At 40.2% G+C, this 121,896-nt stretch overlaps 1 protein-coding gene and 1 long non-coding RNA gene across 5 annotated transcripts; one reads left to right on the top strand and one right to left on the bottom strand.

The window, feature by feature from the left end:
* Positions 1-4,384: 4,384 nt before the first annotated feature.
* STAT3 (signal transducer and activator of transcription 3) lies at positions 4,385-74,048 on the bottom strand. 4 transcript variants are annotated; one of them, XM_075176912.1, is made up of 24 exons: positions 74,028-74,048; positions 41,604-41,747; positions 40,630-40,774; positions 36,604-36,702; positions 35,914-36,009; positions 35,748-35,829; positions 33,519-33,613; positions 30,420-30,571; positions 29,244-29,402; positions 27,157-27,249; positions 23,292-23,351; positions 22,295-22,324; positions 20,683-20,776; positions 18,087-18,134; positions 17,105-17,188; positions 16,570-16,668; positions 14,988-15,123; positions 14,841-14,893; positions 14,631-14,725; positions 6,292-6,431; positions 5,990-6,205; positions 5,727-5,769; positions 5,479-5,585; positions 4,385-5,302 (listed from the first exon to the last, which is right to left on the bottom strand). In XM_075176912.1, exons 2-24 carry the CDS (start codon positions 41,729-41,731, stop codon positions 5,247-5,249), a joined length of 2,310 nt encoding a protein of 769 aa, XP_075033013.1. In that variant the 5' UTR covers positions 41,732-41,747; positions 74,028-74,048; the 3' UTR covers positions 4,385-5,246. The 4 variants fall into 4 exon arrangements, with proteins under 4 accessions (XP_075033013.1, XP_075033010.1, XP_075033012.1 ...); XM_075176909.1 differs by lacking the exon at positions 74,028-74,048 and adding an exon at positions 73,902-74,018; XM_075176911.1 differs by lacking the exon at positions 74,028-74,048 and adding an exon at positions 46,265-46,285.
* Positions 74,049-74,320: 272 nt separating this feature from the next.
* Positions 74,321-76,150, top strand: LOC142160440 (uncharacterized). The gene is made up of 3 exons (XR_012693226.1): positions 74,321-74,518; positions 75,015-75,117; positions 75,609-76,150. It is a non-coding gene; the product is annotated as an uncharacterized LOC142160440 (long non-coding RNA).
* Positions 76,151-121,896: the final 45,746 nt, after the last annotated feature.

Here is a 121,896-nt window from a genome sequence, read left to right as displayed (position 1 = left end):
TTTCAGAGCAAAAAGTGGGGTACCAAAAATGAGGCCATTAAAACATGAAATTTATTCCCATGACTATTTGGGTTGAGTTCCATTTTCCGGCCATGGAAAACCCGACAGTGCTTACCCCGGCTGGAGGAAACAAAAGAGCTGCACGCCGACTGACTGAAATGACTGACCGCTTATAAGGATGACTTTTCTGAATTGCGGCCCCTGAAGAAGCCGGCATAACTGACTACCACAGGACTACTTGTATGGTGATGAACATTTTTTTTTTTTTTTACCAAGGTTTGATTTGAGAGCAGTTAAAACTTCAAAATCCTGATTTGACTTTTTATATTGATGGTAGCTGTCACAAGCAGACGGAAACAAATGCAATAGTCAAGACTACGCAGTAGTTGATTACATATAAACTGAATATTCCTTGCGCTGTCACTGCCTCATTCAGCACAATTGGCTGAACTAAATGTACTGAAGATGGCATGTCAATTAGCAGAGAACATACATACATGATTCTGCAGCAATATATAAAGGGATTTTGCTTTCTATTTGCAACAGGCACACCTACCGATTATCCACAGGCAGTACAAGAGCTTCTGTCAGCCATATTAGTACCATCGTAAATAGCCGTTATCAAGTGTCAAGCACACAACAGGACATCATGACGTTACCATGGGCAGACACAACAGACGCACCTATAGAAATTGTACAGACACAAATGTGTAATACACAGATTGTTTGCGTACCTGATGTAGAAATGCAGATTTGTAAATCACAAACCTTCTGCATTTCTATCTAAAGGAAAAATGCCAAGTGGAAAGATGTAGGATGCAACACGATGAAAAAGGTCTGTGGCACAGCTTTGAAGACAAGCCTGTCACCCTCTGATCACTATACATGCTAGGGTCAGTCTGTCGTAGAGAACAATGCAGGTAAGATGGCCATAAGTCTGATTTAGGCTTACTGATACACACCAGGTTTCACAGGAGTAGCTAGCAGACAGACACTGTGCCTCATGTATTAGCCGTCTTTAGAATACATGAAGGAGGGCCAGTTAAGTTAAAATCTTCACATCTTACCTAGACAATGGTTCTTTTTCACATATTACAGATAGGTTAAATTCTGCTTCCAAAGATAAGGATGTTACAATATGAATTGATTTCGATTTATTTCCTGGTTATGTTAATGCTTATTCAGTTGCTACAATTCCAATGTCTTTATCTTCTTTGTTTTTTGTCCTGACTTGGATCAGTAGAATGATGATGGAATAATCAGAAATGATTGACATAGTTAATTTAATGGGAGCAGAATTGTTAGAAAGCATATTTAACTCATGTATTTGCTTAAGTATTCATTTTACATCCTGTGTTATAGAAACAGGATGAGGCCAAGCCAATGTATTTAAAACAAAGGAAATAAAGGGGCATGACTTGCCCATGAGCAGTGGAGTTGGTTGTTCAATACTAAGCCAATGAATTTCCTATCATTGTTCAAATACTTAGCCAAGAATTTTCATACTTTATTTATACCTTATAAGCAGAATGATTTTTGTTTAATATGTAAAACATGAACCAAGTTTTAAACCATCACTCGATACTATGCTAATAAGTTTGCCTTGTGACCACAGGATAGCCAATTGCCTGATGCCATGATATGACCCGGTTTTAACTTCTAAACACCTGTTTAGAACTGTATTTAGTGAACTACCATATTGACTTGTGAGCTCTGTACATGCACAAGATTAACAAAACTTCATCTTTGTTGTTTTTTTTGGAGTTACTTTTCGAGTAACAAATTACGTGCTTCTTAACCACATAACATTGAGATCTTTTGTGAAACACAGCTTTCTCCTCATTTCCACTTAAAACATCCTAGTCAAAATAAGCAACATATATAGCTGTATAAAATGAGCAAGTTTTACAAAATATAATCTGAAAATGGGAGAAAAGAAAAAAAAAATTCTGATCTTCGAGCAATAACGTGCAGTGGTTGATGAACCAGTGAAATTAAAAAAAAGGCAAGTATGGAAGAGCTGACTAACATCCAAATTTAGTTTCAGAACTGAATGTACTCAATTCTTCCTCTGCTTTCCACACCATACTACTGGTCTTTAAATGCCCCCCAGTTTGAATACTGGTTATTCAGCACAACCACTGAAAAAAGGAATTCATGACAAATTTGGACATTACATGCTGTGACTGGATCACTTATAAGTAACGTATGGTATAAATTTATTTAAAGAAAATAGCACAGGGTGCTTATTTATATAATTGCAAATGCACTTATTTTTGATATTGTGTATATTTTGGTAAGAGGAATCTTTATTTCTGAGACCAGGGGAGAAACCTGTTTGTTTTAACTTTGCTAGAGGAAATGCACTCATGTCTGAGGTATATGTGATTTCTGATAAGCACTTATTTGAGGAAGTCTGTTTGTAGTTTCTAGAGGATGTCCTCATTAAGGCTAATTAATTCCATTCAATGTGATGACCACCACTTGAACACACCACAGGAGGCCGTTACTGTGAGTTCTAAGTGGCTTTTGTTAAGAGTATTATAACCTGTCTGAATATTGTAAACATCAAGTGATGTAGGATATCACAGAAGTGTAAGTTTTGTTAAGCATAAATTGCATTTAAAATTTAAGAACATCCTGAGATCTGATGGAAATCTAAGGAATTCAGTTTGAAGTGGAAGTTAACATTTGTTAGATGCAGGATTAGAGTACATCCTGATGTTATTTGAATGAAACATTGCAGGCTGTGTGAGGAAAAAAAAAAAAAGCCCTTGTACACTGAAATGTATCATTCTGATGTTCCATCTGGCCTGACCACTGATACCTTTAATCAGTGGAACTGTCCTTATCAGGACACGAGCTGAACAAACAACCACTCTGCTTCAAGACCCTGCTTGACAACTTATTCAATATTGCTGCATTCCTGTGACCTACAGATTAGACCCTAAATCTAATCCGTTCTCCAGCTGTTCTGAAGTTTGGATCCAGCTTCTAGTATCACTGCTTGCCCGCTACTCAGCAGCTCTGTCCAGTGTGATAGGCCATCCACAGCACCCTGATCCATAAAAAAGCGGCCAGTGGTACCTGCCCAGGTGTACCAACACGGGAGTACACTAGCAGCGACAGTTACCCAGAAGGAATGTGGTTCTGGATGCCATAAATGAGTCCAGTGGTGGCAGCAGGCTCCTCCTACTGCAACAGGAAGGGCGTATCTGGAATAACGAAAAGGGGACGATGGCAAGGTAAGCCCAGCCAGTTCCCAGCAACAACAAACAGGGTGGCATAGGCAATCCATTCTGTCACACATGCACTCCATTTTTGGGTTGAACGATGCAACGAAGATCATTGTTAGACCTGTTTATTTTTCTCACTAAAACACGATCAGTTTTATTGCAGTCTGGATTTTGATATTTGACAAGCCCAAACACTTATGGTGTTTGATCAGATTTAATACTGTTGTAAGCTAAGCAAAGCCATAATAGTAGAATCACACATTAAGAATGACCAGTAACCAACACATTTCTACTGTACTAATATTCAGACTATGAACTGACTAAACTGTTGACATAACCGAGGTGCTATGTGCCTCATATGCTCAAGTCTATATTTAGAGCAGGAATGGCGCAACTTTAGATTGGGTGTGGAAGGAAGTCCATTCTCTCAAAACCTCACTGTACACTGCATCCATCAGCTCAATCTAGCCCTCTCTCAATTTTGAAAAGGATTCGTTCTTTTTTTTGTTGTAAAGCTTCTGGGAGTGGTGTGCAATGATTCCACTGCACCACGCTTTCAGAAGATAAGCCATTATGAAGAGTTTTTACTACAACACCAGGTTACTGCTGCAGTGGCAACACAACAGCATATTGCTTATTTTTCCAAATATACTGCTCATCTTTATTCCATGTGTCAATTGTGTGTATGGAACTTCTATTTTTTTTTTTTCTTATTTTGAAGCAAAACTGAATATGTAAAATGCCTTCCATTAAAAGTATAGGATGGGGACGGATTAATTGGTTGCTATCAAAATTGACCATAGACTCTCTCTCTCGGTCTGTGTGTATGTTAGAGAATTTAGACTGCAAGCTCCAATGGGGCAGGGACTGATGTGAATGAGTTCTCTGTACAGCGCTGCGGAATCAGTGGCGCTATATAAATAAATGATTCATTTTAGGTTTGTTAGAGAACACTACAGTCATACTTCTTTAGTTAACAAATAATCCAACATTTCCCGACATGGCCTCCTGGCCTAGACTGATTGTTTTTTGTTTTTTTTAAGGGGGTGGGGGTTGGTAAAGAATTTTTTTCTGAACACAAACATCTTTAAAGAAAAACACAAAACAAAACCCCCCCCCCCAAAAACACTCAAATCACAAGAAATTGTTTTTACACATTTTTAAAAATCCAAAAATTGACAGGCATTGATTCAAGACATGCGTACAAAGTTTAACATGACCTTAAAAAGTTTTTAAAAACAAAAAAAACAAAACAAAAAAATAAACATAAGAAAAGATTGCACCTTTACTATTTCATAAATATTTCTGGTTTCAAAAGAATATACAGATACTGTGTGGAGATAGTGTGTATGTGTGATTACTGTAATATGTTCTATAAGGATATAGTTACAGGTAAAGGAAAGTCTTTTTCTAAAAAAGAAATACGATAGTTTCATTCTGAAAAGCATTACTGACACACTAATTCTCTCTCCTGGATAATGGTCACTGAAATCAAGCAATATACTCATAATTACTATTTGAATGGGGATACAATTTAACAGAAGAAATACAGATAGAGCAGAGCCTATTGCAATCAATTGTGCACTATGGCCAAGAAATAAATGGAGAATATATTCTCTTGTGATCGAATTGCTTTAGCTGTGCATAGCTTGGAACACTCAAGTTAAAGAGAAAAAAAAATTCCTGTGTCATGATAATACACAATAAATTCTATTCCATCTGTATCCATCACCATTAACAGCTCCTTTGGCAAAATAAAACTCAGAGTACACTTAGACACCAGAAAATGAAATAAAACTGAACCGACAAGTTGTTGCTTAATACTGGTTGACACTCATCAGGAGCGTTTGGTAATATGTCGCAGACTCCATAAATGATAAGACCAAGTGTGGGCACTTGCAACGTGTCCGAGAGAAGACCAGACCAGCCAAAGTGTACATGACAAGACGTGGCTCCGTGTCATACAATCAACTTGGTTAAAACTTGCAGATAATGGAGATAAATGGTGGGTCACATGGGGGAGGATACACATTCAGATGCCAGCTCCATGTCAAACGTTACACTCTCTGTGAATCAAAAGTAAAAGTAATTTTAGCAAGCATAGTAAAAAACAGTTTGATCATCCTGTAGCTCCCTTTATTGCTCAAAAACCTCTCAGCTGCCCAAATCTTTTATCCCTTATTACAAACAAACATGCCTTTACATATACCCAAGGTCAAAGAACTTCAGATAAATGACTTACCAAATGGGTTCCCACTGCTGGATTCAGGTCCTTCACCTGGAAACTGCATCAAAGAGTCCAAGGTCCGAGGAGACATGGGCAGATCAATTGTGTTGCTACATGTTGTCCTGTTAATGTATTATAGGACACAAAGATGTCACTAAACAATGCTGTTGCCAGCAGCACCCATTTACAGACTATGTTTAACTCTGTATAGTCCCTGGGAGGTTGTGGGACATCCAAGTACACATTGATTAAGAAATACTTACGGTGTAACACAAATGAACTTGGTCTTCAGATACGGGGCAGTGCCTTGAAATAAAATAAATAAATTATATATCTATATCCACACATACTGTAAATATAAAATTTAAATATAAAAAAATCTGTCTCATTTTGGAGATCTTTAGCACATTCACAGTTTGATACAAACACAAAGAGAGTCAATGATCAAAGGTGGAAGGAGATGCATCATGTAACATTGTATAGGATACAGGACTAAGGATGAATTCCAAAGCAGAAAGTCTACCACTACCTGGGTCAGTAGGTTCGGGATGTTCCTGGCTCTCTGGGCGGCAGTACTTGCTAAAGGCCTCTTCTTTGGGGATATCAGGATACAGATAAACCAGAGGAGACACCAGAATGTTCGTGGCATCCATGATTTTGTATCCCATGATGATTTCAGCAAATGACATGCTGTTGAGTTGCTGCTTAGTATATGGCTCTACAGACTGAATCTGTGTCTTACCTGGGTTGTAAACATAATATGCAAAACATAAAGAGACAATTCAAGTACAGCAAAATCAAAGAGTACTTAAATAAAAATTTCATTACCACTGATGTCTTTCTCCACCCAGGTGAACGTTATACCACCTTCCTTGCTACTCTCGCTGAATCTAAGAAGGAATGTTCCAGGAGGCTTAGTGCTCAGAATTGCTCGTTCACGCTCTTTACTGATAAAGCCCAAGATATACCTATGGAAAATACACAGTTGTGTGTTAAAGGACAGCCTCATACACTGTATCTGTGTACTTGGTAAATAAAACTCCAGAAACTGCTGAATTAATTTTCCAAAGAGAATTGACAAGTGCATAAAGTCTGTACAATACAGAGTAAAATTACAAGTACAGAACTATAGTACTGTAGATTTTCACTGCATGGGTAAAGGGCAACACAATTTTTCTATACAGAAGGCAAAAGTACAGGTTGCAGTTATAAATGAGTATCCGATATAGAACATCGCAAGGATTTTTTTTTTTTACTCTTTTCCAGTATAGCAAAGGGGGGTACAGCATATTATCAGGAACAAAAGCCATTTTTAAAATAGCTTTGTTCTAGTGAAAGACTTACATTGGCCATACATAAGTTGATACGGTCAGTCTATCAACAAAAAACACCACATGACAAGATCCAATTTCAGTCAGCCCACAAACATGGGTGACAAAACTGGACAAATCTTGAATCTTTGCAAATATGCAGAGTGATTGGAACATGAAAGTCTGTTATGCGTTGGGCAGATTTAGTCAGCTGACAACTAGATTCAGTTTATTATGCACTATAATAAACTGAATCTGGGTACTATACCATTTTGAGATCACAGAAGTGTTTATATCAAACAAAATTTGCAGATATTACTGCCTGTGTGGCTAGAAATAGCAATTGACCAGTGTATAAAAAAATCATAATTTGCTACTACTAGTCTCATTTGTAACTTTTGCCTTCAGCGATAAGAAATAGCTCTATAAAAAGGCAATAATTTTAAAGATAAAACATACAAAAGGACTCATTGAGAGCGCAGTCACACAAGCTGGGAAAACTGGTAAACATGCATGCTTTATTGATGTGTTTTACCAGGTTTTCTATGCACATTTTATACATTGTACTTTTGTCAACAATACAATTTATTGTACTGAAAAGTGTTAAATACAATACAAATAAATTGTAGTGTTCTATAATTTTAAACAGTTTTAGAATACTATGGTGGAAAAGGCACCACTGACTCTTATGTGCGATATATTTAATATGCTTTTTATGCATTTTTTAAGGTGTGAAAAATGAGGGGGGAAAACCCCCCCCAACAAATTAATAAGTGTTAACGAGCCTGAACAAGGAACAAGTATTGCCACAGATATGTGATCACAACAAATTCTAAGCATGCTTTGATATTTGAAAATGATTCAAATTAAGAGTTTCTGCAGAGCCAAAAATCTCTAACTGTCAAACAAAATATTCATACTTTTTTTGCATTACATGGTACAGTCTTGCCTTTCGCAAGATTTTTTTTTTTAGATTTGACAACAAAAACAGAACCATCTGCAAACTCAAGTTATGGCTATGAAGGTCAAATTACAGTGCCTGTGGCTGCAGGGTTTAAAATGAGCTGCAAGGGTTATCTTTTGTGGTGAATATTTTCAGGACATGGCCATTTAAAAGTGCTTGGGTTATTATAAACAGTGTGAATTGCAGGAAAACTTTAAATGCAGGAATATAAATACAGGGTTAGTGTGTACAATATTTTGTGCCTCATCACAAAGGGGGGCAATCCAATACAGCGTAAGCTGACTCGCATTTAATTTATAGGCTGGGAGAACTATTCAATTACAGAAATCACAATTGTCATCCTAACTTAAAAAAAAAAAAAAAGAAAAAAAAAAAGGAAGGATTTTCATACATACGGAAATAGTATGTATAGGCATCAGTTTATGTTTAACGAAACCCCACAGAAAAGGAGACAAAGAGAAAAGAAAAAAGACTACAGGGAAGAACCCCAAACAAAAAAACAACATTCTCTTGAACAAAAAAAAAAAAGACAACAACATGTCACACAAAAGGAGAAACCAGAGCATCAATGGTGAACGATTGGTGTCTCCCAATGGACCAAGAGAAATGGATATTACTTAAAGTATAAAAATCCTATTTTCTGTATCCTCCTATTGGGGGACAGTGGGGATATCCCAAAGCCGCAATTGCGGCACAAAGCATCTTTCTCCCAAAATTTGCATCCCCTCGTGCAAGCAGATTAAACCTGTAAAAACAAGTAACCGTGTGACTGAAGGACCAGGTGGCTACACAACGCAGCTGCTCAGTCAAGGCACCATTCCAGGGCGCACTCACCGAACTTGTGGCGTGAGCCTGAAGATTATCCGGAACAGGCTGTCAAGCTCCATTTTAAGCTTGACAGATTACAGCCATAATCCACTGAGCAAGAGACACCATAAAGGCTGACCAGCCTCTCGTGTGCATCAAAGAGGACCAACAGATCCTCCGTCTTGAGCACATATCGAGTCCTATGCACATAAGCACAGACTACATCTATCGAACAAAGAGAAACTGCATCCAATCAAGGACCGACGAACTAAGGCGCAAACCAGCATCCAGCCCATCCTGCAAGAACATAAGCAACCTGGACCACCATATGAAAGAGATAGGGTGCCTCAGATTTTATGATGGCAATTTGCATATACTCCAGAATGTCATGGAGTGATTAGATGAATTGCAATAAATTTCAAGGTCACTCTTTGCCATGACAATGAACTTTATCCCAAAAACAACATTTCCAATGCATTTCAGCTCAGCCACAAAAGGACCAGCTGACAGTTCAGTGATTCTCTCGCAAACACAGGCGAGAGTGATGACGTGGACAAAGCTGGAGATCACTCTGTCATGCTGATTAAGTTAGAACAGACTGGAAGCTTTAAAAGGAGGGTGGTGCTTGAAATCATTGTTCTTCCTCTGTTAACCATGGTTACCTGCAAGTTATCATTGATTTGCACGAAATAAAGCTTCAGAGGCTATTGCACCTAAATCAACCATTTAATGGATCATCAAGAACTTCAAGGAGAGAGGTTCAAAAGCTGTGAAGACGGCTTCAGGGCACCCAAGAACATTCAGAAAGCACCAAGGCCATCTCCTAAAGTTGATTCAGTTGAGGGATCAGAGCACCACAGAGCAAAGCTTGCTCAGGAATGGCCGCAGGCAGGTGTGAGTGCATCTGCACGCAGTGAGGTGAAGACTTTTGGAGGATGGCCTGGTGTCAAGGCTGCCAGCAAAGAAGCCACTTCTCTCCAGAAAAAACATCAGGGACAGACTGATATTCTGCAAAAGTTACAGGGATTGGACTGCTGAGGACTGGGATGAGGACATTTTCTTTGATAAATCCCATTTCAGATTGTTTGGGGCATCTGGTAAACTGCTTGTCTGGAGAAGGAAAGGTGAGCACTACCAGCAGTCCCGTGTCATGCCAACAGTAAAGCATCCAGAAACCATTCATGTGTGGGGTTGCTTCTCAGCCCCAAGGGAGCGGGCTCACTCAAAATATTGCTTAAGAACAGAGTCATGAATAAAGAATGGTACCAAAACATCCTTCTAGAGCAACTTCTCCCAACCATCTAAGAACAGGTGACTAACAATGCCTTTTCCAGCATGATGGAGCACCTTGCAATAAGGCAAAAGTCATAGCCAAGTGGCTCAGGGATCAAACCATCTAAATTTTGGGTCCATGGCCAGGAACCTTAATCCCATTGAGAACTTGTGGTCAATTCTTAAGAGGCAGGTGGACAAACAAAAACGCACAAATTCTAACAAACTCCAAGCATTGATTAGGCAAGATTGGTCTGCCATCAGTCAGTATGTGGCCCAGAAGTTAGATGACAGCACACCAGGGCGAATTGCAGAGGTCTTCAAAAAGAAGGGTCAACACTGCAAATATTGACTCTTTGCATAAACTTACTGTAATTGTCAATAAAAGCCTTTGCCACTTATGAAATGCTTGTAATTTTATTCAGTATACCATAGCAACATCTGACAAAAAGGTCTAAAAACACTGAAGCATAAAACTTTGTGAAACCAATACTTGTGTCATTCTCAAAACTTTTGGCCATGACTATGTCCTCCAGGCACGATGATATATTTTAGCTGAACCCAGATGGTGAGCCCAAAGCATGGTTTGTACCACACGCTCAGACAGATCCCAAGAAATCTGTAGGTCTCTGAATCACCAAAGAGAGCAGTTCAGAAAACGGTTTTCCCATCAAAAAACCCTCAGACAGCTGTTTTGAGCACAGTTCTACAGCTTTATTAACCCACACTGATGCCAAGAATGTCACAAAGAGGCATCCGACTCCTCGAAAATTTACTTAAGGATGGTCTCAACCTTACGGTCTGTGCCATCCTCAACAGTGGCTGCTTTAGGAAGAATGACCTTGGCCAATCTTGTAACTGTAGGATCCACCCGAGGAGACGCCTCCTTCTCCCCTCCCCCCGAGAGAACCTCGGGTGGGAAAAGGATAAGAGTGCAGCCAAGGGGACATCTGGAACTTCCAATCAGATGAACACCACTGCTCCCCCAACAAATCCTCCAACCGGGAGCAAGAAGGAAAAGACAAAAAAAAAAAGAAAAGAAGACTGACCTCCGTGTAAAGAGAAGGCTACACAGTCTCAGGAACTACTGCTTTAGGAAAGCCAGTACCTGGTGCACAGCCCATATCAAACCCTCAACACAGACAGTCAGGAGGAACTTCCTCTACAAAAGACAAATCCTCCACATTAGGTTCAACATCCACTTTGTTCTCCTCCTGGGAAGAGCAGTCAGAATTGGAGTCTTTTTCCTGGTCGCTTACGAGAGGAGGAAAGCGCAGTGGATTGCAACATCCTCTCTAATGAGGAGCAAACAGAAACCAAACATTGTACTATAGTCGCAAGTCCATGTGCGCAGGCCAGTTCCGCAGAATCTGCAACCCCAGGTCCAGCTAGAACCTGGCTTAGCGTACCAGGAGCAGATTCTGCTCCACTCACTACAGTGGGAGGGAAATTTGGAGAAGGACCGCCTACTGTCTGATACCACACCAATTGGGCAAGTTCAGTCACAGTACTGATCAGTGACCGAGTCCAGGCCAGCTCCGCTGAGTTTCCAGAACTCCATGGCACATATGGCATGTGATCCCTAGACTGGCAGGCTGTGCAAAAAGTGCACGCGCCTGCCTGCCCCAAAACAACGTTACATACGGCACAGGTGAATTTCCCCACAGACGTGATTACAGTCTTAACCCTCAAGGATTTCCCCCTTATCTGACATGTTACACACAGATGGGAGGGAAGGGGGGGGGGATGCACACTCAGAAAGACGAGCAGCACACAATCAAAGTACAGAACATGAGCCTGCTGTACAGCTAAAGAGTCCCAACAGTCTGAAAGTCCCCGGTGTTGCTCAACAGGAGGATAGTGAGTAAAGTGCTTCATTTAGCTTAATTTTTTACTTGTACCTCCTAGGATGCAGATAAATAACATGCAAGGAGTCACACCCTGGATCAAATCGTTCCTAAAGCGGTATCAAAAAAATCAATACGACAAGTGTACAACTGTTCTGAGTATAGTTACAGGTGTTGGAAGTAATTCTCTACATCCATGATTTGTTCAGCATTTCTTAAACCTGCTTTGAGTAAAGAAACAGTGATTGACCATTAGGTTTTCCACTTAGGGCCAAGAATTACATGCAGATGTAGGATGGAATGACAGGTGAGTGGGTATTATAGAAAAAAAAAATAGCAGGGCTAGCCAGCCTTTTAACAGACTCCACTGCTCTACCACATTTACTTCTCAATAATAAAAGAGGTGGTAAGGACAGCTTTGTCTTGGTGTAAGCCATCATCAAGATACTTTGCCCATTTTGGTACAGGGTAAATGCCACATCATGTGATGGGAGTTGTAGGCTGGAGCTAGCTTTTGAACATGATTAACCTACCAATAGCCCAGTACAAAACATCTCTACAGAAATACCTTAATAGAGCCTCAAACAGTGATCCAGACACATTGGGTTTGCCCTTCTCCTCCTACACTAAAGAGGGTTTTTGCACTTACCAATAAACTCATTGCTCTGAATACATCAGGAGGACACTGCAAGCTTGGGGGAATGTCGTGATAAAGCAGGAGCTAACCACTAAATAGTTACTATTGAAGAATTGAAGCTCCTCCCCTCTCCCATTCCCACGCATCTTCAGTTTACAACTTGCAAAGCCCCAAATAGAACACAAGAACGGTAATCACACAGCCCAACCACCACAGAGAATTAAACACTGAGCTTAAAAACGTGGGAGCACAGTGTACTCCAGAAGGATTCAGAGAATGGATTTAACACCAAGTACAAAATCCTTATCTCTCCTAAATCTTATCTGAGGGACACTGGAAAGTATATTTGATGTTCAAGCTAGCATCTCTGGGCAAAAACATGGAAACCGTAAAATCTGGTAAATATGTGGAGAGAGGACCAGGTGGATGCCCAACATAGCTGCTTGGCCAAAGTTCAATGGCACGTCAACCAAGAAGCACTCATTGATCTAATAGTCGGTTCCATAAAACGTTTTGGCTAATTCTGACTGTAAACTAGAGTAAATTCCTTCTGATGAAACAGTCAGTTTAGACGTAGGCATCAAAGATACACACAATCGCTTTATTAATTCTCCAAAGATTTACCGGACCTCTCCACTTCTATCTCGTGAAGCTCTTTTTTGTCCGACAGGCAAAAAACAACACTCACCTGTCCACTGTTTATTGTGGAGTTATTTGAACTGCCATATACAAGCCTTTTCTGAATGTGTGAACCTAATAATCCAAGCTAACGGCCTTCAGGGACATGTGTCATTGTGTTTACAACCGAGCCAAACGTGTTGATTGTGCAAAAGTTTTTTATTTTATGGTATTAAAAAATATACTGTGCTTTTACATATTGGTTTCTGCTTAATATAATAACTTTGGTACATTGATAATAAGAATACAATTAGCACAGCAATTTTCTTTCCTTTTGGAATTAAAGCAAGTCTGCGGAATAGGGGACCTGATCAATCTGACAATAGTCTACTTAGAAGCCGGCCAACTCTGCTGCTGTGCGTTGTAGAGAAACAGAAGCGAGTCTCAGTCCTTTAAAGCAGTCTAGGTAAATAGCTAGCACTCTGACCACATCCAGAGGACTTAAAGTGGTGTCATGTTTCTACCTTAATGCGAAGATAGTCATTCACTACTTAAGTTGAAACGGAGTTGTGTGCAAGACTGCCCTGTCGTGAAAAATCAAGGAGGAGGATCTGCAAGACAGAGGCCCCAACAGCTCCTGTGCCCTAACCACAAACCCCTAGGTTGCAGTATCCTCCAGTTAGGAAGTAGGAGAAAGACTTGCCAAACTGGAGTTTTAAAGGAATATGGATAATTTAATATTCTTACAGGGCTGAAAAATTTGTATATTATTGTGCCATATGACTTAGATGGCTTGAACTTAAAGACTCTGATACACATGCAAGCCTGTGCAACAGAAGATAAGGGTAAATACATGAGCAATGGGCATGATCTTTACCTAAACTCTCAACACCACCCTACCCACTCTGGCTGATATGAGGTTCTCCCCCCCCCCCCCCACCCTTTCTTCTTTTACTCCTCATTTTACAAACCTCCTGGTTAATGTTCGATATAGTTCTTGCTATATGCCAACAGGGTATATAAACTCAAACTGTTTAACTGAGGTAGTTACTTAAATTGGTGCTCCATAGACTTACTCCCATTAGAATTTAGTTTTGCTTTACTATGTATCTCATCTGTGTATCTGTTCAATTCACAAGTTGTCCTATTTGCCATGAGATGCCTTGCACACAACTTGTTGGCATTTCATCTTATTCTATTGCTCTGTATGCTTCTATAACCTTAATTCCTGTTGTAAATGTGTTCCATCCTTTTTCTAAAATAAAGAATAGATCGATGTGTATATATATATATAAATATTCCTGCAGGTTGCATTAGTGACCTCCCTGCGGCAGGTCATCCCTGACATTAGGACAATGAAGTCATCAGTGCAAATCCTATTTTACCTGACCGTTTGAGCTGCCATCTTCTGGATCCCCATTCATTTGACATTGGGCTAGCAGTTTTGAATCCCTCAATAAGATAGATGCTGGTAATTTGTGATTGGCCATCAGATATGGCCAATCACAATAGAGGGTAGCACAGGAATGCCAGTGCGGTACAGAAGCGTCATTAATAGCCAATGAAACTAGCCAGAGGCCTGAAAATAGTTAGAGAATTAGAGCTGCCTATAGTAGTTAGACAGGGAGACCTAAGAAGAGTTTTTAGATAGGGGGAATAAAGTATGAGCAAAACTAGAACTCTCCACCCTACTCATCAATAAATATACTCACCCTTCATTCCAAAGTGCAAGAATATATTTTTTTACAAGGTCAATTATATTGTCCAGCCAGACCCAGAATGAAAACCCTTTCCCAGCCATATTTTCCTGTTGAAAAAATAAATATATATTTGTAACAAAGTTTGTAAAACACAATCCTTGTATACTAGGTCATAGAAAGAAGAAGAAAAAAGAAAAAAAAGAAAAGAAGAAGAAGTATTACTTTGCAGAACTTGGCCCATGTGATCTGACAGCCTGAATAGTTCACTCCAGGACCTAAAGTTGAATAGAGAGAGGTAGAAAACAATATTAGAAAATCTCAGGTAATACATGTTGTGCAATTATTCCTATCAATAGACTGAAAACTTACCAAGCAGTTTTTCAGCCAATGTGGTTAGCTGCTCAATGCTAAGCCCACGTTTTGTGGTAGAGGAAAACTGCCAACTTAGAACCTCAGCCACCTGATCCCACGTGCCAATGGGTGGCTTGGTGAAAAAGTTGACATTCTGAAGGCAAAATAAAATGAACAGAGTCCATCAGCACTGTAATGCAACAGTTAAGGTGTGTTCATTAAAAGGATGTCTACACTATTCATTTATATGCACAGATTAATATTTGCATATTTTCATCAACTTTTCCCCTTCTTTCGGAGGAGAAACTAATAGTGGCTGGATATTTCAGTATGTATCCAACATGTTTGAAAAGATAGTAGCCTGTGCTTATTCTCTCCTCCCTTCCCAATTCACTACAAAAAAATTGAAAGGCACCCTAGCTGCTGCAATTATTGTTAGAAGTGTTGATTTATTTAGCACAGGGCAGCAACATATTTTGCTCCCAAGCTGGACACACACAGTTCCATCCAAATCCCACAGTAGAAGCCTGCTCAAGAACTCAAACAATTTGCCAATAAATAAGGCTAATATGCTCTATGGGGAAGTCTTATTACTTTTCTTGCCTTAAAGAACTATTTCTAAAATAGCAGTTTCAAACACTAACAAATACAGAGCATATTTACTAACATAGAGCAAACACCACAAAAGTATTGAACTTAACTCAGAAAAGCCAAATATTTGCTTTAATTGACTAAACTGCTCAAAGTGACATGTGATTGGGTGTATGCTAGACAACATTCTGTTACTTGCACAATGTTATTAAACAAATCTATATACAGAAAAAAGTTAACACATCAAAAGAGTAATATATTTTTAGATGAATGCAGTCTTGACAATGTGCGTGTGTGAGTGTGGAATTGCCTTTGCACTACACACTCCATGAGCCTGTATTGTTATTGATACCAGCAGATGAGTATTATGAGCCAAATATTGAAAATACAGTTAAATGAATAAACCGTTCTGTCCAGCTTTTACATGGACTGGACCACAAACATCTTATAACTTTATATAAAAAAAAACAACAGTAAAAACTAGTAAAAACCACCTAATCCTTGCTCAGACAACATGACTATGGCATAACAGTTTCAGTTGTCAGCTGCATTGCACACATGCAATTGCCATTTGCACAGTCTTTATTTCCAAAACCCCAATACACTTTACACAGACTCCTGATGACAAATAGAAGAATGCAGAGAGTAGACCAATGCTATTGGCTACACTACTTGCAGTTTATGAGAGAGAAAGACGTGGATGCACATATGGTGAATGTAGGGTAGTCTCACAGCCAGGGTCACAGTGAAAATTTAAGCCAAGGCTTCGATCTGCTCATGGGTGAAACCAAGCATTGGAAAATGAGAGGACGGGGGAAAGTGGAGAGGAGAAAGGAAGATATCAGGAGAATTACTAAATTCCCAAGGTTGAACTTTGTGTGTGTGTGTAGATACTTAAGAGGATTGTGATTTGTGTGTTCCAATACAGGTTGAGCACATGTGTTTTCTTTACCAACTCTAGGAACAATGAGATATTAGACATTAGATTTATGACTGACTGTAATATTACCTTTGGGTTGTTCGTCAGCATGTTGTACCACAGGATAGACGCCCAAGCATTGGGCATCTGACAGATGTTGGATATCACTACAACAGGTAGTGAATGAGTCTGCAAGTGGAAGAAAAAAAAAAGTCACAAATTCCACCACTGCAATATACCGTTATACTCACCACCTATATAAGATAACTGCTCAGATATCACACCACCTCTATGACCCAGTTAAACCTACAGCAGTGTCATCTTGGGGCAAAGACTCTTAGGTGACTTTCACACAAGGTCATATACATATGGACATCTTGCCAACGTAACATTCAGTAAGTGAAACAGCCTTTGTGTGGGCCGACAAAATATTTTTGAAAATGCAGCCTATCAATTTACTGAATCAGGGACTCAGTGCATTCTAATGAATATTGGAGCTTACCCAGTAACTTTGCATCACCAAATAAAAGTAATAAAAACCATCCTGTTACATGCTTCATGGAAGCCCTCCTAAAATAAAACAAAGAACATCCCAGATGTATAGTTTTACTGTTGAGTTTCATACCTCCAGATCAATTTTCAGGCCTTGGTGATAAACTTCAGTCTCAAATGTAATTAGGTGAAGTTCTTCAGTAACAATAAGGGATGCCTAGAGGAAAAAAAATATTTTTCTTAACAGGTAAAATTAAGCAAAGACATTTTGAGGTTAGTGTGTCCTCAACTAAATTGGTGATGTCATTAGCTGAAGTCTGGGTGTATAATAAACATAAATGAAGGCACAGCGGCCCAAACAGGAAAAAAAGGAATATGTATGGCATCCCAAGTGTCAGGCACCTGAGTGCATGGCATCCCAAGTGTCAAAGACCAGCTGCATGCATCAGGCTATTCTGTCACTTAACCTCGACTGCAGTATATGCTCCAAACACTCATTTCAAACTATTTTGCGCAACTTTCCAAGGTGGTAAAACGGAGTATAACTGTGGCAGGGTAAATAAAGCAGTTGACCTGAAACTTTACGCGTCTCCTCAAATCAACAAGACATCTAAAAGTGCACTAAAAATAGACGTTACTCAAATTGTATGGTACATATGACCTGCGGAGGAGCAAATAAGGGACACAGCTAAGGATTTAATTTACTACTTAAGTCTCCATGAGATCTATACTTGGCAGACCTTCACCAATAAACCAACGCTTCCCTAACTCAGAAGAAGATTCTGTACACAAGAAATCACCACTCCCCATGCAGATTCCACTCCAACCTCAAAGGACTTGGACCGAAGGGCTACCCTGCCGAAAAAACGTGTGACACAGTGGGCTGGAAGTTCATGGAAAAAAACATTAACTATAATGGTCTCTCTACCAGCTGTTACTTCTGTCAATGGTTTCTTGACACTTTCTTGGCACTTAATGTACCAGTAGTGTCTTACTACTGAAGAAAAAATACGCACTCTGGACGACCAAAAAGGTATACACACGCATTGCGACCCAAATGTCAGAATATATGCATGTTAGAAAGCTCATACAAGTGGCCAATCTGTTTTACTCACATCACAGTTAGCTCTTCCACCATTACCACAACGCTGCTCTCTCAGCGTCTGGAAAAAAATAAAAATAAACATTTACATCAAAGATGAAGTGAAGGTTATACACTCTACTTTAAAACCTGTGCTGTAACTGCGATTCAGAGTCATATAGTCGCTACCCCATAAGGTAGGTGACCACAAATGAATCACAATAATTAGACATCACAAGGAAGTTAAACATTTCAACATTTGCATAGGGGCGTTTTACATGTACTGGAGACATGTTTGCTCACACTAATCGTCCATTTAATATAGAGGACAATACACAACGATTGCAATATGGTATTAAATCTTTGCTTTCAACGCTAAACAGGCTGTGAAATCGCAAAAAGCAATGGATTACACGTATGAACCTTGGAAAATGTCTCATTCGCGTCAAGAATATCGAACAATCAATTGAGAAGAAAGAAAAAAAATCAGAGCAAACAATATAGAAGTTAATAAATTAACGGCAATAAAATAGTAAATGCAGAGGTTGGTATTTATTAAAGCTTTAAGATAATTTTACATATAAAAGCTTCAAAAATACAGTTCTTTTTATTTTTCATAGATTAATTTGGCATTTTATTTGCAATATTTTCACAGTATGTTCCTTTCTTTAAACACTTCATTCGATATTACACAAACATGGACAGTGTGAATAAGGGTTACATGTCAGCTGTCACTCTAAAGCTGACAACATACAGGTTGTGGACCTCATACATGCTCTGAGTGACCTCTAGATCCAATAATTTGACTAGTTGCACATAAAGATAAACAAAATTTCCTAATATGATGTGTGTGTGCAGCATAAGCAAAATATCTAAGGAAGCTACAGTAGTTGAAGAATGCAACTGCTGACTTCAAAGTACAGTATTACAACATTCAGTCTTCATATTGTTTATTTAAATCCTCTAAATCCTACTTTTGACTAGAAAGTACCAGCGGAAAAAAATAAAATAAAAAAGTACAAGGCACTCAATACTATTGAAGCCAGGAAAACAGCAAATGATTGTCTATGAGCTGCTCACATTTAATGTAGTAAAGCTTGGCATTTACAGAGAGCGGGGAAGGTGTACAAGTTAATTTTTATGTGTTTCACTGGAATGCACTTTATCAATATACCCAAGCAAAAATGTGATTTTTGTACTTCCGTTAAATCCTTTCCTCCAAATCCAATGGGAGACACTGGGGCACTAAGGTATAGAGTACAGTGACTGGGGCATTGTAAAATTTCCATTCTTTAGGCAAAACAGAAAAACTGAAGCTTCTCCCCCACTTCACTTCATTGGCTGCTTCCTGAACCACAGTATTTTTCTAACAAAAAGCAAAAAGGATAGAACCAGGAGCACAGAACAAGAGGACGAGGAGAGAAGAGTCTGTCCTAAGAACCAGAACCCTAAACAGGATAATCATCAAAAAAAAGAACCAGAACAGGAACAAAGAATGTAAAAGCAAAAAGGCATGAAAATGTCCTCCATTGGATTCAGAGAAAAGTATTTATCTCAAGTAGAAAACACCCATTTTCACTTCTATGAGGGACACTGGAACACTGTCCTAAGGAATGGCACGCTCAGATATAGTGCACATCACCTTATGTCCAAACCTGGCATCTCAGGACACAAAAGTATTAAATCTGTAGCACTATTGAAGGCATGCACTGAAGACCAGATGGCTGCCCTGCAGAGCTGCTTAGCCGAGGTCCAGCGCTGCTTAAGAGACTCCTACTGATCTAGTGAAATGCACCCTCGCCATCTCACAGGAATTCTATCTTCCTGTGGCTTGGGGAATTATTTTATCCAGTTAGGAACATAACAGAAGAGAGATCTGGAGACCATAGAAGCCTGTTAAGAGTGTGAGCTCGTAAAGGAGATGCTGGTTGTAAAGGGATAAGCACTTTTCCCCAGGGTACAGCACAGGACATGACGACCATCCAAGAACCCAGGATGTGTCTAGTGCAGAGTTACTGAACAGACCAAATGCCGAAGTGTAGGCCCTGGTAAAGGAGCAGACCATGGCTTAAGTAAACCTTTGCCACTCTTCTCTGTGCCCCCAGTCAAAAGCAGCATGGGATCCCCTGGTCACTACCTGTGGTGCTAGAGACTGGCTCTCCTGGAGGTCAATCCTCACAAGAATCATGGAGAAGGTCTTAGGATGAGGTGGTATTGTGGCAGTACCTCTCACTTCAGGCATTACAGAGTCACTGTCCTGAAGCCGTTGAACCACCGTCACAGTAAACAGTTCAAAATTTAAGAATAAAAATCTAAAAAGTATAGAAAAGTGTAGAAAACAAACCCACACTTAAAAAAAACCCCCAAAAAACAAAACTTAATCCTGGCAGAGGGGTATAGAGTGGCATTAGCTACTGACAGCTGCAGAAATTCAAAGTGCCTGCACTGCTGGCTGATATTGGATGATAGATAAAACTCACTGCTGGGGACAGAGTTGTGATGACAGCTCAACTACTGCTACTCCTATACTCCACATGTTCATTAAAAGACAAGGAGGATGCATGCATCTCTTCACTGATTATTAATACACACAAACAATATAGGTCTTAAAAGTAGATACAAAATCTTACCAAGTGTTTGAATTCAGCAGACAAGCTGCCATTATTAGATTCCTCCATGTTCATCACCTTTGTGTTTGTACCAAGGATATTGAACTTGCGTGACCTGAGAAGAAGCATAGTTAATATCAATTGTACACTGCAAGCCATCTCAGAAGGCTGGAAGTGTAGAAATTCAGCACTTCTATAATTATGCTTATCTTTTTACACTCCCTTAACTTGCATACAATGCTTGTTTCAAAGTAAGGTGGGAGGAACACCGTCCACAAACAATCAGACGTGACCTTCTATGGTGTTGAAAACAGATGTATAACCACTTCAAAAGTGGGCAACATAGTGTGGCGCAGACATTTGTGGGCTGAACATATATTCGTTAACATGCAGCCTATCAATTCACTAAGAATCAATGTGATTACTGATCATGGATATTGGTTCAGTCCATAAAATGACTAACACCACTCTATGTTAGGATCTTGTACTTTAAATAAGAATAATAAGCATTTCTGGAATAAATGGGTAGAATAAAATTAACAAAGTAATACAAAGTTGAGAATGTGCTACACTACGAAAAGCACCCACTTTATTAATTATTATTATTAATTTTTATTATTATTAATTTTTATTTATAGGGCGCCACAAGGTGTCCGTGGCACCGTACAGGGACAAAAACGAATTACAATACAAAGTGAGACAGCATAGTACAGTAAACATAAAGCACAGTAACTCAGTAAGCTCAATGCACAGCTAGTGAGGGCGGGGGGAGTATCCGCAAATGACGGGGCCCAAAAGGAGGGCGCGGAAGACAGGGAGACCCCCAGAGGGGGAGGAGGGCCCTCGAGGAGGGCAAAGTAGCTGGAGAGCAGAGTTAGAAGTGGTGGAAACAGGAGGAGAGATGGCCCTGCTCAGAGGAGCGTACAATCTACACTTTAACCTGCTTACATTTCACATGTTTACAGGGGACTAGAAAAACTGTCTACTAGATGTATTTCCAGCTACCTCTAGATAGGGGGGAGATTTTTATACCCAACACTGGTGCAAATAGTATTCCAGGAACATGAAGTAAATCATCATCATCAGTTGAAACTTGTAAACTACTGAGCAGGGCCCTCCTATCATTCGTCTCAAGTTATGTTCCTGTATTGTAGTTAAGGTAGCGCTGCAGAATATGTCAGCACTTTATATATAAAATAAAATAAGGTCACTACATGCATAGTTGTAAAAATGTGCAAACTTGGGAAAACTTTATGCTGCCTCTATAATACACATAAAAACAACTAATATAACCCCAAAAGTTACTCTTTAATCATCTATGTTTACCAATTTGTTGATCTGTGATCATAAGTCCAAATCTGATAACAGCTGGCAGTCTTGGTCCAGCAATAGCAACTTGTATTGCCACCACAGGCAAATAAATGTAGTTTTATAAATTCACAAGCCACACAACTTAAGCCCTTCTAGTACAATCCAAGCAGCATACAACATATCCTGGCTTTTGGGTGTAACAATGTGTACCTTCATCAAGTTTGGTGTCTCAGTAACTTAGAATCCCAACAGATATAAGAATATATTTATATACACGTTATCTAACGTAGTAAACATAAAGAGACCCGGATATTTTTCTCACCCTCTGAGTGCAGCAACATCCCCGGAATCTCTACAAAACATAAAAAGATAACAGCAGATTAAATCAGTAACTATATCCAGCATTGAAACATGATATCACAATAATTCAGAAGACACTTCTTTGATTTTCTATCAAGTGCCCCATATGGTTATCAGTGGTGCAGAAATAGAAAGTGGGATACATACTTGCAACATTTTTTTCCCTCAAATCCAAACTTCTTTGCAGTTAGGGCAAAGGGCATTTTTCTCAATATTAAAGTTTATATTACTGTTTGTAGCAGTTTAGAAGTTACATATGAAGCCAAATGCCCAGAAAAGCTACAATAGTAAGCTTAGCCTAACAATTTTCTTCTAGAAAGAAAAACCAACAAAAACACTAGCCAGCAGAGAGATCCAGTGTCAGACAAAGCTTCCGGTTGTAATAAATCACAACTAGAATTGGGTGGGCAGGGATTCAGCAAGCTTTAGCTGCGCCACTAGCAGAGAGAAGCTAATAGAGCAGCGCTATCAAACCCTATACCTCTGTTCTTAGGAATATAAACAGTTATGTTACTAAAGCTTTGCTAACTTACATGCTAGGGTCAATGAAATATTTAATTTTACACTCTAAAACAAAAATATGTAACCTGATACACTTCAGGCAGGACGCGTATTACTCTTAACCTCAGTAATATACCTTTATTTAAAGAAAGACACCTATCGGTAATAACATATAAACAGTCATTTTAAACATGTGTTACAAGATATTGCAAACAAATCCGATTCCCATCTTTTAGCTGCCTTCTCGGACACCAGGAACTGCTGATGCGGCTCCGGATATCATAGTTAAAAATAAACAGCAAATAGCAAACAAAAGGGCTGCTAGTCAAAAAACAGACCCTGGTTTGACGAGTATTTAGGAAAGAGGTGTGGGGGAAGATGCTGGAGAAAGAATAAATGCAGCAAAACACACAAGACATATCATTCTAGTTCTCAGCATTCATCAATTGTCTACTTACTTATCAATGCAGACTTTGATTTTCAGCTGATAGTTAAGTTCAGGAAACTTGACAAGAAGTCTGTGAATGTAAGCAAAACAAAATGTGAATATTTATACATATACACAGTGCTGAAGATGAGCATGCCAGAGGAAGGGTGTGATTTAGTATATTTGTGGCATGGTGCTCTACATTAAGAAAATGCCCCATGTCCCAAACACTTTACATAGCAGAACTTATGCGTGTGTGTGTGTATATTTTACACATTTGGAGTTAATATTCCATAAAAAGATTACACACAAAAATTTTAAAAAAAAAAATCTTACGAAAGCTTAAAAAAAAGTCATCCCAACCACATGAAATTTTCTGACTATATCATTCAGATCACATTTCACATCATAAATAATTGTTGACATCACACAGAACATTTAAGCCATTTCATTATACAGCATTCTCTGTACATCTAATTACATCAGCCATCATTTATGACACTACAACATGCAAGATCATAAATAACCATAATAAATAAGCAATACACCTTCAGCTTCAATATAATGTGATGTACTGCTGAATATCCCTGTGGGAGAGTAAAAGGAGTCTGAAAGACCCTTGCTACTGTTCCATTTAGTGGAGGGGGAACAAAAAAACACCAAAAAAACATTACTACTTTGCCCATTACCAGAGGAGAGGGGTAGGTATAGCTTGCAGCATGAGGCTGGGAGGGATTTATCAATCCCATCCACTAGTAAGGGGGACAGGTAGGAACTCCAGTACTGTGCTTTGAGATGATATTCATGCAGATCTGTATTACCGTTCAAAAATTATTAGTATCTGAAACTAGGAGGTTATGATAGGCTATAAAACATTGTCCATACTGACATCTATCCCTATTAGTGCAACACACATAATGTGAACGTCTTTGTAATAGTTTAAAACACAGTCCAAAATGATATTATAGTGATGAAGGTGTTAAAGAAGGTGCTAAATAATGGAATTAATACAATTTAATGCAATCTTGTACAAAAAAATATACCTAGTAAAAAGTGAAGGTAGCATTAAAAAAAACAAAAAAAAAACAAAAAAAAAAAAACAAAAACACAGGCTTTTTAGATTTCTGTTAAATCAGTTTCTCTAAATACATTGTAGGCAATGAGACCTTGAGGCATAAAGGCACCAATTAGGACATTGGCAATTTAATAATATATAGTCTCAGCTTTTGCTCCTCCCTCCTCTAAATTCCATCCTCTAGGCAACTCTTATTTTATTAACAAAGCCCCACAGTCACTGAAAGAGAAACAACCACCTTCCTGAAAACATTTAAACAGGAAAACAACAGCATAAAAGGCTGGACGCTCAGTGTCCCCCAAATATAAAAGCTTTTAACACAAGTCTAAAAATCATGTTTTCTCATTCATCCAATTGGGAGGAGGGGGGCCACTGGAACACTGGGAATGCCCCAAAGCTGCCCATCTGTGTGTCATAAAGTCGTGGTGCACAGCACCTTCCGAGCACAACTGGCATCCCTAGACGTAAACACATTTAATAGAAAACTCTGTCAAAGCATGTGCTCCACACTGCCCTTGATGTGCTCCCTTCATTTTTCTACTGTCTATAGGGAAGCAGCAGCCGCTACTTAAATAGATTTAAGAATGGTCTCTATTTTCTCAGGTATCAGAATACTGGTGATCCTATACAAAAGCGCTAAAGGAGTCTCCACAGCTTAGGTGGATTATTCCATGTATCCTTTCCCTAAATGGCGTATTGTCAATGTCAGCAGACTCTTCATGCTCCTGGATGTGCGCTACACCCTTTATCTCGTAGAGTCCTCATCAAAGCTTGAGGAGTCATTAACTTCGGAGTCCTTCTGATGTCATCCTGGAACAAACAAGTTGTTGGGATCTTCTCATTCACACACAAAAGAACATAGGTCTTGTAGACCATATGATAATTACAAGCTGAAACAGGTATTCTGGCCTTGAGCATGGTTACGAACACCCAGTCATAAAAATCAAACCCTACTTCTTAAGTATCAAGGCCTTAGTTGCCACACCAACACAATTAGTCGATCTCAGCCATGAAGGTAAACAGTTAACAGATTTCAGTTAATTTATCGGTCTCCACAGGAAACTGTGCTACTGCAGGCTGTTAATAGACGAGAGAAATGCCCAGATGCCGTTGGTAGCACTGGACTGGACAAGGAAGTCATGGTATAGGGACATTGTCAAGTTGTCGGTGGTCCCTCAATGGCATCTTAGTCTAAGAAATGGGATGAGGATTAGTTCGCCTGCGAGGACTGATTACTTGACACCTGAGGTCTTCCCTTGCCAGCAACCCAAGGAAAATGTACCATCAGGACGAAAACTTTTCATGTCAGTCTCCAAGGTAATGATCCTATCCAGCACAATAAGACATCAACAATAAACAAAACTCCAGAATCTATTTAGACCCTAAATCCGCTCCCAAAGCTTGCGTTCGATAGTTCAACTAGTCTAATACCACAAAGCGAAAGATCTACCACCAATAAGACAAACCATCAAGCTGTGTTCCCCAACCATTTGAGCATCTCTAAATAGATTTAAGGATGGTCTCAGTTCCTGCTCTGCCTTACTTGGATTCCAGCTACAGGGAAGTATCCAGAGAAAACAAAGTGCATTTTGGTGGACTTCAGACTAAATCGCCAAGGTGAATGTACCATTCTGTCCTGGGTTGCACCTTGGCCCTTTACGGTTGACCAGTGGGCTAGTGCACAGCTGCTAATTAAAAGCTGCCCCCACTTGATCACTGCCATCGGACACTGCAATGTCTGCAGGCCTTAAGCATTGGAGGCTGAAAATGGCTGAGCAATCTTGCCCCTTCCTGGTGCAGAGAGGGGGAGTCACTAACCACAATGCCGCTCTTACGGTGTGTGGCCTGGCACTGCTGTTCACACTGATGTGGTGTCAGCACAGGGTCTGAGGACACTGGCTGTAGCAGTATTGTGGGGGATCCGGTTAGGAGAAAGGTTTTGTTCACAATGCCTCCTCGGCCCATTGCAATCTGCTGACAGCGTGGCAAAGTGATAAATTCAGACAACTGCTGTGCTGAATGTAAAAATACAAGCTCCAGAGGCAAATAGGTCGACACACCCTGTCATGTTGGCAACTGAAAGTCAAAAATAAATCTAAAAAATAAAGAGATCATGTAAAAAAATAGGTTACTTACAGGATGGGGATTAAGAGAAGGGAGAAAAAAAAAAGCTATGATTAACTTTTTAAAATGCCAGTCTCATAATAGGAATTTGTATACCCAATGTTAATGAAAAAGGTAACTCTACACACAATGTATGTTATCTATAAATACACAGGACATAAGGTATCACATAACATATATAACAGTTTCCCTTAAGAATATGGCAGCAAAATACAGGTGTTGCAAGTGCCTGGTAATTGAGAAGATAATTTGGGTAGGGCAATCTTTACCTTCTGTTCATGTCATTGTATGTAATTTGTTTGTATTATGATCCCATCAATACAGAGTGCTGTATATTACAACCAGATATAAAGGATACAAAAAAAAAATTACAAAGTTTACCATTGGCCATAAATTACAGACTGTTGTTATTTGAGATATTATTGCATAATGAAATATGTATAGCCAAGCACTCATTCAAGTAGATTGATGCATTAAGCAGTTTGGCACTTACATGGAGAAATTAATGTACCATACTGAACATCTAAGATCTTCAAGTCTCTTCTTTCATAAGTAGTCTGTAGTAATTTTGCTTATGCGTTTCCATAGACCCATCACTGTGATATTTTTAATAAAATATCACAGCTGCCCGTTACAGTACAGAATACTGCGACATTGCAAAATTCCCTGTTTAAGTTACTTTATTGAATTAACCAACCTGACTTTGGTAGTGAATTGTACTCCTGTCTTGATCACTAGGGGGCGGTCTGGATGCATTGGCATGCATGGCTGTCTCTCCACTTCAAAGGCACTGGGTAAAAATAAATAAAAATCATAACAAATATTCCCTTCTTTGAAGCCCAATATGCCAACATTTTGAGCTAGGCTAGCACTGCTAAATGACTAACTTGCATTATGAAACAGGATAGGTTATAGCAGATGCTTATAGGTTTCATGGGGTCTTATGTGGGAAGATTCTGTCACATGCTCTCAGGGTCTACAGCTGCTGACTGCAAATGAGCATTGGGAAATGAGATACAGGGCTGAAGGACAGCACTCTAGAAGAAAATAGAACTTTACAGCACTTGGGTCTCACCATGTCATCATAAATTATTTCTATTCCTAAACAATTCCTCTGCAGACACAACACTCACTTTTAAAGATTGCTTTGTAAACAGGAATAACTCTTGTTCATATTACCGTGACATCAAATTCAAGTTGTCATAACTAGAATTTGTATTAATGTTGTGTACTTGTTCATTATTAAGGGTGTGGCTGTATCACATATATAAAACTTAGTGTATAAATGCATTTCAATTAGTGATTAGGAGTACCAAAGTATAGATTTAAAAATGTACTCATTTTTGTATTCAAAAAGTTTTGAATTCTGATGCATAGGCCTATGTTGGAGGAAATAACTTTTTGCAAGAAAGGAAGAAAAAGGAACATTTCATGCTAATTAGGCATTTTCATTTGTGAGCGATTAAGACATCTTTTAGCCTGAATGCACAGGACATAGTTTTTAGACTTTCATCCTGTGTCAGAGAGATAGGAAACCTAACAGCAAGTAATTTAGTTAATCACAGATTGATGTAAATTTTGTCAAGTTTAAATTTCATTTGAATCCAAGTTTAGAGAACATATTACATCCCGCTGCTAATCATTGAATGTAATATCTTAGACTTTGTGGTGCCAAGTAGGAAAGGGGGCTGGTTTACCCACTGCCAACACATGTGTCAGAAACATTATACAAAGAGCTCAGTTTAACCATGTAATGTATTATACCCTCTGTACTTCTTGATGATCACTAAATTATGCAAGAACATCTTCATCCGCCAACAGACCGAGTGGCAAACTAAGCCTATCTTGTCACAAAGGGCATTTTCAGCCACACCATAACATTTATCATTTATAATGTCATAGCTTGTATGGCCTTTCAATAATATTCACTATAATAATTTAATTTGTTGTTCAATTACTTTGTCAACATTTAACTGGTTAACATAGCACTGAACGTTTTCTTTACAGCATGTGATTGTAAACTGTACGGCAGTGTGTAAAGGACAACACATAGAAGATAAGAGTGTTGCTGGCTATATATATTACCTTAAAATATTATTACCTTCCTTTTTGTCACAGAAACATACAAAACAAACATCCTCACATTTAAATTTATATTTGTGCCCATTACAAAAAAGAAGTCTTGATAATTACTTTATTCTTGTATATACGGTAATGACCGCTAGCTTCAGCAGTTGTCCCAGTTTAAAACAAACATTGGAAATGTTCTGCACCCTCTACACAAAACCTTGGCAAGTGTGAGCTGCTGCCCAAGCTGACTATAAATGGTAAATCAACATGAGCAAAATTGTATCTCACCAATTTATTAAGTAATTAACGTAATATGAAAATTAGGAGAGTTATTTTGGCAAATGATCTTGCATCAATGCAAGCCACACCAAAACAAAATCATAAAACTTAACCCTAATATTCAACATAGGCTAACTAGCTCAGTTTAATTCAATAAGCAACCCCTTGTGACTAGTCCTGTAAATTAGGAAAAGTTGGCAACTAGCCTCAAATATTATAATAGATCAAATTTTGTATTATATTAAGTATGTATAAGGGAGCGCTGACAGTTGTTTAATATGATGCCTGGAAATGGGTGGGGTGAGGTACTTGATGTTTAGACATTTAAATGTGGCTTTCTTATGATTCCTATCAAACTTCCTCTGCCAGAGTGCACACTTAAAAAAAACAAAACTGTTCATAACAGCAGACCTCATTTATCCAAATATAACACACCTCTTCATGAGATTCCTAAATAATTCCACAATCCTCTCCTCTAGAATGGGTCGGTGCTGAATGATGGGGTCTCCCTTGTAGGACACCTTTTGCTGCAATTCCTCAAGCTTCTTTATCTGCTGACGGGTCTGCAGTTGAGACTCAGCCAGAGAAGTTATCCTGCAGAAAAAAAAAGCACACTCTCAGTTCACCAAGAGCAGCAGATATGAGCATACAAGATAGAATTACACCATACAATATTAAAACCTTAAAGGCTGAATGATTTATTCAAAACTGTGTTGACAAGTTACAGAGTAGCTAAAATGTCTGTTTTTCTATACATTATCCTAAAATAATAAATGCTAAAATAAAAAATGAGCAAGAGTGGTACACAACGATAAAGCATTTATTTTCGTATAAAATTGCATAATCTGATTTTGCAGTATGCGGTTAGCTCTACTTTTGAATTAAAAACAAAGATAACCCCTATATTTGAAACACACACTTTTTCCCCAAATATTAATCACTAGGGAAAGTCAATTAATATTGTAGGTTTGATATTAAATATGACTCTACAAGCTCCATTAGTGCACTATATTTAATTTACAATGGTTGAGTAACAGTAGGTTAATAAATGGAAAAATGCTGAGAGAAATACATCTTTAGACAAATAATGCTTTACCAGTTATAGAAAAAAGGACTCAAAATATAGAATGTAAAAGAAAAATACCCAATTTAAAGCAGAAAGCCTTAGTTGATACATTTGCAAATGCATTCACCACTTTGAAGGTGCTCCTGCTATAAAGGATGCTGATGGTGAAGTTTGCCAGATGGTATCTCAGTCCTCTAAGTTACAAACTGATTGAGCAACTTGTCTCTCTTTTGCAGCACTGTTTGGGGAAGCACCCATGGGATGTCAGCAGCTGCCTTCTGGTGTATCGGGACCTCCCGTGACCCAATATTGACATGGATAAGATTTAGAAATCATACAATTAGCAGAAGCACCTTGAAAGTGGTAGTTGGCTTACCTACATAATTGCAAAATGTATGTAACCAAGACATTTGCTTTCATTAAAAGTATTTTTTAGATTGAGACTTTTACACTGTTACACTGTCTGGCAACACAAGACACGGTTGTCCCATTTCTTTTCTTTTTTTTTAATTTGGACTTTTCTTTGTGGGCACTGTGCCGCTCACCAGTTCTCCAGTCTGTCGAGGCAGATGTTTGGAGGTCCCCCAATGCAAGCAATCTGTTGTCTCCTCTTCCAGTCTGCCAGCTCCTCATCCGTCAAAGTTTTCTGAACGTATTCCATGGCAGACAGTAGACCAGCCAGATCACTAATTATTGTCTGCCGAAAAATTAGCAGAAGAAATCTCAGTGGAGAATATCATGGAACCAGTGCTGTCAAATGGTCATTAACACTGCTGTTACAAATGTTATGCACTATGAAAATGTAAATTGAAGGACAGACATACAGAACAATGCTTTTTGAAGGGTTTGCCCACACCAGAATATTTAGAATGCATTTCTGTGAAAAAGTTTTTAGTTTTGTTTTCAGTCTGTTCTACAGTGTAAGGGTTAGGAGAAGGTACTGGTGCTGAAGTTGGCCACACTTATTTAGGTTTGGTTGGCTAGTTTTATAATTTTCTACTAACTTGCCCAATCAATGCACATTTCATCATATCAGCGATTATTCAAATTCCATCAGAGTTAATCTGGCAGCGTAATCACCAGATAGATGTAAAAGGGGAGCTTCCTATTTCCTGGCTATCGCTATCTATCTATATACACACACACACACACACATTTCTTTATTTTGGTTGGTAAAGTACAAATAAAGTACATGTAACAGAGCAATTGAAGAGTAAATATGAAACAAATGTGGAGTAAATAAGGTGAAATAAAATATTCAAACAGGGAAACAAGATATGAAAGTATATTAAGTTTAAGGAAAATTTAAGGGGTGAAATATTATAAATTGTATACTGGTTATTTAAGGGAGGCAGTTTCACAGAGCTGAAAGGGGCCTTAACGGTGGGTTTCTTTTCACCACACGTGGGCCAACAAATGGAAATCAAGGGGCAGAGATGGAAGGGAAGGTAGAAACCTGCCCTCTTTGAAAAGCCATAGAGCCCATACTTGGATGAAGGTATGGCTGCTATCATGACTCTGGCTCTTCAAATTTTGATTATTAGACACTTGCTGCTTGGATGTGCGCAGCTAGTTTCCTAGATAATTTATTGAGATCTTGAGGGGGATAGCATAGCAAAAATATTTAAGGGTCACTTGCTATTGGGGCCTCAAGAAAGCTATATACTTTGTCCCAAAATGGAGTTATTGCAGGGCATGACCATCATATATGTGGTGGCCCTGTGGGCAGTTTCTCTAGCAGTTAGATGGTACAGAGGGGACCATTACTAGAGTATAGTACACATTGTAGGACGTTTCCTTGATTTAGTTGAAAGTGCATCTGGTGGGAGACCACGATCCCTTTCCCATTCTGCTTCATGGTAGTTTTGGAAGGGTAAGGTAGCTTAAAGCAAAATACAACAGAGAGATCATACCCCTGCTAGTTGAATGGTGTCTGCAGATACTCTTAAATGGGTTGAGATCTCAGAGAATGTGGATATTGAGCAAAAAGCAGTGAAATAGTGTATTTGGAAGAATTCCCAGGAATTAACAGTTTAGCACCTCACAGGGAGACTTCGGTTGCAGTTCTGCCAGGGAAAGCCATTAATCATTACTGCAAAAATAAACAGGAAATTTAAGATCAGCTTGATCCAGATTGTGAACCTAGTCGTAGACAAAACTGGGTGGAATGCTGGGTTGAAATTCAAGCTGGGAGACAGCAGAATTAATATTAATCGGATTACAGATACCAGAGCTTAATCTTGAACTGTTGGAAGTAGCTTGGTTGCGGCAGGTCCTTCGGTTTTTGGATAGGCCCAACAAAGGAGTAGATCAGGAAAATTTAAGAAGCCGCTTTCAACATTGAGCCAGAAGATTGTGCCGCGTCCACTTAGGAAAAGTGGGACACCAAATAATATGATTTTATATACGGAGGTATGTCTATTAAATAACGAGACTGATTAAATAACTCACCTTTATTTATTGGCATTACAAATTTATTGTTTGTCTCCTTCACTATACTCCCTCTCTATACATCTCTGTAGTCTTGTTTTTCACTGGTCAAAGGCATGGAGCAAATCAATTTCTGTCACTTGTTTCAACATATCTGCTGTTTTCTTCTTTACAGCATCAACTGGCTCAAAATGTGTCCCTTTAAGCACCGATTTAACTTTTGGGAAAAGAAAAATCGCAAGGTGCTAAATTGGGCGAATATGGAGGATGTTCAAATGTAGTAATGTGTTTGTCGGTCAAAAACTGCTTTACAGAAAGTGCTGTGAGCAGGCGCATTGTCCTGGTGAAGAAAGACTATTTTTCCACAGTTGCGGCCGTTTCTTTCTGACTCAGCATTATTATAAGGAAGTTTTGAAAAAGCTGATTAATTGTTGTGCCTTCTGGAACCCATTCTTCCAAATTTACATCCTTGATATAGAAAAAAACCCAATGAGCATTGCTTTAAATTTTGAGAAGCTTTTTTTCATTCTTTGTGATAACGGTGTTTTCCAGTGAATTGACTGTCTTTGGGTTTCAGGATCGTACTGGAAGATTTTAGGTCTCATCACAAGTGATTACTTTACGAAACAGGTTTGGATCTGTGTCATTCTGTTGGTGTTTTGTGCAATTTTACTAAAAATTTCAAATTGACATGTTGTTCAACTTTTAAACTTAGCATTTTTTTCGGCACTTTACAGAGAACACAACCAAACGAAATGGTGAATAACAATCAACTGAACGTTGTAGAGTGTTGCAGCTTGTCATGCAGGTTCAGACATGTTCAAGGTTACTATGTATGCAGTTATAGCCGGTTCTGATTGCTTTGTTTACTAGGTGGAATCACAGTCTCGTTATTTAATAGACATACCTCGTATTTCTGGCCCCTTTTCTGACCTGGCCACATCTCCAATGTTATTACATCCACCTCCAATGTTAAACATATCCATTGCCACTACAACACGTGCAGAAGCTATTAAAATGTAAGAAGATTATTACACTAAATAGATTGACAGGAGTGCCCTGGGAGAAGATTAACGGATTAGGGGGGAAAGAGGTTAATGACAGGTTGGATTTCTACTAGGTACCTTGGGAGTTTTTCACATACAGGAGAAATTGTGGAACATAAAAGTACAAAGGATGGGACCTCTAATCAAAGGTACAACTAGAACTCTTACTCTTCTCAGCTGGTCCAGGGCAGTCAGCATTTGTTCCAGCTGCTGCATCTTCTGCCGTGTCACTGATTGGTTGTTCCCATTCAGGTCTGAAAGGTCTGTGATGCAGGAGAAAGAACATATGTAGAATTATTCTCAACTATATATTTCCTTATGAATATTTAGGATTTGCTGCACACTTAACATTACAGACATAGAAGTATGTGTGTGTTTATGTACATCACTGTAAGAGTTGACCATGAGGCCCAAAGGCATTGTACAAAGGCATTCTGTTAGTGCAGACTCAACTACAAAACTGTGAAAAGGATTTCCAACAGAACATTATGGAGTAACTGGAGATCAAGTGCCTGCTTAAGGAAAGAAGGTTTCACAAGTTTATTTAATATATAAAGCAACAATCTCTTGTAGATGGTGCAGACTGAGCACAACATTAAATGGTATCTCAGTCTTTAGACAATGTTCCCTTCTATGTAAATGTAAGGCACCACATTGTGCTGAAACTGTTTAGCCTGTTAGGATGACAGGACAATATAGACTGCTCCTGGTCTCCCATTACATTGAAGGACTGAAAACTTGTCTACAAAAATTGAGGGGCCACAGAAAAGAGGGGACTACCTAGGACTGAGGACTGGTAAGAGAAATATCATTCAGGTACAAGTTAACAAAAAAACACAACCCTCTATAAACTTCATGTCTGCATTGTTTCGGATTTGCTGTTTTGAGGTTTTGTTTTTATAAAAGGTAAATGATGACCACAGTATTCAATGCAGCAATGACCTGTCTAAAATAAGCCAATAGGGTGAAATAAGATGCACCCTAAATATACTGTCAAACTATCTTCTCTTTACCCCACCAGTGCCTTGGCACAGCAGCACACAAGGCCGTCAGCTGCAGTGTCTAGGTCAGTGGATCCCAAACTTTCTCAGCTCGAGGCACCCTTAGGCTCTCCATAATTTTTTCAAGGCACCCCTACGCCAAAATACTTACCAAAAGGTCCCCTGCCTTGCTTTCAAATGGACCTGGCCGAGGCACCCCAGGGAGCCACAGCACACAGTTTGGGAACCACTGGTTTAAGTACTCATAATGCCAAGTGAAACACTGTTACGTACAAGTATTAGATTACATTTCCAGGCGAGTATACCCAGTAGGAAGGGAGTGTTATACATACTTTGCATGTGTGTCTTATGATATAGGTCAGCCATAATACACTTTGGGTACAATTGCATGCAAAACATGCCGATTGCAAATGACTCTGAACTGTATGCAACAAAGATATATGATAAAAACACAGTGAAATCTTTATATAATTAATGGGAAGAGAGAAACTTATTTTATGCTTAAATAAAAGTTTCATGCTTTTGGATGTGAACTTTTATTGTACTCCCGCATGTACCTATACTGCAGTCTGTTCCGTGTCTACGTACAGCAAGTACTGTTTTGGCAGAGCGTATTTCTACCCAGATTCAAGTAGAAACGTATCTTAAGATACACGAGGATTTGAAACAATACAAATATATTTCAATTCACTACTGTTAAGAATATTATGGTCTGCTTATATGAAATGGCAAAAAAAAAAAAAAAAAGAAGAGACAGCTTGACTTAATTTTAACTATTAGTTAATGACTGGTTTTATAGCTTTCTAGACATGTCACATAACAGACAGGAAGTGGTATAACACAAGAGCAAGGGTTGAGGAAGTGTGTACAGGATGGCGAAAAGGGCAAAAAGAGGCTAAAATTATGCAAACACCTAGCTGTACACAAAATATGTCAGCTGAGTAATGAAAACAATGCTGCTCGACCCACATAATCCATCAAATATATTAATGAAGAGGTTTATCAGCCGTTCTGTTTTCCACAGTGGTTTCTAATGATACAATATTGCTGTCAAATACAAACCCTTTGGCATCACTCTTTTCAATTAAACTTTGATGTGAAGTTCACACTTTTGCACAGTGCGGCCCTAAATATTTTTCCCTTTTTTTACACATGGCATACTGTTACTTTGCAGAGACAACTACCAAGGGTGGAAAGCTTGAGGTGTCTTGGGAGGACCACCAAGTTTACTGGTGCAATATGAGGGCATTTCTTAGCACGCATCATAACGTTCTGCAACAAACTAAATACTCTGGATGCCATTGCCTTGAGGACAGTGGATGCTAGGTACTAAACTGCAGGAAGTACTGCAATTTTACCAGGAGAAGTAGTTCAACACGATTGACAATTAACCCACCGCTTTGGCTTTTCAAAGTCTTGTAGTTAAAATCAAAATCATCCTGCAGATTCTCTACAACTTTCATTTTCTGCTCGAGGTCCTTTGAGACAGGAGAAAAATGTGAATTAGCAGAGGGCACGATGTACAATTCTTTCTATATACAGTGCAATCTCACAATCAATACCTGGACTTTCTTCCTCACGTCCTGCAGATGCTGCTCCAGCATTTGCTGCTTTTCGGTCACCACAGTTGCAGTGGGGTGCGATGATGGACCCCCTTGCTAAATGGTGTAGAAACATTTTTTATTCTTAGATGTAATTACTAAAGCAAAATAATAGAATGATTTTGCAGTTTGTACATGTTCACTTATAGGATAAGCTTTAAAATAACTATTGCCAATGCAATTTTCTAGTCAGTGGCTGGGCTGAACAGTTACTAAAGCTGGGTACACACCTATGCAATCTTAATTCAGATGCATTTCTGTAACAATTGACTGAAAGTCCCGGAGAGCTTGCTGATTCACGCTTACACACTTACACTGCTGGTCGTAACATTTGCCTAACATAAAAACCGAATGAAACGATACAATGTGTTTTGGTACGATAAAACACGATCGTGGGAGCGAACACATTCGTGTACTCTCCGACCACAATCATTTACTGTGTGATCTGCACGATAATTGCATAGGTGTGTATCCAGCTTAACACCAGATGGTACAGTGTTATTAGAAAAAAAAACAAAAAAACAAAAAGAAAACACAGGCTTGTTGATGCCTCTTGCACATTCATCAATCTTAATGTTGATTATGTTATCAGATCTTTTTTTGACCTACACAAGTATTTTTGTGGATTTTGGTCTAAAATGCTTTACACACCTGGGCAGCGGCAGCAGCAGTCTGGAGAAGCCTCCCCTCTTCCCACAAGCACCTGGCCACAATACGTGCAATCTCCATCGGTTTTTCCAGGTATCTGCTCTGCAATGACAAACTTCTATTTGAAAACTCCAAAAGTATATTCTACAACCACCTTGCAAAATATTAAAGTAATGAATTTGAATGGTATGGTCTGCCTAATATCTTAAATTTATAAGAGGTGGAGGTATAAACGTTAGTGAATGGAATTTGATAGTTTTACAATAAAAGTAGTTGGAGAAGTAGAGGTATGGCATACCATGATATACACTCCCACTTCAATATGTGTATGTGTGTGTGAGAATATGAAAATATAGAAATACACACACACACACACACACTTGTTTTACATTTTTATTCACACAACACTTGAAAATGAACACCTTTCAAAAGAATTTGAAACACTGAGCAGATATACACAACATGCAAAACGCCACGTGTTTCCCCATGACCAAACTTTGTGAAGGGGGATTGCCTTGCGCTTAAGAGCACAAAGTTTAAAACAATAATTAACTTTTTCATTCCAGTAAATGGAGAGGCAGCATGTATGTTTACATTCAATCAGGGAAGGAAATTTGGAAGCCAATCACTTTAGGGTGGGTGTGAGCATTCCTTACAATAATAAAAAAAAACTTCAATCTTTGTCTCTGAGTTTAGTAAGAGAAGGAGAACGGAAACACTTTCCCCAATACATATCAAACAGGAAATTCAATCTTGGCGCATAGAATATCACAGATTCAGTTAAACGATTATTATTAGCTTAGCAATTACAAAACTATTACATAATCTCAAATCACATACATAAAAGGTAGGACTCATAATAAAAAAAAAAGGTGGAGTATCATTAAGCATTACCCGAAACATCAAGAAATAATCCTTTTAAAAAGGGTGTGAGCTTGTTTCCCTAATAAAATTCCCAATCTACACCTTTCACTACTGTGTTTACCAAGCATAGAGTGGCTAGCAACATTTAACAAGCAGGGGAGGGGATAAAGGGGGAATTAGTGTGCTCAAACAGTGTACAACAACAAGTGAGATATCAGAAATATTCTAAAAAGAATATTACATATACGCAATTAACAGAAAAGAAAAAAAAAAAATTACACCTATTAAGAACACCTTCAAATCCTAAAAATAAAATGACCTGGACAGTCAGATTTTTAATATAGAAAATCATTAACTATAATTCATACAAAATAAATTGAACTAAATAAATCAAACATGAAAGTAAAATAATAAGTCTTAAACATGAGTCAGGTTTCAATCCACTAAAATAAAAGTGAACAAACATTAAAAATAATCAAAAACCTAGGAGCTATAAAAAAAAAAAAAGGTGTAACTTCATATATTAAATACATCCAATCCTTTAAAGGAAGTGTCGAAGTCAGCAAATTGGATAAAGTCATTTCAATTAATATCGAGCAAACTTGGTTGTCTTTGTCTGAAAATATGCGTAGAGCACGCTACGGCGTGGAAGGGCGTATCCAGCCGCAACACGTGGCAATAACAGTCTTTACACTTTTGTATACATTCGCACAAACACACATTTGTAAATAGTACACATTAATTGTAGTTGCAACACATAGTTATTTATGTCGAAATATAGTAGCATTTATGTGTAATATTATAAGTTATATGCATATTAGTAATACACATGGTACAGGTTAAAGGAAATGTGTCATGTCTGGTATCATATTACTCCCCTTTACATCAGCAGCTGTCCGGTTCATTTTGCGAAGAGATCGCACATTGCATACTCTAGTTATTGATGTTAGGGAATAAACCTTTAATATGATGCCGACTATAAAATGCTAATGGACTAGTTGTAACTGGAGTCTTGGCGGGAAAAACGGAGCACATCCCCTGGAGAGATGACCCCCACCTTGGGATTCTTTAGTTTGAACTAGCCTATGATCTGCAACCCCCTGGACCTTCCTGAAGCCTGGACCAATAGAAGCAAGCCACACCATCTGCATTGTTTTACTGTATTTCCGTTTGCATATAAGCAGGAGCTTTTCATCTAGTGTTCAGTCATATTGACCACAGACTTCAGACCTGAATGACTGTTCACTGGATCCAGAGCGCCTGCGATAAGTAATGGCTGTACTTATATTTCGCTTGAATTATTCTGCTACTTTTTTGAGAATAAATATTTGTGCGTTGGAAACACAAATCGAGATTCGACAATCATTATTTGATAGCAACAAAACATGCATAACAGAAGAATGTGCCCCGAGAGAAGACCCAAAAGGTATCTTTGTGCTAATTTAAGAAGTTAATATCCACCTGTTATGTCCATACTTACAAGTTGGATTGGATCAGAAACAAGGAAAAGAGGATTTATATACTTACGTTAAATCCGTTTCTCTGATTCCGTCTGGGGGACACTGCTTTCCATGGGGTGTAAAGAAGAGCATGGGAGTTGGCACCTAGCTAGTTAATTTCTAGCATTGCTGACAGACCCCTCCCCTCTATAACTCCCCCCCCCTGCCTCTTTCTCCTCAGTTAATTTAAAAAGCCCCCAAGGAGAAGGGTCAATCAAACAAGAGCACACAGAGGAAAAGCAGAAGGGAGGGATTGCAGTGTCCCCTAGACGGAATCAGAGAAACAGATTTAATGCAAGTATATAAATCCTCTTCTCTTTCATCCAGTCTGGGGGACACTGCTTACCATGGGGATGTTCTAAAGCAGCCCCCTAAGGGTGGGACCGCTCTAAAACCCCTGCTCACAGAGCACTACGAGCGAAATCTGCATCTGCGGATGCAAATACATTAAATTGATAGAATTTGGTAAATGTGTGGACAGAAGACCAGGTGGCTGCCCTGCAAAGCTGGTCAGCAGAAGCCCCATTCCTCGCTGCCCACGACGCCCCTACCGATCTAGTGGAATGGACCGTAAGTCTCTCCGGCACAGGCCGGTAAGCTGTTGTGTAAGCCTGCCTAATAGTTGCCATAATCCATCTTGCAATGGACTGTTTAGAGGCTGGCCAGCCTCTTTTGTTAGAATCATATAGGACAAACAGAGAATCGGTTAGTCTAATCTGAGATGTTCTTTTGACATAAATACGGAGAGCCCTGACCACATCTAACTTTTTCATAGACTGCCGATCAGAGTATAAAAATAACTTGGCAAGTGGGAGAACTATAATATAATTCCCACTAGCCCACTTTGCAGTCAGCAATACAATAATATATGTTTAAATAAATCAGATAGATACTTAGCCACAGGCCAAACAGGGGAGAAGTCCAACAGCAGTGCCTGCTCCCTCTGCTATGCGTCCTTTCCCGGGCATATATCTGGCGCCAAAAGGCCGGGCTAGTCCAACTTTCCATGGAGAGGAAGGGAGCTCTATATCATAGCTCCCCCCCCCTCTGATAATGCTGTCTCTCTGAAGTAAGAATATATATATATAGCAGAGTAGTGGAGACCTACAATTGATGTCTCTACAGGGGTCACTGGCCATGGTTCAGCAGAAATAGCACTGCATGAGCGACAGAATAATGAGCAAATTTGTTAAATATATTTTAATAAAGTGCTACGCACATCACTGAGTAATGAGCAGAAGTCATAAAAGCTGTGAACAGATGTGAAAATAAAATACTTTTAAATCAATTCATGATACTTCAAGGGAACTCAACTAACCTGTGGCTCACCAAGTCGTTTCAGAATTACAGTTCAGTATGGTCTGCCAGCTAAATAGGCATAAGATGTCCAAGTGTTCCCTTAGGGCAATGCATTTAAAACGACAATTGTATTAAATGTATAATTTACTACAGCAAGATTCGTGTCAGATTGAATGTTGCTGGAAGAAGATAATCCTATTATACTCCAAGAACACAAACAGTGTATGTAGATGTGACCCTCCCTCAGTGCTGTCCTTTGCTTTACCCACACTGTATTCAGACAGGACACAGGCACAAAAGTCTGCCGCCACCTAAGAGTCCCTTTTATGGCATTGGTTGGTTAGGGAAAGTGGTCAGCTCTCATTACCTGCAGAAACTGCTTTATCCGCCTCAAATTGTGCTGATAGAGAACATTGGATTCCTGCAGGAACCGACTGTATTGCTGGTCTATCTCCCCCAGAAGATTGTGGAACACCAGAGTTGCATGAGATTCTTTACTGGCAGCAAAACCCCTGCAGAGCAAAAAACAGTGTTATTTCTCTGTTCACAAAATATAATTAAGATATTCTCCTTATTAGTGGTCAGAAATTAGCAGATGTTTTTGTAATCTCCAAACTCCAGGTCAGACCTGTAACGGCAAGTAGTAAACTTGTGCTGTAGTGTAAAACTGGGGCTCTGTGTGTTATAATGAAGTAAAGGTAGTCAAGGGACCTTAAGTACAACAAGAATTAAGGGCCAGAATTTTCTATGTCAGAGAAGGCAGGCAACCTGCAGCCGCTGTTAGCGACAAGTCTTAACAAGGTCTGCAAGCCATTAACTGGCAGAGTATATTGGGACTTGTAATTTCACAACAGATTGATAGCCAGGACTTTTATAACCATGCTCTATGTACTTGTGTAGAATATAGAGGACGGAGACAGAGACCTAGAATACTTGAGAGGTTGCGTAAACCTCTAACAAGCCAAGCCAGGATTGCACAAGGTTCGGATCGAAAAAGAAAAAACAAACTGTGCCAGAAACATGGCCACTAATACCAGATGACAAAAAGGCACTGACTGGACAAGCTGCAGGAACCGCCCAATGTGCATTTTTTTTTTTTACTTTCACCCATATCCAAACACTTTAATGCTCGGAAAAGCAACAGTTACCAACACGGGCTGCAATGCAACTGACCAACTGTGGAGGACGGCACATCGTCACTGTTCTCCTATGAGGGCAAAGTTTGGTTTATGGCTAAAATGCTTTTTTTTGTCTGAAATATAAACAGAGTTAGTCCGTCGTTCACCTTTGTTCAAGGTGCTTGCAAAATGTAAAAATAAAAAAAAGATAGTGCCATTTTACCAGTCTTGGCTCTCGATCCAGGGAGCAAGGAACTGGCGAAGCTCCATGGGAAAGCTGTCACTGTATAGCTGGTGCAACTGTTCCAAGTATCTGGTGTCCAGCTGCTGCAACTGATTCCATTGTGTCATCTTGTGGCATGGAGGTCTGAAAAAAGAAGACCAATGATAAGTTATTGCACTACAACTACTCAATTTTTATTATATTGATAATATATTCCTTGTCTTATGCAGAATATATATTCAAAGAGCTGAAGGTTTCACAGTTAGTGGTGTAATGGCTTATGGCATTACAGAATGTCAGAATTCATTCTAACCTTCTCAAACACTAATATATTTGTGCCAAATAATGGCCCACACAAGGGGGAAAAGGGAGAGAGAACTCAGTGATGGGGGTGTTGGGGATTGAGAGCCTCAAATCTACCTCATGTTGGCTTCTACAGAGATGTGGGAGCAATGATTTGAAAGAGGAGAGTCCTTCTTTTAAACAATGGTATCCTCCCACTACATTGTATATTACCCATTATCAGAGAGAATATAGCCACAGGGTACAAAGTAACAGCCAGCAAACTGCCAATGACTGGGCAAGCACTTCAGTCTGTAGGGCAAACCATTTTAGTGCATCCCAGGAATGTCCAGCTAAACCCCATGCGCTTTATGTACATGCTGCTTGTCGTCACTGATGGCTGTGAGCAGAGCACTTCACTGCCTTTCAATAACAGAGAAGCAGTACTGTGTGTGCACAGTACCCAAGGACATCCCCTCCCTTATTTGCCACAAATGAGGTAGAGAGACAGCGGGGAATGGGAGAGGGAGAACGAAGTGCAAGGTGAGGGGTGGCACAGAAGAACAAAATTGCATGGGTTGATGGTTGAAAATTAGTAACAAGGAAGCGGGAGACTGGTGGAGGAAATGTTAACTATAAAGGAGGGAGAGAATACAGAGAACTTCATTACATGGGGGATGTGAGGTCAAAATAAATTACAGTATATATCATGGCTAATGCCAGAATATATCAGGTTAATATCAATAATTGTGTTTTTGACATAAGCTACAACTAATGTGGGAGACCAAAATGTAAAACTTGTAACAATTTTGGGTAGTCTCCCAGTTATTTCATTCCTCCTAGCCACTACACTACAGAATAAAAAATAAACAAACAGCCAATGTATGTATACATTTTATAACCATTCGACAAATGTTTTAAGTGCTGTTTCTTGCTATTTTTTTCAAAACTTCTGGAAAACACTCTACATTCCAGTCCTGGGTTATGAACAAACCACTGGTATATTAGCAAAATATAATGTCTTTTGAAGAAATAAGGTGTGATGTGTGTGGGTGCTGCACAAAATATTAAGTAACCCAAAAACGGCCAAAATAGGCCCAGCACAAGGGTGAAAAACTGCTTCCACAGAGATTATATATGGAAGAAACATCCCAAACAAAACAATTTTGCTGAATTGCAGAGATCAGAATCTCTAGTGTTTCAAATAACCCTTATGGCAAATGTACAAGGAGCTAGAACCCCACATTTGTACAAGTGTTCTTCAACATTTCAGACAGATTGAAAGTGGTGCTGAGCTTAAGTGTATTACTCTTGAAGGTATTCTAAAAGTAATACAAAAAAGTTGATCAAGATAAAGCAAAACCATCAGACCTAGGACAGCACTAATGGATGGTTTTGTATATAAATATCTCATTTTAATTTTTTTGATCAATCACACAGAAATGAATATCACAATGCCTGCTCCAAAATACAAGCATACCCAGCACTGCAATTTCATAAAAGACCATGCATAAACACAGCAACACTCAACATAATATCAGTGTGTCTTATGGACACAACCACAAAGGTTGAGCATTTTCCTGTCCAACATCTTGTACAAGAGAACTTTGACTACTTCAGAAGCTAAACAATAATAAAATTCAAAATATGACCAAGTGTGGTCCATCGATGAGCCACAACATTAAAACCACCGACAAGTGGAGTGAGAAGCATTGATTCTCTCATTACAATGGCACCTGTCAAAGGGACGGAGATATATTAGGCTGTAAGTGAACAGTCAGTTCTTAAGAGTTGATGAGTTGGAAGCAAGAAAAAAGGGCAAACAAAAGGATCAGAGAGACTTTGGCAAGGGCTAAATTGTGATGGCTAGATGACTGGGTTAGAACATCTCCAAAATAGCAGCTCCTCTGGGAGTGTTCCTGGTATGCAGTTTTTAGTACCTACCAAAAGTGGTCAAAGGAAGTAGAACAAGTGAACCGGAGACAGGATCATGGGCGTCCAAAACTACTGTAGCACAAATTGCTGAAAAAGTTAACGCTGGCTATGACAGAAAGGTGTCAGAACACACAATACATTGCAGCTTGCTGCATATGGGGCAGTGTAGCTGCAGACCGGTCAGAGTGCCCATAATGAGCCCCTGTCCACCATGATAGTCTAAAAGGGGCATGCGAGTGGCCAGAAATTGACCAATGGAAGGAAGTTGTCTGGTCTGATGAAACACATTTTTTTTTACATCATGTGGGCGGCCAGGAGCGTGTGTGTCGTTTACCCGGGGAAGAGATGCCACAGTATTCCGATGGCAGTGGCCTATTTCAGCAGGATAATGTGGCCTTCCGCAGTGCAAAAATTGTTCAAGAATGGTTTGAGGAACATGATTAAGAGTTCAAGGTGTTCACTTGGCCTCCAAATTCCCCAGATATCAAATTTATCGATTATCTGTGGATTGAGCTGGATAAACAAGTAACCTCACAACTTACAGGATCTGCTGTCAAAATCTTTGTGCCAGATAACAGTACACCTTCAGAAGTCTTGTGGAGTTCATGCCTCGATGGGTCAGAGCTATTCTGGTGGCACGTTGGGGAGCTACACAATAGTAGGCAGTTGGTTTTAATGTTGTGGCTAATTGGTGTAAATATTTTTATACACATCTACATATACACATATATATATATATATATATATATATATATATATATATATATATATATATATATATATATATATATATATATATATATATATATATATACACACATACATTCACACAACAAAAGATGCCATGCAATATGATCAACTGGAAATTAAATCTAGTTGTTGAAGTTGAATAGTTGAGTTATTATCCAATGGCTGCCTTGAAAAAGATTAGCGAAACGAGCGTAGAGGTTGTCGCTGTTAGCACTCTTCCAAATCAGAATCTGGACACCATTCTATTTGCTCCTTAAATCCAACGTCAGTGGAGCGCGGTTAGGTAGTTAGCAAAGCACCCCCCATAGTTTCTCTAGCTGATCATCGCCACAAGCTCTTTTCATTTAGAGCGAGTGGGGTATGTACGGGCAGTCAGCTATTTTATTCAGAGCATGATCTTCACATTAGGCTGCACCTGTTAAGAAGCTATTGATTTCTATAATCTTCTCATATTGTGAGATGAGAAACTAAGATTATTGAAGAGGTAAGGAAATACTACCATTCAACTATTATTTTGATCTAAGGGATATTATTGTCAGACATTAGAGGAAAATATCATTACCATCCAATCTATACCTGAGATCTGATTGAAGCTTTAGAGGGCAGATATCTACCTGCTATGTGCCATTTATATTGTGCCTTATAGATTCTGAGTTGTCATTTTTGTATATGAGGATGTGAAACCCACTATAACATGGGGATCTTCATTCATTCTAATAATTAATCATATATTTTGGATTAAGAGTGCTTCCAGCACATTTTATTTCACTTTACACTTCTGCACATATCCATCACTTTATTTTCGCTATTCAATTTTATTTATTTGACTAATAAAAGTTAAGTTTTAACCTGGAGTACCTTATAAGTTTTTAAATATAGCCTATAACTCAGGGAAGTTGTTGTGCATCTCATAAGACACAACCTTTTGTTCTTTTAGTATACAACATCTTGGAGCCAGTTAACAGTACACCTTCAGAAGTCTTGTGGAGTTCATGCCTCAATGGGTCAGAGCTATTCTGGTGGCACGTTCGGGAGCTACACAATAGTAGGCAGTTGGTTTAATGTTGTGGCTAATTGGTGTAAATATTTCTGTACACATCTACACATATATACACACATCCACACAAAAGATGCCATGCATAATGCACAATATGGTCAATTGGAAATTACACTCTAGTTGTTGAAGTTGAATAGTTGAGTTATTATCCAATGGATACTCACAGTGAAGGCTGCCATATTGTGGGCTGAAACAAAAATCAGCCTATTAATTTACTAGAAACTAGTGAAATCAAAGAGACATATGGCACTAGAGAAATGATAGACTACATTCTAATAAAAATTTCCTCAGCCCACTAAATGGCTGCCTCCAGCGTGTTTAGGCAAGAAAAACACATACGGCACATGTCATTCTGTAGACAACCAACTACATCTGCAAAAATGCATTTATCAGCAGCTGATCTTCTGAGTTTGTTCTTCCTAGCAACAAAACGGTTAATTTATCAAATGTTATGAAAAAGAAATATCCTCATTAGATCATAGATTCAGACCTTAACATTTTAACATAAACATAACTTTTAAAGCAAATCTCAGAGCTGGGAACCTTACCAGAGAGCTCAAACTAAAAAGAAGGAGATGACAGAAGAGATCAACTTGCTCTGCCCAGGCTCCGATCAGCAGGGAATATCAATACGTACTTGGCACGCAGGATGTGGCCTGCTCTGCACTGCTCACAGAAGTGATTATTGTCCTCTCTACTCCTCCACCTATTAGTGTACTCGTCACAATGCAGAGAGCTGCGTGTATGTATACAGAAGAGAAAGCAGGGAGACGTATGTTCCTCGTTCCAGATTTAACCAAGTTTAAATACTTCCAGTAAAAGGGGAGGAGTCTACCAGTAATCCAAGCACAGGATGACAACACTAACAGGTCAGCTAGAAAATACGCATTACTGTCACTCACTTCAAATTCATGGATTTTTGTTTTTAGCTATTTTTTAATTTTTCTTATTTAATATAAAACTTCATATTAAGACTGCACAATGGTTTGCAGTGGATAATACCATAAATGAAAAAAGAGTAGTAATCATAAATGCATCTAATATTCACAATACTAACTTATTATGCACTTTTCATGTCATTGTTACCCAAACCTATAACTCTCCAATTGTCAGCAGGAGCGCAGAGAGGGGGAAGGGGTACTGATCTGATTACCGGGGCCCAGCCCGCACTGCAAACTAGCAAGATTTTTTTTTTTTTCTCTTACTGAATTTTTTTTCTGTGCTTTTTTTTTGTTTTGTTTCGTGGAGGGGTGGGGTGCATAGGGGTGTCGGGCAGACAGTCTATGTGACCCATGCATATGCTGTCAAGCCGCATACTATGTAATATGCAGAGACTGCACCCATCTCCACTAGGCAGTGGCTAAATCCTGGACAGTGCGACATCAGCAGGTAATGTGACTGCTGCAGTCACATAACAGTGTAGGCGGGCTTGCTGGAAATCTTCATGTTCCTGTGTGTTGTGCAGTGGAGAAAAAGTTGAGAAAGGGGTAGTGTGAAAAGCATAGGGGCACGAGTGTGAAAAGCATGGGGGCAGAAGGGCATATGCAATTAAAGGTGCTGGGTATTTCTGTAACGACAGTGCTACAGGGCTCCATTCCAAGACTACGGCATACCTGTAGCACCAAATTATTGTATCCTCTTATGAGGATATATTAAATTATTCCTTGCCTTGCGCTTTTCACCTCCTAGGCACGCCCCCAATGACACATCCATACCTTTAATGGTATGGTCACACCCCTTTGGCGGTGGAGTCCCATGAAGCTACTATACCAGGCCCAAAATTTCTCTTGGCGGCCCTGATTATCAGCTCAGAAAGGTTGCGTGTGATGTTTTATTATCTAAAATAAACATTTCAAAAGGAGAAGCAAAACTATCTCACCTTACATGAGAGCTTTCTTAGCCTTGACTGGTCTTCCAAACATGGTTTATTCAAATTTCAGGTCTAATGTTCCATTTTCAATATATTTTTTTCAGTCGAACCAGTGTTAAGTATTCTTACAGCCTGAACAGAAAGCTTGCATACCTCCCAACATTTAAGTTTCTGGTTTTACTATGAACCCTTCATCTTTTGGAGATCTATGATAGAAATATTAAAATCGGTAGGTATGTGTATGTATTAAACAATGGTGCAGAGGGTATATATACAAATAAAGTGCTACGATCACTATTAGTTGGAAATAATGGATGGATATGGTGGTAAAAAGTGGGTGAGAATAAAACAATGTTGTACTGATACTGTAGACAACGTCACTGAAGCCTAGAAGATGTGTTAATGCACAGACAGGCAGAAAAATCGGCACTAATGTGCTAAATTAGCATCTAAAAGTGGTCCTGCTTCTTGCAAATTGTAATTCTCATTTCATTTACAGCTTGTTGGGTCCTTCTAGGTTAGTGGGTTGTGATGCCTCATTAGTAGTATGTGGAGAATAAAGCACAGGAGATTAAACAATGGCAGACTTGGTCAAGCTGCTGAAAATCACTGCATCAATCACAGACTCTCTTATTATGTAGACTGTGTGAATGCACTGTGCTGACTCGGACATCAGAGCAGGCCATAGAGGGAATATTTTACTGGTTAAGAGGGACACATGACCTTTGGAGAGCCACCTGTTTCCCTCCGTACGCAACCTACTTGTAACAGATATCATCATTCTAGTTTATCTACTGGCGGAGAGATATGGGCTGGCTATAGATCATTTCTCCAAGTCTTATGAATGAACAATTAAGGAAAGCCAATATCACAATGTCAGTGTTCCCCCCATAATATTTTGCCAGCCAAGTGGCATTAAGCAGCCGCCAGGTGAAGGCAGTTGTACTACTTTGTAATATTGAAAAAATGTCGGAGGTTATAGCCCACACCTGCCAGGACTGGCCAGACTGGTGGTCTATAGTGCCTACGTAGTGCCTGCTCTGACAGGAGAAATAATGGTTTATTATACTAAAATAGGACTCTGTTGGGCTCCAAGAGTGGGGTTGTAAGTAAAAAGAGCTGGATGGAGCAAGGGAAATAGATGCTGGGGAGAACACTGGATTGTTAAGTGTTTCAAAAACAGGGAAAAATGGCATAAAAGCCTGGGGAAGTGTAAAAAAAAGAAAAACAAACACCCGAAACTGTACAGTCAGGGTACACAATGCAATTCAAATGTAAAATGGCTACTCATAGTGGACAAAGCATCCAGTAAATATGGTAGATTGATTATAACTTACCATAACCTGAGCAAATATATCCAGCCCTCTATAAACTATTGGGACAAAACGATTTTGATAGCACCTTAATCAGCCTGTCCCTCGTTTTTCACAAAATATGGATTATGACGTACTTTTTATAGCCCTGGTTTTGTTCCCCAGCTCACCAGTGTACAACTGCAGTGTTTAATTACATGTGGATAAGGAGACATTGTAGTTCATTGTAAATATGTATATTGGTTATTGCATATTGTTGATATTGCAGTGAAGCTGTTATTCACTGTTCTTAAAGTGAAACAAGGTGGGTTATGGGTACAGAAGAGATTCCAGGATACAGGGGAGAGGGCTATAGCTACATTCATTCTCCCCCTCCTTTCTTTACAGGAAGCAAGGAACAGCTGGGGACCCTGTGACATCACAAAGTAGTGGAAGGGGTTAATTTCAGGAGGGGCTGACTGATCTTATATCTAAAGTTGGGGGAAGGCCAATTAGTATCAATTGTCCTACAGAGGACTAATCCAGACATTTTGTCTGCAACCTAGCAGGGGAGCTTTTCTAAAAAGCACAGCTCATCTCCAATCCTTGAGTCCAGCACTCACCGATGTTTAAGGCGGCGAGGCCCAGGAGGTTTGCCCAGGGAGGGGAAAACACTGTGGAAATTTGACCCTAGAGCCACTCCAGTGGAAGAGGTGAGATTCAATATGAGAATTAATGGCTGGAAGCTACAGGGTGGCTGGTTTTTGAGTTGCCGTTCTCTACCAGTGGAATACATCGACAGATCAATGGGTTGACAAGTCAGGACAGCCAGGTGACCAGCTCCTTAAGCTAATGGGGCAATGGACAGATGATGTGGTAAGCCTGCCTGGTATTTATTTATTGGTTGTATATAATATTCTAGTGATTGATTTTATTACAATAAATGTACTGTTGTACTTTTAAAACTATTTGTCTGAGTGACTATACAAACCCTAGAAAGTACTGGCTAGGTTTCCCTGCTTATTAAGGCACTCCTGGGTGGCTAGCCAGTATCTTCACAACTATATACAGTATTACTAAACTAAAACATTAACTACTGTACTGCACACATACAGTAATATACAACCAGAAACAATAAGTACTATATAGTACTATAAACAGTTCAAACTATGGTGTCCTGGAAAATGCTGGAAAAGACAAGTATGCATGCACTGATGCAAGAGAGGGGCATGCAGAGTTCCAAAATGTTCATACTGCGTTAGCAATTTTAGAACACAATGTTGGGAATGGTACCAATGACTTATTTGCAAGTGTGTACATGCAGTGGCTAAAAAAAAATAAATATGAAAAAGGAAGCACCTGTGTGACAGGATGGACCACCTATGCCACCTTGTCTGTTGTTGCTGGGAACCAGCTGGGCTTACTTTGCCACCGTTCCCTTACGTTATCCCAAAGGCGCCCTATTGCCGTAGTAGGAGAGGCTTACACATGCTGCCACTACTGGACTCCTTACAGACATTCAGTACCAGGTTTCTTCTGGGTAACAGACGCTGCGAGTGTACGCAGTTACTGGTGTACCTGGGCTGGTACTGCTGACCTCCTACTATGGATCAGGGAAGCTGTGGATGGATCCTCCCTGGCCTATCACACTGACCAGGGCTGCATGGGTAGCAGGCAGAGCGGTGGTACTGGAAAACTTGGGTCCAAACCTCAGAACAGCCGGGAACAGATTAGATTTTGGGTTTAATCTGCAGGTCACAGGAATACAGCAATATTTAAGAGGTTTCCAAGCAGGTCTTTGAAGCAAGATGTTTATTTGCCCTCACACTGGTTAAAGGTACCAGGTGATCACTCAAGTCAGATGAAATTAGAAGAACAAGTTTCCAATACAAGCTAGTGCCTTTTATACAATTTAGACACAGGCTATTTTTAGCATCAGGATATAACCTGTTTACACAAACCTGCATTTACATGCATTGCAAAGCCAATAATATTTACACTTTTCTATGAAATTCTTAAAAACCTTGCTGTGATATCCTGCATCTTATCTCAAAGGCAGGAGACCCACTAGCAAGTCAAAAGGTCTAACTGACATGAATACTTCAGACAGTAGCTGAATACACATTCCCAAAGAAAAAGTACAAACCTCAAAACAAGCCATTTCCTCACATCACAATACACAAAAGGGTTTGTAAACAAAGACTCATTGTATCAGATATATACATCAGAAAAGGCATTTGCTTTAGAAAGGTTAAACAGAAAAAACAAGTTTTCTAGCCAGGTCTAAGAAATTAAAGATTTCGCTTACCAAAATATACACAATATTAAAATAAGTGCATTGGCAATTTATATAAATAAGCACCCTGCGCTATTTTTAAATAAATTTATACCAGAAGTTATTTATATGTGATCCAGTCACAACCTGGGTAAACGAGGGATACCAAGCAAACTTATGCATTAGTTAAGCAAAGTATGGTTAGCCGATAGTGGAGGAGTATGAACACTGAGGTTATCCATAAGCCAGGGCATTCTCAGTCACCAAACCTGAACCCAATCCAACATTTATAGAAATATTCGGAAACTACACCTGAGACAGTCACATATCCATCATCCAGACGTCAGCAAAGTGACCACCAACCAATAGAAGAATGGTACTGCAACCATTATGCAGTATTTCAGACACTGGTAGACTCAATAAAATGTCGCATACAGGTCATATTGGCTTCACTTTGTGGAATAATACCCTATTAAGCGACTTTGTATAGGAGTATTCCTATTTATTTTTTTTACCCTCTGTACTTTCCTTAGAAAACAAAAGTAATAACGAACAGAAGAAATACAGTAAAAGGCCCTGGACTCACCTCCTCATACATACACCACTGCATACTGTTCTCAGAACTGGTCTCACCAATACTCCAGCCAGTAACATTTAACAAAAGGGCAACAAACAAATTTCACTATACAAAATGGTAGCTACACATTGAAATTTTGATGCCTTTTGTCATCAATTGCAAACCTTACATATTATAATACTGTCCGAGACTCCTTTCACAATTTACAAGACGTCATTGGTTGGCCACACTAATGGAGCTAGCGATCCAGCAATTTGGCTTGATGGAAGTCAGATCTGCCCAATCAATGTCCATGGCCAAATTAGATACAGATCTAGTTGTTCAGCAATTAGACCAAACAACTATATTGTATGCTTATGATCACCTTAAGACAGCCACTTGCTGACAAGAGTACAGTGTAAGAATGGAATTTTACTTCAGCAGTAGATAAAAAAAAAAAAATATATATATATATATATATATATTATTCACTTCCAATCACTTTTTTGTGCCACATAATAGAATTCACAGACTTTCTGCATTGTTTGAATAGTCTCATACATACTGATATATTCATATTTCAAATGTATGCTCTGAAGGCATTGGTGGGCTACAGGTTGCCCAGGAAGCCTTCACCTGTGCCCCCAATCTGACATGCTTTTTGCTTTTTTATAAAGCAGGGAGGTCAAGTGGCATACCTGTGGACAGAAATGAATGGTTGAAAATTTTTAAAGTACAACACTCAATATTTTTATTGTTTGTAAGTACATACACAATGGGAGTTTGGAGGTGAAGGTGGAAATCACATTCTATAGATCCAAGAAAGTGTTTTGAGAAGCACAGAAAACACATTGTTTTTGTAAGTTCACTCCCTTAGGGGGAAGGAATTGCTGAAGTATTTGAGAATATCATAGCTAAAAATACAAGTTTTTTCATGTGCAACATTTTATGTTTATACAGTATCACGCTATGTCTGTTTTTTTCCTTTTTCTTTCAAATATGTATATTATTTTGTGAATTCCCGATTGAAATAGAAAAGAGGATTCATCTCTTATCACAACATAAGTATTTTTTGTCACCCGTGCACATGTACAATATATGTTTAATAAGTTGGACTTTTTTGGGGGATTGTTCAGCTTCTCATACAACAGAGGACTAAGTTCCTTAATACACAATTTTTCCGCAGTACAACAAACACTATTAGCGCTTGAATTTTTAGTCACATATTTAGCCATCTTTTCTAATTACTTGTTAAACAATTTTGAATGTAACCTCTGTTTTGAAATTTCAATTTTATAATTGTGTTAATAGGTAATGTTTAAAATTAAAAGATGTATGGAAGCTTTCTCTAAAACCAAAATTTGCAAACCTGTGGTTATCCAGCTGTTTTTAAACTACATGTCTCAGTATGCCCAGTTGGCCTCTGGTTAACATGGCAAACTGGAACTTTGAATAAACGGATTTCTAAACCAAGATATAATTTATTTTAGTAAGAAATTATACTTTAACAGTACTGCCCCATAAAACAAAGTTTAACAGACTATTGAAGTAAATATTAAATGGAAATGCCACATTCAGAAAATTCTATTATCCACAAAAAAATTTCCCCTTGTTGTTGCCTTATCTATGGGTCAATGAAAATCAATCTGTCTGGACCATAGAAATCCTTGAATGTGACTTTCCCATTTAAGCTTGTGGTATAAACAGGGTTTTTTTTCCATTAAAAGACTATAGATTTATAGAATATAGTAGGAGTAAACACAGCGTGTAGTGTTTTCCAGGTATATAAATTACAGTTAGTCAAACAAAAGTAGCAGATTAGTGATAGTACTAATCAATAATATATATAGGGCATCATGGAATATAACCAGTCACCAGAAGGTGAGAAGGATGCTCAGAGAACAAGGCTTATGAGTAATCAGAACAACAATCACAGATCCTTCTATGGTAAACTAAATGTTACATCCAAATGCAAATACCACAAGATGGATTTTCCTATGAGCTCCATTCCAAATTGCATTCTAATTTAGACTTTTTTTTTTTTTTTTTATTATCTACCCTCTTATGTTACACATTTACCAAGTATTCCCTATTGTGTATCAAATTAATCCAGGTACCCCTAAAATTTTGAAATCCCAACTTCCCCTTGGTGTGTATGAATGTAACCATTTATGTCAAATGTTTAAAAGAATACCACTACAATTTGGTTTTGAATGTTTTTTTAATACTAATCTGGTAAGATTTGAGGGGTACTTCTGCCATTTAACCTACACTTAGACGAGAGTTACTGATCATGAGTTTATCACACCTAATCATCAACATTTATATAGTGCCAGCAGATTCCATAGCGCTTTACAATTAGGAACAAACAGTAATAAAACAATACTGGGTAATACATAAAAAGAGGGGCAAGAAGGCCTTGTTTGCAGGCTTACAATCTATGGAACAATGGTTTGATACACAAGGGTAAGTGCTACATCATATTGAATATTTGTCCAGCTAGAATGCAAAGGTTACAGAGTATTTAGTGTTCAGTCACACAACTATGTTGGTCAGAATTGTTTTGTATTAGCTGTGTAGAGGGTGGCAATAGGGTAGCCTAGGGAGATTAAGAGGGTGGTGGAGGAATATTATAAGCTTGACTGAAGAGGTGGGTTTTCAGAGAACACTTGACGGTTTTAAGGAATAGTTATTTTGCTACCAGAAAACTATGCTCACAAGGACAGCAAGGTAACAGACTTTACAGCTGTGTGCACGCACACAACTCTCAACAAGAGTGTCATCATTAAAACACATTTTAGAAAATGCCACTGCTTACAATTTCTTAGACTGAAGAAATACAGAGGAGCTAGAAATCACCACATTGTGACACAGAGGTTGAAAACCCATGAAATTCTAGGCTAGTTATTAAAATATATATATATATATATATATATATATATATATATATATATATATATATATATATATATATATATATATATATAATATGATAGCAGTTTCAGCAAGGCCATTGTCAGTATACTATGATGCACATATTTACACAGGTCACCAAAAGGTGAAATTAGTTTGTCATGTATGTTAACCATTACAGTAATAATTTAATAGTTTAATACATTTTAAAGAAAAAAAAATGCTTGAATGCTCTACAAAAGAAAAAATATAACATAAAATGACACAGTGATAAAATCTACGAGTTAGGATGAGAGCTTTGTGGAAAGCGAATGAGTTCCTGTGAACATTCTTCTCCAATACATACTTGAGTAAACTGCAATCAAACATTGTCCAAGAACACAGTGTTCTGTCTCAGTGATTTACTGGCACCCACACCTCACAAGCCACTAGTGTGCAATTAGTGCAGGAAAATACCCCAACATTTTTCAATACAAGTGATCTGGCACTTCTGCATTAAGAAAACTACATTCAGATTTCAATGTTTCAATGCAAAGAATAAAACTGAACAGCTTCTGGACTCTTTGCTGCACCCTCAGTCAGTCAACTGACAGCATACAACCAAGGGACGGCAAAGCTTACAAGAGAAAGCTGCCATCAACACTCAGCTATTATTTGTAATTATCAACTTGCAAATCACAACAAATTATGAAAAGCAAATTGCAGGAAGAATATCTTTGAATGCCATTTTGTTAATTGCTTTTATCTTACACACTGTGCATTTTCCATATTAAACTACATTAAAGTTCATGGCTCTGTTCTTACGACTTTGCATGTTAGACTTAGCTTGGTTTTAGATCGCTACATAGCTAAAACAGAGGAGATCATTTAGTTTATGATAACTCTAATGAAAATAAATTGTGATAGCTTAAAGGGAGAACCGAAGACTTCCTAAGCAAGTGTCCGCTCTTCAGACAAAGCCTTGGTAGTGGCATAATTGGCAAGGTAAAATTCATGGTATGGGACAGAGTGCTTTAATCAGTTTTAAACTGACCAGATGGTTGTTTGTAATTAACCCTTTGTCAGACAAGCTGAGGCGAGTGCTGAATTGTGACAGAGGGCAGTGTAATTATTGCCTAAGCAGCAGTCTGAATCATATTTACAGTCATTTTATCCTCACGTTCTAAATAATAACGCCTTTAAAAGCACATTTTTTCCACTGAGACAGGGGGGCCCCTCTGTTACTAGGTCCCACAGCAGCCATATGGATTGCTATGGAACTATATTTCAGGCCTTACATGTGTGTTGGTTATAGGGATAGGGAGGGATATAGATATAACACACCTCACCTCCAATTCCAGCGGGGTAGGTCATCTCTCAGCAACCCTGTAGATTACTAATTCCTGCCAATATATCCAGAAATACTTTCCTTCTAAATGTAACCACTTTATTAAACCTAATGGTTCTGTACTGCCCTATATAAAGAGTGAAGTGAGTTGTCTCACAAAGTGTGTGAGAATGCAGTTAGACAAACATTGGACTACATTTGATTACTTTCAGGAATAAGCTACATCTGCCACAGCCTATTTCTGCATTATTTGTCCATCTACATGGAACACTGCAAATAGGTAATTCTTTTAAATCCCCAAACTTTTTGGCTTTTACTCTATCAAATGTTTAACAAAATGCTTTTCGTGGTCTCTTTGCATGGCATTATCTTTAGGACTGTATCATCTTTAACCCCTCCACCAACACAAACATTTGTCCACATTGCACCTTTATTACTCCACTCACCTCTAGTTAACACCCATGAACTGTTGTCCTATTTATTATCTCTAAGTACAGCCTCCACCTGTCACCAGAAAATAAAAGGTCACACATCTTACAATCCCCTTACCTATCTTTCTCTCTCTCTGCTTCTATTAGCTGGTGATATATCACCTAATCCAGGACCCCCAACACTCCTCACACATACATCAGAACACTACTGCTCTATAACAAACCTCAAACACATCACCTGTTTCCCCTCTCTTCCAAAGTCCTGTAACAAACTTACCTCCATACATGACCTCTTCCTCGCAAACAACCTCAACCTTCTGGCAATAACAGAAACATGGCTCATGCAATCAGACACTGCCTCACCTGCAGCCCTTTCACATGGTGACCTCCATCTCACCCACACCACCAGACCTGAAGGCAGACGAGGTGGGGTTGGACTACTTCTCTCCCCACAGTGCACATTCACAGTTCTACCAAATGTGCCATCACTCATGTTCACATCTTTTGAAGTACATGCTATTCACATTTTTAATCCATTCTCACTACGTGTTGCGGTGATCTATCGTCCCCCTGGAGCACACCATCACTTATCTTTAGACATCCCGACCCTCATCATTGGTGATTTCAACATCCCCATTGCTAACCCACCTTCCAAAGCTGCTTTCAAACTACTCTCTCTAACCTCCTCACTTGACCTCTCCCAGTGGATTGAATCATCTACTCATCAGGATGGCCATTGCCTTGATTTTGTTTTCTCTAGACTATGCTCAGTTTCTAATTTCCTTAAACACACCCTTCCCCCTCTCGGATAATCACCTTATCAGCTACTCACTCACCTCCACTGCTCTAACCTCTACTGTCTAACTCTACCAAGCCCCCTCATACCGGCAGAAATCTGAATTCTATTAATCTTCAACAATTTTCCACCTCTCTCAAACACCTTCTCTCCCCTATCTCTACATTCACCTCTCGAGATGGCAGTACCTCATTTTCACCAAACCTTAGCAACAACCCTTGATCAAGCGGCTCCAGCGACTCTTCAGACTACACGTAGAGTTCGATGTCAGCTGTGGCACACTACAGCAACGCGAAATGATCAAGAACTTTCCCGTAAAGCAGAACGTCACTGGCGTAAATCTCGCACCTCTAATGACTTCTTCACATATACTTCTATCTACCGCTCCTATCGAAATGCTCTGGACACTGCAAAACAAAAAAACATACCTCCAATCTCTCATCTATGCTCAGGCTTCTAACCCCAAACGCCTTTTTAACACATTTAAATCTCTTCTAAATCCTCCCACCCCAAACCCTCTGTCTACTATCAGTACCCAGGATGTTGCTTCCTACTTCAAGGACAACATTGATAAGATCAGACTAGAAATTGTATCCTCTTCCTCGACAAGCAAGCAGTTCAATTTCTTCCCACCACCCTCTGACACCCTCTTCATTTGACCCCACAAATGAAGAGGAAATTCCTACTCTACCTCCTGTCCTCTTGATCCTATTCCCTCAAAAATTGGTAGATCCCCATCTCCTGTGCTCATTTCACCTCTAACTAAAATCTGTGTGTGTGTGTTCGCGTGTTCGCGCGCTCTCTCTCTCTCTCTCCCTCTCCCCCTCTCCCTCACTATACAAGCACACAGGGATTACTCCTATTCTGAAAAAACAAGATTCCGATCCAAACGCTCTCAAATTTGCGTCTCATCTCTCAGCTCCTGTGCCCCTCCAAGCTGCTAGAGAGGCTTGCCTACACTCGCCTCACACGCTTCCTTTCTGCAACAACCTGTTGGATACTCTTCAGTCTGGCTTTCGTTCTTAACACTCCACAGAGACTGCATTCACTAAGGGCGTCAATGATCGGATCACTGCTAAAACTAAACGCCATTACTCTCTCCTAATTCTCCTGGATCTCTCGGCTGCATTTGACACCGTTGAGCACTCTCTTCTCATACAAAAGCTGCAATCCCTAGGTCTTCAAGACACTGTTCTATCCTGGTTCACATCCTACCTTTCTAATCGCTCTTTCACTGTTAATTTCTCTGGGGCCACCTCTCTGCTCCGCTTTCTTTATCAGTTGGAGTACCGCAAGGCTTAGTGCTAGGTCCTCTGCTGTTTTCTATCTATACCGCTTCTCTAGGAAATCGAATAAGTTCCTTTGGATTTCAGTATCATCTCTATGTGGATGATACCCAAATTTATCTATCCTCTCCTGATCTCTCGACATCTGTGTTGTCCGTTTAACTGACTGTCTTTCTGCCATTTCATCTTGGATGTCCTCTCGCCAACTCAAACTTAATCTTTCTAAAACAGAGTTAATAATATTCCCACCCACCAAAAAGAGCATACCTGACATTTCTATCTCTGTTGATAACATGACCATAAATCCCACCCCACAAGCTCGCTGCCTAGGTGTAATCCTTGACTCATACCTATCCTTTGTTCCCCACATTAACTTTATATCTAAATCATGTTATATACATCTAAAAAACATTTCCAGAATTCGCACATATCTCACACAAGACACTGCAAAAACCTTAATCCATGCACTTATCTCCCGCATTGACTATTGCAATTCCCTCCTTACTGGTCTTCCCCAAAACAGGCTCAAACCCCTACAATCTATTTTACACGCAGCGGCTAGATTGATTTTCCTTGCAAATCGTTATTCCTCTGAAATACTCTGTATGCCTACGCTGGTTGCCTGTTTTCTACTGAATTCTATATAAAATACATTTACTAGCCTACGAGGCATCAACAAAGCTGCACCAACATACATCTCCTCGTCTCAAAATATCTCCCAACTCAGCAACTCCGTTCTGCGTCTCTCATCCACCCTCATTGCATCCTCCCATATCCGGTTACAGGACTTTTTTCGGGCTGCACCCACTCTATGGAATGCTCTCCCTCGCACAATAAGACTCCTCTGGTCTACAAACTTTGAAGCGTTCTCTGAAAACCCACCTCTTCAGACAAGCTTATAATATTCCTCAACCACCCTCTTAACCTCACTACATTACCCTGTTACCACCCTTTACACAATTTCACACAAGACAACTACCCCCTGAACAACATTGTTGTGTGACAGGATCATTTAGCTTATGAGTCACTTTTACCTTTGCAGTCTGGCTGGACCGAAATGCAAAATGTAGACTTAACCTTATGTATCAAACTCCCATTGTCCCATAGATTGTAAGCTTGTGAGCAAGGCCTGCTCACCTCTTTGTCTGTTTTACCCAGTTTGTTTATTAGTTTACTGTGTTTGTGCCCAACTGTAAAGCGCTACGGAATATGTTGGCACTATATAAATAAATGATGGAGGAGCACAGCTGTTCTAAACACCGAGCACAAAAATCATGTAGAAGCAGCATACAGTAGTGACGTGCAAGACTTTAACGAGACCAGCACATAACCTTAGCAGCAACCCAAATTAATCCTCAGATATATTTCTATCCACAAACTGCTTTTAACTTGCAGTCACATGGAAGAGGGTAGGATATCCAGCCAATTGCAATTTTGTCCCTGCCTACCCGTGTTACTATGTTATTCCAGCAACAACAGAGCTATTTACAGCAAAGGAAGTTCCACCTCGTATTGTTATTGGTCAATGCTTGCTATCTCTAATCCTATAAGAATTAGCTCAGCAATGACTCATCTGCGGAGGGGAGGGAGTACAAAAATGCACCTGGCAAGGCTCAGACTAGAGTATCTTCGGACCACCAGAGAAATGACAAAAAAAAAAAATCACAGCGTGTTCTACACTGTGTATGACACATGCATACATGTATGCATTTGTTTACATTTCTAGTACTACTCTTTTTTTAAGTCACAAAGCATGAAAAAGTCCCATGATGAAAGCTCCAGTGAGGAGATCCCACTAAATTTATTACAGGCAGTTAGGAGAGAAGCTAAAACCGTAGACGTCCCAGACGTCCCCAGGCTGACCTGCTAGATGATGACTGAGCACAGTGGGTTTCACTATGGCTTAGAGTCATAACGGTTTGTTGGGATAATCCTCAATTTCCGATTATATAATCGCCTCTTAATTATTTAACAGAACAAAATTATGCAGTATCCAATAGCATTATATCAGTAGTCTCAATTCACCTCATCATAATGGTGGAAACATTTGGGGTCTGCATTTGACATAATTAATTGTGACTTAAAACTCACTCAATCCAAAAAATCCCCAAACTGAAAACTACTTGTTGCAATATTTTTGTACCAATTGTGAAAGTGTTTTAGTCATTGTTTTTTGTTTTTTTAAATTTGTCCCTCAACCCCAAATACTTAAGACATCACAGAAGAAAACCTGGGGGCCAAAGAAAAGTATAATTATTATTGATATATGAATCAGCAGTCTACTCAGCTTTGTGAATGGACACCCCTCCCTCAAACAATCTGATAAAGTTAACTGTTACGCTCTATACTTCTGCTCACCTACTGCATTTTTAACCAAATCTGCATAATCTCACTAAAATTATCCGGAGAGCAATCTGAGTATTTGATAATGGATTATTTAGGTCACATTGCATCTTAAAGACCTAATGGAATTTAAGAAATCGGATATCTATTCTGTCAGTTTTCTCCAACCCTTTTGCCCCTAGAGATTTGTGATAGCAAAGAACCCAAAGTAGCTTTATTAATGTTATCTATCCTGTCTCTAGAGATTACATTGCAGAGACGTTGTACTCATTATCATGCTGCCCTATTAAAAGGTCCATATGAATACAACTCTCAAAGCATTTCTCCATGGTTTCCAAGTAGGAACTTCTACAGCATCTGTCACAGTACATCAATTACCTGCAGTTGAAGGCAGTCATTTTGTGGCCTGAGCTAATTTTCATAAAAACTAAGAATGTAACTAGGCAGCAATGACATCACCAAGGCATTAAATGCTGTCTCATACATCACTGACATTATTGGCTCCTAGTATTTCAAGTGTCTGATTTGTAACTAGATGAAAGGCTGAAGGCAAATTGTTCGATATATAAAATGACTGCTTTACTCTGTAGGTTACAGGTACTTGAATATACTGTTAACCTCCACCAACCACTTTTAAGAGCATCAAATTACTTCAAAATTCTGCCCGACACTTGTGACCAACAGATAAGAGCCTATACTCTAATCTGTTCCCCAACTATCCTGTGTTGAATCCAGCATCTGAGCCAATACCCAGCTGTCCTCTTCCATAGTAGGCGGTCAGAAGGAACCAGCAAGACGCACTGCAGCAGCTATACCAACCATCCAGAAGTAAACAGTTCCAGGTGCCCATGAAGGAGCCCGATTGTGGCAGAAATATCCTCCTTCAACTTGTGTGCCACTAGCATTCTCAGTTGGCAAGTGTCTGGTGACAGATGACGATGGGGGCAGTGGTCAGTAAAAACAGTTACTGATGGTAAGAAAGAAAAACAGACAATCTGTGAAAGACCTCCCTCTCCAAAAACACCGGCTGGCAGTCTATCCGGTCACAGCACCGACACACCCCCATACCTCCTTTTCTTTAGCAGGATGGGAGGCCTGGGAGTGACCTGCCCTGGGGAGAGGAAATATCGCAGCTAGAGTACAGTAATTCTCAGATGTACCATTTACTGATTTACTAAAGATTATGTATTGCCTGCTCTGCCATTTAGTAAGTGAAACGGAGAGAAGAGAACAACAAAAAAGCATTTCTTAAGTGTGGTATATAGATCTTGCAATACATTTTTAAATGTTTAGCTCAAAAATAAAAACCTCAACATTAAAGAACTTCAAAATGTTAGTGGTCACACTGCAGTGGTGGGCAATAGAGAGCCCGGGGAGTCTTCACCTGTGGCCTCCACCTCTGTGAGCCCACACAGTATAATTCTCTGCTTTATAGACAGAGAATAAAACTGAACAGGATTAGCTAGTTTCTGCATGATGTGACCTTCTCTTCACAATGCATGGAGGTCACACCGCACATCAGAGGAGGATTGAATGTAGTGTATTCTGAACCGCATGCTCTCCCTCCTTCCACTGCGGGATCCAGCTATGAAGGTGAACCATTTACAGGCTGTAGATTAGTCAAAGAGTGAGGCATGTGAGGAGGTCCGAGTGGTAGGTGCAAGAGTTTTGAAGTACATGCAAGAACTGAAAGCATCCAAGTGCACGTGGGGGCATTTTCTATCAAGCAGGACGTCTGAGGGGCACATAGTGGAATTTTGGAGCAAGTGAGGGTCATTTTAGGAAGTGTTATGTGGGGGTGCAGAGGTTGTTTTGGGATTGTGTCATGTGCAAACTAATCTCTGGGCATACACATCTGCAAATATGTGTTTTGAATAAATGCCTAGAAATAGTGTGACATGGCTCAGATGAGCTGTTTAAATCAATTATGTTAAACTCCCCAAAGGGTTCTGGTAGATAAGAGCCTAGATCCATTTTAACACTTTTTTCATTTATGGCAGGTCGCAAATGTAAAAGCCTTTGAAAATATCTCTTTAAGGACAGTGAAATCTAACACCTCTGGGAAGCCTCAGACATGCCGACTGCGGAGACAGGGTTATTTAATAACAAATTGAAGCTCAATAGGGTCAAACGAAAATATATTTTCTCCAATATCATACTTACCAGAGGCATGTGTGGTATGCAGATGAAGGGGTACTTGTTTGTAAGCCATTCCGGTAAAAAGTTGGAACAGGTTATTTAAATCCTGACTAGAAAAGGTTTTTGTTAATAGGAGTCATAAAACCCTAATTTGCATTTAAATAGATCTTTCAGTTCTGACATCACAGGCAGGGGGGCTGTGGGCCCTCCCGCAGACTTTAAAACTGTAGTATACCTCTAAAGCTGGGTACACACTACACTGTTTTCGTCCAATAATCGGCTCAACCAGCCGACATACGACCGCTCGTTCAAAAGTCGGGTCAGTGTTTGCAGTGACACGATGGTCAAAAGTCTGCCCAAATGGATTATCGCCTCATTTGGTTGGTCGTACCGTTTAATATTTTCGGTCCAATGTCGTTTTCGCTGTGTAGTGTGTATAAACTTCCGACTGATCCACAACAGTGAGTATGAAATTACAGTCATTGCTCACGGCAACATGGCTGTAAAAAGTCGCTAAAGGGACGTCCGCTCTTCCCTTTATCGTCCTAAACAAGGCTAGTGTGTATGCAGTGCATGGACCGAGCGATCGGAACATCGATCGCATGTAAAATCGCTCGGCATAAAAAGTTGGTGGAAATTTCTGTAGTGTGTACCCAGCTTAAGAAATTGTTCACTTTTTGGAGTCAATCTGATATTGAAGAGTGTCCCATTTTTCTGCTTCTCCCCGCACCAGAAATGTGATTGTACATGAGGTATCAATTCTGTGTTTGATCACTTCTTATTTTATAAGAAACAATTGCATTGTATTTGTATGGCATTTTACCGTTATCTTAAGCATTGTGGATGTATTTTCCATATTAAATTACACTTAAACTTATTAAGTCTGTGTTCTTACAAATTTACACGAAAGTTTGGTCAAAACGCTACATAATTGAAAACCGAGGAGAACATTGTGGTCTAGGTTAACTGATTAAAGTAAATTGTGATAGATTAGTTCTAAGGGAGAACTGAAGGCTTCCTAAATAAGAGTGTCAGCTCTTCAGAAAAAACCTTGGTGGTGGCAGAGTTGATACTGCAAAGCTAATATGCGGCATAGATAGGGAAGGATTTAATCATTTTAGACAGACCAGGTGGTTGTTTTTGGTTAACCCTTTGTCACACACACACATCACGCAGGCTCAGGTGAGTGCTGTTCCTGACAGGTTGTATTTTCATTACTGACATTAACAGTAATGCATAGCTCTTGAAGTATATCAGGTTGTCCACGCACTGTTACAATGTATGCAAGCTAACTTGCCTGTCTATAGACACATATTAATAAGCACAGTGCACTGTTACCATCTCACAATAACAAAGCAGAACCCAATTTTATGGAACAAAAAATGTTTTGGGGAAGATCAAAATTGCATTTTATCATTTGAATAGAAGGGAACTTTTTTTCAACTAGCTCTTTTCTCATCTAAAGTACATGCTAGTAAAATGAAGAATGCTCTCACTTGGCACAATCTGATAGAGGTTCTCAGTAATGGCAGTAATTTAACTTTGTATGTAGGTATGAGTACATAGAGCTACACATCAATACTCAATTATGTAATTTCAAATATAAACCAAAATCTTCAGCTAGAAAAGCCAAGATTGCGCCCCCCCCCCCCCCCTTGCCCTCAGAAGGTCAATTGTATACAGCAGCAGCCAATATGGTGATATTTGTGGTTGTAAAATGGAAATTTTCTGCAAAGCAGCAGAAAAGCAGAAAACACCTACACATAGCTGCAGCATATAGCTTAATATAAGGTCCCCTCCATTCCACGGGGCATTTTTATTAACCATCAAACATCATAAGACTATTAAGAACAAAATGTGTATGGCATCATTATACAGTACTTTACAAAGAATAACAAAAAAAAACACAAACTTTCAACATTATTCATCTACTCCAGCTCCTCTAAGCATGATGCAGCTTTTACCCAAGTGGTGAAGTGAGGAAATGGGAAATTTTTGCTTGTGTTTTCATGTAATTTGATATGGCTTCACAGCAAACTAAAATATAAGGAATCTAAAAATTGTTAAAATGCCTTTCAATAGAAGTCACAAGATGTTTAAGGAGTGTTACCGGGCCCCCTCACACGTGCATCTAGCTGAAATATAGGTTTATTAAACCAATATATGAACATTGTTTTATATATAGATTGAGAAGGTTAAAGGGCCAAATCCTACCTCTACAAAGACACTTGCTAAAAATTCCACATTTTACATTACATTCACAGATGCATATATGACCGAAGAATGGGTGGCTGTAATTACAAATGCACATTTTCTCACAGACCTGTTGAGCCAGACAATAAGAAAGTTTTAAGTTGACAGAAAAAAGTTGATGTAGGCCTACAAAGAAGGGGGGGGGGGGGGGCAACAAAACAAAAACAACCTCATCTAGAGCTCCTCTAGATGTCAGCAAATCCATGTCTGAACATAGAAACTGCATTTACATCTACAACATAAATGAATAACTCAATCACACCATCTGTAAATTTTATTTAAAACTATATGACTTTCCCTCCACTGCTTAACAACCCCTGGTAGTATTAATGACAATCTGGCTGCTGAATAGAGTCCAGTCCTGAGGAAAGGAAATCTAAGTTATATGTTGGTGTGTATATTTATAAGACATCTGATATGCTCAGGTTTTGTCACACCCTACATGGCAGCAGCTTTATCTTTCTTAAAAAATGCACACACAGAAAAACAAACATAAAATTGTAAACAAACACAAACCTCTCAATGTACAACTTCAAAAATGATGTGTCAAGTCTATACCAGGTTTCCTTAAAATAACTTAGCAGCTTCCTGTGTACAAGAATAGAACCAGTATGAAAATGCTGGGCACTTTTAGTCTGCTAAGCTTCATATTCATCATAAAGACTTCACCTTATTTATTGGTAGTCATCCATAAAGTCTGTAATAAAATTTTTGCAATCTAAGGGGGGTATTCAATTGTTTGTTTTAACGCGCTAAAACCAAAAAAAACGAGCGCTCTAAAAATATTACCGTTAATACGGTAATTACTCGCTAAATTTCATCTCGCAGCGAGCTGAGCAGCGAGCTGAAATTCAGCCCGCTGGCAGCGAGTAAGTACCGTATTAACTGTTTACGCGCGCAAATTTACCGTATAATATGAAGTTTTTTTAGAGCGCTCGTTTTTTTTGGTTTTAGCGCGTTAAAAGAAACAATTGAATACCCCCCTAAGAATAAATGAAGTCAATTTAATAATCAGGCACACAACACCACCACACAATGTTGCAAACTAGTATTTCAATAACTAGGCAACTGTTGAAATAGTCATTTATCTAATTTATTACCATAGAATCAACATATATTTTCCCTTATTTAATCCATTCCAATATGGCTGCTACTGCTGCAGTATGCTTTCAGTCATTGTCCTGTTGGAATAACCATTTCTTCCTAAACTCTAGGGGGTAAATTTATCTAGCTGCAGGTTTGAAAAAGTGGAGATGTTAACAAATTCTACCTATGGCAGTCAATCAGATTCTAGTTTAGTACATTCTTCAAAATGACAGCTAGAATGCGATTGGTTACTACAGGTAACACCCACAGCTTGATAAATTTACCCCTAGGTCTCCTGCATACAACAGCAGGAATATTTGTCTATATATTGTGTCAAGCTTTTTCCCTCCATTTCGACATGATTTTCAATGTCAAACAAAATAGCAGCCCCATATCATTGTCTCCAAACAACATTATTCAAGGTAGTAATCGGTTTCAGGACACCTAGCACTGAGACCAAAATGTTCAATATTGTTCCCATCAGACCACAGAATCAATCTCCTCATAGGATGGGGGTTAACAAGATCCTGACAATCTTTAAGTGATATTTCATGTGAACTTTCTTCAATTGTATTCCTTTTTCTACCGCTGCAAAAAGCACAAAATTTGTGAATTGCCAGGCTATTATTGTCCCATTGATTTTTTCTTCTACCATGGAAGACTATTCACGGGTTAAGTTTTGTGTCAAATGTTTATTTTTTTCAAAAAAAAAAATGGCAATTCTAACATTTCTCATTTTTACTCACACCCATGCCCCCCCCCCCCCCCCCATGGGATGCTACTATAGAACCTCGCAGCTAGTTGAATCATCCCCTCATTGGCCTATTTAACAAGTGCCCTTTATGCATGGATGTTCAGTTTTGGAGGACTGCTTCTTCTAGACATATTCTAATTATCTTTACGATGAACTTAACAGTGGTCTGGGGGATACTAAATGTCTGAAATTTTCATATAGCCTTCCCCTGCGTCATGCTTTTCAATAACCTTTGTGGGTTTTTGTGAAAAATGTTCGTCTTTGGAAATAACAGTGGGGCCAAATAGAGGGCTCTAATTTGAAAATAGAACAGTGGAATCTCTCATAGACTGGTATATTTATTTTGAACTCAGCTGAAATACTAATTGTACACAGGTGAATTCCAATCAATTACATGACCAGTGAAGAAAACCAATTGTAGCAAAGTATATGTCTAGATGCATCTTCGCAACAAAGAGGGTGAAGAGTAGGAGTTATTCTAATTTGTGGAGGAAATAAATATTGTAGATATAAAACTTCAGTAACTACTTAAGTGGCCAAATATTCATCAAGTGAGAAATTACATCACTATGCTATATATTTATGCTGACCAAAAATCATCCATTTTAAAAGGTGTACCCATCGTGTACATACCTTTTTATGCATTTATAATTTGAAGACCCAAAGCATCTGAATTCACTTGGAGACCTCCACGGTCTGCGGATTAAAAACTATAGTAGCCATGTCAAAATTATCAAGTTGTTTGTTTGTTTTTTTAGACCATCCATCATAACATAAAACATAACACAATACCTGAAGTGGATCCAACTTGAATAATTTTTTGATGTTAAAGAACAAACATAAGTTAACTTGTAAATATCCTTTCAGTTAAAGAAAACAACATCACTTTGTGGTTGTGCGATCTTTAATGAAAGTAGTGTTATGACACACCAGTGATGTAATCAGGCAATCAATGTGTATGTGCAGAATCTCCCTTTACTCTCATTGACATAGGTCGTCTTTTTGTACTCTCCTTCTGTAAACAATGAAGTCCACATTGACTAATACTAAAACACATATGGTGTTCCTGATACTTATTAAAGGCGTTTGATACATCACTAGAAACCACCCGTGCATTTTCTGCTTGGAAGCACATGCTAAGACCCCTTCCCACAAGGGCAACACGCACAGATTTTCCAACCCAGCAGGATTTTTACATATCGCTCTAAATCAAGTTTACACAGCATGAAGACTTAATCTGTCCAGCCCAACTGATTTAATCAGAACAGAATGTCATTGCAAACTGCTGGTCCAATGAAAGGAAATTCCCCACATTAGCTTCATCTGTGAATCTGTGAATAAGGGGGGGGCAACCCATAATCGCTTAATGTTTATGTCCAGTTATCCTTTAAACAAGGATACACTTATGCAAAATTTTCAAGATAAGTAATTTAGTGTAAACCACCATACATTCTCTCCACCCCCCCCTCTCCCCCCATACCACCCAAGGAGCTTCTCGAAGTCAGCCGCATTCTTCTTCAACCTCTTCAATATAGTGTGATTTGTCAGTTGGGTTAAACTAACAGAAGGATGCAGCAGCAGTCCAAAGTGGTGTTTCTCAACTGTGATAAATCATCACCACCATTTATTTATATAGTACCACCAATTCCGTGGCGCTGTACAGAGAATATTTTTTGTCATTCACATTAGTCCTGCCCCATTGGAGCTTACAGTCCAAAGTCCCGAACATATACAGACTAGGGTTAATGTTGTCAGCAGCCAACTGACCTACTAGTATGTTTTTTGGAGTATGAGAGTAAACTCACACAGGAGTACATACAAACTCCACATAGATAAGGCCCTTGTTAAGAATCAAACTCATTACCCCAGCACTGAGAGACAGAAGTGCCAACCACTGAGCCACCATGATGCCCAAAAATGTGAATGAGGCGAAAGTTCCCAATGTGAAAAGAAGCCACATTTAACAATTATGGGATATATTAAAACAACATTCCCGTTGTTAAATACATGGTTGACTTTTTGGCTTCATCTGACCATTCATCTCAACCCTACGCATACAGCTGTGGGTTAGTACAAACTTATAATTAAAGTCTAGCAAGGCATCGTCAAACAGAAAGAGGCAACCACTGGATTACATGGAATAGCTTCCAATGGTCATACTGTGTCCTTGGTTTATATAAAGAGCCCATAAGCAGTCAAAAAGAGCTCTAAAATTCATATGTAAAATCGGTTTCATAATTCAGCTATTTGTAAGCTTTGTCTGAGCACATGGATTTTCTCTAGCCAAGTGTGATTACATTAATAGCATCAACCAGACTACACAAAATCACTCCTATGCCTTAGCTAAGCAATTTTTCAGGCACAGTTGCAAAGAAAATGCACTGGCTCGGTTCAGTCTGGAAAGCACTGCTGCCTGCAGGAAATATGACTAGTAACATGTCCTTGTTACCCACTCGGTATACACATTGCTAGACAGAGTGCTTATCCATGTATTTAGCTTCACAATCCCTTTTTAAACAGCCGTGTATGGTGCTTTATAATATCAGTGAAACAACATTTAGACAGCTAGGGTTTAAGAATTGAGGTTGATCAGGACATTCAATTGTCACAAGACAATGGTTAAGGTGTTGCATAAGTTAAAGCAAAACAAAGGCTTTTTAATGCATATTTGTAAAATTAACTGAGGTTTTACTTCACCACCAGAACAGCAGTTTATTCTTACCCACTGCATGTTACCATATCCCAAAGATACATTTACAAGAACATTGGTGCAGTCCACAAAATGGCTGCCTACACTATGTGTAGATTCCTAGTGCACCTCCTAAGATGCCCATGAATTAAGCACAATACACACCACACTACCTTGATGTGAAAGTCTGGAAAATAAAGCAAAACTGTTTTCCAGTTATTCAGAACATTGTTATAACCTGTAAACATAATATTCATAACAAAAAAATTCTGCCATTAAATCAGCATGTTTAATAAAATGGTTCAATAAGCCAAACAAACCTATAACCTACTTACAAGTATAACCTGTTATATAACTGTTTGGTGCTTTTTAGTGGGGACACTAAGAAGCACCAAACAGTTTAATGTGAACAATCTCCTCAGGTAGGAATAATGGATAATAGCGTTTTGAAAATAGATGAACAGAAGTTGGAGGATTTGCATATCATATCAATGCAATCATCTGGAGGGGAGGGGATAGGAAGACAATATTTACATGCCTGCTGGTTTGAGACCCAGACGACAGACAATGTATCCAATGGTACTGTGCATAGAATGCTTGATATGGATCCATGCAGTGGTCAACGTGGAAATTTAGAAGTGGTGGTATGAAAAATATAATGGGAATTTAATAGTTTTACAATGAACAGTAGGAGAAGAGGCGTGTGGCATACCACCGTATACACCCCCACTTCGATCATTGGAAACCACCTAAACTGTAGGCAATGAGTATATAGGATCAGCTCAGAGACCCATCAACCTCCCAACAGAGGTGTTGCAAAAATGTAGCTAGGCACAAATCCTTTCCGATAGAAACTAATGCAAACTGAAAAGCAAGAGCCATTAGATACTCTTTTAAAGGGTGTATATATTTAATACAAATTAAGGACTAGGCGTTTTAAATATAAAATTAACAATATTACATTTAAGTCTTGTTTTTGCCGTTATGCAACTTTTAGAGGGCCAAAAAAAAAATACTAATGGATTTGGGAGATTCAGATCAACTCAAGTCCTTATTAAACAGGAGATGAAATGAAAAATTCAGTACAAGTGCAAACAACTATAGCTTATGAATGAATACACTGTACTCTTGCTGAAAATATTTGTAACTACACTCAATTCAGGCATATGATTTTTCACTTTTTGTTTATCAATAAACACCTCCCTGGTTCAAAACTCTTTTCTTTCTACTGCCCTCTGGAATGCATGAAGTCTCCAGTATTTGACAAATTTCCTCCTGTACGTCACATATTCATAAAAAAATAAAAAATATATGTTTCTTAGGTTATGGTTACATATTTGATCACTAATTTCACCCTTCATCTATTCTCTTCAGATTCTATTCTAATTAAGTATCAATAATTGCAATAGTTCTTTATATATGATAATTGAAATGACAATTTGATAATATATGTTTGTAGTGGAACATGAGTCAGATGCAGCATAGGCCTTTAATGGTATCTTTTTGGACTTAATGTGGTTGTGCCTGTAATTGTATCATTGCAATGCTGGCGGGACATTAGATGAAAGGTGCCATTATACACAGTCTTTTAAAGATTACTTACAGTTCATAAAGGAAATCCAGCTTATGTATAGATATAGACTGTAGAATGTACAGATAAGATGCCAAGGAACCTCTTGTTCCAGGGATTCTAGTATGAAAATACAGCGACGCTGGCAAACCGCTGTCAGATCTAGTCATGCTGCTTAACTGTTGTATGACTGGTTACACTGCTAGTATGGGAAACCATATGATGGGCCACCTTGCAGAAATATGATTGTTTAGGATTAGGCTAAATAACCAGATTACATGGGGCCAGCCAATCAGTCCAACGCCATGCAAACTGCAGTCACCAGCATAGCAGTCTCCCAATATGACTAACAAAAACCTCCAATTATCAACAATACATAATCACTGTGTGAAACAAAAGCCTCTACTATCAGTCTACACAAACATCACCATAGTACATTGTCACCTCAATCTAACTGTCACTCAATAACTCCTTGTATGCCATGTTCTGTCCATCTTCCAGATTTTATGTATTAAAAGCTAAAACACCAAGTTGCCGTATAATAAAGAGCTACTAGAAAATGTTCACAAATATAGAAGAACCAATTTGAAGAACTCTTTAGAGAGTCCTATCTCTGAATGAAAGCATTTTCCCTATGCATAATTACGGTCTATAACAGCAACACGGAGCCATAGCCACTGAAAATGAACGAGGACAATAGCTTATATATTGTGAGACCATAAAATACACATGATGTAAGCAGCTAACGCTACTTTTAAATAATATTCTTCACCAAACTGCTTAATGAAGATCGGGAAAAGGCTTCGATTTGCAAACAAATTCTTTAGGTATACTGAGGATAACATTCACACAACAAAAAAAAAAAAAAAAGAAGCTGCCTCTGAAATTTTCACTCAGCCACTTGTACAGAAACAGAAATGTAGTCTGGGCTACTTGAAGTTGATGGTGCAATCACTGGGCCTAAGTGCAGAACTGCTGAAACTCGATGCAAACTGTTACTTGGTGATTGATGTTGCATGCCTCAATTTGGGCTATTGTGCCTAGATATCTGCCAAAGTACAATGTTTACAGAGTAAGACAGCAGGTTTTGCAGAGAAGCAGAAGTATGCAGAGTGAGGGTGTTCCTCACCAAGTGTGAGGAAGCTTTTTGTGGAGCATTGCAAAGTCGAGATTTTAAGGAGCAAGATTATTAAAATGATATAAAGGTGGAGAAAATGCATATTAGATATATTTTGTGGAAAGGCATAAACCCATTTTACCCTGCAAAAACGCTTCAATTTTCCATGTGCTCAGAGGTGCTAGAGATAACTGTTTCATCCTACACTTTTATAGACACACATTTTGCACCTGCAGTAGGAGGTTAAACAATTTGAAAGGTGGGCCCCTTGAAATGCACTGGGAAAACAATGAAGGTGTAGCTTCATCTATCCTGACCTCTGGAGCCAAAATGCCCTTTAAGAGGGCAAGGGCCTTCAGACCACCCTTCACCACAAGACTCTGTGGTCCCTTTCTTGTAAGAATGCCAAAGCTGCTATAGCATTATTTTTGTTACCATTTGTATACCACACATTAGATGATTGCACACACAGATGATATATGTCCTTCCTGCTTATAGTGAAGTTTATGACCACAAAGCATCTGTTTGCTTTTTACTATTGGTCAGTGGGAAACCAATAATTTTTTCCATATTGTACAACCCTTTTCTGTTTGCAATCATCAAAATACTATTCTACCAACAATATTATAAACAAGTGTGCTTAAGAAATGAGAGGTCACAGATTCATCATCATAAATTCCCAATCTGAACATGAAGAGATTTATCCAGGAGATGTGCCATATTAAGAGCAACATTGGACATTGTATCGCTGTCAGTGTCCAGATTATGTCATACTACACAATGTAACATTACCCACCTTAGAATTTCATGCAATGCTCACATTCTGTCACACTGATTCTCTAACTGCAGCAATCTATGCTGCCAGGTAATGGATTTTTATAGTGTTTTTCTACAAAACAGGTATTCAGACCTAGTTAAATTTGGTAAATATGAGCAAACATTCTGTCCACTTGGCAAGTAGTCATTTTGGGAGGTATACACTACACTTGATGCCAATTAATTATATTGTATTATGCAAATATATAATTTTAATATTACACTAGGCTACAAATTCACATTATTTAAGTACATCACATTAAACTGATAGTAGTTTTGGAATAATTTATAGATTATGACCATACAAAACTTATTAAACAGCTTATGAGATACAGCTAAAATAGCACAGATATTAGCAATTATTTATCACACAAACCCATAAATCATACTACATTCTCATAAACACATTACTGGTGCAATCATACCAACTCCCAAACTGTTTGGATTATACAATTCTATGTAAAAAAAATATATTTACAGGTTACTGTACAGTTAAGCTTAGGGAACATCTGCGGCAGGAAGATGCAACTGTGGCTCTCCAACTTTTTGTGGAGCTCCCAGTATCTGGCTGTCAAGATATGCTGAGGATTGTAGTTGCACAACATTGTCACAAATTCCCTACTTCTGACCCAGTACTACACAATAAATGATATACATGATGTAATCTCTCTCCATAAAACAACTATACACGTGTTGCTAGCAGCGCACAAAACCCAGAGCTCTCTTGACATGTAACATATGTATAAAACATCAGCTCTCACCTATCTCCCCCTCTAACAACTTCTAATTCTTACTCCACGCTCTGACGCAGCTCCCACCGTTTATGCCACCAAGGCCGGAAGTTACTCGACCCACCTCACTCAGTCCCACCCACACCCGCCAATCACCTCTTGGCCTAACAACTTCCGCCTAAGATTCGCTCACTGTCGCCTCTCTACCAACCAGCGTCCAGTAGTCGCCCAGTGTCCGTCTGTAAGCAGATGTTACGCATAACACTGTAAACCAATCAGATCTTTCTAATGACCATTCCAAGTTGGCTATTAATTATGCATGAGCATCATTCACCACCCCTTTGGCAGCCAAAGATAGTCTGTGAACGTAAAGCCCCTCCTGTTCTCATATTCATTATTCATAAGAGAGTTACAGTCCCCACCCACTTGTTGGTCTTAGGAGTCAGGACGTTCCTTACAGTTTAGCTGTTCTAGACACATAGCTATCCTCCCTCTCATAGGCAGTGAAAGGAAGCGCATGAGCTGCGTAGGGCGGGGAGTCACAGAAAAGAACAGCCTGCTGGAAATCAGGAGGATTCCTGGCAGCGTGACGCAAACGTTAGGTACGTCATTATGTAAACGAAGATGGTCTAGGGCTCTAGGCAAAGGTAGCGCACTTGGTACCCAAGACTTATGTTATTATAAAAAATAAGAAATTATATAAAATGAATATATATATATATATATATATATATATATATATATATATATTAAAGACATAACACTGAAGTATGGCATTATAATGTTATTTCTATATGTATTATATAGTGTTAAATCACAGGATCATTAAACAAACTACTGTATATTTAAAAAGTACACACATGTAAATATGCAGGAAGAGTCTAGAAGGACTGTATATAAAGCCTTAACAAACTGGAAATTATAATATTAATTGCACTTGCTATGTACCACTTATAAAACTGCTACTCTTCATTTCGCCCAATTATAAATCAACAAAAAACCCTTATCTCAATTCACTTCAGGCTTGTGACTCTTTTTTGTTTACTTCAAATTACTGTGACAGCAATTTCTTAAATAAAATGTCATTGCAACCAGAACATTTTTTTTTCAAACACTTTATTTCTCACTTTCTCCGCTTCTTAGATTACAGCCAGACTATCCAGTGTCGTTTATTGGCCACATCTATTTACGTACAGTGGTTGAAGTGGAAATTTAGAAGTGGCGGAATGGAAAATGTACTGGGAATGTAAGTGAATGGGTATTAGAGTGATTTAATTTCTCCAAACTTGTGTCTTGCAACAAACTGATTATCAAACAATTGTTATTTATATATCTTTATTTCCTTCTGGGTGCTTCCTTGAATAACTAATGTCATACAAAAAAAATGAGAAGAATGTTATTCCTTCTATGGGGAACATCTTAAAAATCTTAGTATCCAGCCATAGTAAGTATTTATTAGGAAACAGGAGAACCAAGTCCACTAATACTAGTAAGGGATAACTAGATTAAAGTTTATTCGAATCTTCTAAAATCTTTGACTAAAGCAAAATATTAAAATAAATGAAAATATTAGGGCAATATTGATGAGTGGATTTGATTTATTTTTTATTTAAATAAAATTTGTGTATATCATAAATCTTACTTAAATATGTATTCACTCTAAATTTGATAGCAGCCAATTAACCTACTAATATGCTGTGTAGAGTTTCAATTGTGAAGCTGTTGTGTGTTTTTCAGGAAGAAGTAGAGAGTGACTACAATGACTGGTTGAAAAGAGAACCTCAGAAATATAGTGGCATGCATGTATTTAGCCAATATAGAGAAAAGTAGTAAGCAACCTAGCTGCCTAGTGGTTAGAGAGGGGTTTATAAGTAAAGTAGTGTCCTGAATGGGGGATAGGAATGTGGGGGTTTCATTAAGCTGCTGAAAAGTAAAGCTCAATTTTGTTCCATGTTTACTGGGCAGAGAACCTTATACTGCACCTAAATTTTGTATTAATGAACCAAAGGCTGAGTTGAGCTAATTTCTTCACATTCTGTATGCATATATTTATAGAACCTACTTTCTCAGTGGTATGATGCTACTAATTCTCACATTAGACAGTGTTGCTTTGTTGTACCATAGGCAGTGTAAGCTTACTCCGCCTATTTGCCTCACTTGTTGCTCTGCTTTATGGTTGCTTTATGGGTGATACAAAAGTCTGATTGGAAAGGTGGGATGTCCATTGGACCGGTGTCCAAGCCATCATTGAACTCGACAACGAGTGCTTCTTCTAACATGTATATATACAGGTATTATTATTATTATTATTATTATTATTATGAATTTTTATTTATAGGGCGCCACTAGGTATCCGTAGCGCCGTACAGGGACAAACAAAGCGACAATACAAAGGTGAGACAGCACGATACAGTAAACAAAACTCACAGTAACTCCGTGAGCTCAAAGCACAGCTAGAGGGGCGGGGGAGGGGAGAGGGGAAGGTCCCGCATACGGCGAAGCCCAAGAGGGCACGGAAGGCAGGGAAACCCCCAGAGTGGAGAGGAGGGAGCAAGAGGGAACGGGTAGGAGGAGGGCAAGATGACTGGAGAGCAGAGTTAAAAGTGGTGAAGACAGGAGGAGAGATGACCCTGCTCAAAGGAGCGTACAATCTAAGGGTATGTTTTTAAATGTATGTTACCTTGACAAAACATTGATTTATGTGAATAAACATTTGCAATATGTTTCCAACGATGCAAGTGCTAAATGTGTTGTGCTTCTGTTTTTTTAGTATATAAACTCTGCTTTTTTAAATTGTCTTCACATCACCTAGTCTGCTGTTCTTGCCCATCCTGCACATTCCATTATATATATGATTCTGACTGCATAAGTAGTGAAATTCTCCAGTGCAAAGACTGCCTATTTCTGTGTTATGCCACTACATTGAAAGTGGTGAGCAGCATTGCCGAACTGACTCACTGGGGTAGCTGGGAAATCCCTGTTGGTCCCTAGACCATGCAGAGCCTGCTGCCCACATTCTTACAGCTGATCACTCATCAGCTCCTTTGGTCTCAAGTACCACCTTTTTGCTGACGACACCCAACTCTACCTATCCTCTCCTGATCTCTCTCCCTCCCTCCTCTCTAGGGTGTCCGCCTGCCTCTCTGCCATCTCCTCCTGTATGTCCTCTAGATTTCTCAAACTTAATCTCGCTAAAACCGAACTCATTGTCTTTCCTCCCGCTCAATCCCCCTCCCCTTCCGACCTTTCTATCACTGTTCATAACTCCTCTATTTCTCCTGTTCCTCAACTTCGCTGCCTCAGTGTCATCCATGACTCCTCTCTCTCCTTTGCCCCTCACATTCTCTCTCTCGCTAAATCCTGCTGCTTCCAGCTGTGCAACATCGCACGCAATCGGCCCTTCCTCTCCCAAGATGCCACTAAAGCTCTTGTCCACTCTCTTATTATATCCAGCTTGGACTACTGCAACCTCCTCCTTACTGGCCTCCCCCGCTCTCATCTTGCTCCCCTTCGCTCCGTACTCACTGCAGCCGCTCGGCTCATCTTCCTTTCTTGACGCTCCTCTTCTGTCTCCCTCCTCTACCAAACCCTTCACTGGCTCCCCATCCCCTACAGAATCGTGTTCAAGCTCCTCACACTTACATTTAAGGCCATCACCAACTCCACTGCTCCCTACATCACCAACCTCTTCTCCATTCACGCTCCATCACTCCCTCTGCGTTTGGTCAATGACCTTCGCCTCTCCTTCCCCCTGGTTACCTCGTCCCACACTCGCATCCAAGACTTCTCCCGCGCTGCCCCCCACCACTGGAACCAGCTCCCCCGCTCCATCAGAACATCCCCCAACTTGTCCAGCTTCAAACGGGCCTTAAAAACCCACCTTTTCTTAAAAGCCTTCCAGTCTCCCACTTAACTGCCCTCCTTCCAGTCTCCCACTTACCTCCCTCATCGTCGTTCTCCTCTCCCCCCCCCTTCCCCTTTCCCGTCTCAGCCGCCGTTCTCCCCCTTTCCTCCTCTTACCCTTGCGTCTCTGTCCGTCCTACCATCCCCTTAGATTGTACGCTCCTTCGAGCAGGGCCTCCTTTTCTCCACCATTTATAACTCTGCTCTTCAGCTACTTGCCTCTTCCGTGAGGTCCTTCTGCCCTTCTTCCCCTCTCTCTACCCCGGTGGGGGCTCTCACCTGTCATCTAGCTGTACTTTGAGCTTCCGAGTTACTGTGATTTTTGTTAACTGTACCGTGCTGTCTGACCCTGTACTGTGATTCTGTCTGTCCCTGTATGGCGCTACGGATACCTAGCGGCGCCCTATAAATAAAAATTAATAATATTATAATCACTCTAAGTATCTACTACCAGTGCATATGGCTTATGCCCACCATATTTCCAGAGGGAAATATACTGGTATTTTATTTAAAATACTTATTTTTGTGGTATATCCTAACTTTTACTGCATGGTTAATGCTGTCTCTAGGCAGTTTGGGACAGCAGCAACCTACTCAGCCTACTGTCCACCTAATTCAAGCAACTCTCCAGCAATTCACTCCTCCATTTTCCTGCCATGTATGCCTACCAACTAGAGATGTTCACTGACCCCCGTGTTCAGGTTTTGGTTTTAGTTTTGGATCCGGATTATCTTCGTGTTTTCGTTTTGGCAAAACCGCCCTTGCGTGTTTTGGTTTTGGTTTGGGATCCCTATTTTTTTCTAAAAATCCCTGTTTTGTTGGTTTTTTTTGCTAAAATCACATAATTTTGCTCCCCCCCCCCCCCCTACATTATTATTAACCTCAATAACACTAATTTCAAGTCATTTGCAGTCAATTTCGACCACGTCACAGATCACAATATTATTTTCATACACTTTCAAACAAAGACTGCAGCAGTTTTTGCCAGTGATAAGAAGAAGGCCATTGTCATGTTTGGGTATAGGACCAATAAAATACACCTCTCATGTGTGGAATTATTTTTACCCAAGTCCTGACAACAGTTGTCAAGCCATTTGTAGTATTGTAAAGCCACAGTCAGTAGAGGTAGGGACCTTAACCATCTAGGAACCTCATCCATGTTACGCCATTTGAAGCGAGTTCATGGAAAGCTTTTGTGAAAATCAGAAACTTATGCTAAAAAATAACAAGCAGTCCATCATCAGCTACCTCCCTTCTTTCAGCTAGATCGCAGCACCTGCATCTACACCCCCAACACCTTCATCATCAACATCCTCACAAGTGAACAAAGTTAGTCCTGCAACTATGAAAGCTGTCACCCAGTCACAAAGCGGATCACAGACGCCATGGCTAGTATTAGATCTGTGTCCAATATTCACTATTAATGCAGCTGGTTTAAGACAGTTAATTGAGGTCTTCTGTCCTCGTTACCAAATTCCATCACGACACCATTTTACTAGAAAAGCTATTCCTCACCTCTACCAGAAGGTTCGTAAAAATGTAATTATTGACCTACAAAATGCCATTCTACCCACTGTACACTTAACCACAGATATGTGGACAAGCGGAACTGGGCAAACTAAAGATTATATGATTGTGACAGTCCACTGGGTTGGTGATTCGCCTTCACCAGCAGGGACAGCAGCAGCATGTACCCAAGAACGTCACATTTTTCAGAGGCAGGCTACTCTGTGTATCATCTGCTTCACTAAGAGGCATATTATTATTTATTATTATTATTATCATCATAGATTTGTAAGGCACCACAGTGCTCGACAGCGCCGTACAGTAGGGAAGACAAGGACATACATAAAACAAGACATACGTAAAAACAAGACCAGACAAGGCAGACAAAATGAATGGACATGGAAACAAAGGGTATGGAGAACCCTGCTCATTAGAGAGCTTACATTCTAAAGGGAAGAAGGCACAACTGAAACAAGAGGAGCGAGTGTGGCTCAGAGTGTAGATTGGGATAGTTGTGAGGGTGCATTAGTGTGAATAGTGTTATCGAGGATAAGGTCACCTCTATAAAAGAGATGCGTTTTCAAAGAGTATCTAAAGATTTGAAGACTGTGGGAAAGTCTGATTGAGCGTGGTAGGGAATTCCATAAGTGAGGAGCAGTAGACGAGAAGTCTTGAAGGCGGGAGTGAAAGGTGGTTATCAGAGACGAGACAAGGCGCAGGTCAGAGGTAATACCGCTGACAACCTGTTTGAAAAACTAAGGGATTTCATTGCAACTTGGCTTATCCTGCTTGGACACTCCTGAGGATATGTGATTTCTGATAACGCCACCAATATTGTTAGAGCATTACAGCGGGGCACATTCCCTGTTTTGCTCACACAATCAAATTGCTGGTATAGAACTTTTTAAAAAATGACAATGACATGCAGGAGATGCTGTCTGTGTCCCAAAATATTTAGGGTCATTTTCGGGATTCTGCAATAGCGTGTAGGAGAATGCAGCAGCTGCAAGAAGAATACAATTTAGGGGGAATGTACTTACATTTTGGCAACTGTGCTTGATCCTAGGTTTAAGAGCTATGTCTTTTCTTTGTTTCCAACTGACCCAGATCTCAAGAGATGCAATGAGCTCCTGGTCAGCTCAAGTGGTACATGACACAATGACGTCTCCTCCTTCAGTTTCTCTGGAAATTGCTGCTAGGAAAAAATGTAGCTTTCCCAAGACACCCAGTGGTGATGCAGATGAGTCTGCACAACATTTTGACATTTGGTCTAGTCTAAAAGAATTGCCAAAAAATCGTGACAGCTCTCCGTATAAAGAACTACAAATTCCATGAGGAAGCCATTACCGACAATTACATCAAAGTACACACACGTCTGTGAAGGTGGATTCCAGCAGGGATGAATTAGTATTGTTTGAGGATGATGTACACACTGATGAGGGGGAATATGATGACAGTGTAGATTGCAGATGCTGAGAACTAGCTGAGAGAAGGGAGCTAGCTGATGCTGGTATGCTTGGTAATAGACAAATCCAGACCTAATTATCTTATAAACGGGTGAAAAAAATATTGTGGTCTTGATTTTGTCCTACATGTTATGTACTTCAATCCTATATAACTGACTCTCTCCCTATAAATAAAGTATTAAGAGGACATTATCTATGCGCATTAGATTTATAACATCATATATATGCAAATAGGAACTATTTGTAATGATATAGCTTATCTCTCTTGCATTTTCAAATAGTGTGCACATTCATTTGGTTAATCTGCTTATTATGCCAGATACTTGGACAGCATGATGATCAATATTACCCAGATATAAAATAATTAGGGAAATTGTAATACTTACTACACAGCGAGGCTAGGCAGTTGGTTCTGTCTTTTTAATAAATTTATTTTGGTTATTATTTTTGTTTTATTTCGCTACCAACTGTACTAGAGTCTGCCAAGAACTGTGCTACCCCTTCTGTGTCCCTCTTTGAAATGGCGCTGGATCGCCGTGGAGGGTGGTACTTATAGAATCCAAAACTCACGAGATCTGCCTACCAACGAGATCTAAAGCCTACCAACCATCCACTTAACTCCTCATCTACTGTGCTTGTTCTCCCCTCTCTCCCCTGGTCCCTTGTTCTCCCTTGCATCACTGCCTCCCTTCGTGCCTGTTTTGTCCACCCTCCCTTAGGATGTAAGTTCGCATGAGCAGGGCCCCTCTCCCCTCCTGTCTCAATACCTACTCTTCTGCTCCGCCCTCACTTCATATGTCTGCCCGGAGTTTCTGAAGAATTGGTACTTTGTGTTTATTGTTCTGTAATGTTTTACCCTGTATGGTCTACTGTTTGTACTATGTAAGGCGCTGCGGAAACCTTGTGCCGCCTACCAAATAAATGATGATAATAATAATAATAATCTGAGATCCGACGACGTAACAATGACGTTTTACCTCGTTTTCAATTCAGAGGCGGCACGAAAGTACCGAGTCGGCTCGGCTTGGTACTCAGATCTGCTAAGTTCGGGTGTGTTGGGTTCTCGGGGAACCAAGCCTGAGCATCTCTACTTCTAACTACCATCCTGCTGCAGCTTCAACTTTAAATCTCCAGCATCCATCCTCCTGCTACCTTGCAATTAGCTGCCATCTACATTGCCTCATCATTTCTGCCGGCAATTACCACCTAACTATAGCCTCTCTCATCTACTTTCCACTCAGCCATGGTTATCCTATTCATATTCTACTCAATCTCATCCTCTGCTCTGTCCTATCCTACCTTCTCTCTGCCTGGGCTCCCTCAGAAGCGCCCACCATCCATCTTCTCTCTTTACATACTACTCTGATCATAGTACCTTTACCTCGCTAATTGCTTTCCTTGTCTGTCCTCTGTGCAGATCACCTGGTACATACACCAAACTAAACTGTCCCACTTGAGCCTACAGTCTCTTCATCCCTCTTCCCCTCTAGAATGTAAGCTTTCATGGACAGGGTCCTCTCTACCTTCTGTCTATCTCATTAGTCCCTTGCCATGTCTGAAGCTGTATTTTTCTGTATGCCATGTTATGTTAATTTCATCTCTACATTTAATAGTCTGCTCAACTGTACCTACGTGCCTGTATTATTCTTTCTGTTTTCATGTATATCACATATGTAAGACACTATGAAATCTGTGGGACCATACAAATAAACAATCATAGTGAGAGAAGTGCAGAAGAGGAAGAGATGCATGAGAAAAGCACTAAGATAGCATAAACAAACACAGAGTAACGCTGTATCAATATCAATATCTCATAAGGCAGAAATATACCACTTAAAGAAGGATTGGTTTAAAACACATATTTTAATAGTAAAGTTGTGTACATATGGTAAACATAGTTGCATAGCTAAAACATAGGAGATATTTCTCCATCATAATCACATAAATCTGTATAAAAAAAAGAAATGATATTTAGTTCAATATCAGGGTCAGGATAATGATATATAAAACAATGGTCAATATTATAATCAAAATGGCTGTATAAGTGCACTTTAGTATGCTACTTAGGCAGAGTCAAATAGAAACGTATCTTGAAGTCTACTTGGATCTGAACACGGGTGCACGTACGCTCAAGTTCTGTGCTTGTTTTAAAAATGCAACTTGCATGCTTGTTGTGTTTAAAGATGAATGAGACCAAATTTGTTCCAATAATACTTGACAATAATTGTAAGTCCTGTCTTCCTGGCAAGAACTATTAATTATTTTAATAATAAGTTTATAAGCAATAAACAGAACAATGCATAACCCAGTGAGGAAAGAGGGCCCAACAGGAGCAGGGCAACAAAAGTAAGGAGGGGTAATGAATAAGTAAGAGAGGCCTCATAATTTAAATGTGAAACAGAAAATAACACGTTAGATCTATTCAGACAGATAAGTGTAAGTGGTTTTGCCTGGGCACACACTACAGAAATTGTCTCCTGATATGTTATCTTTAACAATTTTTTTTATTGACTGATAAATGATAAAGTCCCTTTCAGCATGCTGATCCATGTGTACACACTATGCACGTTTTACAAACTTTATATTAAGATCTATCCTCTTCATCTATCATCACCATCGGCTGAAAACTCTACGGAGATCCTGATCATGAGAGCATGCACACTGCAGAATTGGAACAACATTATTCTGTTGTTGTACGTGATTTTTAGTTTAGTTTAAAAATGAAATGAAACGATACAATGGGCTTAGGAACGATAATCGCTCATCGTTGCAGTGTACACACTAATACAATATTAGCCCGATAATCATCTGAAAACCCTGTAGTGTGTACCCAGGCTTACAAAGGACAAATGTGAAACTCCAATCTCATATCCCATATGGGAGACGTCCATTACCGTCAGCTAATATAAAATCAGACAGTATTTGTTTTACTCTATTACATAGATTTATTTGTATTTGGATTCTTTGGTCTCTGATCCTAATAACACCACTCTCACGAAGTTTGAGTTTGGAGTAGACCTCGAAGTCCCGCTATAGACTCCGCACCTCTCTGGGGGTAAGTCTAACGGTAGAGAGGTATTCACCAGGGATCCCCACAAGGAAATATTGACTCAGCTGCTCTCTAGCCGCAAATCGCGGTCCTTTAATGGGGATTAGAGCAGTGTGAGATGGAACCATGGAGTGTAGCAAGCTTGCTGGAAGCTAAATGCAGAGGTTCAGGTGAACAGCAGTGAACCAAAGCGTTGTGGTCTTTAGAAAGCAAATAGTTGAGAACAGGACTGATTATGAGGCATGAGGTTCCTACAACAATACTGCAGGTCTTGATCGTGGAACAGGTAACACAGGATACCAGCTGAGAAGTGGTGAACTGCAGAGAACTGATGCACTGAGATCCCTGAAAAGCAAACAGCTTGAGGATGGGGCCGATGATGAGGCACGAGGTTCTTGCAATAATACCACAGGTCTTGATCGTGGAACAGGTAACACAGGATACCAGCTAAGAAGTGGTGATCTGCAGAGAACTGATGCAATGAGATCCCTGAAAAGCAAACAGCTTGAGGATGGGACCGAAGATGAGGCACGAGGTTCTTGCAATAATACCACAGGTCTTGATCGTGGAACAGGTAACACAGAATACTGATGTGCAGACAGAAGCCAGAGAGAACAGCGTCCTAATTAGTCTTTAATTAGTTCAAATTGAAATGGAATCACATTAGTATGACCACCACTTCATACGGAATATATTTCTTGAAGTGGAAAAACAGATATCAAAGATCATGGTCTATATCACTCTGGTTGGAACCCAATTGAATAAGAGCACTGCAGTGTCGATATGGTGCAGGTCATTTCATTGATGTGATTCCATTTCAATTTCAACTAATTGAAGACAGATATTGGTCCCGCTATTATTCCAGTATCGGTTAGGTACGGACATATTACACAGATATTACTATATTCATTGGAACAATATACAGATTGAAGATATTTTATATATATCCATAATGATAATAATTTTCTGCATTGTATGACATACTACACTATATTCCTTTATTTGTGTTTTTTCCATATGAGATGTGATTGATTGACAACTTCGGATGGAGAAATATATGATCTTTTATTCACCATCTCCTTGAGATAAATATAAGTATCTATTATGTTATAAGTATATAACATTATAGATACTTGTATAAGTATCTTACATAATAGATACCTATAAGTATCTTGATGTTCTTTCTATGTTCAGTTGAGCCTTGGGTTATAGCCTAGCGCTAGAATTCTTAGAAACCCCTTGTTTACATTGCAGTAGTTTGCAAACACAACCATGCAGTCAAGAAAGGCCAAATACCTTTGTCTCCTGAATACCAATGATCCCCCAAATTCAGCAGGTGTAGATAGCCAGACACAGCAGATTCAGGAACACAGAGCTAGATAGCAGCTGTTGCTAGCTGTCTGCTATTGTTTATTGCTAGAGTATATTACTTTGTTTGAAGTCTGTGAGCACTTGGACATTTTACTACTACATGCTGCTATGCTGGCAAGGTACCTTTCTATACTATTTAAGACTGAAGCCTATATTTTTTTGAATTGTGCTCTGTTCCTGCATTGGCTGTTTCTGCTGTCACCAAACACTAAACTACTGTTGTGCCCTGTTCCTGCATTTACTGTGTCCAGTATTACGTGTTGCTAAAAAGCACCAAACTATTAATGTGTTTTTCACCTGCATGAACTGTGGGCTCGCTCAGGGAGCTGCGAGATGAAATTTAGCGAGTAATTACCGTATTAACGGTAATATTTTTAGAGCGCTCGTTTTTTTTTGTTTTAGCGCGTTAAAAGAAACAATTGAATACCCCCCTTAGTATTCAATTGTTTCCTTTAACGCGCTAAAACAAAAAAAAACGAGCGCTCTAAAAATATTACCGTTAATACGGTAATTACTCGCTAAATTTCATCGCTAAATTTCATCTCACAGCGAGCTGAAATTCAGCCCGCTGGCAGCGAGTAAGTACCGTATTAACTGTTTACGCGCGCAAAATTACCGTATAATATGAAGTTTTTTTAGAGCGCTCGTTTTTTTTTGTTTTAGCGCGTTAAAAGAAACAATTGAATACCCCCCTTAGAGTGTATCAGTATGTTAATATGGTAGACAGTATGCACTGTCAAGAAGGCCATTTCATGTAGTCTGAGTGCCAGACAATTTGATTTTAAATAGTTTTCACTTATATAAAGTGAAGTTGGGCTATTAAGGTATCACTCTTTGTAGTAAAACTAGTTTCCTATGGATCTACATTGTTTAAAGTGATGATATAGTGTACTTTACAGAGATCAAAATTACTCAGGGAAGTTTAGGCTGTATATCAGCTGTTTTTAAAGTGTATCTGTCATCTACACAAAGTGGAAGCAGCCATTTTGTGGGCTGAACAATCAGTATATAGCACAGCTCATGAAAATTTGTCCATGAAGGACGACAGCAATGTTACTGGTTTTTAGTGGTATCTCATAAAAATTGGTTTGACACAAAAATGGTTGTTTCAACTGTATGTATGCAACAAGCACACTTTAAAGTGTGTCATTCAATTGTCATTTTTTTCATCTCACTTCTAATTTTGGTGTTTTACAGAAATGTTCTTTCACTTTCATTTTTTGTTTTGCAAACATTTCTATTGACTCTTCCTTCTATGTACATACTTTATACTGCAGTATTATGATATGTCATACTATCCATGAGAGATATTATATTTGTGTTTCCAGCAATAAAGATTTAATTGTGTGTTTGCTCTGTACTATATATGATTTTCTGCTTTTTGTGCAAGGCACTTTTAAATTGTTTAGAGGCCCTCAGGATGTTGCATGTAAACTAGGTGTTTGTGGCATTGTCTGACAATGCTCGTCTCACTTCTGCAAGCTGCCTAAAGCCCGCCATGGAATCTCTTTTGTAGAGGTGACCTTATCCCCGATAACACTATTCACACTAATGCACCCTCACAACTGTCCCAATCTCCACTCTGAGTCACATTTACTCCTCTTGTTTCAGCAGTGCCCTCTTCCACTTAGAATGTAAGCTCTCTAATGAGCAGGGTCCTTCATACCCTTTGTTTTCATGTCTGTGCTTATTTTGTCTACCTTGTATGTCCCTGTTTTATGTAGGGATGAGCGCACTCGGATTTATGAAATCCGAGCCCACCCGAACGTTGCGGATCCGAGTCGGATCCGAGACAGATCCGGGTATTGGCGCCAAATTCAAATGTGAAACTGAGGCTCTGACTCATAATCCCGTTGTCGGATCTCGCGATACTCGGATCCTATAAATTCCCCGCTAGTCGCCGCCATCTTCACTCGGGCATTGATCAGGGTAGAGGGAGGGTGTGTTAGGTGGTCCTCTGTCCTGGTAGATCTCGTGCTGTGCTGTTTAGTTCTGTGCTGTGCTGTTTAGTTCTGTGCTGTGCTGTGCTGTGCTGTGCTGTGCTGTGTTCTGCAGTATCAGTCCAGTGGTGCTGTGTGCTGTGCTCTGTCCTTCTGAGGTCAGTGGTGCTGCTGGGTCCTGTGCTGTGTCCTGTTCAGTCCAGTGGTGCTGTGTCCTGTGCTCTGTGCTTCTAAGGGCATAGTTATTTCCCCAATATTCCCCTGTGTTTAAAAAAATAAAAAAAAGTTTTTTAAAAAAATACCAAAAACTACTTTAATTTTTTTTAATTACCACAAAATTTGCACAACCAATCCTGCAGTATAAGCCCATTGGTACTGCAATATTACCAAGTTCACACATTCAGCAGTAAAAGTCCAGTGGTACTGCAATATTACAAAGTTTACACATTCTGCAGTATCAGTCCAGTGGTGCTGTGTCCTGTGCTCTGTCCTGCTGAGTTCCGTAGTGCTGCTGGGTCCTGTGCCGTGTCCTGTTCAGTCCAGTGGTGCTGTGTCCTGTGCTCTGTGCTTCTAAGGGCATAGTTATTTCCCCATTATTCCCAAGTTTTTAAAAAATAAAAAAAAAGTAAAAAAAAATAAAAAATTAAAAAAAAAATATATATATATAATAATTATAACCAAATTTGCAAAACCAATCCAGCAGTATAAGTCCATTGGTACTGCAATATTACAAAGTTCACACATTCTGCAGTATCAGTCCAGTGGTGCTGTGTCCTGTGCTCTGTCCTGCTGAGTTCCGTAGTGCTGCTGGGTCCTGTGCCGTGTCCTGTTCAGTCCAGTGGTGCTGTGTCCTGTGCTCTGTGCTTCTAAGGGCATAGTTATTTCCCCATTATTCCCAAGTTTTTAAAAAATAAAAAAAAAGTAAAAAAAAATAAAAAATTTTTTTAAAAAAATAAATATAATAATTATAACCAAATTTGCAAAACCAATACAGCAGTATAAGTCCATTGGTACTGCAATATTACCAAGTTCACACATTCTGCAGTATCTTGTGCTACATATAATGGAGACCAAAAATTTGGAGGATAAAGTAGGGAAAGATCAAGACCCACTTCCTCCTAATGCTGAAGCTGCTGCCACTAGTCATGACATAGACGATGAAATGCCATCAACGTCGTCTTCCAAGCCCGATGCCCAATCTCGTAGTACCGGGCATGTAAAATCCAAAAAGCCCAAGTTAAGAAAAAGTAGCAAAAAGAGAAACTTAAAATCATCTGAGGAGAAACGTAAAGTTGCCAATATGCCATTTACGACACGGAGTGGCAAGGAACGGCTTAGGCCCTGGCCCGTGTTCATGACTAGTGGTTCAGCTTCACCCACGGATCTTAGCCCTCCTCCTCCTCCCCCCCCCTACAAAAAATTGAAGAGAGTTATGCTGTCAGCAACAAAACAGCAAACAACTCTGCCTTCTAAAGAGAAATTATCACAAATCCACAAGGCGAGTCCAAGGATATTGGTGGTTGTCAAGCCTGACCTTCCCATCACTGTACGGGAAGAGGTGGCTCGGGAGGAGGCTATTGATGATGTAGCTGGCGCTGTGGAGGAACTTGATGATGAGGATGGTGATGTGGTTATTGTAAATGAGGCACCAGGGGGGGAAACAGCTGATGTCCATGGGATGAAAAAGCCCATCGTCATGCCTGGTCAGAAGACCAAAAAATGCACCTCTTCGGTCTGGAGTTATTTTTATCCAAATCCAGACAACCAATGTATGGCCATATGTAGCTTATGTAAAGCTCAAATAAGCAGGGGTAAGGATCTTGCCCACCTAGGAACATCCTCCCTTATACATCACCTGAATAACCTTCATAGTTCAGTGGTTAGTTCAGGAACTGGGGCTAGGACCCTTATCGGTACAGGGACACCTAAATCCCGTGGTCCAGTTGGATACACACCAGCAACACCCTCCTCGTCAACTTCCTCCACAATCTCCATCAGATTCAGTCCTGCAGCCCAAGTCAGCAGCCAGACTGAGTCCTCCTCAATACGGGATTCATCCGAGGAATCCTGCAGCGGTATGCCTACTACTGCCACTGCTGCTGTTGCTGCTGTTAGTCGGTCATCTTCCCAGAGGGGAAGTCGTAAGACCGCTAAGTCTTTCACAAAACAATTGACCGTCCAACAGTCGTTTGCCATGACCACAAAATACGATAGTAGTCACCCTATTGCAAAGCGTATAACTGCGGCTGTAACTGCAATGTTGGTGTTAGACGTGCGCCCGGTGTCCGCCATCAGTGGAGTGGGATTTAGAGGGTTGATGGAGGTATTGTGTCCCCGGTACCAAATCCCGTCGAGATTCCACTTCACTAGGCAGGCGATACCAAAAATGTACAGAGAAGTACGATCAAGTGTCCTCGGTGCTCTTAAAAATGCGGTTGTACCCACTGTCCACTTAACCACGGACATGTGGACAAGTGGTTCTGGGCAAACGAAGGACTATATGACTGTGACAGCCCACTGGGTAGATGCATCCCCTTCCGCAGCAACAGCTGCATCAGTAGCAGCATCTACAAAATGGCTGCTCATGCAAAGGCAGGCAACATTGTGTATTACAGGCTTTAATAAGAGGCACAACGCTGACAACATATTAGAGAAAATGAGGGAAATTATCTCCCAGTGGCTTACCCCACTTAGACTCTCATGGGGATTTGTGGTGTCAGACAATGCCAGTAACATTGTGCGGGCATTAAATATGGGCAATTTCCAGCACGTCCCATGTTTTGCCCACACCATTAATTTGGTGGTGCAGCATTACCTCAAGAGTGACAGGGGTGTGCAGGAGATGCTTGCGGTGGCGCGCAAAATTGCTGGACACTTTCGGCATTCAGCCAGTGCCTACCGCAGACTAGAGGCACATCAAAAAAGCATGAACCTGCCCTGCCATCACCTCAAACAAGAGGTTGTGACGCGCTGGAACTCCACCCTCTATATGCTGCAGAGGATGGAGGAGCAGCAAAAGGCCATTCAGGCCTACACAGCCACCTACGACATAGGCAAAGGAGTGGGGATGCGCCTCAGTCAAGCGCAGTGGAGACTGATTTCCGTGTTGTGCAAGGTTCTGCAGCCATTTGAACTTGCCACACGAGAAGTCAGTTCCGACACTGCCAGCTTGAGTCAGGTCATTCCCCTGATCAGGCTGTTGCAGAAGCAGCTGGAGAAAGTGAGGGAGGAGCTGGTAAGCCATTGCGATTACACCAAGCATGTAGCTCTTGTGGATGTAGCCCTTCGTACGCTTTGCCAGGATCCGAGGGTGGTCACTCTTTTAAAGTCAGAGGAATACATTCTGGCCACCGTGCTCGATCCTCGGTTTAAAGCGTATGTTGTGTCTCTGTTTCCGGCGGACACAAGTCTACAGCGGTGCAAAGACCTGCTGGTCAGGAGATTGTCCTCTGAAGAGGACCGTGACATGCCAACAGCTCCACCCTCATTTTCTTCCACATCTATGGCTGCGAGGAAAAAGCTCAGTTTTCCCAAAAGAGGCACTGGCAGGGATGCTGATAACATCTGGTCCGGACTGAAGGACCTGCCAACCATTGCAGACATGTCTACTCTCGCTGCATTGGATGCTGTCACAATAGAAAAAATTGTGGATGATTACTTTGCTGACACCATCCAAGTAGACATGTCAGACAGTCCATATTGTTACTGGCAGGAAAAAAAGGCAGTTTGGAAGCCCCTGTACAAACTGGCTCTATTTTACCTGAGTTGTCCCTCCTCCAGTGTGTACTCGGAAAGAGTTTTTAGTGCAGCGGGGAACCTGGTCAGTGAGCGGCGAAGGAGGTTGCTTCCTCACAACGTTGAAAAAATGATGTTTATAAAAATGAATAATCAATTCCTCAATGAAGTACAGCACTGCCCTCCAGATAGTACAGAGGGACCTGTGGTTGTGGAGTCCAGCGGGGACGAATTGATAATGTGTGATGAGGAGGAAGTACACACTGTAGGGGGAGAGGAATCAGAGGTTGAGGATGAGGACGACATCTTGCCTCAGTAGAGCCTGTTTAGTCTGTACAGGGAGAGATGAATAGCTTTTTTGGTGTGGGGGCCCAAACAAACCAATCATTTCAGCCAAAGTTGTTTGGTAGGCCCTGTCGCTGAAATGATTGGTTTGTTAAAGTGTGCATGTCCTATTTCAACAACATAAGGGTGGGTGTGAGGGCCCAAGGACAATTCCATCTTGGAACTTTTTTTTTTGCATTATATGACCAATCAACAGTCGTTTGCCATGTTCAAAAAGTAAAACCAAATTTAAAAAAATTCAAAAAATTAAACCAAAAGTAAAATGCCGTGTCATAATTTAAAACAAGAGGTATTGACGTGCTCTAAAACTACTGTATTGTTGTTTATATTTTATAAACACTACACTTGAAAGCTTGAGTCTTTCAATAAAAAAGTAACTGTCCATTGCACGAATATTTGCAACAGGGACAATTTTAGGGTTAAGAAAGTCAACTAATAACACTTCGACGCTGTCTGTCTTTATAAACACTACACTTGGAAGTTGGAGGAGGTATTGTGGCCCCGGCACCAAATTTACTACCGGGGCCACTCCACTGTGCAGTCCATATTTAGGTGTATCAGATATTAAACAACGGTGACAGTTGATGCCCAATTTTTTAATTATATTGTGGCCTCGGTACCAAATTGTGTACCGGGGCCACCACACTACGCAGTCCAGATACTTGTTTGGTGGAATTCAGACCAGTTGAGGGTTTTATTATTATATTGTGGGGACCACTCTATCTATACCACACTACAACTCTATACCACTCTATTTAATACTTTAATTCTATTTAATACTTTAATTCTATTTCATACTTTAATTCTATTTAATACTTTAATTCTATTACTAATTACCATAAAGAGGAACTGCCGCTTCTATTTAATACTTTAATTCTATTAGTAGTTACCATAAAGAGGAACAAAATAAACCAATTTTACCAAAAGTATAATATGACTTAGACTTACAAACACTACACTTGAAAGATGGTGCCTTTAAATGAAAAAGTCAGTCTTCATTGCACGACTATGTGCAACAGGGACAGTTTTTTGGTTTACAAAGTCAACCAATAACACTTGGACCCTGTCTGTCTTTAACATACTTGATGGGATCTCAATGACGAATTGTCTGTACCATGTTTGGAGGAGGTATTGTGGCCCCGGTATCAAATTGTGTACCGGGGCCACCACACTACGCAGTCCATACCCTTTTTTGGTGGAATTCTGACACGTGGAGGGTTTTTTAATTATATTGTGGCCTCGGTACCAAATTGTCTTCCGGGGCCACCACACTACGCAGTCAAGATAGATAGATGCGTATCATAGATAAAGTACATTCAGTGGTGTGGGGCAAATTGAAAAATATTCAAAATGCACTGACATTATCAAAAACAAGAGGTTGTCACACGCTAAAACTCCAACATGTATATGATGGAGAGGATGGAGGAGCAGCCGTATGTGTAGTGTAATGCAGACCTGTTGAAGGTTTTTTATATATTTTATTGTGGTGCCCAGTGCCCACTCCTCTAGGCAGTCCAGGTACATTTATTGGTGCGAATCATAAAAGTTCAGGGTTTTTAATATATTGTGGTGACCCACTCCTCTACGCAGTCCAGGTACATTTATTGGTGCGATTCATAAAAGTTCAGGGTTTTTAATATATATTGTGGTGACCCACTCCTCTACGCAGTCCAGGTACATTTATTGGTGCGATTCATAAAAGTTCAGGGTTTTTAAGATATTGTGGTGACCCACTCCTCTACGCAGTCTAGGTACATTTATTGGTGCGATTCATAAAAGTTCAGGGTTTTTAATATATATTGTGGTGACCCACTCCTCTACGCAGTCCAGGTACATTTATTGGTGCGATTCATAAAAGTTCAGGGTTTTTAAGATATTGTGGTGACCCACTCCTCTACGCAGTCCAGGTACATTTATTGGTGCGATTCATAAAAGTTCAGGGTTTTTAAGATATTGTGGTGACCCACTCCTCTACGCAGTCCAGGTACATTTATTGGTGCGATTCATAAAAGTTCAGGGTTTTTAATATATTGTGGTGACCCACTCCTCTACGCAGTCCAGGTACATTTATTGGTGCGATTCATAAAAGTTCAGGGTTTTTAATATATTGTGGTGACCCACTCCTCTACGCAGTCCAGGTACATTTATTGGTGCGAATCAAACAAGTTGATGGTTTTCTTATTATATATATTGTGGTGACCCACTCCTCTACGCAGTCCAGGTACATTTATTGGTGCGATTCATAAAAGTTCAGGGTTTTTAATATATATTGTGGTGACCCACTCCTCTACGCAGTCCAGGTACATTTATTGGTGCGAATCATAAAAGTTCAGGGTTTTTAATATATATTGTGGTGACCCACTCCTCTACGCAGTCCAGGTACATTTATTGGTGCGAATCATAAAAGTTCAGGGTTTTTAATATATATTGTGGTGACCCACTCCTCTACGCAGTCCAGAAAGATACCTTGTTGCAACGTTTTGGACTAATAACAGAATACACTGTAAATTAGTGGAAATGCTTGTTATTGAATGTTATTGAGGTTAATAATAGCCTAGGAGTGAAAATAAGCCAAAAAACTTGATTTTTAAACTTTTTATGTTTTTTTCAAAAAAAATCCGAATCCAAAACCTTAAATCCGAACCGAGACCTTTCGTCAAGTGTTTTGCGAGACAAATCCGAACCCCAAAAATAACGAAAATCCGGATCCAAAACACAAAACACGAGACCTCAAAAGTCGCCGGTGCACATCCCTAGTTTTATGTATGTATGTGTTTTCCCTACTGTACGGCGCTGCGGAGCACTGTGGCATCTTACAAATCTATGATAATAAAAATGGCAGTAGCGAAGAAATGATTGCTGGATTGTGGCAGATATTGAAAACCCACCGAGCCAGGTGAATCAACAGACCCCAGGTAAGTAAAATTTTGAATGACTAATTTATGGAATGCCAAACAAGCTGTGAAAACATTTAATATTAACAGTATTGGTATAGTTAAAGTTCTATACCGCATTTACTGCATAATGAAAGAGCCCTCTACCCTTTACAAATATGAAAAGTGTATTGGTAATAGTAGCAGGAGGTTAATAAAAAGCAGATTGGCTTTAAATGCTATGTGTACAAATGCTTGCAGTTTAAGAAATAAGCCCCCTGAATTGATTTCAACATAGTTTTGTTCCCAATTTTTACATTCACCTTTGTACTTCACTCTACTTAGCAGTTTGTTGCCATGAAGCCATATTTACCTAATCTCCTGCAATGTCTGAGAGATTCCCAAATTTCGGGGAGGGTTTAAATGTTGAGTATGCAAGGAGCACTGATTTGGAGTTGTGTGTGTAGAATCACGCATGTTTGCTTTTTCTTAGTTGTAGGTTCTTGTGTGATGATGTAAGTGGCTGGGATGAACAAGAGTTAAAAACAATTTAATACAATTAAAATCTTTAATGCATGGATGGATGGTGTATGATGAGTAAGACTAGAGGTGCCTGGTCTGGATGGTTAGAGTCCTAAGGCTAGAGTTCCAGGGCTCCGTTTTTTGGTCAGAGAAGCCATGTAATTTTTAGTTATTCCATGTAATTTTTAGATATTCTATGTAATGCTGCTCTGCTTAAAATTATCACAGGTGACAGAGAATTTCAGTTCTTGGAGGACAAGAGAGCAACAGGCCGTATGGTGATGATTACTATTGGTTTTGGTTCCTTGTATTCCTTTTCATTATTTAGCCTTCCTCTGATTTTCTTTTAAATTGTTTGTTTTCTGGTTTGGAGGTTTTGTTGTTGGATATCTCCTCTGTCAGTGTTACAAGCCGCTACTCGTGATGGCTCTGCTTCTCTCTGATCGGGTCCCGGCTTTCTGACAGCCGGGACGTCACTTTCCACTCAGAGTGTCCCAATCACCTAGGCAAGGGCCGGAATGCTCTCTCTCTTAGCCTCCCTGCCGGTTATAACTTTCAGTTGCTGTTTGCTGACCTGCTTCATTTGGTTCCTGATTTCTGATTGTCCCACAGTTACTGACCCTTGGCTTTCCTGAGTTCTGATTGTTTGCTTGTTGTCCTGACCTTTGGCTTGTTACTCAAATACACTAGCTCGCTGCCAGCCATGACCCTTGCCTGTTTCTGACCGCGCTGCCTGCTACGGACCCTGACCTCGGCTCTCTTGGACTACACACTATCATCCTGTCTATTGCCTCCTCTTTCCAGTTGCACTAAGGCCGCCAAGAATAAACTTCTACTATGCTAGAGCTTAAGACCTAGGGGCGTCTGAGTACCTGCGTGCACATAAAGCTCTATAGGAAAGGCGGCGGCTAAAAGTGAAGACCTCTAAACCATAAGTTCTAAAAGTTTATACTGGTTACCATGATCCTTAACAGTCAGCATTATATCCTGTTCTAAAAAATATTCTTGTTATGTGTTTTCTGCAGAGAGTGTGCTCTTCTGTTGATTTACTTCTGGTAGTGTAGTTTGTATATCAATTTGTTGTTGACTCTGGTAGTGGTTGTTTTCTGTTTTGTTTTTTGAGGTCCTAAAAACTGTTTGATTGTATCTTTATATGTTTATATCTTTATATGTTTATTGCAGTGAGTTGGCTTTTCTTTTTGTGCACTGTGATGTGTGATGGTAGAGAGGGTTTGTCAGTGGTTGTATCTTTCTGGATATCTCTAGTTTTGGTATGGTTTTTTGGTAGTAGTATTGTATTAGTGTTTATGTTTTTAATTGTGAGGGTAATTAAATCTGTGTTATGGATTACATGGTTCATATTCATGTGTGTGTCTCTGGTAAAGTCTTTATTTGGTCTATTGTAGTCTTGGTTTGCGCTCGTGGGCCTGTGATTGTTTGTAACTCATTAGTGGAATATTTGGTATAGATTTTACCTCTCTTTTTCTAGTTTTGTTTGATGTGCCTGTCAATGATTAGTTTCCTGTTTGTGCTCATCATTATCTCTTGTTAGTTTCTTCTTTTTGTTTTGTAAGATGCTTTTTATGGGCATGTTTAAGCTATATTTTCTAACTTGTTTTTGGTTTCTGTTAATTCTAATGTGTTTATCAGTTCTTTTAATTTGTTTGTTTCAGTTTCTAGTTCTTCTAGTGTGGTTCTATGTTGCTTTACTAGTAATCACATTACGGTGGTAATCGTTTTTACCATTACCACCATTCCGACACGCAGAACTGCTGAAAAAAACCCTGAAAGAGTGAAAAAACGAACACTTAACCCCACATTGCCACTTTAAATTGAGATTGACAGACGTCGCGATGATGTCAAATTGCAGTGTCGCACAATTATTTCATCTGAATGGCTTACTGTCAGCATGCTGTTTCCATCGGTCATCTCCAGCGTCGGATTCAAGGTAAGTCTGTTTCATTTTCTTTCATTTTTCTCTCTTTCGGATTTCTTTTGCAGGATTTCTCAGTATAGATATATCGTACCCAACTCTCACATACCTACAGAGCTATTTTCTAGTTTAACCAGGCCTGTATAAATATTCTGTCATTTGTGTAACATGTGGGCAGTTTTTGGAGTCTTAGACCTCTTGTAAAGTACTGTGTTACATTTCCTTGTCTTTCCTCCTATTGGGTGACCCCAGACATTGGGGTATTCAGGGTGGTATAGGACCAAGGGCACTTTAAATTTCAAAACCTTTACGTGTAGCTACTCCCCTTCCTCCTCCATACCCCCCTCCCCTGCCTGCAGAAGCACTAATCAGTTTTTTCAAAGTGCCCTTAGAGCGGTGGAGTTTGTTTTGTTTTTTAATTAACCCCCCCCCCCTCCCCATTCACGATCTTGGCTGGAGCTGCATAGCGGTGTTTGTAATACTGCCCAGCATAGCCAACAGTCGGTTAGTAAGAAGCTGCAGGGGGAGGAAGTAGAAGGCATCACACAGCACGGACAGCTGTGTGATGCAGGAGCAGAGAGGCAGAGTCGTGCCTCCGATGCCGTCTCTCTGCTCCTAATGTGGGATGCCTCCTGGAGGATCTCTTCACTGCCGCCGCAGGTAATGAGTAGGAGTCCTGTGCAGTAACTATGGAGCAGTTACTGCAACACCACGCACTGGAGAGCTGCTAAAGGTAAGTGAGCATAGTGCTGGGAAAGAGAAAATTCATGCACACATCGCGGTGAGGCTCCAGGCTAGGCAGGCTATATTTTTTTATTAAAAAAGTGTTTTTAGTTAGCCTGGGGCCAGGTCAGGCAGGGGTTACTATGACAGTAATCCCCTTGCTAGGCATTAGTTTGTTGGAAGGGGCTGTCCTTTGGGAGAGTGGCCATCTTTTTCCTGGGCCTGGGGGGAGGGTTTTTTTCTTACATAACTTGAGCCTTAGACCCTCCTCCTTAGCTTGCTCTTTCACTGTGACTGAGGCATGCCAGAAGTAGTAGACCTGTTTTAAGCCCTCCTCTACCCTTCCATACCAACTGGTGTCCTGAGTAAGGGGTGGCTTATGAGTGATAACAACTCTGTTTCCGGGCCTAGGTCTGTTATACAGGTTCATTTTTCTTTAGTTTGTTAAGTATCCTGTTTGTTGTTTACTCTCTTCTCAGTCTTTTCGGCTATGTCTGGAGGGGAGTTCTCCCAGAGCTAAAACTGTAAAAATGACGTCCGTAAATATTTTTACATGTTGTCAATGCCATGTTAAATTACCTCTGGGGCAGTCAGGGGCAGATGTCCTGTGCGGCCTGCCATCCGGAGGTTTTGTTGCCGTGTGTGCATGAGGGCCTGAGTTCTGATGTGGAGCCTGCCTGGGCTAAATCTTTAACCAGTGCTATTGCTGAGATTGCTCAGCTCACCCGTGTTCGTGAAAGGAGTCCTTCCCAAGTCCCATCAGGCTCAGGGGTGGATAGGGGGGGGATTTTCAGGCCTAGCCAGGGGCTAGTGTGTCCCATGGAGGCAGACCGGGAGGCGAGAAGATTGGCCACCTTTGTGCAGGGTTTAGCTAGAGTTTCTTCCTCCCTAGAAAGGATGTTTGATCCTGCTATATACCTCTGGCCTCTCGCAAACGCAGAGGTCTGGTTCCCCAGCGGGAATTGGGATCAGATTCTGATGATTTCTCCTTGGAAGAGAATGAAGTTGGTGGTGGTTCTGAGGAGGTTACTTCTTACTTTGAAGAAAATCTTTTTACCCGACAGGGAGTTCTGGATATGACAGGAACCTCATTATTTAAAATGAGGGCTAAGAAGAGTATATCTTTTCCTTCTTCTCCCCAGCTTGAGGATTTGCTCGGTGAGGCATTGACCACACCAGACCGTAAGTTTCAGGTGTCCCGTAAACTGCAGAACTGTTATCCTTTTCCATTAGAGGATACAGTTAAGTGGGAGGTACCACATAAGGTGTTAAGCCTCTGTAGCAATGTTGTCTAAGGCAACAACCATTCCCATTCCAAATGCTGCAAACATTAAAAATGGTTCTGACCGTAAGGTAGAATGTATGCTTAGATCTATTTTTGTGGCGGCAGGTGCCTCTCTAAAATCCACTGTAGCCTCTGCTTGGGTTAACAAAGCAGTAGAGAGGTGGGCAGCACAACTTTCAGAAGGCCTGAAAGCTGGTAGGCCTGGATCTGAATTGTTGCCTTTACTGAAACACATTCAGGAACATTTACTGGAACACGGAATATTTGGGGGAAGCGGCCCTAGATGCTGGATTGATTGCAGCTAAAATTTCAGCTTTATTAATTTTTGCTCGCCATGCTATTTGGCTCAAAGCGTGGTAAGCGGAAACTGAGTCCAAGCATATTCTAGAATCTATTCCTTTCTCTGGAGATGTGTTATTTGGTCCTGCACTAGATAAGATTATAAGCCAGGCCTCAGGGGGAAAAAGTATTTTCCTTCTTGTGAATGCCTCAAGATTTCTATCAGTCACTTTTCGCTCCTTTTGATTTTCAGGAGACCTTTCGTTCAGAAAGTCTAGTGGCCAGCCCCCCCGCAGGCAAATTGCAGGTGGGAGATCGGGCCCGAGAGGAAATTTGCAGAGGGGGAGACAGGCCTGGGAGCCCAGGTGCTAGACTCCCTGACAAATTCACTGCATGACAGGTATTCTGCCCACATCGATTCTTCTGTGGTGGGAGCCCATTACTTCCTTTCCTTGATCAGTGGTTAAAGTCCACCACGGATGCCCGGGTAAGAGGGATTGTGGTGCAAGGATACATTATAGACCTATTCTAACCCTCACCCAGAAAATGTTTCATCACGGGGCTTCCCGCAGACAAGAAAAAATGTCTTGCTATGCAGGAGGACGTTCAGGCACTACTTTACTCTGGCGCAGTTGTTCCAGTCCCGGATCATCAAACGACTTTAGGTTTCTATTCAAAACCTTTTTCTTGTTCAGAAACTGGATGGTTCATTTAGGCCCATCCTGAATCTGAAAAATCTAAACACCCAGTTCAGGATGGACAGATTCCAAATGGAGTCCCTGAAATCAGTGGTGAACGGCATAGAAAAGGACAAGTATATGGTGACATTGGATATCAGGGATGCATATCTACACAAGCCTATTTGGGAAGGACATCAGTGTCTCCTAAGGTTTGCCATTCAGTCTCACCATTTCCAGTTTTGTGCGCTTCCCTTCAAGCTGGCTACAGCCCCATGGGTTTTTACCAAGATCATGGCAGCTCTGCTGCGATCCAGGGGAATCAAGATTATACTCTATTTGGACGATCATTTAATAAAGGCAGATTCAGCAGCTGTTCTTTAGGCTCACGGGCAAGAGACTACTTGGACTTTAGAGTCCCACAGGTGGATTTTAAGTCTAAAAAAATCCAAACTAGTCCCATTCCAGCGGATGGTGTTTTTGGGCTTATGTTTCGATACCCTAAAGCAGAGGGTTTTCTTACCAGCGGACAAAATTGTCGCTTTACTAAGCATTGTAAAGTCTCTTTTGGCTCACAGACTTTGTCTCTTTTGGCTTCTTTTTTGCATAAGAATACTCGGAAAAATGGTCTCAACGTTCGAAGCAATCCCATTTGCCCAATTTTATTCTAGACTGTTTCAATTGGAGCTGCTCTCCAGGGGGAACAAGTCCCACCTGTGTCTGTCCAGTGAGGTCATATATGCCTTCTCAGAAGGTCCTTCATTCACTCCTTTGGTGGCTGAGGAGGGAGAACCTCGAAAAAGGTCACCAGTTTTCCATAGGGTAATGGACTCTGTTGACCACCAATGCCAGCCTTCAAGGTTGGGGGTCCTCGGTCAGGATAATTTTCAGGGTCTTTGGACTCCGAAGGAGTCAAGACTTCCTATAAATGTTCTAGAATTGTGTGCAGTATTTTAAGCGCTAATCAGTGCGAAACATCTGCTGCAAGGAGCATCTGTAAAAATTCAATGTGACAATGCATATCTCAACCACCAAGGAGGTGCAAGGAGTTATCCCGCCATGCGGGAGAACAGCAGGCTATTTCGGTGGGCGGAAAGAAATGTTCAGACCATCATGGCAGTCTTCATTCCAGGAGTAGCCAACTGGCAAGAAGACTTTCTCAGCAGGCAGACGGTTCACCCGGGAGAGTGGTCTCTTCACCCAGAGGTCTTTCACCAGATTGTGAGCAGGTGGGGTTGGCCAGACATCGATATGATGGCCTCATGATTCAACCACAAGGTGGAAATGTTTTGTTCAAGGGCAAGAGACCCAAGGGCAGTCTTAGTAGACGCCATGTCTTTCCCTTGGCAGTTTCACCTAGTTTACATCTTTCCCTCTGTGACAATGCTTACGAGGGTTCAGAAGAATGTGAAAAAAGAGGGGGTCCGGGTCATTCTGGTGGCTCCAGACTGGCCGAGAAGATCCTGGTACATAGACGCCCTCACCATGTCAGCAGGGCAGTCGTGGCGTCTTTCTCTCAGACCAGATTTGTTAAGCCAGGGGCCTTTTCTTCACCAGGGTTTAAAGTGGCTGGCTTTGACGGCGTGGCTGCTGAAGCCCTGATTCTGAGAAGAAAGTGTTTCTCAGATAAGGTAATCCAGACCATGGTAAAGGCAAGGAAGCCAAGTTCTACCAGGAATTACCACAGAGTGTGTAACTTTATATTGCATGGTGTGAGAGGAAGGGGGTTTCTACTACTACCCTTCAAGCTCCTTATGTTTCTACAGGATGTGCTGGATGCGGGACTAAGCTATCGTTCCCTAAAGGTTTAGGTTTCTGCTCTCTGTCTTTTTTTAAAAAAAGACTGTCTCTTTTTCCAGATATCAAGACGTTCTTACAGGGTGTCTTGCATATTAATCCCCCTTACGTTTTTTTGGGTGGCTCCATGGGATATAAACCTGGTTAGATGCTTTACAGCATTCACCATGTGAACCATTGAAGAAGGTACAGTTAAAATTCCTTGAAAGACTGTGTTTCTTCTAGTGATAGCAACAGCAAGAAGAGTGTCAGAATTGGCAGCTTTGTCCTGCAAATCTCCTTTTTTGATTTTCTTTAAGGACAGGGCGATCCTGAAGACCAGACCCTCATTTCGGCCCAAGGTGATTTCTAAATTCCACCTTAACCAGCACATATTTATTCTGGCTTATGTTCACAGTAGATCTCCAGGGGAAGAGGGTTTTCTTAAATATCTGGATGTAGTCAGAGTTTTGAAGACCTATGTCCAGAAGACTTGCGATATTCGCAAGACAGAAAGCCTTTGGCCCATAGAAGGGATTGGCCAGCATCAAAGATATCTATTGTGAGATGGATTATGGCAGTAATTCATCAGGCTGACAGGGGAGCAGGGCTTCTTGCTCCAGAGTTTGTCAAGGCACATTCCATCAGGTCGGTGGGGCCTCTTGGATGGCACAGCATGGGGCCTCGGCTGAGCAGCTGTGTAGGGCTGCCACCTGGTCCTCAAATAACACATTCACCAGATTGTACAGGTTTAATGTGTTTGCTTAATTTGTTTAAGGTGTTGTGCACCACCTCTTCGGGGCGCAAATCCTTCCCGTAAAAGATAGCTTCGGGATGTCCCCAATGTCCAGGGTCACCCTATAGGAGGAAAGAGAAAACTAGATTTTATACTTACATTAAAACCTTTTCTCTTGCTCCACTGGGTTACACCGAACGTTCCCCCTTTTTACGCTTTGGTTCTCCTCTCTTTATGTTTGTGTTCTCTTCTCATACACTGCTCTGCGGGCCTTAGTTAGAAAATAACTGATTAGTGCTCCGGCAAGCAGGGGGACATGGAGGAGCTACACCTAAAGGTTTTGAAATGGAAAGTACCCTCGCTCCTATACCACTCTGAATACCCCAATGTCCGGTGTCCCCCAATGGAGTAAGAGAAAAGGATTTAACGTAAGTATGAAATATAGTTATGTTTTTGCTGATTGTTAGTATATTGCACCATTTATTGTTTCTTTGTATATTTCAAATGATGTGGTTTCCATGGCTAGTGGTTCAGGTTCTGGGTGTTCAAAGTTTGTCTATACTGTTTCTAGTTCCTTTAGTTCATTCACACTGGATATCATAGTATTGTTGCAAGTAGCAATTAGTGAGGTGAGGTACATATTAATTTTTTTGGTACAGATAAAAAAATATGATTCACCTATGCTAAATGTTGTGTAGCTTTTTGCTGCTGTGGAGTGCTAGGTGGGGTTAGTGTGTGGAATCAGACAGCTTTTAATTTCCTCTGTTTCTAAGTTGTGTGGGTGGTTTAAAATTAAAATGAATTAATTAAATCTGGAATAATGTGAGATGAGTAAATCATTTGTCAATGTGGTTTAATATGTAGACAGCTGTAAATGAGAATCACACCAAATCAAATGTTTTAGGTTTTAGAAAGGCTGCCTTTAGTGAAATGAGAAATCATGTCAATAGGTCCAGATAGTATACCATCATCATCATCATTATTTATTTATGGGGTGCCACAAAACTCTACCGCGCTGGACAGTCGGAGTTACAAAACATATAAAATTCAATCACACATAAAAAGAGAACAAGTACAAATGAAGTTGATGAAGGTGGTACAGACATGAGACTTGTAGTGAGAGTGTCACTCACCGGACGGTGAGTGCCGCTTCTCGTGTGTTTAGGAACCGTGGCCGTCCACCATCCTGAGGGTCTGCGCATGTGCAGCCCTTTCAAACCTTCAGTACCTGTTGCTTTTAGTTAATTGGCTGATCAGGCAACACTCCCTATTTAAAGCACCTGTGGTCAATACCTCGTGGCCTGATCTTGGAGTCTCATTCCCCATGAGCCTCTGAAGGTGTTCCTGTGTTTCCTCGTGTATTCAGCTCCTGCTGATTCCTGTTGTTCGTTTGTGGTTTCCAAACCACTTCAACTCTCCTGTGTTCATCGTGACTGCACCAGCTGATTCCTATCCGCTGCCTCCATACTTCTACAGTATCCTGCTCACTTCAACTCTCCCGTGTTCATCGTGACTGCACCAGCTGATTCCTATCCGCTGCCTCCGTGCTTCTACAGTATCCTGCTCACTTCAACTCTCCTGTGTTCATCGTGACTGCACCAGCTGATTCCTATCCGCTGCCTCCGTGCTTCTACAGTATCCTGCTCACTTCAACTCTCCTGTGTTCATCGTGACTGCACCAGCTGATTCCTATCCGCTGCCTCCGTGCTTCTACAGTATCCTGCTCATTTCAACTCTCCCGTGTTCATCGTGACTGCACCAGCTGATTCCTATCCGCTGCCTCCGTGCTTCTACAGTATCCTGCTCACTTCAACTCTCCCGTGTTCATCGTGACTGCACCAGCTGATTCCTATCCGCTGCCTCCGTGCTTCTACAGTATCCTGCTCACTTCAACTCTCCTGTGTTCATCGTGACTGTACCAGCTGATTCCTATCCGCTGCCTCCGTGCTTCTACAGTATCCTGCTCACTTCAACTCTCCTGTGTTCATCGTGACTGCACCAGCTGATTCCTATCCGCTGCCTCCGTGCTTCTACAGAGTCCTGCTCACCTCAACTCTCCAGTGTTCATCGTGTCTGCAGCCAGCTGATTCCTATCCGCTGTCTCCATGCTTCTACAGTGTTCCTGCTCATTTCAACTCGCCTGTCTTCATCGGGTCAGCGCTCCGCTGCTTTCATCTCAGCTACTGGTTATCAGACCGCCTCAACTCTCCCTTGTTCTCCAGGTGTCCAGTTCCATATACTACTGCTTCCTGAGTATTGCCTAGTTCTTGCTGGTCTACCTACCGTGCGCTGCACCAACTTGGTTACCGCTTCCACCTTCCAGTGGTCGCTCCTCCTGCCGGCCTTCAGCCGCTCAGGTATCCCTGCATGTCTCTCTGACAGCTTGCTCTCCTGAACCGCGGTATGCATACTTCTTATTGACTGTGCTTGTGTATTGCATATCTAGCTGGACTGAGTTTGTTCTCCTCCGGAGTTCCCTATCCACTGAGACTATTGCTATCATTTGACTGTGTTTCCTATTTGCCTGGATAGTTATTGTGACTTTGTATATTTGTGCAGTGCTGCTCAGTTATCATTATATTGTGCATATCATCGTGGGATCAAGTTCTGTGTGTCCGTGTATACTCTGCATTGCATTCATCTTCTCGTGCTCCTCCTCACATATATATTGCAGTGGTACAACTTGCTAGGTGCAGACCACTGTCTCCTGTTTCCTGTGACACCAGTTTCAAGTATCCTCTCACATAGCAGTGGTACAACTTGCTAACGCAGACCACTGACTCCCCTGATACCTTCACCTGGATTCCATTCCTTCACCTAGACAGCGGTACAACTTGCAATACGCAGACCGCTGACTCTCACCACCTCCTCGTTACTCCTGGACATTCCTCCTCACTATAGCAGTGGTACAACTTGCTATACGCAGACCACTGACTACCTTCATGTTTCCTTGTCCACCTAGTTCCTCGTGTATAGTTATCTACCTATTACCAGTGCTGCTAGTCATAGACTTTTCCCGAGCATTCTCTTACCATCTGCTGTCTCCTGTTCCGTGGTCACCCCGCTACCAGAGTACCATATTACCAACTATACTGCTCTGGTAAGTCCATCATCTGGTGATACCTGGGTAAAGACTCCTAGTGCCCGTGACAGAGAGCTTACAGTATAAAGGGAGAAGGCAATGCTGAGACAATAGGAGCTACTGGGACAGGAGTGACCATGAGACTGGAGCTGGTAGAACATGCAGAGAGAGTAGTATCAGGTGGGTGTAAGATATGCTATAGTGAAAAAGTGGGTTTTGAAAGAGTGCTTAAAGATGGAAGAATAGAAGAGAATCTGGTCAGGTGGGTTAGGGAGTTTCATAAGTGGGGAACAACACAGGAGAATCTTAGCGGCGGGAGCTGGAGCTAGTTAGGAAATATCCATATTCGCTTTTGACACTAAACTATGTAGTGTTACCTTTATTTAAATGGTATTTATTGCTGTATGTGTCAATTTCAAGTTTGCTACATCTAGGAATAGTAGGCAACCTCATTATTACAGGAATTGGAAGGCTTAAACCTAATTAGACAAACTAGGTCTGTTTACTGTGGAAACCTGGCACATTAGAAGTGACTTAATTAATGTGCATACATATATTCAAGTCAATACAAAGGAACCATACAGCGCACAAGGGGGTCATCAATTGTGAATTAGAGACAGTTTCACCATGAATATAGGAAGGGGTCCTTTATTGTATGGGCCGTTAAGCTATAGCATTCCTTACTGCATGAGTTGGTGATGTCAATTCAGAAACATAATTTAAAAATAATTTGGATGCATTTCTCTACAAGAAATTGTATCTGTTCATATAATTAGTATATCATGGGGGTGATTGATCCAGGCAATTAATCTGATTGCCATTTTTGAGGTAAGGAAAACATTTTAATTTTTGCAGTTAGATCATATGCCTAACAAAACAGGTATGGAAAATAGCAGGTAACCTCTTAATAATGGCTATTATACACAGTGCAATTGACTTTTGGTTTTCATAATCATTTTGTTCATAGTAGAAGGTCCTTATAGTTCTTTTAGGTTCTTTTGTCCTTTCCGCTGGTGGACAAATTAGAGCATCCCTCTCACGGTATAAAACTTTTAATTTTTAAAATAGAGATCTCATAGAAAACCCACCCAAAATTACATGGGGGACCACATACTAGTAACTCTTGCTGTGCTATAGTATAATCTATAAATTGTAAGCTTGTGATCAGGACCTTCTCACCTCTTTTTCTGCTTTACCCAGTATTGTTTTTTATTGTCTTTGTCCTCAATTGTAATGTTCTACGAAATTTGCTGGTGCTATATAAATAAATGTTGATGATAACCCTATATTTTACTATTTCATTGGTTATAGTGTTGGCCACTTAGCTCTTTCCTACAGTCCATGCTTGCCCCCTCCCCCGTTGTTATTGTCTAGCTTTGTTGCAGAAATATACATGGATTTCATCCAGGCTCATTAGGCAGTTGCATGTTGCTAGATGTAAGCCCCTATACATGGGAGGTGAGTGCATCTGATTTTAACTGCATTTTGATGGTGGTTTAAGCATATAGGTCAGAGCAATACCTGCATAAAATGAGGTGTCCTTGACATTGGGATGCATCTGGTACTATATATATATATATATATGATATGATATACTGATCGAAGGCATATTTCTTCTCTGATGTTGCAGTGTCTTGAATTATACTGATAAGGTCTTGGTGAGATGACGCAGAACCTTGGATGAAAAGAACACTGCTTATAATGGCACAATTCTGGAGGCATTGTAGGGCCAATGCTACTGCATTTTATTTATCAATCAATCTGACCTTCTTTTTTAAATCAATAATTATTACAATAATAATGTGACAAAAGCACAGCTCGACACATGTAAGCCGCTACGCTCATTTCCTCTCCCATGGCTTCAACTTGTTTGTGGCCCACTACACCATTTGGGCTGCTGGGAGCGGAATCCCTTCATCAGGACCTAACTTGAGACTTTTGTACAAATAATATTAGGGCGCTAGATAGGACCTATAAGATAATTACAGCTGCCCCTAAACGCTAGGATGCAAACCTAGACCAAAAGACAAATAGACATAAAACAGATATAGAGGCGCTAGTAATTACTTGATTAAAAAATTATTGACATTTATTGTTATAAACATACACCAGGAACATATATTCCCTAAATAGGGATTTTAACAAAAGGCTCCTATACCTTGGGTGGAGCAGGTAAAAAATCACAGCACTATCAGCTATGAGCACTCGGACAGTTATTTGAAATGACAACCAATATTAATAAAAGTCAATAAACTCCATAGATGAATTGAATGAAAGTGGGGATGACACAATTTGTTAGGAACTCATATAGTGTAAAGTATTATGTTAGACTCTTGCTGAAATACATGTCCAGATGGTATAGCAAACACCATATATGAGTTCTCACAATGCCGTTTATGCAATGGTATAATTTATCAAACCGGCATCATCTCCGCATGAGAGACCACCAGGGAGAGAAACACAATATCAATGGTTTGAAAAGAATAAAGGGGGCAGTGCACCCTTGATCTTAATACAAGCTGGATCTCTTCTGGTGAAATATGATAAAATTAGATCACCATCTTCAGTATAAGGAGAGCGCTTAGTATAGTCAATGTAGCAAACTGCAGTTTGGAAATGTTCTTTTGAAAAAAAGAAACTCACTTTTTGTAGCGTGGTTTTGATCTCTCACCCTCTAGAGTGTCCTCAGACGGTTATTGCGGCTCACTGAAGCTTAGCGTAATATAACCTCAAAGTTTCATCTTCCAGAGCGTCCTCAGACGATTGTTGGAAAATAGATGCAAAAAACTTTGAATGGAAAAGCCGTTGTTTCGTCCGTCAGTCTGCGTGAGATACAAACAAACCAGATATCCGCTAGTAAGATCCCCGGGGTCTCTAGATTTTCAAGAAAAACTTTCAAAGTTATAAATGTAAAAGCTTGACGCGTTTCTCGACAGATGTCGTTTCATCAGAAGCAGGATACCAATCCGGGAAGAGCAGAGGTTTTTAAACCCTTGTAAATGTCCAAAGGATTAATTGATTGTCATTAGTTCCAGGTGATCATCAGGCAACTTATCTGTTCAGAGTTTGGTTAGGGGAGGTGATATGAGGATCCACTCTATAGCTAAGCAGAACAGAGTTAGGCTTGGCTTTGGATGGGAGACCTCTCATACCAGAGGGAATGTTTAACATAGGCACCTGTGAGAGCCTGCATTTTTTAAGTTTATATTTATATAAGTTGTTTTAAATATATTTTTTTAGTATTCTGAACCATAGTAATTGTTTTATACAATATAGGAGAGAGGGATTTATTATCATGCTACTAGTTTATTTATTTATGTAATTAGAGAGTTATTTATTGCATTTAAGATTTATAACAGTATTGGTGTAAACATCTATAATAGAAAATGTTTTTTATAACTATTGGTAGATGGGTCGGCACGGCCTACACTTGGTTTGTTCTATCAAAAATTTTTATATATATATATATATATATATATATATATGTATGTCTCTTGTTAAATATAATACTGGATACTTCTAATGCATCTATGCTATGCACTATTCATTAATTGGATGAGACATTCACGGTCACTTGCTATATATGTTTTGTGTATTGTTCAAACAGAGACCTTGGGCTAGATTTACTAAGAATCGTGTTTGGTGGCGGTTTGAAACCGCCACTCATCGCCGGCGGTTTAGTGGTTCAAACCGCCGCATTTACTATAGGGCGACTTGTGGCTTCAATTTAAAATGACTGGCGATATGTGGCGGATTGAAAAAGCTAAACCGCCGGCGGTTTGGATGAAACCGCCACACAAAACCGCCACAAAACCGCCAGCCAAAAGACAGGACAGGACAGTTTTAATACCTGCTTCAGAATGGCTTGATAGCTTAAATATGCTGTTTGAACTATTTTGCCATTCAGAACATTAGAGAAAGTACCATTGACATTTAAATTATGTTGGCAATCATTATTTATTGATTAAGGGGCAAAATGAATAAAATATTATCTTATGAGGGAATAAAAAATTTTCATTATATAAAGGGGATAAAAATATTTAATTATTACATTATTTGGACAATATGTCATGACAAATTGTGCAACATAAATAATTATATCCACCATTAACAATCAGTTATTAATATTATATATTCACATTTTCTACAAAATATAAGGCTATAACAGTGTCCCTTTAAAAAAAAAATATAAAAAAAAATTATTTTATAAATTATTATTACATTTATTTTGTCCCTTTAGCAATAAATAATGATTTTCCAAATGATTAAAATATCAAAGGTGCTTTCTCTTATGTTCTGATTGACTAAATATCTGAAACAGCACACTGTTTGAACAATCTCGCTGCTCACAAGCAGCGCTTTCATTTTGGTCTATTGAATGGCGGTTTTCCGGCGGCTTTATAAACCCCCTAATAGTAAATCCGGCTGTTTGTATGTTGAACATTGTTGAAACCGTCATGGTGCTTTATACAGAGGCGGGTTTGAAAACATCATTTCTGGCCGTTTGGACGGCGGGTTTAGCCTTAGTAAATCCGGCGTTGGCTAAACCGCCGCCAAACCTGCCGAAAGTCGGCGGGTTTACAAACACGCCTATTAGTAAATCTAGCCCCTTATGTGATAATATCATGCTGTGTGTGAGAATTTGCATACAGCCCATTAACAGGTGAAACAATGAGTAGCCTGATGATCACCTGGAACTAATGACAATCAATTAATCCTTTGGACATTTACAAGGGTTTAAAAACCTCTGCTCTTCCCGGATTGGTATCCTGCTTCTGATGAAACGACATCTGTCGAGAAACGCGTCAAGCTTTTACATTTATAACTTTGAAAGTTTTTCTTGAAAATCTAGAGACCCCGGGGATCTTACTAGCGGATATCTGGTTTGTTTGTATCTCACGCAGACTGACGGACGAAACAACGGCTTTTCCATTCAAAGTTTTTTGCATCTATTTTCCAACAATCGTCTGAGGACGCTCTGGAAGATGAAACTTTGAGGTTATATTACGCTAAGCTTCAGTGAGCCGCAATAACCGTCTGAGGACACTCTAGAGGGTGAGAGATCAAAACCACGCTACAAAAAGTGAGTTTCTTTTTTTCAAAAGAACATTTCCAAACTGCAGTTTGCTACATTGACTATACTAAGCGCTCTCCTTATACTGAAGATGGTGATCTAATTTTATCATATTTCACCAGAAGAGATCCAGCTTGTATTAAGATCAAGGGTGCACTGCCCCCTTTATTCTTTTCAAACCATTGATATTGTGTTTCTCTCCCTGGTGGTCTCTCATGCGGAGATGATGCCGGTTTGATAAATTATACCATTGCATAAACGGCATTGTGAGAACTCATATATGGTGTTTGCTATACCATCTGGACATGTATTTCAGCAAGAGTCTAACATAATACTCTACACTATATGAGTTCCTAACAAATTGTGTCATCCCCACTTTCATTCAATTCATCTATGGAGTTTATTGACTTTTATTAATATTGGTTGTCATTTCAAATAACTGTCCGAGTGCTCATAGCTGATAGTGCTGTGATTTTTTACCTGCTCCACCCAAGGTATAGGAGCCTTTTGTTAAAATCCCTATTTAGGGAATATATGTTCCTGGTGTATGTTTATAACAATAAATGTCAATAATTTTTTAATCAAGTAATTACTAGCACCTCTATATCTGTTTTATGTCTAGTTAACTTGAGACTTGCCTCCGTTGGATCACTGCTTCACTTCTGAGACAGGTCAGTTGATAGGCGTGCAGGTTCTGGAATCAGCTGCTTTTACTGGTGCGTTTTAAAATTGGTCTGCTCACAGGCTACCAAAAACCGCCTTAAGGGCCTGTTGCAAATAGGTCATACTTACTCCTGCTGCTATTAGCCTCATTCGATTTGGCATGCTAGATGCTGGAGGGCGATACATCAGAGAAGCCTCTTATCCAAGATCGGGTTGGGTACGTTATTGGTATATTTGTATAAAGTAGGCAGTTTGTGGAGTGTCCACTGAAAGGAAAGAGAAAAGGGAAATGTGTCTAGTTGGGGCACTCCAAGACCAATCATTCAATAAAATAAAACTACATAATGCTTTATTAGTATACAATAAAATATATAAGGATTCTAATAAAAAAGGCTAGCGAAATATTAAAAAGGAAAGTGAAATAGGACACCCAAAATTCAAGACAATCTGTTAAAAGAGCAACCTGAGGCTGCTAGCTACCTCACTACTCCTTACTACCATATAATTAAGTATTGATCCTATTATTATTATTATTATTATTATTATTAATTTTTATTTATAGGGCGCCACAAAGTATCCGTAGCGCCGTACAAGGACAAACAATGGCACAGTACAAGGTGAAACAGCACAGTACAAGTAACAGTAAGCACTATAACTCTGGGGGCTCAGGCACAGCATGAAAGAGAGGGAGGGAGGGGAAAAGTGAGTACAGGCAGGTAACTATGGCCCAAGAGGGTGGGCACGGATGACAGGTTGAGAGTCACTGAGGGGAGCGGAGAGAAGCGAGAGGAGACAGAGGGCAGAGGGACTGAGAGGAGGTGAGCTGAGTAGCTGGAGAGCGAAGTTAAAAGTGATGGAAACAGAAGGTAGGAGAGCCCTGCTCAAAGGAGCGAACAATCTAAAGGGAGGGGAAGACAGACAGACACAAGGATGAGACGGAGAGACGGGAGGAAGGGGGAGAAGGGAAGAAGGGATGAGAAAGAGAGGTAGCCGACCGGTGGGAGTTTAGGCATGAGACTGGAAGGCTTTAAGGAAAAGGTGGATTTTTAATGTTCGTTTGAAAGAGGACAGATTAGGGGAAGTTCTGACGGAGCGGGGGAGCTTGTTCCAATGGAGGGGAGCGGCGCGGGAGAAGTCTTGGATACGTGCGTGAGAGGAGGTAATCAGAGGGGGAAGAGAGGCGACGATAGTTGGACGATCGCAGTGAGCGGGAGGGAGTGTGAATAGAGATAAGGTTAGAGATGTAGGGAGCAGTGGAGTTGGCGAGGGCCTTGTAAGTCATAGTGAGGAGCTTGAAAAGGATTCTGTAGGGGAAGGGGAGCCAGTGAAGGGCTTGGTAGAGTGGGGATACAGAGGTGGAACGGCGAGAGAGGAAAATAAGCCTAGCAGCGGCGTTAAGTACAGATCTAAGGGGAGCGAGATGAGAGAGGGGGAGGCCAATAAGGAGAAGGTTGCAGTAGTCCAAGCGGGAGATAATCAGAGAGTGGACGAGAGATTTGGTGGCATCCTGGGAGAGGAAGGGTCGAATGCGGGCAATGTTGCGAAGCTGGAAACGGCAGGATTTGGCGAGAGAGTGAATGTGAGGGGCAAAGGAGAGAGAGGAGTCGAGGATGACACCTAGGCAGCGGAGTTGGGGAACAGGGGAGATAGATGAGTTGTCAACAGTGATGGAGAGGTCAGAGGGGAAGGAGGTATGAGAGGGAGGAAAGACAATGAGTTCAGTTTTAGCAAGATTGAGTTTAAGAAATCTAGAGGACATCCAGGAGGAGATGGCAGAGAGGCATACGGATACCCTGGAAAGAAGGGAGGGAGAGAGATCAGGAGAGGAAAGGTAGAGTTGAGTGTCATCAGCATAAAGGTGGTACTTGAGGCCGAAGGAGCTGATGAGTGCATCCAGAGAAGAGGTGTATAGTGAGAATAGTAAGGGTCCAAGGACAGAGCCCTGAGGGACCCCGACTGGAAGGGAGGAAGAAGGGGAGAGAGAATCAGAGGTGGAAACAGAGAAGGAACGGTCGGCAAGGTAAGAGGTGAACCAGGAGAGGACGGTACCAGAGAGGCCAATGGACTGAAGGGTGTGAAGCAGGAGGGGGTGGTCAACGGTGTCAAAGGCCGCTGAGAGGTTGAGGAGAATCAGGAGGGAGTAGTGGCCAATGGCTTTAGCCGAGAGGAGATCGTTCGTAACTTGAGCCAGGGCAGTTTCAGTGGAATGGAGGGGGCCGAAGCCTGATTGGAGAGGGTCAAGGAGGGAGTGTTCAGAGAGGTAGGTGGAGAGACGGTTGCAGACAAGTCTCTCGAGTATTTTGGAGGCAAATGGGAGAAGGGAAATGGGGCGGTAATTAGAGAGTGAGGTGGGGTCAAGATTGGGTTTCTTGAGAATGGGTGAGACGAGAGCATGTTTAAAGGCGGAGGGGAAGATGCCGGTGGAGAGGGACAGATTAAAGAGGTGAGCGAGGTGAGAGCAGGTGGAGGTGGAAAGGGAGCGAAGAAGGTGAGAAGGGATGGGATCCTGGGGGCAGGTAGAAGGGGGGGAAGAAGAAATGAGAGAGTGGACTTCCTCACCCGAGGTGGGGTGGAAGGAGAGAAGGAGTTGGTGGCTGGGGGGAGAGGGGGGGAGAGTGGAGGGGGGAGGAAGGGCAAGAGGGGGGGTGGCGGAAGAGTGGGTGGAGGAGGAGATTTCAAGTCTGATGGCCGCGATTTTAGAGGAGAAAAAGGAGGTGAAGTCAGTGGCAGATAAGGAGGAAGGGAGGGGGGGAGGTGGGGGAGACAGGAGAGTGTTAAAGGTAGCGAAGAGGCGGCGGGGGTTGGAGGACTTGGAGGAGATGAGGGATTTAAAGAAGGATTGCTTAGCGAGCGAGAGGGCAGAGCTGTAGGAGGAGAGGATAAACTTGAAGTGGAGGAAATCAGCCAGGGAGCGAGATTTTCTACAGTGGCGTTCGGCAGTACGAGAGCATTTTTGGAGGAAACGGGTAAGTTTGGAGTGCCAGGGTTGGGGATTGGAGCAGCGAAGGTGGATGGGCTGGGCAGGGGCAACCGCATCAAGGGCGGAGGAGAGGGTTTGGTTATAGAGGGAGGCCGCCTGATTAGGGCAGGACAGGGTGGAAAGGGGAGAGAGGAGAGTTTCGAGAGAAGAGGATAGAATAGCAGGATCAAGGGTGTCGAGATTGCGCCTGGACCGGGTAGATTTGGGTGGGTGGAGGGGTGCAGGAGTAGAGGAGAGAGAGAATGAGAGGAGATGGTGGTCCTATTGACAAATAATGTTGTCACGAACACGCTCCCAGCTTGCGTGACTTGGGATGTTCACTGTATGAAGTTACACACGATTCCAGCTCGCAGTCTCTCTCTACCTATCACACAGGTTATAGACCTACTGAATCGCCCCCACACAGAGCCCAAACACTTCAGGTTTGCCACCACCTATTGAATACAGGCAATAGGACCCCAATATACTGTCCCACACTGGCACACAAGGCTTCTAGCTACCCATAGGCTAACAAGGCCCACACCAGCAAACAAAGAGTTAACTCTTCACAGCTCCAGATTATTACACAAATGTAAATGCAAGCACACACTACGCTTGCTTAATCAAATGTATCAACAAATCACACACTGGCATTCAAAGGGTTAACTTGGTCGAGCTCTATTCTTCTTAACAGACTAATATATTCGTTAGAGTATCAGGAACATAACTTACTAAATTTATAGATTTAATATACAAAAGTACAGGACATTTAGCTATAAATAAAATAATTAATAACAATTGACACAAGCAAACAGTTTAAAATTAAAGGGTTATATTCAGAGTATAACTTACATAACTTGTATAATCTGTGCCATAGGAAATTTGCTAGGTAGATGGACAGCTTATCAATGTGGATTGATTTTCCCAAAAGACTGACAATTTGTTGTAACTCGTCTCAGCTTTTTAAAGACACCTTTACACCTTCCCTCCTCACCATTTGCATGTTGTCTGATTTACTACACAATTCTACTATGTGACCTAAGTTTTCTGTGCAGCGTCACACAGACCCAATTTTATTATTAATAAATCCCCTATGAATTTTTCCATATTTTGATACCAAACACACCTAAATACAGTGTATTCATAGAACTTACACTGATTTCCTTAACTTCTCTGTGGGACAGAATTCTTAAAATGACATATGAGCTGCCCTTCATCATGCTATTGAGGAATATGTGGTTGATCACTACTTTTATTGATTTTAAGTGGCATCTTTTAAACCTGAATTATTTTTGTCTATATCGCATATAGCCAAGTCAGCACATGGGCTCTTTGAGCCATGCTGAGCAGTTCCTAAAAGTCTATTCAGGTGTCAAAACTCTATCCAAGGCCAGGATATATCTCCCAGGGGCGCTATGATGCTGCCACAGATGGCACTTCTATCTTATCACACTGGAATGGTCAGAGCCATCAAATACACAAAGGGAAACTTCCCTTTACAATGCAGCGCCGCTTTAAATTTAAGCGCTGAAGAGGCTGAACACGCCGGAGATGAAGAATCCGGAGATTCATACATTTACCCCCAGATCATAATAGGCGTGATATTCAAACTGACACTTCAATGTGCATTTGTGACTGGATGACATATAAATAACTTATGGTATGAATTTATTTAAAGGAAATAGCACGGGCGCTTATTTATATAAATTGCCAATGCACTTATTTTTGTATTTTTGTTAGGAAATCGTTATTTCTGAGACCAGGGTAGAAACTCGTTTTTCCTGTTCTAACCTTACTAAAGAATATGCCTTATTTCTGATGTATATATCTGATACAATAGGCCTTTGTGGATGGAGGTCTTTTGTGTATTAGGATGTGTTTGTATGGAAGTGTCATTGTGTTTGGACCCAAGCTTTCCGGTACCACGGCTCTGCCTGCTACCCATGCAGCCCTGGTCAGTGTGATAGGCCAGGGGGGACCATCCACTGCATCCCTGATCCATAGTAAGAGGTCAGGAGTACCATCCCAGGTACACAAGCAACGAGACACGCTAGCAGCGTCAGTTATCCAGAAGTAACCCGGTACTGGATGCCAGTAAGGAGTCCAGTGGTGGAGGCTCATGTAAGCCTGTCACGGTTTGGTACTCTGGACTCTTGGACCTGCCCAACTTGATGTTACTCCCAGCAGGGCGTGGAGTCTAATGGACGGATTATTTTCACCAAGGGTCACCGCAAGATGATTTGGACTTAGAGGCGTCCGCCCACAGGTCGCGGCCCCTGCTAGGAGCGTTAGGCAAGGCCCCAGGGGAGTGCTTGTGAGTGATATGTAGACACACTGGAGATATTGGAATGTAAGCTCTACAACCAAGCAGCGGAGTGAAGACAGATGCAGGATGAACAATACAATCGGCGGTTTAATGATGACCGGAGGTTGAACAGAACAGTCTGTAGTATATTGACACAAGGAGAGTAATAGCAACGGGTACAGTTCCACTAGCAACGTAACAAGAGTAGATACAGCTTAGCAGTATAATGGCATAATTAATAATAGTAAGAACATGAACAGTCCAGCAGCAGAATAGAAGTGACAAATGCAGCTTAGGTATTTGGGAACCACAATATGGAAGCACAATAAGAGAGGTACAGATAATAGTCCAGCCAGCAAGGTAATAACGATAAGTGCAGCCTGAGTGGAGTAACCGTAATACAGCTATGCAAATAGATACAAGTGCAGCAGGAACAGTTCAGCCAACAGAAATAGATGAGATCAAGCAGCTTGAACGATACGACCTGTAGTGCAACCGGAGCACAGGAACAGATGCAGAGTACATGATCCGGGCAGCACGATAATAGGAGTTGGTGTGACTTGAGCAGAGAAGCTTGTGGAGGCGCGACACTATTAAAGTAATTATATCATTTTCAAATAAGCATTGCCCAAGCGATTGTGTTGTGTTTCCAAGGCACAAAGTAATTTATTTTAGCAGATGCAATAATTTAACAATTCAATACATGATTATATTACAGTACAGCCAATACCAAAATATAAATACATACCGCTGCGTTCGCATGCGCTTGCTGCGCTCCCATGGGTACCAGTGGACAGTATTTCACTCCAGAATTCTCTGGTCAGAGTAGACTGAAGCCAGTGGGAGCCCAGCTATGATTATATACATTCAGTGTTACAGAGAGAACAATGCAGATAACGTGGCTTGCTTCTATAGGTCCAGACTTCAGGTGGGTCCAGTGTAAACAGGTCATACGCTAGTTCAAACAACCCCCTCAAAGGCTGAGGGTCAACATTCCAGATGATTCTCCCGCCCAGAAACCAGTTACAACTAGTCCATTAGCATTTTACAGTTTGGTATCACTCTGACTATTTATTCCCTAACATCAATAAGTAGAGTATGCAATATGTGATCTCTTCGGCAAATGAACCGGACAGCTGCTGATGAATAGGGGATTAAAATGATATCAGACATGACACATTTCCTATAACCTGAACCTTAATTAACACTGAAGTTTACATATAATCATAATATATAAACTAATAATAAACTAAATACTATCTGCTCATAAATCACTGTGGAATGGAATCCATATAAATATGAAATATATATAACTAAATGTTGTAGTGCGAGTGTGTGCGTGCGTATTTTACCATGCGATCGCGTTATGCCACATGTAGCGTGGCGTACTGAGTGCAATCGCACGATAAAACAATATTAACCAATATACTTTCGTTCATCCAATTATACGACTTCGACAGTTCCACCCTTTGATAGTATAATAAACTATCACCTTAAAGATGTTATATGCAGGATCTCAGTACCACGTTTAATTGCTCTGTAATGTAAACCTCCCCCTTTGGTGTATGACCACGCTGTTTGTAGATCTAAACAAGTTATCATAAGAGAGAGTCTTAATCCTCAAGACAATTTTTTTTCTTTTACTATAAACCGTATACTTCTGGAGCTTGGAGATAAACTTTTTGTCTGCCCTTCAAGTATACAATAAAACATGTAATACATTATTTGGAAGGGTACAGAATACAATAGAACATGTATCAGTTATACAGAATACTCTACTACAGTTCTTCATGTCTAACAGGTTCATCTGTCCAAAGCATGTCCTTTAGCTCAGACAGCATTTAGATAGTACATTTTCATCAATAACATCATCCTATGTGCACTCAAAACTCACCTCTTCCTCAAAGCCTACCAACCATCTACTTAACCCCCATCTCCTCTCTTTGCTCGTCCTCCCTTTTCTCCTCTTGCCTCAACTGGCTCCTCTTGTGCCTGGTCTGTTTACCCTCCCTTAGGATGTAAGCTCGTATGAGCAGGGCCCCCTCCCCTCCTGTCTCCATACCTGTTCTTCCGCTCCGTTTTTACTCCATATGACTAGCCGGAGTTTCTGAAGTATTGGTACTTTTTGTTCAATGTTCTGTATGGTTTCACCCTGTACAGTCTACTGTTAGTACTGTGTGCGGCGCTGCGGATACCTTGTGGCGCCTAACAAATAAATTATAATATTAATAATAATATGTCTATCAATAATCTCATATACAGTCTCCTTCAGCTTGCGTTAGTACATACACCTCTAATAATGTCATCAGTTCTTTTCATTAACACTTGTGGACGGGCTATTGTCTGTTCGTTCTCCCCAGTCTCCCAATACTCAGGTTTCTTTGTACATGAAACAGTGGTCGGCTTGCCAAATGTTGGGAGACTCCAGACTAAAGGATCTAGGTGTCATACTTTTCCCCAAGTGACCTCCCACCCATAATTCGGGTACCTCAGGAATATTTAGTGGAAAGAGAACTAGTTCTACTCGATATAATCACTGAGGCACGTGAGAGCACACCCAGTACTTAGTTTGGTCGAAACCTTACCCACCCAAGAATGATATTCATTCTCAAGGATGCCTGCTCAAGTCCGAATATTACTGGAATCGCTGGATGTGCCTCTCTTCAACTATGGGGTCAACGTACTTACGGACATAATACTACTCAGACAATAGCCCCTCGCACTTTCTCCAAGCTCCAAGGTTTCCAAATTTTCATTTACCCCTGAATTGAATAGAGTAATTGGCTGGACCGATTGTGCTACTAACTTCTCCTTCATTCCCAACTCCTCAATATCATTACCTGAACCAGCCTCTGTCACCTGTCAATAATTAAAAGAATTGACCGTCGTGAAAAGAGAATGAGATGAGAGAAACACAGAACAGGAAAACTACAACTTCATGCTGGAAAACTGTCTTAGCCTTTGGCTCAGGTGCTACTAACTGCATTCGAGGCCTTCCAGAACAGATTCATGAGTGCACTTGGACCCTTCTCTGAGTGTTGGCTCCTTTGCAGTGGGTGGAATGGGTACCAATGTCTCTGCTACTCTTGAAGTCGTGATGCTGGTAGCTTACACTTGGTACCTGTCTGTCAAATAACCTGAGCCTAGGAAATTACTGTTCCACAACTTACTCTCCCAGTCCAACGTCCTGCCAGTTAGTGTAACTTTTCAGGAGACCGTGTTTCAAACGTTCTTGGTTACTGTCTCACTATTTACCTCTCCTCTCAAGGTCTAGACTATCCTCTCAGTTACAAACTCATCACAAGAGAAGTTAAAAACATTTCAAAAGTCAACAGGTTAGGAGGCAGTTCAGGAGTGGTCTTGATAGTGGGGAGGACTAGTGGCTAAAGCTATCAGCTACTTCAATCAATTTCCAACTCTCATTCTATTCAATTCGTTCTACCTTGTACCGTTACTTTATGTTCACACTGGTTTGTGGCTAATCAAAAAGTATGTAATTTGTTACCACTACTCATACATTATACATTCATTATCAATAACATGAATACCCCTATCACCTATTATAACTCTAGGGCTATCACATTGAATAACAAAAGCTTTGAGTATGACATAGTAATACATTAGACAGCTTTCAATACACTTTTACCTAGACATATTTTATCGGTACACCAGTGTATACTTGAGGATCCTGCAAGGTGGTAATTGGATGATGTGGATTTGTTTTACCTGGAGAAAAACCCATCTGCAGGAGGGATATGGGATGGCTCTATCGGTATCAACTTCCTGACATTCTCTCAATCAAGACAGGACGTTGCCGTCCTCTTAGCTTGAGACGAAACATCTGGTGCACCACAATATACTCTTACCAGCTTGCACGTACCTTCTGTACCCAGCTGAGCCAGACCATGTGCTGCCTCCGCTAGGTCTGGCAGATACACTCTGGGAGCTACTGGTCTACCATGTCCATCTCTCCAGGGTCCGCCAGACTCCTCACCTCATCTCTTTACCTTCCAGACAGTTTATTTTTCGGGTAACACAAATCTTCAGATATTTAACCAATATGTGTATGCGTGCATATGTGTGTTAACATTTTAAAACAAAAACAATACAGCGAAAACAAAACATAGATTTGTCAGCTTTCACATAAAACCCTGTTGTCTATTTGACAGCCATGTTCACCCTGGTGTGACAGCCATGTATAGTCGTGTGTGTAAGTGTGGATTTTACTAGCAGCTACTTCAGTTGGTAACTGTGTCACTGTGTAAATTCCTCTATGTAGTGTCCTACTCATGTGCTGGTATTGCTATAAAAAGATTTTTGAGTCAACTCAACGTCGCCCCCTAGACTAGAAAAATGCTGAAAACCAATGTATATCAATCGATTTTCCCTTTGCCAATTCGCATGCCATTTTCAGTACCCCACATTCAGCTATTTGACTAAGTAAGAAGGGCAAAGGAGTCTATCTCTATAACACTTTCTTCAAATATAACAGTATCCAGTACATGTCTGTCTAACAGTGAAAAAAAATATAAAACACGAAAATTCTACATTTTCTAGGGTTTCACATTATGTCGTATCTTGTGGCAAAAATCCTTCTCCAATGTTCTACACAGAGATGCATATCTGTATGTCTAACCTCAAGCAATCTCCTGTCCCCACCCTTTGTGCATACATATAAAGGCACATTTTTGTACAGGAGGCATGAAGCAGAAAAAAACAAAACAAAACAGATATGCAATCTATAAAACATGAATCATATTTCCAAAACAAAAAACTTTCTGCTTAACATTAGCAGCTTCTATACACATAACACCAAACCCCTAACTGTTTCTGTAACTCATGTCAATCTAGTGTGTATATCCCTGAGTTCGTCTTATGTAAAAAAAAAAATGTCTTAGCCCCATTACTGAGATCGTGTCTATGTCTTTTTGTATCTCTATACAAGAGAAGAGATAGAGATACTAGCATAGATGTAAAGAATGAGAAAATAAGAAAGCAATGAATAATAAGAATATAAAGATTTGAATACAAGGGTTTGAAAACAAATAGACATGCAGAAAGGGAGGTTTTACAGCAAGCATGACAACTGGATTGGACACTATGGGAAAATGGCTGTATTCATTCCACTCATCCCCTTAGCTATTCACTAAACTATGACCCCTCCCCATACTTGACTAGGGGGTTTTACATCAACTGTGCAATCCAGTGTCGTCCGTCATTTGTTCATTAAGATTTCGGTATCACCATAACTACATACCTTTGCAACGGACTTCCTGACTTATAATAGAGAAATGAAAGATTAACTCTTAGTGACTCATACTTATCTAAAATACATAAAACGATATTTTGGAGCAAAGTATGTACATACTTCATTTTTGGATAATGATTCTCAGCCAAACAAATTATCATGAGTCACTGCAGCCTAAAACAAAGAGTGTTCCAATGATCCATTGTTAATTTGTCTTTCAAGAGTCATTTTTCTATTTCTCTATCCCACCCCCTTAAGCACTATGGGCTAGATTTACTAAGCTGCGGGTTTGAAAAAGTGGGGATGTTGCCTATAGCAACCAATCAGATTCTAGCTTTCATTTATTTAGTACATTCTACAAAATGACAGCTAAAATCTGATTGGTTGCTATAGGCAACATCTCCACTTTTTCAAACCCGCAGCTTAGTAAATCTAGCCCTAAGTCTATATTTCTTTTGTCTACCTTTATCTGTGAAAAAAACAAAACAAGATAGTTATCTTAAAACAGCAAACAAAACAAACATTTTCATTCTTTACCATCGGGCAGCGATCAGAAAAGCAAACATGTGACAACA

This window comes from Mixophyes fleayi, chromosome 6 (genome assembly GCF_038048845.1).
Source record: "Mixophyes fleayi isolate aMixFle1 chromosome 6, aMixFle1.hap1, whole genome shotgun sequence".
NCBI lineage: Eukaryota > Metazoa > Chordata > Amphibia > Anura > Limnodynastidae > Mixophyes > Mixophyes fleayi.
This window is presented reverse-complemented; position numbering and strand designations above follow the sequence as displayed.

Excerpts from the sequence above, each read along its gene's own strand:
- STAT3 (XM_075176912.1), bottom strand. The coding sequence starts at position 41,731 with ATGACACAATGGAATCAGTTGCAGCAGCTGGACACCAGATACTTGGAA. Across the intron at positions 23,352-27,156 it reads CAATTCACTACCAAAGTCAG|ACTTCTTGTCAAGTTTCCTG; the intron begins GTTGGTTAATTC and ends TTACATTCACAG. Across the intron at positions 16,669-17,104 it reads GCCTGAAAATTGATCTGGAG|ACTCATTCACTACCTGTTGT; the intron begins GTATGAAACTCA and ends TTCCACTTGCAG.